General features: G+C 39.5%; 1 protein-coding gene across 1 annotated transcript; it reads right to left on the bottom strand.

Moving 5' to 3' along the window:
* Positions 1-25,322: 25,322 nt before the first annotated feature.
* hcn1 (hyperpolarization activated cyclic nucleotide-gated potassium channel 1) lies at positions 25,323-126,045 on the bottom strand. Its single transcript, XM_084745879.1, has 8 exons — positions 125,376-126,045; positions 116,613-117,036; positions 82,683-82,844; positions 67,266-67,484; positions 57,138-57,284; positions 51,601-51,841; positions 38,828-38,992; positions 25,323-28,427 (listed from the first exon to the last, which is right to left on the bottom strand). The coding sequence occupies exons 1-8, from the start codon at positions 125,729-125,731 to the stop codon at positions 27,319-27,321; spliced, it is 2,823 nt and encodes a 940-aa protein (XP_084602005.1). The 5' UTR covers positions 125,732-126,045; the 3' UTR covers positions 25,323-27,318.
* Positions 126,046-144,179: the final 18,134 nt, after the last annotated feature.

Genomic DNA, 144,179 nt, shown 5'->3' with positions numbered 1-144,179 from the left:
GCCCTTGTTTGTGTGGGGACAGGTATGAGTGACACACAGGGAGTGCCTTGTGCTTAACAGTGAAGAGAAGTTGCTGTATCCCTGAGTTGTTTGTGCAAACATTCAAAAAATAGAGGCAGGACAGTGAAATGTGCACAGAAAGACTACAGTACAATCTGCGACTGAATCCTGTGAGTTGAGTCCTGTGTGCCGAAATAAACAGAGTCATTTGTTGCAGTCTTTGGTTTTTAATCTCTGTGTTTCATCTTGGTATAAAATCTAAATCCCTACGGACACTTTTCATCTGTCAGATCTTGATTTTGTAACTGAGGCAAACTGTGTTCGTTGTGCGTGTCACGCACGCTCTCCAGCCTTTGCCACATCCAGGGAAAACCCTGATGATGGTGGAATATTATATTCGTATTGAAGAGTTGGGTAGTTTAATTTGTAACAAAACATCACATTTTATTTACTCTTCCCACATTTTATGCTAAAAAAATCCAATCAATCCAACAGTTTTTGAGATATTGGATGGACTGAACCCTCTTTAGGTTTTTGAGTACAGAGTTGCTTTATAAATTAGTTAATGTACCTTTGGGTTCAAAATTGTGCAGCTTGGCTCATGTAGCTTGACTGACTGCATAACAGCCACATGGCCACTCAGTGTGCCTGTTATTACCTCGGGCTGACCATCAGCGTCTGGTTGGTTACTTTTACACCACATCTGTACATGTCCATTCACTCTGTGATGTAATACTTCCTCCTGATGACACGGGAAACCATTTGATTATCACGGAGCTTCTGTCAGAGCAGCGAGGGCAGCTCCTGCAACACGAGGGGCGATGTCAGGTCACACAGATGGCTTTTTGTCTTGTTTTTAGACATATTAATGTTTTGACATGCTTATGATTTACCCTTAAAAGGCTTTGCTCTCCCTCGTGGGGCTCCAATCTTATTTTATGTAGTATTCATGATTTTCACAGTAATAAAATGATACGTTTGACATGACGATTTATTTAATATTTCTGTCTTTTGTTAAGATTATATTTATTTTGTATAAGGATACAGTCTGAAATCGCATGAATTCATAAAATGCTGCCAGGATACATGTGAAAGGGAATACAGTCTTATTCATATTGTGTTTTTATAAATTACAAATATGTGACCCAGTATAGCCAATGAAATGAGGATAAATAACTGTACAGGATCACTGCACATGTTATACAGATATAAAGGATTTACTGAATGTATACGTAAAACATATAAAACATATATAAAAAAGGATATCAGACATTATGACATAATATAAAAAATATATATCTTATATCATATATAAAGGGTAATTGCACAGTGTACATAATTACTGAATGTGATGATCATAAGAAATGTATAGTATAAAATGTATATAATATATATTATTGCATAAAATTATATATTATATATTTAGTTCATGATAAAAGTGTCTATATATAGAAAGGTTGCTAATTTTATGCATTTGCCTTAATGGATAATTGAAAATTGATAGTTACATTGATCGATTAATCATTAATGTTGTTGTTTTTAGACATTTTTCCTCATGTTCATTTTTTTGCTCATTTTTTATAATTTCCCCCCATATTAAGTTTCATTTCCTTATTCAACAAATGGCTCCACCAGGCAAAACAATGTCAAATGAGGTGCAATTATTGCCATTTCTGGACTTAACTATTGATTATTTTTTAATTTTTAATTGTTTAATTCTTAATGCTAATTCAGAGAATAATAGTTAATCATTAACATTGCTAATATATAATAATTTAACATGTTTAAATAAGATATACAACATACAACCTGAGATAATAAATGATAAATAATGTAAATGTGTACAATAATTTCACAGGACTGTTGACCTTTAAATAGAAACAGCATTAAAAAACCCTGTTGTTGTCTTTAATAACAGTCAGTGCACTTCCTGGGCCATCTGAGGAATTCAAGGCACAAATCTGCACCAAAACAACTCTTCTCAGAATCTACGGCTCGCATGTAAAAGAGACCACAAATATCTCCGACTTAAGACAACTGCGGCAGAGAGGAAGAATTCACAAAGTCTCTGTTGGTCCAACCTTAATGCCAGGATTATATCAGGATTGCACGAGACATCTGTCATGCCAGGAGCTGAGTAAACGGCGCAATATGACTTGCGAGTGTCACAGATGACAAAATAAATCTGTTGACCTGAGAAACACAGGGGGAACTTAAGATGTGTTTATTTGTTTGACATGCTACAACAGATTTAAAAAGGACTGGGAGGTCCTGTAGGAGGACAGAGGATTAGTAGATTTAACTGAAACATAAACAATTATTTAGGTATTTCTGATTGAAACTACGTTACAAATAAAGATTTTTAAATGCAGGTTGATTGTAAAACCTGAAAACAAAACTACCTACAGTGAAGAATAGCTCACAGTTCCTCCCATGCATGACTTTGACCCCTGCAGACCGTTTATCAAGGACACAGTAAATGTACGAACCAGGAGGACCTGCACTCCCAGTGTAGCAGCAGCGCTGTCCTGTGGCTCGGCCTGGAGTCTGACCTCCCCCGAGGACAAAAGAAAGGATTATTTTCCAGTGGGGTTCAGTAAAGTATTAGATTAAATTATCACACGTTTCATTCTTGGTATATCCCGTTTATCTGCATCTTTTGAGTATCATCGTATTTACATGCACACTAGTATGTGTCTGTTTTTGATCATATTTGGGCAGCTCTGCGTTCTAGAAATCATCTTTGTAATTTACTGAATTGTTTTCATAAAGATGTGGTGCTGACAGCACAATACCTGCCTGGATTATGTTCACAGTCAATGTTTCTTTAACCTTATGTCAACAGTGCGTTTATATAAAACACAGGAGTTTCACAGAGGTGGCTGAGGTGGACGGTGTACAAAGTGCACGACTGTGACCCTGCACTTTAGTTAAGGTTAAGGACGGGGAATTTCAGTTAAATGTTGATAAAACTTCTCATATTTCCAGTCACTGCTGACTTTTGAATTGCGCTGTAGTCAGTATGACTGGTAGTGTGTTGCAAGGTTGTCTATTTTGTCAGAAAAGAAACAAAATATGTTGTCAGTGAATATTTTACTGACATGCTCAGTCTCAACGTTTTTGGGACATGCCAGGTATGTTAATTAATAACATTTCCTCATGTTAACAGAAGAAGTATTTTGGTCTGTGTTACATTTCCCTCAAAATGTATTTAATGTTGCAGATTAGTTGTATAGAAACTTAGTTTTCTTGGAGACGGGGCTGATTCTGGACACGGTGTTTACATGGAGCAAGAAAAATCTGATCGTATGGCTGCACTGGTGTCATGATTTCTTATCATTTTAACCACTGTGTTCTGTACCAGGATGAGGTGTTTACACAGATACTAGTTCATTATATAATGCACTTGTGTCACATATTATAACTGTTTCAAAAACTGCCAAAGTGGCTTTAGAATTGATTTTAAGATTCTTATCAACGATTTACAAATCACTAAATGCTTTTGACTTCCTGTCTGGTTCACGGTTCTTTCCTGCTTTGGCCCTTCTCTGGAAATCGTCCTTCTCGGGTAGAGCTCGCCACAGTTTGACACGTTTTAAATGGTGATGGAAATGCACATCAGTGCAGCACAGTTTGACTTGGCGCAGCCAAAAGTGCCAATGGAAAAGGCACGAAAGACCCACAGCGAGGCTGCCTGTGAACGATCCTGCTGGAGGACTTGAGGGGAGCAGAACACTTTTCAGTCTAGCTTTTATCTAGTGTTCCCTATTTCAGCTTGGACTTATTATCTCACTTGTCTTTATTTTATTAATTTAAATGTCTTTATTCAATGTTTATTATGCTCTTTTTTAAAACTCTTTTTTCGTGTGAAGCACTTGCAGTTGCACATACATGACTTGTGCTTTATAAATAAAATTTGACTGATCGATTGAGTTACTCCTGCACAGAAACAATATATTTGGAAGACTAAAATGGGCATTTTGAGGCAGCTCAGCAGCTCAGTTGGTAGAGTATGAGCCCCATGTGCTGATGGTATCATTCCCTTGCAGTGGCCTTGGTTCAGTTGCAGCCTGCAGCCCTTCGTATGTGTCATCCGCCCTCTCTCTCTCTCTCTCTCCCCACCTTTTCCTGTGTGCTCTTAAGCTACACTGTAAAAAAAGAGCAGAAAAAATGTGTTTTTAAAAAGTGACTGTAGACGACAGTCATATTAGAAGCAGTAACGGCTCTAAGCAGAGGACCTAGCAGCAGCAGCAGCAGCAGCATCAGTGGCATAATAGAATTACATCAGATCCCTTGCATATTTTATTTTGGAAAAAAATAAAATAAAAGCTTATGTAGTCTAACAGACGGTTCAGGATTCCACAGCTTAGACTTAACAGGCTGCGGAGGTCATTCACTTGTCAGTGCATTAAATTACAAATATGTTTAAAAATCACAAAAATATTTGCACATCTGAACTGTTCGTGCTCAGTCTAAGTTTGATCCACTGCGCTCCTCCTATGGCGCGTATGTCGGCCTCTGCTCCGTATGTGCCGTACCACAGCGGTCGGGCAATCTGTTCACATGCATGTCCTGATGATACACAGAAGAGACGAGGGGAGAATCATAATATTATCATTAATATGGTTATGGAAACTACAACAAAAAGTCAATTCATAAGGGATTTGCTTTAATCTGGCTGGGTTTAACGAAGGCAGGATTATTTACTGTTACGCAGGAGGCTTTAGGTGTCACATGTCCATGGAGTCTAGGATAGAGATAGGGCTCCACATCACAGGGAAACCTCTTACATCCTTTTGCCCTCCAACTGACCAGATTATAGTTTACTTTAGTGATGACTAACTGATACTGAATGACCAGGATTTCAGTGCGTCGAAGGCACACGGTGCAAAAAAAAGCATAAACGCAATGTTTGTTTTCACGCCGAGCTCATGTTTCCTAATGTAACAGTCACAGTATGACACTGCTGTCTGCAAGGAAATAAGAGTTCAGCGTACACCTGTGGAACAAAATGTCCAAAACGTGTCATTAATATGTGGAACAGACTCTGCTGGTGAACACATTTGCTCTTGCCACATATTTCACTGACAAGAGGGTGAAAATGTGTTTGTTTGACAAGAGAAGTCGCGAGTGAGACTCAATACAGAACATGCACACGGCCTGAAAAACACATTACTTTATAGATTATGAAAATTAGTGTGACCTTTCATTGATATATGGTGTTAAAACTGGACGCCCTCACATGTGTGAGATTAACAGACCAGATTCAGTTAATTCAACCCTGGAAACAATCCAGACGTCGTTCTCTCAGATCAAATATAATCCAGCAACATTTCACTATACTTATTAAATAATTCTTTGGAAGAAAACACACAAACAACTGCTTTTTATCTTTGTACACTGACCACATAACACTAACTCATGATCTTTGCAGGATTCAATCATTTCATCATATACTGGTCAAATGAAAATATCAGGTTAGGGCTGCACAATTAATCAAAATTGCAACATCCAAATTAAAGAAGCTGCAATGTTCTGATATAAGAAAAAAATGTGTCAAAACATTGTTATATACAGTAGTGCTGCAGAGATGTCCTGGCCTATAATAATCTTGTTTTTATGAAAATGTGTTTGTTTGGTGCAGATCCCAACAAAATAAATCAGCATCGTGATTATTAATGTTTCTTTTTCATGAAAATGGAAACTGTGATGCAAAAATTACCTTTTCCACTAATCATGAATCATATCACAATCACACCTGTCAAAAATAACTGCAATATGTTTCATTTTACATATCGTGCAGCCTAATTTGCACTTTACTTGAGTATTTTCATCACCTTCTTTAGTCGCTGAGGAAGGCAAAACACCATGACTTTTCATTGTCAGGTCTGTTGGGAAAAGCAGCAGGAAGGATGTGTTGTGACATCATTTTTTTTTTTTTCAAATAAAATGATTTAGTTCAGTGTTTCCCAATTGATATGATCAAGTTGTTATCAGGCTTCTGCAGAGGCTTGATGACGAGCTGATCATTTGAATCAGGTGTGTTGGAGCAGAGAAACATCTAAAACATGTTATCAGGCTTCTGCAGAGGCTTGATGACGAGCTGATCATTTGAATCAGGTGTGTTGGAGCAGAGAAACATCTAAAACATGCAGGACAGTGGGCCCTGAGGACCAGGACTGGGAAACACTGATTTAGTTAAAAGAATCTTGTTCCACTCCAGTCCAGTTGGTGGCAGTAATGCATCTCTAAGCTGGTTTGCCAACTGCAAATCAACAAACACTTAAGAAGAAGAAGAAAAAGGAGGAAGCAAGGATTTTTAGGACCAAACTCACCTGCCAGCAGTTTCACTACGTGACTTTGAGGGAATAAATGTTTTGCTCCAGCAGCAGTTCTTCAGAACAAAGTCTTTGGACATGAGATTGTCCTCCTTGGATCTCAGCCAAGTGAGTGAGGTGGGACACTGTGGGACACAAACTTGAACTTAAAGTTGGACACAGAGTTTTTCTGTCCTGCTGTCGTCTGCTTGATCTTCCTGAAACTTCTGAGATAAAGGTTTTGACTTCACCAAGGTAAGACTTTGTTTACTGTTTATTTGTTCTCTAGTCTGTGGACTACCTCAGACATGCTGGCTGTATTCTTGCTCTCTTCTGCTGCTGCTGATCTTCTGGATGCAAATTTCAGCTGTTGTGTCGCTGTGTGGAGTTTCATCTTTAATTGTGAGCCGTTGTGGCAGAGGTCAATTCTCCTTTGGTGGTTTGTTTGACTGGTGCATTATGATGATTTCATGCTGGTGGTGCAGATAGTGTTGGTGAAAGTCCTGCTGGTGTGAGTGACACGAAGTGAAACGGCTGAATTGGTTTAGTTGCGTATTTTCTCATGTTTCAATGCAAACTGGGGGTGTTGAGCAGAGGTTAACTGCACATGAATGTGTTTTTGTGACATACTGTGGTCACATTTTCTCCATGCATGTTAGCTGAGCATGCTGAACTTACAGGAACACACTGTTTTCTGCAGAAGTTAGCAGTTGTGGTTATCTCGTTTGAGATTTCTGTATTTCTTTTTCTTTCTCTGAGCTCTTCTCACTGGTTTGAAGTTGACAGGGACGGTTAGAATATATATCTCTGTGCACAAATCAGGACATTTGAATGATTACTGATGGATTAATCCTGAATATTGGTGGATTGTTTCAATCAAATCTGATCAAACCACATCCTCAGAGTTCAAATTAAGTACACAAACCTTTTTAACTTTTAAAGTCTTAATAAATAACCCTTAATATATATATTTGTTCACTTTAACTGTTGCTTTTTTTGTCATAAATATCCACTATTTGAGAAAAACACTGTAAAGATTTTCACAACCTTCAGCTTGTTTTGTAATGCCTGTACCTCTTTGTAAAATCCTGTTTTGTTTGAAATAAAACCCTGTAGATCAGCCCAGCGTACGACTGACTCAGGCTGAGGCCACATTTGTAAACAGTGTCTTTCGTGTTCGAGGCCTCGACCTTTGGTGGATCAGCAGGAGGATGTCAGGTTTCTCTTTGCCCCTCCACTTGTTCATATTGTAGGCTGGCATTTCTGGGAAAGTATTAATCCCCGCTTGTTCAGACAGATTAACATTGCGGAGCGGAAGAGCGGGTCTGGTAAAGGGATATAGGATGTCGTCGTCCTTGATGCAGTTATCAGATAATCTGCTGATCGAGACCCCTTTACGAGGAACCCCTGCTGCATGCATGCAGGATCAAAGCCATGAGTCAGTCAGAGGGACTCAGATGAGACACAGAAGATATGGAGCTTCTGGTGGGGAAGTCGAGTGTGTCATGTGTTTGATATTGAATCAAATGGAGCACAAGATATGAATATTTAGATAAAAAACATAAATTTATAGTGTTTACCTGCAGAGACAAATGAATCCTTGTCAAAAACCTGAGAGAGAAGGGTGTCTAAATCACATTTGTGCTGCAAATGAAGATAAATGATTATCGACGAGGCCACAAAATAAACTTTTTCACTAAATTTAATAATGTCGCCCACTTTCTCTATCTGATCAACGCTCTTAGAAATAAAGGTGCTAACTAGAACAATAGGGTTCTTTGTCTTGTCCCAATAGGAGAACTGCTTTTAAGGCTGGGTATTGAACTTAAGTGTTATTTTGGCACCTCTTCAGTACCATCAAGTTCTGAAAAATGGCTATTCATTTGATCCCTGAGGAGTAAATGTCATCGACGTCAGTGTTTTTATTTTTTGTTAAAATGGATTTGGTATTGAAAGAGGTATCATTCAGGAACCAGTGTCAAACCAAAGTACCAGCACCAGTACTGGTGTCAAAAAAACTGGAACGATACCCAGTTCAGTTAGAATCCTTTATAAAGCATATAAAGTCATCAGTGTTCCACCCAGAACCCCCTATGAGAGGTTCTACACAGCACCCTTCTGTAGTGTAATGGTTCTACCCAAAACCCTGCACAATGTACTACCTGTAGAACATGACACAGTCACTTTGGTTCCCAAGGAAAACCTGTAATTTTTTGTTTCCAGCTGGGAACCAATTTTTGGAGGAAAGGTTCTCGAATCAGAATAGGACCAGTTCCATGCTGGTGGAAAAAGGCCATATGACAGGCTCTAAAGAGAACCCTTCTATGGTGTAATGGTTCCACTCAGAACCTTCTCAGGAGTTCTATCACACACACACACTTTTTAATAAGGGTTCTAACTATAACCCTCTTGTCTTCAGAGGGTTCTACAAAGAACCAAATTATATATTATAGATGAGACAACCCATAGTCTTACACAGAGTCCTTGACAAACCCTTTCCTCAAAAATATGGTTCTTCAAAGGTAAGAGTTCTGGGTTGAACTCCAGCCCTTCACGAGGAACTATTTTGGAACCCTTATTTCTAAGAGTGTAACATCCTTCTCTCTGCAGTTAGTCAGCAGTTTATACAGCCATTATCTCTAGATTGTGAAGCTCAATTGGATTGAGGCAAACCTGCGGTGATCTGTGCCTTTCTAATCATTTTATGCCCCTCATGGGGAATAATCGTGCAGATGTTGGGGGGAATTTTAATCTTCTATATGTTGCAGGAATGCAAAGGAATAGATCCAACTGATAAATGAATCATGGCTGTAAAATCGTTGAAAAAATAATTATCATCCTTCAAGTAGGCAGTCCCATTGAGATTTACATTAAGTTTTTTTTTTTCTATAATTACAAAACAACTCTATGGATTTTCACATTATTTACACTCTCTGAAGAGACTTAATGGTTCCTGGATAAGCAAAGTTAATGTAGTTTGTTATGGACTGTCAGACACAGACATCAATAGACTCAATCCTTCTTAACTTCACACAACTTCACACAAGGCCCAGACAAAAGGATCACTAAATGCAACGTCCGCAGGGATAAAGGCTGCCAGATCGACCGCATCAATTTTTATCAGGCACCTGACAACGCACCCAGACAGGTGAGCCGCTTTGTAAAGTTAATGTTAGTGCCTATGGGCACTTAGATAAGGTATTTAGCTCATCATCAATTAGCTACTGTTTGCTTGCTTGATTAGATTGGCGTTGGCTGAATATTTTAGAAAGCTGATTATTTTCACATCAGTGCTGCTTGGCCATGACTGTAAAATAATTTTGTCTTCCCTGGCTTTGCACAGAGTGATGATGGCAGCTTCTTGGTCAGCTTTTGTGAGTTTCTATTATATTATAAAGCCGGCTGGTTGCTTATAATGGCCTGAATAAATAAATGTTTGAGTTGAGAAGTTAAGATTTTATGCCTATTTATTGTGGAATTATTAAGTTAATAGTTACGTCAACCCAGGAAGTTCAGAACAATACTGTCACACTATTCTATGTGCAAAAAAAATGAGACTACTACACAAAAACTTTGCACCCATCTAGATAAGAAAACCACTGTGTACTATGCTATGCTATGCTACAATAAATTATGTTATACTATGCTAAACTACACTACCCCATGCTGTGCTGAGCTACACTACACTAAGCCATGCTATACCATACTATGCTATAATATGCTATACTGAACCATTCTATGTTACACTATACTATGCTATACTACACTACGCTACGCTATGCTGGATTTTGCTATACTACACTATGCTATGCTATGCTGGACTATGCTATGTTATGCTATACTACACTATGCTATGTTACACTATGCCATGCTATACTACGCTACGCTATGCTATACTGAACTATGCTATACTACACTACACTATGCTATGCTATACTACACTATGCTATGCTATGCTGGACTATGCTATGCTATGCTTTGTAATGTAATGCTATATTACACTTGGCTATGCTATGCTATAATACGCTATGCTATGTTATGCTATATTACACTTTGCTATGTTATGCTGTTCTGCACTACGCTACACTATACTCTCCTATGCTATGCTGTGCTATATTATGCTATGTTATGATATACTACGCTGTGCTATGCTATGCTGGACTATGCTACGCTATGTTATGTTATACTACACTATGCTATGCTGGACTATGCTATACTACATTATGCTATGCTATGTTATGCTATACCTCACAATGCTATGCTATGCTATACTACACTATGCTACATTGTACTATGTTATGCTATGTTATGTTATACTACACTATGCTATGCTGGGCTGTGCTATACTATGCTATGCTATGCTATGCTATGGTATGCTTTGCTATACTATGCTATACTACACTATGCTATGCTATACTACACTATACTATGGTATGCTATGCTATGCTATGCTAAAATCACTAGCAATACAGAAAACTTTATTCCAAACTACAAATCTCCACTGGTTGCATCTGGTGGTTGTGGCAACATTGCAGTAGGTGCTTCACCATCTGTGGCCTGACAGAAACCTGCACTCTATTGAGTCTAGTCTTCTACTTTCCTCTGTACCAGCAGCAGCATGTTTAGGTTGTAGGAGGAACAGGAGAGGAGAATAAAGATGCTTGGATGGGAAGAATTCTCTCAGCATAATTATGGAAATGAAAAGAAGTGTGAACCGTCTGCTGACAGTTCATCAATAGGTGTTTGAGTGGTGGAGGCGAGGCAGCATCAGCGACACGAAGGGCCGCTAGATAAAGAGCCGAGGTGGATAATATAATAATATTAACATTTAATTTTACCTCATGTCACTCTCAGTCTGCCCTGTTTACCTTTCATTTCTCTGCATTTGTCCTTCTCTCTTTTCTGGCCGCGCTCTCAGAATGCTTCTGCTGATTATCAGGATTCAGCTTTTGCTAACACAGGAGATACGAAGGCTTTTGCTCCAGGAGAAACAGAATTTATATGTGTGTGTGTGTGTGTGTGTGTGTGTGTGTGTATGAGAGAGGGAGGAAGGGAGAGAGAGTAAGAGTGTGTGTGAGTAACAAGATAACAAGAAGCCTCTGACCTCCTCCATGAGGTCAGAGCAGACGTCCAGCAGTCATATCTGAGGTTAAACGCTATGTGAAGGCGAGGTGCTTGTGAAAGGTTAAAGTGACTCAGAGCACATCTGGGTACCACACGCAAGAAACAAAACAAAAGAAGAAGAAAAAAAAAAACATCCTGTTAGACAGAGGAAATGCTTGTGTCCTCAGTGTGATGCCTGTGGGAGGAGAGGAGAGCTGCAGTCTGAGTTCATGTGAGAACAACTGAAAACAGGTTTAATAATCAACTAATTATCAGTCATTGGTTATTGCATATTGCATTTATTAAATCAGAGGAAAATTTGCATCTTTTCCCTGTTTCATATCATCAATCTACATTTGTGTTTCCATCCAACTCTAATGCAGATTTTGGCCAAATAGTCAAAAAATACAAATTAGAAGAAGAGGGTGCAGAGAGACGAAGCATTAAATAATAAAACAATGTTGGTCTCATGTGTTAATTTGAGGAACAATTCAGCCTTATTGCCTCACACAGATCTGATGTTTTCAGTTCTGTAAATGTTTAAAGGGACAGTTCACCCAAAAATTTAAATTCAGTCATTATCTACTCACCTTGATGTTGAATGGGGGTTTGGGTTTATTTTGTTTGTCCGCAAAACACTGCTGCAGAATCTCCCAAACAATGGAAGTGACCAGTTTTCAAACGTAAAAAAAACCACAGTAGAATAAAAACATGAAATGCTTCCATGCTGCTCGTCTGGTGTAATCCGGGCTTTGAATCGGTCAGCTGGGGTCTGGAGTTTTGGTGACAGCATTAGCACAGGGTCGGCGTGGCTTGTGGTGGTGGGGCCCGATGTGATATCTTTTCATGGGGCTCAAAGTCCCTGGCGGTGCCCTTGATGTGGAGCGATGTTATATGTGTGTGAGAACCAGCCTCTCAAAGTATTTCATTACAGCGGGGCTGAGGGCCACAGGTCTGCAGTCATTAAGGCTGCTGATAGATGTTTTCTTTGTGACAGGCACAGTGGTGGCAGACTTGAAGCATTTGGGGACGGCGCATTTTGACAGGGAGAGGTTAAAGATGTTGCAAAATATCTCTTGCCTTTCAGTGACAGGCTATTTACTCCAAACTAATTGACACCACGTCGAAGTACCAGCACAAATCACTGCATCGACCCCCGGTCTCGGAGGACAGAGGAGCTGAATGGATGAAAAGTTTATTTTTGACAACGATGTGCGTATGTGGATTTTGTCCCGTTAGACTGCTTCATCACCGAGGGCCGGTAACGCCTCAAGCTCAATGATGGATAAATTCCAGCTGTTCGTGACCCGACTTCAAACTCAAAAGCTGTAAGTTCTGAAACTGATTTGTGTTGTTTTAGTCCTAATTTTTGTGGTTATGCTCTTAAACTCTGCGTGAGCACTGCTAATGTGTCTACTACCACAGGCTGAGGCGATGGTGGACTAACGTTGTAATATTAAGGGACAGCTGAGAAACTTTGTGAATGTTAAGTTTGCTCTGTGGGAGTTTATACTTGTTTGGCTTGTTGGAAGCTGGTGTGACCTCTGTTGCCAGCGTGTGTTTGTGTTTGTGTTGCTGCTGTATTTAAATTTACTCCACAGAAATGTCCTGAAGGTAAAGCTACAGCTACGTGCCAAAAAGAAATGGTCAAACTGCAGGGATTTGAACCCAGATAGACTGGCCTGTTTAGTTAATCTAGAGATAACAACAAGATTTTCAGTTTACCGAGATTCTCTTCGGTTGACTGCAGCCCCAGAGAAATGTTTTTTAATGACATGCAAATGAATCGCCCTCAAATCAGTCTATGTAAAGTGGCCTTTAGGCAGCACTGTGAGGACTTTATGTTGCTTTCACAGAAATTAGGTGAAAAGATTCCGAAAGCACGCCGAGATCGAGAGCAACACTTTGAAAAGGGCCTCCCGTGAAGGGCAGACCGAGACCTCACAGCGCTAATCTTGATTGACTTTTCTTTTGCCACAGACTTCAATATTGAGCTCAGAGCACAGAGGCGGCCCTCCCGCTGTGAGCTCTTTGGAGAAGGTGTGTAATAAGATGACTCCGTTTTCACCGCTATGCATAATAACCTCTGACCTTTCCCCGTCCATATTAGTGTATGTAAAAGAGCCCGAGCCGGTGCTCTTTTAGACAAGACAGTGGGAAGCTTTTTCTGCTGTGAGATTCATGTTAATGAGAACTATACCTGTGGTGGTGTGTGTGTGTGTGTGTGTGTGTGTGTGTGTGTGTGTGTGTGTGAGATGTGTAGACAAATAGGGTGGGCAGACACAGACAGAGACAAAGCAGCAGAGGAAGAGGCCAAACAGCAGCAGCAGGACAGCTTTTGCATTCTAATCAGAGTCCCTGTTTTGGCTCCCAGGAAGCTCTAACCCAGCAGGCCAGGACTCTGTGCATCTCATCAGTGCTTGCACAGATACTGAGTAAACACACACACACACACACACACACACACACACACACACACACACACACACACACACACACACACACACACACACACACACACACACACACTGGCTGAGCAAAATGAGCCTGACTCGGGAACATTGGATGTGAAGGTGTCAGAAAATGAGGTGGACTCTCTGAAACTAGTCCACCGTCAATCTCCGGACTGCTGTCGAGATGAGAAGCTCTATAAATATGACTAATTCCAGATCAAAGCCCTCCAGAAATCACCTTGAGGATTACTCTGGTTGTCTCTCCTGGTGGGTGCGACCTTACCTGAGGACGGTCGCTCCGCTCTTAATGTTACAAATGTCGTGAGGTGATTGTTGGAAATGAGACGCGAGCGAGGGAAGACATTGATTTGACTGGTCTGATGAAATTCGATCACAGGGACGAACGGGACACAAACTGGAGGAGCTGCCCTTTTGTAAACTGACGTGTGTTGTTGTGAGTGCAGTAATTAATTGCATGTTTCACGTTGTTTCAGACAAGGGTACAAGAAGAGCGTCGTACAGTTTCTAAGATTATATCAACCTCTTAAAAGACTGGTCAATACCCAGTTTCTTTGCATTGTCAGTTTTATTTGTAAAATAATTACTGTCATTGGATGTAAAACTTTTACTTTGCTCGTTAAAATTTGAAGTTTCTCTGACTGCTGACACCCCTCCCCTGTTCACAAATACACCCAGAACGTGAACATAGCTTTCTGGGAGGAGATTTCAGCCAAGTCTTCCTACCTAAACCACAAATAGTTCATGTGCAAAACAGTGTCCAAGAAAAAAACACCCTGCAGTGTGTAAATTCTGCAGTGCAGTGCTTACTGAGACAGCTGAGCAGGAGGGAAAGCAAATAGAAAGCTAAGGTGGGGCCTTGTTCAGACCTGGTATTAACATGCATCTGATGATGTGATCACAACCGCACAGCTCTGAGTACACATGTTCTGGCGTTACAATGCGTCTCCAGATGTTTTCTAAGTTACCAAGATGTGTTTTTACAAGGAAATAAACAACTTAATGGTTTGCATTTAATGCGAAACTTATTTAAGAGAGACCAAACATAATTTATAATGAGCCGAATGATGTATTTACAGAATGTAACTTGAGGAGGTTGTCTTTCAGTGTTGCCCAGGAAACATTTGAGTTCACGCTGCTGAAAAAATGTGGGCCAGACCGCCTCTGAATGTGGCCTGAGCGATCGGATCTCAACTGCGTCCTGAGTGCATTCAGACCTGTATTTACCGTGCGTCACCTGTGATCAGATGACTCAGGACGCATGTCAATACCAGGTCTGACCAGGGTCTAACAAAACTAGCTATCTAACTTAAACAATCTAAAAAGATTTAAAGAAAACATCTATACATATTAGCTACTTATGTTGGCTATAAACTGAATGATCTTGTTCTTGTCTTTGGATTTGATACTTTCTGGTCTTGGTCACGATTTGGTCTCGGCTTAGGTGATCTACAACTACATGTACAGCTACAACTGTGCTGTACATGTTAGCTATACTTGTGTATCTATGATATTATAAGGCTTTTTGCTGCATGATTTGTTTTTCAGAGTAGAGCAGAAATCTGGTATCCTGGAGCCCAGAACCAAACCCATTACAGTGCTCGGTGTGGGGTAAGCAGAGCAGCTCATTAAGCCTTGATAAATGGTAGACTGTTGCCAGATAAGTCATAAATTATGACCACTTGTGGTACAGATTCATTAGAATATATCTGAATGAGAAAGTAATTTAATTTCAGATCCATTATTTCTCTCCATGGTGTATTTATGTGGCTGTTGGTCACCACTGAAATGCTTTACTACACACTTCTGTACCTCGCGCTGCACCACGCCGTTCTGTCCTTGGTATAAATTAACTCACATGATTGTTGACCTCAGTGCTGCAGGTTAAATAAAAATGCTTTGATATGCAGTCCTAAATAATTGAGTCCATATGGATAACATCATTCTAAAGGACAAACATATTTGAGTTGTAGGTCACAAGTCATTTTAATGGTCATATCAAGGTTAAGGCGCATGTTCATTTACATCCTACTGAAAATACAACAACTCTGAATTACTACACAGATGGACATTATGCAAGGACATCAAACTATACATGAGCAAATAAATTTCAAATGTGGGACAGAGAGTATAATACCTCGGGACATGAATTGATAAAATATCTATTCTGCCTCTTTAGCTCATAACATCTCTATGCTTTCAAGTCAAACACAAACTCTTATATTTTGAAATAAACTAAAACAAATTTTGCCAACATAATTTACTTTTCTTCTTTGAGTTTTAGAAACCCCCAAAACGTTGTATTTCAAAAATAGTTCATAATGAGCTGTGAACCTGATTTGTCATTTTTGGGTTCTTGCAAATTAAATTGTCGCCACTGAAAATATTACATTATATACCATCATTCACTTTCATGTTAATGAACTCAATATTTTTTGCAATTTTTTCAAAGAAGTAGATAAGTAAATTATCTCAACAAAAGATTATAGTTTGGGAATTTCTTTTTATAGTTTATTTCAAATCTTAAGAGCTTGAGTTTAATTCAAAATTTAAGAAAATAGAATCTGTTGCCTTGAAATTGTGAGTTTTCTCTTTTTTTTTTCTCAGTGCAATAGATCCAAAATTCTCACGGTTCACTATTGTTCACCTCATTTTCAACACGGCTGCTCAGAATGTTTTGTCTGTAATAGTTCATGTTTGGATCGACGTTTGCCGTGTTTTTGCACCGTCCGTTTTCAGTCTCTACATTTCGCTTCGTAGCTACCGATCATCAGGCTGATATTAAAACAAAAATACAGACAGACAAAACTTATTTTAAATTGCAGTTCAATGATCTCACATTTTGTGTGTTTTTATTTGCAGGTCATTGGCAGGTTGCGTACCATCAATTGCACATGTACCACAGTTTGAGAACCCAGGTTCTAGTTATTTCAGCTGCTCTTACTGTATTTATGTGACAGTCATCTTTGGGTTTCAGTAGGAAAGTTAACGTTGCATTTCCTCTCATATGAAAGCGAACAATAACTGGGAAATTTAACAAAAGAATCACCTTCCACTACAGTCCTAAGTAGTTCCCCTGTCCTTGCTGTAGCTGCATTTTCTTTGTGATTGGTTTCCACCATATTCCCCGTAAATCTGCATGGCTTGTGACTTTGTGGTGACTCGCAGTTTTCCCCGTTGGGCGCAGGCGTCAGAGACGGTGACAGGTTAACCTGCACTTGACCCGTGTGTGTGTGTGTGTGTGTGTGTGTGTGTGTGTGTGTGTGTGTGTGTGCCGTTTGATTGACATGAAACGCAGCCCAGCGATGACAGCTGCCTCTGCTTCCTTAAAGAAGAAATATATTTACTGTACTTTATCATAAAATGATCACGACATGTCATCAGAGATTAAACCTGCATGTTCTCCTTTGAAATTGCTGTTTTTATTTGCCCGTTTCACATTTAGAAGAGTTCAAATTAAAGGCGAATGTTTGCCGAATGAGTAAGTGGCTGTTTATGAGTCATAAGAAATCATGAATAATTTTTTTAGAAGGAGTAGCTGTTTAAAATGTTTAAATTGAGCAATATGTTAATGGGGTTTGGCAGGCAGTGAGGCAGGCAGTCACTGGACTCGTAAGTAATAGTTACTTTTTAATAATCTACAAATGCAACACCTTTGCTTTCTCTCAAATACATTTATCAGACTTGAGTTACATCTGGATCAGAGAGGGTCAAGCCTAAGCCTGTAACCTTATATTAGTCTTTTTTCAAAGGAGATAACCCTTCACTAATCCTCACTGTTACACATGCAGGCCTGTAAGAGAGGACAAAGCCTCGATAACACAACGTATGAGAGGCAGCGCCAGATGAAGGAATGCTGGGACTTTTTGTTTTAACGATGCAACCTGGGAGTTAGACCTAATTAGACCCGCTAATGTATTCATAACAACCTGGTTTGACACCACAGTTCCCCTGGAAGAACCCGAAGAGGCCGTGAACTGACTCATGGTATCCTGACGGTGCAATAAAACAACAAGACTGTGCTGTAGTTACAAAATTATTCAAATGAAAATAGATGCTGACAAATGGCAACTTTTTTCTTACATAAATGAATATTAAACAAACATTTCATATATTAAGAGTAAATATTTTAAAATAAAACTGTGTAGCTGAAACATGACAAGAACTGGCGTAGCACAGAAATAACTGGGAATACTTTGACACAACCAGCAGCCTGATAATATCTTTTTCTTCTTTTTTACTCAGAAAATGAAACAAAGAGGAAAAGTTTTGAACGTCACTCACCCTGGTTGGCTCTTGTCTCTTCTCTTAGGGTGGACATGAGCAGTTTGCACTTTTCTGAGCAAACTGTCGTTCAGTTCATCCTCCAATCCCCCCTTTCCCCTTAATTTCAGAATAAGAAGTTTACTCATCATTATTCTCGTGTGATTCATTTGCGTTTTTTTCATGTACGAGCAAATTATGTTCTCTAAAGTGACAACACTTGATTTAAGATCTAAGGGTCGGTTTAGAGACAGAAAACACCTGGTTATGGTTGTGGAAAGATTATAGTTTTGGTTAAGATTTGAGCTCTTGTGAGATTTTTTTCGTGAGTTTGGGGTTTCCTTCGACACACGAGAGCCAGAATGGCGGCCGCTTGGTTACGATCTTTCTCGTTTCGTGTTTGTATTTTAAGTGAGAAATGGGAAATGTAGTAACACAGTCTCGACCCATATTTCATCAGCACTTTCTCGTTTGACAGTTTGCTCAGTGGTCTGAGCAGTGTTTGTTCGGACAACGCTTTTTCCCCTCAAACTTTATTAAAAAACGAAGTATGAATTTGTTTTGGTCTCAGATTCTGGTGCTCTACAGCGACCTCTCAGGTAACAGTAAACTTGTTTTGTTACTTCCACACTGGTAATCATAACATACTGATAATGTATGTTATTATTATCTTTTCCTGTAAGATGAACCTATTTTGAGACTTTTGCATGGGGGTTCCCATCATGCTTTGGGTGATGCAGTTGCCCCTTTAAAGAAAAACCTTTTTGCATTAAATTCTTGCCTGTAAAGACAACAATTACTGGACCAGGGGCCTGAATTAAATAGCATTTTGATACTCTACATGTCCTGAACATATGGCAGAATTGACGATAAAGTTGACTTTGATTAATGACGATACTTTTGATAAAAGACCTGAAGTCATAACGAGGGTCGTAATGGATTCATTAATGTTTATCCACAATGAGGACGGAGATGTTGCCATAAATCGAGGAGATTCTTCTTGCAATATGCATAAAATGTTTGAATGACTGATTTTGGAAAATACAGATTTTATCGATCGGGTTCAGATTGTTCTTTAGCGATGTGCCCCCCCCCACGCATCGATGCCCCTGTTCTGTATGTAGTTCTAGGTAACTTCAGCTTACATCTCAGAGGCTGCAGATGCTGCGCTATTTACATATTTACAGAATCCATGGGTTGTTTATGCATGTATGAAGAGAAGTCGTGCTGCACAGGGATCAGTGCAGTCATATATTCAAACTGCACCAGCGTGAATGCACATAAAACACCCTGTTTTATTACAGCGCTGTCCTCAGTGCTCACAAATGAGAACTGCAGATGCAGAAATAACCGAGCGGAAACCGTGAGGAGCAACAGCAGCTTTAAGAGGAGCAGATATGCAGAAGGTTTTGTTTTAAAGATACCCTGTAAAAAGCACGTCCATTTTTTATAGGGGCTAATAATGTTGGATGTGGTTCCATTAGCAGTGTTTAAGCATGCTAATCAGGCCATTCATTCATCCCATTAAGCATGGCTATCTCTATAATTTAACAGAATTTGAACAGTTTTACCAGCTTAGCGGAAGATGAATGGATGTGCTTTGTTCCTGCAGCGCGCTGTAACTCACAGGACGGTGACACAGAGAGACCTGGCGTGCTTTAACCCCGCAGTTTAACGGACTGGTCGAAGTAGATTCAGCGCTGTTTCAGGTGGAGCCTGAGACCATGAAGCCTCATGTATAAACCTGGGCTTCCTGCTGCATAAAGCGCCGCAGGTTGAGATGGCTGAGGAAAACATATGAAGCGATGTTTTTGTACCAGATTACATAATTCAGTTTTATCAGCGCTGCTTCATCAAGACTTAAACCCTGTTCATCACAGTCTGCTACAGTTCACCACAAAGGCCAAATTTCATACTCATCATCGTTCTCTTCATCACATGGTTGGATTTTTAAGTAATTCTTGTTTTTGTTTTTCGTGTAGTTGTGTTGCTCTGCGTGTTTCTTGTGAGCGTTTTTGTTTTCAGGCCGCTCTTGCAAAAGAGATCTTAATCTCAATGAGGCTGCCAGATAAATTAAAGATTAAAAGAAAAAAGAAAAATCATGGATGACGATAGCAGAGATCACAGTGATTAATGAAAAAAAGTTCATTGTTGCCCTGGAAAAAAAAAAATTGACAAAACAATTTTCCAGAGCTTTGTCCACAGAAAGTTTTCAAACCTGGTGAGGAGAGAAAATGACATGTATTGTTTTTGTGCCATATTTCTGAGAATTGAATGTGTTTAAGCACAGGATGGATAAACACATTATTTAAGAAGGTCATTCTGGTTATGATTTTTAGTTTATTATGAAGGACTGTGCATGTATGTACATATGAAAGGATCAAGTTACAGTAATTTCTGGAGAAACTACGATTGATTTATAATTCTGTGTTTGATTTAATGTATGTTGTAAAGGATGATGATTTGTTTAATAGTTAATTTAATTAGATAAATCGTTGTGTTTGTTGTGTTTAAAGACATTAAAATCCCTAGATCATCTATTAAGAAATGTCAATATATAACCACGTGATTCAACTCCAGTTGCTGAAGAAGACCATGAAATATTGTTGAAAGTTTTCGAGAAAGAGCTCGTAAGAGGATGAGATTATTTTTAGGGCTGCAATCGCTGAATTTGTTGATCATTTTATTGATTAATCAGGTAGCGGTTTGGTCCATAAAATGTTGGAAAATGGTGAAAATGGTGAGTCCAGGATGACGTCCTCAAATGTCTTACTTTGTCCACAACCTAAAGACTTTCATTTTTCTGTCGTAATGGAGTAAAGAAACCAGGAAATATTTACTTTTAAGAAGCCAGAGTCGTACCACTGTACCACGATTATCAAAACTGTAATTTACTAATCAATTAACAAATTAGACTATTGATAGATTGCAAATTCACTTCTACTGAATCTAGAGACATTTCAAGGGATGACTTGTATGAATGTATCTGTATCCTCAACGTTATATCACATTACCGTGAATATAAATGGCTCTGGAAGGTAATGATGCTGCTGTGATGACGACTCCATAAGACAGACTTTGGTTGTCATATCTGAAGTCGCATCACACAAACACATGCTAAAAAATTGATTCCCCCCTGAATACAACTACTCACACTTAATGGAGCATTAATGACTAATTGCGGGCGGTGTTTATCCCTGAGAATGGAGCCACGGATCAACTGAAGCATGCGTCACCCCGCCGTAACCCCTGTGAGCCCGGCTTTCAAAAGGTAACCGCATACCCGCCTCTGCAATTTGAGCTGTGCTCAATTTCTGGGTTAAATTGGGAGCGAGGAAACAGACAACACTGCAGTGCAGAGCAGTCAGGGTTCATTCTTCAAGACGTCATTAAAAGTGAAAAAAGAATCCTGACAAATGTTTTTTTAATTTATTACCACAGAACATGGTAATAAACAGAATGATGTACATGCTTCTTTTAGATACAGTAAAAACGTGTGATGTACAAGTGATGGTTACTTTTCAGGGGACTAATATATGCAAATATAAGACCAAGATATCATTAAAAGTCTTCAGATTGACAGACAAGTGTTGAACATGAATTACTCTCAAACCTATTTTCTTGATTAATCAACTATTTGTCATTTACTGTCAGGAAACAGTGAAAAATCCCTCTTATGTTTTCCCAGAATTCACGTTGACAGATGTCTCCTTTTGTCCAACCAACAGCAGAAAACCCAAAGATGTTCAGTTTACTGACATGTGACGGCTCACCCCTCCACGGCTGTATGAGACACCTCAGGCTGTTGACGTAGTATAAACTGGGAGAACGTCCCTGACTACATAAGGGACATATAGGGACATATGTAATATCAATACAAAAAAAAGGCAACTGTACTCCATTACAGTTACAGATAAAAATCGATTAACTGAGAAAATAATCGACAGATTAATTGATGATGAAAATAATTGTTAGCTGCAGCCCTAAAAATACTTTATTAGGCTCAACATTTAAACCATATTTTATATTGAAGTAATCCAAAAGTGATGGAAAGTAATCAAGTTACATTACTTTAATATTATGATGCTGGCATTATTTTTCTGACTATATTTTTAACAGGTAAAATAAACCTCCTGACTTTTGTAGTCATGGTAACCCCAAACATGGTTTTATCTTAAATCTTAAGTACTTCTTTTTAGCCTAAATCTAACCAAACTGCGACCCTTTCATGGCATTAATCACAAGTTAAAAATGGCTTTCGGGCTGCGTCAGATACAGCAGCTAAAGGGAACCTTCTGCCTCAGAAAAAGACGCCAAAGGGGTGGAGATATTTCATCAGTAGAACACACTTTAAGAGCTCGTGGTCCTAAAGAGAACTCTGTCTTTTGTCTGAAGGCTTCCTGCCTGATAACTGGATTTGTAGGTAATGAATGAAAATCCCTGATGGCCTCATGGACCGATTTGTCACCTCACCTGTAACTGCTGACAGACACTGTTCCTGAATGCACCACGAGCCTCTCCATCACCGCCTCATCACACCGATCGTCCTCTCCCTCCATCAAACCGTAATTCTCATTCACGCGTTGCCCGTCTCCATCAAAACACACACTTGTTCGACAAGAGAACGACACACACACCCGTCTTTAGATGACAATATGTCGTTTATTTTCTATATTTTAAAGGTTTATTATTTACAAACAAAATAAACAAAAAAAAAAATCAAAAAGATTTTTTGACAAACACTGTTTGTCTGCATATTGTTGTAAGAAAGTTTACATTTATCTTTCTTTCGTCTGTATCAAGTAACCAACTGATAGTTCATTTTGTCTAAGCCTTGGATTACAGAAATGAGCTGAACAATGACCATGTGAGTGGGGTTAAAGAGGACCGAGCAGCGCCTCTCCTCCACTACGCACATCATCAGTAAACATATGAAACCTGTGGTCATCGAAACAACCAAATCAAACATTTGGTTCGTCCTCTCTGGGCATTATATTCTCAGTTCTTTTTGCATCTCTTGTATTTATTTTTTTTCCTCAAACCAACATAAACAACAAACAAAAAAAAAAAAAGAAAAAAAAAAAGAAATATACAAATATATGTGCTGGTTTGTTGAGTCTCTATACTGCTAATATGTAAGCTCATTAGTTTGTGTTGTACATCACCATTAATGCCCATTCCAGTATGTTTTTGTTGTGATTGGTATAGTGAAAAAAGCACATAGTTGGGAAGCTCTCCCTCCAAAGGCAAGTATCAAAAACAGCACAAACTAACAGTGCTGCTATCCATCTTGACTGTGTACTAGTTCCTATACACTATGGCATATTCACGATTAAGCGCTCTCCGTTGTAAATAGAACATCTCCCCCCCTCTCATTTAGAACCTCGTACAGGATCAGGGCAGCACAAGTTCTCGGGGATATTGCTCCCTTTCTATCTCATTCGACATCTAACCTAGCTGATAGAATCTGTACCTTTTTTTTTTTTTAATTATTAGTAATTCAGAAAGTGCAATTTAAAACAAAGACAATGATAAAATGTTTTGCTTTGGCCAGTTTCCTTCCACACATCAATATATTCAACCCCAAACATCAGTGGCTAGCTACAAAGAAAGGTATAAAGGTGCTCCAAATTTGTACAATGTCTCGTTGATGAGCGTGAAATTACTGCTAAAGATTGCACTTTTTTATTTTTTTAAACTGTACACGACCTCATTACATATTCTCTATTATAGCTCGACTGACGATGTTAGAAAAAAACCTGCCTCTAGAAGTTCACATTGTAAGTACCAATTGGAGACATTTGGCCATCATCATTGCTTCATTACTCCTTTCCTGTCTAAAAACACTGAGACATAGAACACATAGAGTATAGTAAGAATGAATGCGCAGTTGTGTGCAGAAGAAGTGCCCCCTCCCGCCCCGCCCCGTCCCTCCCCGCCCTCCCCCGTACACACCGAGCTCACACTCATAACAAAGGATGGAACATGGCTATAGTTTAGGCACAAATACTTAAGAAATGTCCATGTGAAAAGTCAATGCTTCTGTTTCACACACAGATAAAACGTCTAGGCAGAAGACAGACAATGAACAAAACATAATCTAACATTACATTTAAACGTCAACATTTTTGAGATAGTATCTTTTTAAGTATTTGTGACAGTGCATGCTTTCATGACATTGGTGGGTTGACTGTATTGGTACACTATCGACACAATCTGTAGCGAAGACTTGTAATCTTTTTAAAAACGGGTATCTCAAAAGGGGCTTAGACACTTTGAACTGATGGGACGTTTGGTCGCCGTGAAAACTGTGACTCTAGATAGAAACATGTTGTCCGTTTGACTCCAGGAGGAAGGCCTTGTGCGCAAACGTCAGTGGCCTGTTGGCTTATTTGAGCTGAGTCATCAAATACTTTGGTTACGGTAAGATTAAAATATTCAAAATAGCTCTTCATCCTTTTTGATAGAGTCACAATATTCTGGCTCGACCTTGCGTCCCTGCCTCAACGTCAGTCCAGGTCAGTTTAGAGAACCTAAGCCCACGTAATGGATTTACACGAGACAGAAACCTTAATGCAAACCAGCGTTTCTTTTTCTGAGCTGCAGTGGCACAAAAGCACCTCACGGGGGCAGTGTCCCCCTGCACACTTGAGTGACTGGATACCTGACGTCTTTAACCTATAACGTGTGTAGAAAATGTCGTGCCACGCTCTTCAACTACAGTCGTTGTGATATGACAGCATACAGTACAGTTACACTCAGGAAGCAGATGAGCAAGCATAGAATTTTGAATTTTAAGTTTAAAAAAATGCAGTGAATAAAAAAAAGACTCATTTCGGTCCTTGAACTGTTCACCCTTCTAAAGGCCTGCCCCTTTTTGCCATGTGCTCCAATAACAGTTGAGCAAGCTTGGTATGTGGCAGAACCTCTTTTCCTGTTTCCTGTACTTAGCTATGCTATGTGCTAGACTATGGCTAGGCTATGTTGAAAAGAAAACCAAATTTTGAAGATGGTTAAAATATGTTGCTGGTGGACCTGTAAAAGCTACATTGGCTATATAAAGTTACATCTTAATTGCTAGCAAACACTAGCTAACTATTGATGTTGATTATCTAACACATTAGCAAGTGTTTTGCTAACATTAGCCAGTTGTAAATTAACATTTTAAAATGTGAGGATCTACCAGCCACTAACGGACAAAATGATCAGTTTCACCAACCACTCTATAGTAAATTGCTAGTTTGTGTAAGTAATCAATCAGCTACTTTTATATTTTACCAGCATTTGGCTGGTGAGTGGCGCTAATTCCCCACCCTGGATGCAATTAGCTAACAAGTGATGTATACTAGCCAGCTAATTAGTTAGTGTTTTGCTGCTATCAGCTATCAGATGTAACCAGCTAGTGATTGGTTTAGATTAATTAGGTAGTTAGCTAGTGTTTTGCCAACATTAGCTAACTTAGATTGTTACTTTTGCTCCAGCTACATCTTTTAACCATCTTCGAAAAATTAGTTTTTCTTTTCAACATGAACCCACCTATCTAAGTACAAGAAACAGGACTGGGGTGAGTTGACTGAAGTTCTGCTGGGTACCAGGCGTGCTCAACTGTTATTGGAGCATAGTGCAAAAAGGGGGCGGGGCTAAGAAAAAGGTCAAATCATATAACAATTACTTTGACTGTAAAATAAACCAAAGAATCACTCTTAAAATGCTCCTCGGCTGTCTTCTGGGAAATGAAGTGATAGAAAAGACATTTACTCTCATTATGACTGTGAAATCAAGTTGTGTATTGCAGGTAAATATTGTATATGTTCACTTGATGTGAAATCAAAAACTATTACTAGTAGGAGTAGTATACAGAGAGAGAGAGAGGGATTCTTAAATGTCCTCCGATCAGGCATTTCTCAGCATCAAGTACTGCTAGCTATTGCATTAAGGTTTGATTATCTCTTATGAAACATATGTATTTTGTCACTTAACCTTTTTCGCATATAGATGATATCCAGGTTCCTGATAGAAGTAAGACATTGTTATGATAGAGAATGCACCACACAGTATCTGTAAATACTAGCTCTACAAAACTATTTACAGCACACATATAGGTAATCTTTATGTCACAGTCTATTGCATAATGGTGATAATCTTTAGTTTATAAATATTATAAATATACACAGAATTTTTAAGCAACATTACATAACATCTCAGCCATCTGAAATTAGAAATAGAAAACAATAGCATCCATCCATATCTTTCTCCACACGCCATTCTCCTCGAAAACAAACAAAGAAAGCAGCATTTCTATTATCTATTCCCTTTGGACCCATAACACTGTCATGGTTTGTGTGCGAGCCGCTGTGGGGATATAGTGGCTAAGCAGACTGTATTTGTGTTGCTGAGAGCAACATAACACTTAGTTACAGTATCTGTGTTGATTTCTGGAATGAGGATTCAGGAAAAATCGGTGTGAGAGATTCATTTGTATGAGTGTGTGCTTTTTGAGATTATTTGTCAGAGTTGCTTGCATTCATTATTCCACAGTGGTGCCTAAAGCTGCTTAATAGGAGAAGATAATTTGTCTCTTCCTCAATGGTAAAAAAACAAAAAAAAAACAAAGAAAGAGAAATCAGAATCCACAATGCATTCCAGTTAAAAAAAAAAAACAGAAAGCAAAAAGAAAAACAAAATAAAAAAAAAAACTTCATACATTTTATATAATTCTTTATATTTCTCAGAAAGGAAGACTCATGTTTATACTACAGCTTTTAAATTGCCATTGCCAAATATTCTAGTTGGATTTTACACACGCGGTCACATGCACACACACTCACACACTCTCACACACACCCATACATACAGCAGTATATACACACACATATATAAGTATATCTATACGTAGATATAAATATAGATATATTTATATATAACGTAAAAGAAAAGAGAGATGTATCTGTATAATATACATTCTTAAGTTTAGGGAGACAATGTGTCTAAAATATAATACAAGGGCTTGTATGTACAGGATTTCTATGAGGTTATTTTAGAAGAAAATCGGAGAGAAACAAAAATGTTGAAGTTCCTCACTTTTATCTCTTTTGTTGTATCTCCATTTTTAAAAATGAGTTGAAACATATTTAAGTTTAAAAAATGAAAAGGGAAAAATGGGATCATAAATTTGATGCAAATCGCATTTTGTCTTGCTCAGTCTCTGTACTGCTCAGGACAGAATCTCTCCTAGATCCAGGGGATTCCCTGTGCTGGGTCGAGGACGATGACGACGCTGCCGCCACTGCCGCCGCCGCCGCCGCTGCAGCCGCGGCCGAGCGCACTGGGGGCAACGCTCCCGATGACATCTGGCGGAATAGATTGACCCGCTGGGGCACTGTGGTGCGGATGCCGCTCTGCAGGCTCATCCCCTGGATCGCCGCCGCCGTCGGTGGCACGATGGAGGCCAGAGAGTCTCCTGAGGCCGGGTGTGCTCGGGGCCCCAGAGATGTGTCATGTGGCAGTGATGGTTGGGAGGCTGATAAGTGTCTAACATCTCGACTCAAGCTGCCCGACTGCAGAGCCTGTGTGCTCTTGTTGATGTCTCCCCGCTGAGGTGAGGGGACCTGCTGCTGCTGCTGCTGAGGTGACGGCTGCTGCTGCGGCTGCGTCGCAGAAGCTGCAGCTGCGGTCGACACGGCAGGCTGCTGGGCGAGCTGCTGCTGCGGGGGTAGAGACGGTTGGGCGATGGGCTGCTGGATGAGCGACAGCTGGGAGGCCGTGCGCGAGCCGTATTGGAAGCTCCGGCTGGCCAGGGGGGTCTGCACGGGCGGACTGCACATGGCAGCCGTGAAGGAGCATGGCGACATGATCGATCCCTGCTGCTGGAGCGGGGTCTGTGGGTTGGTTAGGGAAGAATTCAGGTTGCCGTGGGACAGACTGGGAGCGGGGTAGATCCCCTGTGCCGCAGCGGCGGCGGCGGCCGGCAGCATGCGGGCAGCAGAAGCATTGGCAATAGCTGAAGCACTGTAGGTCATGGGGACAGAGGACTGCTGGAGCTGATTGGTGCCGAAGGCGGTGGGGAATGGCGGCTGGGCTGGTGAGTTAATGATGGAGTTTCCTGACATTGGAGTTGAGTTCATCCCGGTGACTGACTGCTTGCGGTCCACCATCATCACCATCTCCCTGTCCTGACGGATAATCTGCTTCAATATCTCGTTCTCCTGCGTGTTGAAAACGCCGGCGTTCAGATCCTTCTGGAACTTCTGCAGCAGCAAGGAGTTCTTCTTCCCTGTTGGGGTGCAGTCAGGAGAGGTGAGCACATAAAGCCATGGCAAAGTTTGGTAGCCCTAAACCACAGGAACAGGGCAGGATTCAGGACAGTTATGAGAAAGATGCAGCTTGTATGTTTTAGTCGGAAGACTTAAAGGGATAGTTTGGATTATTTGAAGTGGTGTTGCAGGAGGTACTTATCGATACTCAGTGTATTACCTACAGTAGATGGAGGTCGATGCACATCCAGTTTGGAAAAGCAGAGAAGAATACCAAGACTGAAGCTAAGCATCAGCAACATAAGATATTTTAGCTGCTTTAAAAAGGTCCACCTAAGAAAAATTAACCAAACTCCATTGGCAAAAACAGTAATTTTACCTTGCAATACACAGAACTTGCTGGTCTACTGCTGCCTCAATCTGTTAGTTTGTTTCTCTTATTAGGTGACTTCAGTTAATCAGAACTGTCCTTTTAAAACACCAAAGTCACACAATTACACAAACAAACCAACAAATCAGTGCAGCGGTAGACAAGCGACTCCTGTCTTCTGTGAGGTAAAATTACTGTTTTTGCTTATGGAGTTTGGTTTGTTTGAAGAGTGACATTTGGCTGGTTTTGCATTAAAAAAAAAGCTGTCAGACAGCATAGTTAAGTGGTGAAATTTTCTAAAGTAGACCTTTTTTAAGTGTCAGTACATTGCTTAGCTTCTTGCACTACTGCTTCTCCAAACTCCTTCAACCACCATCTACTGTAAATTAAACACTGACTATCAATAAGTACCTCATGCAACCCCACTTCAAACAATCCAAACTATCCCTTTAAGCACATTTGGATTATTTCGTACCAATTAAGAAGCCTGTTCGTCTTCTTTATTCCACTAAATTCCTAAATTTTAACTCTTCCAGTCTTACGAGCTGCATCCTTTCACGTCCACTAAAGGTCTGTCATACTGAATATAAAGTTTGAAGGACATTGAATGGTAATGACTATGGGAAATACACGGTTTTGAGAGGAGTGAAGGACACATAAGGAGACAAAGATTACTGAAAGTGTGACGTGAGAGCGTAGACTGTGAAGGTGCTGATGTTGGACAATGAAACACAGAAGAATACTGATGAGTTGTACCCACACGTCACGCTACTGGACAGTTTTTTTGGCTTTTTTTTTTTTTTTTGAGGAAAAGACAAGAAGTCTATGTAAGCTCTAAGAATACATTTAAAGCCACATTCTATTTAAATCACAATGACAACTCTGCTAAAACACATCACAAGGACACTTAGAATAACCCTTTTTTTTATTTAATGGACATAAAAACAAGCAAATAAAGCCACCAAGATCTATTCCTAACACACTACCTCACAGGATACAGATTGTAATACAGAATTATACATAAAACACCTTTTTGGAGAACTAATCTTTACTCATTTTACCACAGAATGCTCTGTTTTATTTTTTTTTAACTGTTAAATTAGCATTTTCTTAAATAAAATGTTTAAAGTACAAAATTCGTCTGCAAACTTGAATAATATTAAGCATTTTACCTTAACACAGCAAACAATTTGTCTTTAAAGTGTTATCTTTACGCACTATAAAGGGCACTTTGAGCCCACAGGCCTGAAAATTGTTCCCAGCCTGTCACAAGTCATGGACCGTGATAATAAAAAGCTTGACAGATGGCTTCTTTTAAACACCAGCCACTTTGGGAGTTTTGGGAGCAAAAACTGTGGTAAAATGCTAAGTGGTACTAAAGCATGAAAGACGTCTCGAAACCGGCCTTTTTGTAGAAAGAACTGCCACATTTGACAGTAATAATGGCACGGAGCTATTTAACATCTTTACTTAGAGTGCCTGCGTTCAGATTTATTTAGAGGATGCGTTTCCTGTTATTACTCTCGACCTTGTGTGTGGACACGCTGTGAAGCATTATAAAGAAGACAGAGTCGACTTTTAGAGCGCCGAAGGCTTTAGCCACAGTCAATCAATCATTAAGCCCCGTCCTTGAGGGCAGAAGATTTCTGCTTCCGAGTTTACACCCGAGCAGCGCTGGCTGGACGGCTTCCTCTCATCTCAAGGCTGCCAACAAGCCGTGCATTCAGCTATAAGACAGGACTCGGGGAACAAGAAAATGGATTGACGTTGCGCTTTGCAGCCGTTTCTCAGAATCAGGTCTCCCCCCCCGTTTGACGTTGTTCATTTACTCTGACACAGGCACTACAGGGGTCAGGTAGTTAAAAGAGCTAAAACTAGCACCACAGACAGTGTGAGACTACTGTTGACTTACAAGTACGATGTTATTGCATTTTTAAAGGTGACAGGGTTAAACTCTGTAGGTTGGAAGAACAACAACAACATTAATTATTTCTCCAATAGAACCTGTGAGGATCTGAGTGTTTGCTGGCAGGATGTCGGGGCAACAGGCATCAATCAGTGAGCGACATTTCATCAGTTTTAAAGGGAGATTTATGATGTATTACAGTTCAGTGTGCCCTCCGTCTTATCTGCTGCTGCTCCTGCTGCCCGTTTACATTCTTCTGTCCTCTTCTTACGTCTCTCCTCCTCTAATCTCTCCTTTTTGACATTTAAGAAAGCATGTACCAGACTTTTAAGTCTATATCTACATTTTTTTTTTTTAAAGCAAATGATTTCACTTCACATCTTCTCCTAAAAAAGCTGGTATTTTTCTATGCTACACCGAAACCATCAGAGAAAATGATGTGAATGGCTGTCAGAGTTTGTTGTGCATTAGTCGAAAAGGTATATGCACACTGTAAAAAAAGTTTAGATTTTTCCCCTTGTTTTAAAGAAACACTGGTCTGTTCTGTTTAATTTTTTACAGTGCAAATCTCTACAAAGAGACCTCATAATGGAGAAAGAGGAAACACACTTTAAAGTTACATAAGTAAGTTCTATACATAAGTGTATATTGTATATTAGAATTAAAATGTTATAAACCGTTTTTTTAAAAAGTGAAAGCCAGTGGTCATTTTTCAACACGTCTGGAAAATGCGGTTTATCTGATTTATAAATTGACTTTGAAACATTTTCAGAAGAGCATAAAAATATTACCTCTTCAAAACAAAATGAAAACAAATAAAAACATAAACAAAATGTAAACACCACTCATGGGTAAAGAAAGATTTCCTTTTTTTAACATACAAAACTTGTAAAATTTAAATAAAAATTAATCAGATATGGGTTGAATCACCATCTGAAAATAATACGATTGCAATAATGTGTTAATAATTTGTCTTTCCTGAACAACAGAACCAGTTAGATTAGTTATACGTATGAAATACAAACTTAAGATATAAAAAGGATTTAAAATAACAATAATAATAAGAATAAGAATACAGTAATTAACCCATATCTGAAATCTTAAACATAATTGTTGTGAAACAGTCTGAAAGCCGACTAACACACCAAACATATAAAGAAACATATAAAAAACAAGCAAAACACAAACATCATAATGTTAACAAACATCATAGAAATAATGAAGGCTGTATTTGTTAAAAATAAATAAATAAATAAAATACACAAACTCTGAGATGCATTCAAGGCTTAACAGAGAAATTACACAATGCATTTTGATAAATTATTTCACCAATAATCTGCAATAAAGTGTCACTGCAGGAATGTTTTTCTTCACTTTCATCTTGTTGAACGGTATTCATTACATCATTATTAAAAAACTTATGATAACACTTTGTATGAAGGTCATGTTTATAATGCATTATGAGCACATTCATAAGGCATGATTTATGAGGATTTATTAAGTATTACAAGTGGAGGACATAATGTATTCTAAGTTCAGCATTCATAATGCTTTATAATTCCATGCCAAAATGACAACAGTGCTCATAAGCAGAGCACATTATAACTACCATGACTTTAGCCAGTTATAAAGAGTCATAGAGAACTGCTCTGACATATACACATTATAAATTCTGCCTGTATTGGAATAATGTCTTATAAACATCATGTAACTGCTAATAACTTTTATTCAGTACTGTCACTTTACTTAAATCTCACAAAGTCATGCTATAGTGCATTATTAATATTTATTTGAAATCATTTAATTTCAGAATTTTTCCTCTTCTTTCACTGGCACTGTTGTAAGTTTGGCATGGAGTTATAACGCATTACGAATGCCTAATACACTATGTCCACCATTTGTAATACTTTATAAACCTTGTTATAAGTTGTAAGACCTAAAACATTTATAAGGCTTCATAAAACTATTATACTTTAATTTTGTATAACATCTATTCATCAATGATGACTTATAATAAGGTTTATAAAGTGTTACAAATGGTGGACATAATGTATTTATAAGTTCAACATTCATAATGGTTTATAGCTCTATTCCAAGTGTTTGAAAGAAGCAGAATTTTGAAATGCAATAATGTCCCATAAACATTAATAATACATTATAGCATGACCTTATGAGCTTTAAGTAAAGTGACAGCACAGTATTAAGTTATTAGCAATATATGGTGTTCATAAGACATTATTCCATTTTAGAAACTTAAAATTTAGGATTTGTTATGGTATGTTAGAGCAGTTCTTTATGTGTTTTTATAACTGGCTAAAGTTATGATAGTTATAATGTGCTATGTCACCCAGGACTCTAATTCTTCTTTTGAACACTGTTGTCACTTTGACATAGAGTTATAAAGCATTATGAATGAAGAACAAATTATGTCCACCACTTATAATATATTAGAAACCTTGTTGCAAGTTGTCACACATCATTATAAACAATTATAAATAGCTTTATAAAACCTTATGAATGTGCTTACAATGCATCATAGACATGATCTTCATAGAAAATGTTACAAAACTTATTTTAGAGAGGAAAACTGGTGTAAATGTGTGTGAGAAAATGATTCTTAATGGATTAAATAAACTTTCGCCCTCCACATGTGGTCAATATGACATAACATTGGCTCTGTGTCTAAAAATTATTAACTTTCCTTTGATTAGTGTCATTAGTCTTTCTGTATTTTCTCAAATTATTATTATTTACACAAAAGACAGAATTCATTTACTTAATTTAAGTCAGACAATCAGAAACAAACTTTTTTTCTTCTATTGGTGAAAACATGAATAAATAATGAAATGGGATTTCTGCATGTAACAAAAAGTGTTTGTGGCATTGCATTAGTAAAATTTTTACTAATCTGCAGACATGGTTTCATTTGTGAATGCGCTTTGAACAAAGGATTCAAAGATTAAATAAAAATGTCACACCAATAGAGCTGAGCATGTGTTCATAATCCAGTTGATTATTCTGTTACAAAATAAACATGGCATGTGACATTGAATGAAATATCCTCGTTGTTTCTTTGATTGTCTTTGTCTTTTTGACATTTTGAATGTGTCCATCAAAACATCTGCAGGACTGGTGTGGGTGACTTGACTTACAGTATGTGTCACTGATGCAGGAATTAAACAGTTAATGTAACCTTGCAGCAAGAGGTCAAACTCTTGGAGGATGAATTTGAGACCGGATCCATTTAGCAAGCCTCTATAGGTCAATTTGTCCCTGTTCGAATATTGGAATTGGAATAAAGTGTTTACCTGATGCCTACTCGTCGGCCAGGACACTCTTGAAAACGAGATGTGCTCGTCTCAAGACGGACTCCTGGTCAAATAATTTTTAGATAGATAAAAGATAATATGTCAAATGTGCAACACGTTATTGGTTTCAAAGCATGGTTACTCTTTTCTTTCCTTTTTTTTTTAGAGCAAGACAAGCATGTAACCAAATGCAGTTCATATATAGAAACGATACAACCAGCACGGATCATGACAAAGTTTCTTCCCTCGTATGAGACAAAACCCCCTTCATGGTTAGTCTGAAAGGATGGATCGAATCACTCTGAGGAAGAGTCAGTCAGAGTGGGCACCTTTCTTTTTCTAACATTTAGTGAAAAGCTGGTAGCTCTCATAAAAAGGGCAAATGTAGATTTGGACTGTTGAGGCCAAAGGGCATACAGACAGTATGTTGTGAAGGGCACAAATCCATACACTTCACTACAGGGCAAATAAAATATAGGTTTTTATCTTCTTTTTTTTTTCTTTTTTTTTTTTTTTATTGTATACTAGTCCAAAAAAATGCAACCTTGTCTCCTGTTAATTACGCTCACATGCAACTACTTCACAGTTTGTTATCAGTGTTCACCTCCAGTGCAAGAAGTAGAGTCACAGCTGTACAGCACAGGCACAAGTGTTGGTGTTGACTGTCCGGATGGATGAAAGTTTGCGTCCCATATTTAACTATAAATCAGTGTCAGTTGTACTTGTTATACCAATTAGCCTTACTTGAACCATAATCTAACGATGCTTCAGCAGATATTGTAGAAGTAAACCCTGATGGTGAACATCTGAGAAATGCAAGGGATTTCGAAGGAAATTCTTGCAGATTTGTTTAATACTAACACAGACGTGGTCTGCAGAGTCCTGTTCTGGGTCGGGTACCATCGGGCACCTGCCAGGTAAGCTGCAAAAAAACTGTATAACTATATGTTTATGTAAATTGACAGGTATGGGCATATATATGGGTACGAATACGGATATGGCTAAATCGGCTTTCAGGATCTTTTCACATCATCGCTGAGGAAACACTGACAGCTGCAGGAGAACAGGTTTTGCGAATATTTTCCCAAGAACACGAGTGAGTGACTTTGCATGTGTGTCATCATGGGTTGGGTCATGATGCTGTTTTTACACCAACATTATCACATTTATGCAGGTTTTTTAAAGACTGGAAAATCCACTAAATATAAGCAATTTAAGTTTAGTTTAGTTTAGTTTAGTTTAGGAGAACAGAGAGAAAAGTTCTCAGTACTTTTGTCACTTCTAACTGAATCTCCATGGTTTGAGATTTTTTCTCTCCTGCGTCGCCGTTTGTACTTTCAGGTATTATCCTTATTTTACTCTTTCATGTTTGCTTTCAGCTGTATAGAAGTCGTGCTCGGTTGCTGCTGAACCCAACATTTCCTGATTTGTACTGCTTCATATTCATGCACCGCCATTTTCTTCCACTAAAGATGAGCATGTCAGTTAAACAGTGGGTGCAAACTGAGGAGCTGAGTCAAACCAAGCGAGCACATGTGTATGGATGGAAAAAAAAGCTGCGGTAGTTACAGATGGAGGCGGCAAACCTTCATCGCCTCTGCCAGAAAAGGTTAAAGCGAAAAAGGTGAAAATTAGCGAATCCACCAGGGCGTCATGTGTCCATTACTGCTGTTTGGATCTGGAGCCAATAAATAACGTGTCTACTGCAGAATCATTTGACCCGGGAATGAAAGCTGATTTTGTAAGACGAAAGACAGATGTTACTGGGTTTTTTTTGTCCAGTCTAAAAGGAGCTTTATATTAGCAGGTGTGGGTTTGGTGTGAACATTTTGCAGATATATTTTGTTACCTATTTTGATATAATCCAAGCGCCATTATACCACCCCCAGCCCCTCTAAAGAAGTTGTATCTGAACGTAATTCTGAGGAGAAAAGGTTGCCTCAACAGTGACACACTTCTGTTGTTGGAGTCTGATTGACTCTGAGTGGTCTTGTTCCAAATCTGTTGTTCATTGCTTGTTATTGACTTGCCTGACACTTGAGTATTTCAGTGATCAATTCAATATTGAAGTGCCTGTGCCAGGCAAAATAATACACAAATACAAAGCCATGACAAAGAAAAAAAAAAAACAACAATAACAGAAAGAAGTAGATAGAGACTGCAAGCTTAACCACTGATATGAGACGACATTAGCACACTGTCATTATATAAATTCAACTTAAGTTTTGTATTTAGGTGATATTGTTTTCTGCTTAATGTAATAGGTAAACAAATCACCAAACATTATGATTTCTGGTGTTATTGGTTGGTAGGTTTGTTGACAAGAAGGCAGCTTTATTAGTAAAGCCAGCAGCAATGCACTGAGAGGGTTTGGCAAAAAGTGCTTTCTTTAACAAATTCCATTTCTTCCTGCATAAGAAATAATAATTAGCTGTGAAATTCATTTTTTGATGTTTCTATTTCTGTGTTACAAAGGAGGAACAACAGTCCAGCTGCTGAAAGTATCCAACCGCAATATAAACACTTTATTAAAGTTTTTGCAAACATTGAAATAGGAAAGGCTACATTCCACTGTTTGCTGATTCAATTAAAAGCATGTGAGAAATGCTGTTGACTTGTACGCATATTGTACAATTATGCAGAGCTTTAAGTTCATTTAACGTCATAACAAATTCCTACAGAATTATATCGTAACTAGCAGAGTTTTGAGACTTTGCAGTGACTTTATTCGGTTTTATATTCTGTTGTTTAATTGGAGGTTAGTTTACAAAATGCAATTTCAAAAAAGTTGTGATGCTTTGTCAAATGTAAATAAAAACAGAAAGTAATGATTTGCAAATGTTTTTCAACTTGTATTCAATTGAATACAGTACAAAGACAAGATATTTAATGTTCAAACTGATAAACTTAATTGTTTTTTGTAATAGACACTCATTCTAAATTTGATGCCTGCAACACATTTTGAAAAAGTTGTGGAAAGCTCAAAAAGTATGAATGGGTAAATGTTTTATCTGTTACATACAGGTTTTGGAGCAACATATGCTGCCATCTGGACCACGTCTTCTTCAGCGACATTGCTACTCATTTCAATAAGACAAAGCCAAGACAAATTCTTCTTGTGTTTCAACAGTGTGGCCTGGTAGTTCAGGTACTAGACTGACCTGCCTGCAGTCCAGACCTGCCTCCCACTGAAAATGTGTGGTGCATTATGAAGCACAAAATAACAACAGACAACAGAGATCCCAGACTGTTGAGCACCTGAAGTTGTATATTGAGCAAGAATGAGAAAGAGTTTCACTTCCAAAACTTCCAAAACAAGTGCCCTGTACCATCTTTTCTGGAACATTTTGCAGGCATCAAATTCAGAATGAGTGTATATTTACATAAAAAAGTAAAGTTTATCAGTTTGAACCTGTATTAATTGAATATAGGTCAAAAAGTTTTGGCAAATCAGTGCATTCTGTTTTTATTTATGTTTTGCACAGCCTGAAGCTGGGAGGCTACAAACTGCTGCCTGCTTTCTAAAAGATTAGTTAGCTAGATGACAGGTGGAAATACACATCTATACAGCATGGCTAAGACTCATTGACAGTGTAGAGAAGCTAAGCTACAAAGGAAAGAATAATGCATGTGTGCTACTCACACGTGAGATTTAAATTTTCATCTTATATTCTTATAAACAAGGTTTGGGTAAATCCAGTTCTTAACATATGTACGATAGTGTCTGTGACACATGATGAAAATAATCCTCATTATATACGTCAAGTATGCCAGTATACACATCAAAAACTCCTTCATAAAATTCTTCATAAAATGTTTTCAATTATTTATGTATACAAGGTAATAAAAGGAGAATATTATCATTACAAAAAGATACAGATAACTAATGCAGCAAAACATAAGCAAAGACAAACACATATGTTCAACTTCTGTCAGTTAAAAATGATATATAATATATATGTTATCTTCTACATGTTTACTTTATCAATGTGCCAGTTCCAATCACAGTATTAGAGCAGACTGTTAAAATTGGAGAATGTGCAACATGAGGGTCAAAGCAACCAATTACTGCCCTGTTTGCATTACATACATGTGCCCCTTTTGTTAAACAAATCCATCTGTGTCTGAATCACTTATTGTATTTCAACTAAAATCTGTCAAGGCCAAGTTCTTCTATAAATGTTGCTCGATCAGACAGTGAGAATAAGGAAGCATTGGTGATGAAGGTATAGCTGAAACTATACAGGGTCCTGAGGCGGACCTGATGGATGTGGGGACGTTAGTGCCTGAAACCCTGATGTCACCTGGCCCTGCTGTTTTGTTTTTTTTTTGTTCTTTTTTTCATACAGGGTCTGGTTGTTTTTGAGATATTGGGTGGGGTGCTGCTCATACCCAGGAGTGCAGATGAGTGGAAAGAGGGCCAGACACACATGCATGTGAGGTTAGCTTCCATCCACTCGCTGGCATCCAGTGGGGGGGTCAACACCAAACCAACGAGGGGGCGAACTGACTCCCTCCCGGACAGCGGCATGCACTGCCTTCCAGTTAATCCAACCACAAAACGCTACTTCGGTTCTTTAGAAGGATTAATGCTGGTTACGACAAATTTTTCTTTAATGTTATTTAAGACAAAGAAGACGGGAAGTTAAAAAAAAAAAAAAAAATCAAATAAAAAAAGATAGCATACAGGTCATGCAGCACAAGATGGCAGACACAATGCTTTAATGAAGAAAGAAGGCAAACGAATACTGATAAAGACAAGACGACAAGGCACGATGACAGGCAAGAGGTTCGACCAATCAGACAGGACAAGAGTTAGGTGTAGGCAGGTCTTACCGATGCGGTCCAGTCGGTCAATGGCGACGGTTTCGAAAGCGCGTCGCATCATGGGGTACTCTTCTAGCACCTCATTGAAATGGTCGACAGAGAGGGAGAAGAGTCGACAGTAGGTGTCTGCGCGCACGCTCGCCGTTCGTCTGCCCTTGGTGAGCAGACAGATCTCTGTAGAGCAGGAGACACGGACAAAGAAAAACAAAGTCTTAGACATGTGAAGAAACAGCACCAGACGTGGAGGGTGCATAGAGGGACATAAATGAGCTCTGCCCGGTAATTACACTCCAGATTACCATATAGATGAACCTGGAGTACAAAAGGTACGGCAGCAGAAGCTAATGTGAGTGTAAATATAATGAGAAGGCCATCAGTGGTGCTGTCACTTGCATTATACTAAGATAATTCATCATCCATCAGAGAGCTAATGGTCCCATAACACGATACAGTCGTAGTCAGCGTCACTGCAGGCTTCACTGCATCACTGCATCAATGCATCACTTCTCAGATGTAATGTATAACTAAGCAGGAGTATCACGGTTACACAGCATTCCTGGAATCTGCTCAGTCACCGTGGTTCCTTACGTGAAGGGACGTGAAGAGAACACAGCGACCCTGCAGCTCCGCTCACATCGGATAATAACGCAGCATGCATTGTCTTCCCAGTTTGTTTGTATATTTAAGGTTTACCTCTTAATGTTACACACTAAATTAACACATGAGTAAAAAGGTATGTTGTTGAGTTGATAATCTACTTTTTACTTTGCTGTGCCTCCCAAAAAACTCAGAGGTCTCATCTTTTAAATACACTGATGTAAGTTGGATGTATAAAAAGGCAGCTGTGTTCATTTTTTCATGCGTAACATTAATCTTTGATGTTACTGACATGAACTTATCATGTAGCTGTTCCTAAGCTTTTAAATGTGTGTGCTTTTGATGCAGTTAACTTCAATGTCACTGTTACTCTCATAATTGCAGTAAAGTTGCACCCTAAAATATTACGATGCAAAATAACTTGTACTTTGTATAATTTATTGAACAGCAGGTTTCTCAGCTGGTAATATTCACTTTTAATTGACTCATTCTTTTGTGGGAGTAATTGTACCTTTACTTGAGTATAGATTTTCAGCGCTCTACCCACCACTGCCTGCCTATAATCCCTGTAAAATGCACATTTAATGGGACAAAATATGATAAGAAGCCTCAGTAAACACATTGATTATAAAATTTGATAAGTATAATTTTCACTGTTGTCGTCAAGGGTGGGAAATGTGCTCCTTGCCGAAGTAAATATAGCCATACGACAGTGTAAAAGTGCCATTTCAAAAAAAAGTATTTCATTTCATTTTATTTTTCACTTAATGTATTATTATACAGGAAAAGGGTAAAAGAAGTCTTGACTCAGTTAAAAGTGGTTTACAGCAGATTCCTGTTCTGCAGCACTTGAAAGATAAAATCATAAAACAGCAACAGTATTAACTGCAAAATGAAATTAAAGTATCACAAGTAAAAGTAGTTGTTCTGTAGATAAATGGCCTCCTGTGTGACATTTTACTGTTGGAGGTGAAGCTACTTCTGAGGCATCTCGAGATGATAATTTGGGCAGGAAAAGAGGAAAAAAACCAAAGTCCTGCTGCAAAATTTTGTATTCATTTAAAAAAAAATCTCTAATCTTTGCTTTTTTTTGTTAGATATTAGATAACATGACATGACAAGGAGCCCCAGTTAAACACAGCTTTTTTGTGTGTTATTGCAATAAAAGTTTCAGAACCAGCGGTCTAATTTTCAGTGATTTCTTGTATATTATCAGTGTATCAATTTTAATCTGCAAAGTAGATTAGTGACTATAACTATCAAATAAATGTGGTGGAGTAAAACATGCAATTTTCACAGTTTTTTCCCCACAAAAAAAGTTCAATTGTCTTGATGAAATCTTTGAAATAACATCTACTCCTTCTCCTTCATTAAAAACCGAGCCCACAAGCTTATAACCATGCTTGTATTTTCACTAAGCACATAGAAACTTTCCACTTTCAGCAGACGGATGTGAAAACAGCCTTCTCATCTCAAATTCTGCACATACATCTTTCTGCACAGCGAAGCTCAAACATTCAACTGTAGGAGCAGCAAGACAAACATGTTCTCGAGTGGAGGGGAATTTTAATTATAGTGCTTGAGTAAATGTACTTAGTTACTTTCCAGCACTGATTTTCATTATGAAAGACTTCACACGGGGCTGGGCTCAGTGCTCTGTTCAGGTTGGTCCTTCTAATTAGTCTGCAACACTAGATAAAAAAAAAAAAAACTGCAGTCACACCTCTGAGAGGAAATGTTATAGGGTGAAATTTTGGCTCTCAGATCGAAATGCTGAAATTAGCCAGCGGGGTTTGTTATCTGAAAAAGGAGGCTTGTGGACCCCACTCTGACCCCACATGCAAAGCCTAATTCAGCCCACTTAATTACGAGGATGTGAAATATGTCAGAACATTTTATTGTAGTGGGGTGCTTATTATTGCCAATACTAATTAGTACAAAAATCTTTAAAACAGCAGTTAGATGATTGCAAACAGAAGTCATGTTGAGGGAAAAAAGGTCACGCTTTTGATTTAGCTGAAAGTAATGGGACCTAAAATGTTAATGACCAGAAAACACTTCGGTTCTGATGTCAGTAGCGACGGACAAAAACCAAGTTGCTATGATACAAGAAAAAATAAGAGGATTTTTACAACAGTATACAATATAATAGTGAACGTCTGAGGAAGAAAAAAAATCTTTGAATCCCTTTGAATATTAAAGGGATCACTGTGGAACCTCGTGGGTGGTTTCTGGATTAAACCCCTGGAATGCAGAGGGGTTCTTGGTAGAACCCCCAGGTGTGCTCTAGATAAAGCACTTAGAATATAAAAAGGTTCTTGATAGAAACTCCTGGGTGGGTTCCAGGTAAAACCCTTGTAATATAGAAGGATCCTCAATAGAACCCCTTGGGTGGGTTCAAGATAATTGGATGGGTTCTACATCCAAGCCTTGGAATATAAAAATGTTCCTGGTTGAACCCTGAATAGGTTATACATAAAACACTTGGAATACGGAAGGGTTCTCAGTAGAACACATGGGTGGGTCCTAGATAAAATCCTTGGGAAATAAAAAAGTTCTCGGTTGAACCCCCAAGTTGGTTTCTAGGTAGAAGCCTTGTAATATAGATTGGTTCTTGGTAGAACCCCTTAGGTAGGTTCTACATAAAACACTTGGGATATGGAAGGGTTCTGAAATATTTGCTGCCTGTATAAGAAGAAAATCTGAATTTCCTCACCTGAGCATCTTATGTGTCGAGCACTAGATAAATGAATCTGTGTTCTACTGTAGCCGATCTGTGATGGTAACACCTGACATTCAGAGAACCCGATCTCCTCGGTGTTTTCGTGAATCTGTGATACGTGGCAGAAAGCGCACAATCTACCGATCCGCCCTCTCTTTATCTTTCACCCGTCTCCTAACTTCCCCTCGGTTTCCGTTCAACGTCCGACGCGTACTCCACCTCCACCCACATTTGCCCTTCTGTCCAACCTACAGCACGACTTCCATCTTCATTAAATCGTTAAATGTTAACTTGTCGTGGTGTGATCTTTCCTGGCCATGCCCTGAGCTGTCATGAAAATAGAGCACAGTGTGCAAGGTGTGAGAGCAACACTCTCAAGCTGTGGGTGTGAATAAGGTGTTAGTGCTGTTATAAAGCTCCCTTTACGTGGTACCTCTGTCAACGCAAGAGGATATGCAGAGAAAAATAGAGACAGAGAGAGAGAAAGAAAAATCTGTGTATTGTGATTTCACAGAGGAGGAGAAACAGAAGCTGACCTATAGACAGATACCGAGTGCTTTACGTGATTCGCTGTGTGGCTACATCCAGAGGTAAACGTGTTACCCGTCTAGAAAGGTGGTGTTTGTGAGCTGAAAACAACTGATGTCTCCCAAATTACTGCCTGCCAGGGCACTAAAATTGAACTAATTTCATATACAGCTTTGAAACTACTTAAAATGAAGTTTTTCTCCCTCAAGCACCGGAGGCCTCTAATTACTGTTTGGGTCGCTTCAGTCCATATTGAAAACAGTTTCCTAATACAGATGGAACATGTACAATAACAGTATTAGTTAGAACGTGGTGCCACGGAAAGCTGCTGTTGTTGCCTCTGCTGTTGTTGCCAAATATAACACAAAGTATAGTCAGAATAGTCGGAGCCTTCCTGCCTCTTTTGGAAAATTGGTCAACTTTCTCCTTGTGCTAATCACCAATCATTAGCTACTATCATGATTTTCAAAGTGGACACTTGCCAGGGTGCCTCAGCAAATTGGAGGGAGGAGGAGGGATAAATAATAACTTTATAAAATAAAGTTTAATACAATAAATATAATATAATAATAAAATGTAATTATACTACATTAATAAAAGTAATTAAATCTATTCATGTGTTGTTGTTTTTTTAACATTTGCCAGGGGATTGTCAGTGGGTTTGCCATGGAAGAGTTTGGGAACACTTGAGTTAGCTTAGAGGCAGTGAGCTGGCAGATTGCTAATGCTTTGTCTCACCCTCCCCTTCCATGCATGCAGGAAAAACTACGGTGGCCACGAAACTCGTACAAAACACACAGTGCTGTATCTACAGCCAAGTGTTTGGTTTGTCCATTCTAGGCTACTGTAGAAACATGGCACTGCAACATGGTGGATATAAATGGCTCATTCTAAGGTAAAGTAAACACCCTGATTCTTATTTTCAGGTTATTATACATTTGTGAAAATATACTTATGAATATTATATTCCATTTTTGCCATATTCACCCAATAAATCCCCATAAATCTTAAACAGTGGGCTTTCAAAACTCCTGGTAGGCCAGTATCTATTACCTTGGGCTTAGCCAAGCCAGTTTTAGCAAGTTTTATCCCCTGCTTCCAAAATGCTAAGCTAGGCTAATTGTTTTCTAGTTCTAGCTTCATATTTGGGGCACAGACATAGGAGTGATATCAAACTCCTCATTGAACTCTCAACAACAAAGCGTATGACTGTAGTTAACAAAATGTTAGATCTTTGCAAAGTAGAATAGAGTTTGGAAAACTTTTAGCAAGACATGTAGGAGGTTTTATTTTATTCTAGCAGTACGTGTCACTTAAAAAGCAACAAGGATGAGAACTCCTGCCAGCTTCCGACCAATGAATGCAACCCAGACATTACAGCTCTGGGAACTGAACCACGGTCCTCTGTTGTGGTCACTGAGAATTCAGCCATGCAGTTTTCTGAGTTTTGAATGTTTCATTTATTGTCAGAAACATCAGACAATTTGCACTTCTTTGTTTCTGTTGTAAGGTAGCCACACCACCACATAACTGAATGTCACCTGCAGGAGAATAATGGCGAATGCAACAGTGGGAGGCTTTTTTTTCCTCTATTTTTTGCTTTCCTCTCTTGGAATAGCGCTTTCAAACTGTGCTAATTCATTCTGTCAGACTGTACTGAACTCCAGTGGTGAGTGATTGTTTGAGAACATGAAAGCATCACGCTGGCAATGAGCTGACAGAGAGCTGGGAAGTCTGTATTTTTAGGCTGACGTCCACTGTTTTACCTCTATACATCAAAACGTGCAGCTATATTCCTGCTGCGTTGCTTCAAAATGCAAATATCCAAGTGTCACCGTGAATAGTGTGGCAGTATACATCACTGAATGAAGATGAGATAGAAGTTTATGGTATAGTTTTACTAAATTTTAGTTATTATTCACTTCCTATGACTGTTTTTACTTTTACTTAAAGGGACAGTTAAGATTATTTGAAGTGGGGCTGTTTGAAGAACTTATCCACAGTCAATATATTACCTACAGTAGTTTAGACGTCCGTCAACGACCAGCACAGAAGCTAAGCAATGTACAGTTGTCGACAGGGTCAGCAGCAAAAGGTATTTTAGCCACTTAAAAAGGTCCACCCCCACAAAAAATCAATATCAGTGTAAGTGTTTGCTATATTTAGAATATTTTCAACATTTTACTTTGCTGTCAGTTTTTTCTAAGGGGAAACTGCTGTTATATATTGCTCTTTCCAAACCAATCAAACTCCATAGGCAAAATTAGTCATTTTACCTCACAGAACACAGGAGCTGCTCGTCTACCGCCGCCTCGATCGGTGAGTTTGTTTGTATTTTTGTGTGACTGTTATGTTTTAAAAAGATCAAAGTCACATGATAAGACAAATAAACTAACAGATCGAGGAAGCGGTAGACCAGTAAAGTCCTGTCTTCCACGAGGGGAAAATTACTAATTTTGCCCATGGAGTTTGGTTGGTTTGGAGAGAGCAATATTTAGCTTAAATAAAGGTGGTTTCCTATCAGAAAAGGGGTAAAGTGGTGAAAATGTTCTAAATATAGTGTACACTTAAACCACAAATGTTTTTTTTTTCTTTTAGTTGGATGTTTTTCAGGTAGGTAAAAGACGTTTTGCTGCTGACCCTGTCCACAACAGTTCATTGCTTAGCTTCTGTGCTGGTGCCCCTCTCTGCTTCTCCTAACTGCTGACCGCCATCTACTGTAGTTAAACCCCACTTTAAATAATCTGAACTATCCCGTTAAGCACAATTTTTGGCTACATTACCCTCCTCTGTCCCTGGCAGGTGGCAACGGACTAATCTTTTAAAACTCTTTCTAAGGGAAACATTAACACTATCACCTCTATGACCTGTGTGTGTATTCTAAGGTGTATTTGTGTGTGTGTGTCTGATTCAAGCCCCTTTTAACACTTCACATGATGCGGTTTGACACGTGTCTGTTGTCTCGCTACAAAACGTCACCGCTGACCCCTGGAGCATTGTGGATAATTTGCCATCACTTCATGTGTCACCCACTCTCATGGCAACCAGCTCCCCTTCCCCTTCTCCTCCCATGGCTGGGACTAAGGAGACAGGAAGTCCCACATGACTAAGACATTCGAGCCCAGTAGGGATTTTCATCCTCTGTCTGTCATTGTCCTAGCATTATACTCTATTAGTCCCTTAGCCTCAGAGTGACTCCACTACAGAGCTGTGTGCTACCAATATGTAATCCCATTCACGGAGGCCCAGGAGTGATTACTATGATACCTTTTTAGCATGCAGGCGTGGCATTGACCATGGTTGGAGGTGCTTTGTGACCTACTGTCCTCATAGATGTCCTGCTCATTACTATGCTAATAGTTTCCTGTGGCTGGGCTCGGTTTTTGTTACTCGCTCTGTTTCTGTCTCAGTCGCCCTCGCTGATTTCTCATTCCGGCCACGCTTTGGCCTGGTTGTAAGGGGAGTGTGAATCATCGCAGAAAAGGGAGAGAGAAGAGTGAGGTGCCTGGTACAAGCCAGCTGCTCCCGACTCAGGGCTCATCCACTAATGCCATACAAACGGGTAAAAATACCAGCTGGGCAGAAGGCAACAGCAGGTGGCTGGGCACCGGCAGAACACAGCGAAATGAGCAGCGCACCCTTTTATTTGTTCAGATAGAACACATATCTTTTAATTAACAGCTTAAATGACTCATTAAATGGGAACATGTATTGTATGTTCTCCATGTTCTCTGTATGTTTTCCCTAGAAATGCATGATCCACTTTTTCAGTGCTGATCCAATTCAGATATCTGAATTTGGATATCTGCTGAAACCGATACTATACCGATACCAGTGCTCCTTTTTTCTTGATGTTTATGATTATTACTACTATTATTATTTTTAGTAGTAGTATTTTAGTAGTAGCAGTAGTAGTAGTAGTAGTAGTAAGATTACATGAGGCTGAACTTCAACTTCTGTCTGGAAAGCTTGTGTAGTTTGTGTAATATAACTTGTATAATGGCATCCTTCAACCATTGTGGGGTGCTGTAGGATTCTGGCTAGTGATATTCACTTGTGCAGCTGATAGGCTGAGAGGGGGCCCTCATTTGCATGATTTACCATGATGCATTGCTGAGTTTAAGTTGCTGCTTTATGTTCCAAAATGCAAATATATTTGTTCTGAACATAGTGGTTTGTGTTGGTAATATCGTCACACTTTAGTGTTGGTTTATTGTTACACCATGAGTGAGCTGGCAAGTACATTTCTTCACTCCAGTTGTATCACTACTCAACTCTCATTTCACACTGCTTCGTTAAGTGTGTAAATAGAAAAGCACACCACAAACACCTTCCGTCAATATCGGGCTCCAATACTGGATCGTTTCAGTCCATGTATAGTTTTTTCCCTTTTTCACTGAACTGATTTTAGGTGCAGATGTGATTTTTCATTCTTAACTCTCCTTCAGCTTCTTGAACCAATAATGTCACTCATGAACTCCTTTGTTTTCTGCTGAATCAATATAGACAGAGCTGTTATTTAGGAGCACAAAACAAATGTGAGATAATATGTTGTGGTAGAGAATAACCTTCAAAATGTTTTAGACAAAGCTTGAAAAAGATAATCCAAAAATCCCTGAAAAGCACTCTCTGTGTAGCTGCCTCAACACATTTCCTGGATTTATAAATTTGGTCTCCAGAGGTCAGTTTTCAAGGGAGCAGTTTGTTGAGTCTCGTGGTACTTAACAGTCTAGCACTTCATCTCCTGCAGGAAGCCCTGCAATTAGCCTCTTATTTACTTGTTTCCATAATACTCCAGTATAGAACTGAAATGATTACTCAATTAATCAAATCTACAGTTCGATTAATTGATAAATTAATTTTCAAACTACATTGCCAAACATTTGTTGTCCCCAGCTTCTAAAATGTGAGGATTTACTTTGGTTTATATGATAGTAAACTCAAATATGTTCTTGTGAGGTTTGTACCGTTGCTCAGACAAAAATAAATTGAGGAATTATGTGATTTTTAACTATGCACTGACATTTAATGGACAAAACAAAGGAAATAATCCGCAGATTCATTGATAACGGATATAATCGTTACTTGCAGCTCCACTCCAGTCCTTAAACCTAAAATAGTATATTAGTTTAGCGTACTTTTAATTTTTTAATCATTTTGATCATCAATTAGTCTGTTGATTATTTTCTTGATTATGAATCAATTAGTAGTTTGGTCTGTAAAAAGTCAAAAATTGCAAAAATCACTGATAACTGTTTTCAAATCCCAAATTTTTATCTATCATTGTATCCATTATCATTGATTGATGTTATAAATACTCCCGACCACCAGAGGGCAGCAGTGACTAGTGTTCCTTCGTGTAAAAGTTTCACTTTTATTGCCTGTAGTTTTGGCAGATTTTGGTAGAAGACCACAGACGGTTCTGGATATAGATGTTAACCAAGCATTTCTACTGTGGGTAATAAATAACTATATTATGAACTATTTATAATAGCCTATGATAAAAAGCAAGCTCACATCGCCTGAACTGTCTTGTGCCACTGTGAGGTCAGGTGACCAGGCTGCATTTGTCTGCAACGTCTGCTGTCCCTTCAGTTGTCCACTATTTTCAGGTAAGACAAAAGTAACAAAGGAGTTTCAAGGCCATTTAAATTTCAATAATTGTAAATTGTAAATTATATATCTAGTTACTGCTAAAAGTATAGATCCCAACACTGCTGATATAGTGAACTTGTTAGCAAACAGTTAACATTAATATTGTCATTCATTGGAGTCGTGTTTTTGGCCACCTGATGAATTTAAGTGCAGTATTCACTTTTAGCTCTGGTTTTGGTCTCTACCAACTCCTAATACAGGAAAAATCTAGTATCCTTTTAGCTGCTAAATGCTCCACTGTGTTCACCAGCTTGTTGCTAACTGTGTCTGTCTGCAGTTTGCTGCTGACTTAGGACTCAATTACATGTTAGAGTTACCAGAAAAAGAAAGTGGGAATATACAAAACTAAAATTTTCTGCTACCTAAAAGGTTTAAAGGAACCTTTTGTCACTTCCTATGTGGCTGTCCAGTGAATGCTGATGGTAAATATAGTCCGTTGAAACAATAATTTACTCACGTTGTGCTATACTGACTGAGAGATCTCCTGGTCATGGAGCTATTTTGGCAATTAGTAAATATATCAGCACTGAGGAATTTGCTGCATCAGACTGATTGGACATCCACATTAAAGATGTCAAATCTTCCCTTTAATCTTTTTCTATGTCCTCTGTCAAAAGCCTAATATAGCCTTGGCAGTATAGCTGTTATACCACTGTTGAATCTACTTAGTTAGAACTACCATTTCTTTTCATCCTCAATAGCCAATTAAACTCCTGCAGCTTCTTTTCTTTTTGTCTGAAACGGTTTGATAAATGAACTCACGCTCACTGCCATTAGGATCCATTTGTCAGCGCCTTATTGGCCGAAGGTTTTATCCTGACATTTCAGCTTTAGTTTCTTGAACAAGATCTCCTTGTTCCATGCTACAGTGATTCTTTAGCAGAATATCTCTTGAGCTGCAGCCCCAGAGGATTAATTGTTTGAATGCTGCACTGCAACTGCCAAACATCTTACTATACAAAGTGTCCATTCAAAGCACAATTTAAAATGCAAGTTTGCACACTGAGTGGCATGACAGCCACTCTGTGGTTTGAACAAGCAGGAAAAAAGACGACCAGTTTCTTTCTTTTTTTTTTCTTTTTTTTTTGATTCTCTGCCTTCCTTGGCTCGCCTATGAGACATGAGCCACACGCAGCAGCAGACACACCAAAGCGAAGGTATTCTTAGACTCCTCAGCCTCCTTCCATAGTGGGGATGAACTCATGAGATAAAATATGCAAGAACCCCTAAAATAGGAAACTTTGCTTTGCTTTCACATTGACAAAATCCGCAGGCAAGCGTTGTCGTGTCTGGGTAAACAACGTGCAACGAAATTACATTTGACTTTTAAAAAATTAATGATATCTGTAATGTTTTGGAGAGGGAATGGGACTCGTGCCGAGAGAGAGAGAGAGAGCTGGAAGACAGAGAAATGAAAGCGCAGCAGAGAACAGAGCGAGGGAATAGCTCCTGATTTTACACAGAAGGAAAAGACTAGCTGCTCTTGTCAGTGCCAAGTATATCCAGCAGGAACGTATGGAGGGGGGAAGAGTTCATGCGTGTGAGGGTGAGGAGGGTGGGGGAGGAACCTCTGTGTGTCCTAAGGGATGCCTGATCCACGCCTTGGCCTACTCCAACAACCAGATGAGAGGTTACGTAACTGCAGGAACTGACTAACGTCCAACACTGGTTAATGAGAATCTACATCTACAATAACTTCACTTCAAACGGCATCAAACGCAAGACCTCAGGCTAGACTCATGTCTCAGTATATAACGTACTGCAGGAATGCATGTGTGACTGTGTGTAGGGTGCGCTTGCATAATTCATGTTTGCATTTTCATGTGAACGTTTATGAAAAGCAAATAAAACAAAAAAAAAAATAATGAAAATTTGTCATGCATATAATGCTCACCCTCAAGTGTAATATTGCAATTATAAAAGGGTTACAATCAAATTAAAGGTCTAATCAAAATGTGTGCATGTTATGGACTGATTCGCTCTCAAAATAAATTTCAAAAATGAGTGTTATCTCTGTTGGCCTGGAAACACATGGGGTCTGACTAACATCTGGAAAACGATCAGTCACATCAGTAGATTACTATGTAATGAAACCTAGTTTACTACTTCAGTGAGTAGGCTGACCCTTAGTAACAACCTAGCAACAGAGACAATTTCTAGTTCCTGTTGAGTAAACTAGCCAACTTGAACTAACATCAAAGGAGCGCTATGTAACAATTGTGCGTACAAAAAATAGTGCAGACCCGAGGAAGCTCAGGCAGGCTGCACGAGCCCTGCAAGAGTGCAAGTCAAGTGCAACATTGCAATTTGACATTAAGAGGGACGACGAGTCCTACACTGCTGTTCATAACTGTATGTTTGCTGTCAATGTAAAGCTAAGCCTGTTATCTTGAAAACAAAAGCACACTGCTTCAAAAATACACACTTTGTAGTTGGACTTCAGTGACTGTTAATACTTCTATATGAATATTAATGAACTGTTCTGACTCATAAGCAGACACTTACTCATTCTGTGCACATTCTGCATTAATTTGGACTCAAATTAACATGAAACGGACAAACAAAAACAAGTTATGGAATCTGGCAGCAATCTAACAGCACCATAAATTATATTCACTGAAGAAAGTTGATTTAAAGTTGATTTAATTATTCTATAAATCAGCATTTGTTCAGAAAATATCTAAAATACAGCAGCGTAAGCCTTTCTTAAATTCAGCTACAGTTTATGTGAGGTTTACTCCTAATAAGATTATTTACTCTTGACTGTTGTCAGCCACAGACACACTGCCTTCACAGTGACACAGTGACTTTCTGCCATCACAGTTTGCTCATAAATCATAAACGACACATGCACACGCTACGTGCATGAACGTGACGACGTAGCGGGCTGATATTGAAACTCACTCTCATAGTTTAAGTATTTTCATTCGAAATTTTGTAGTATTTTGATTAAATGTTTTTAAATTAATTTCTGTCTTTGTTTTAAATTTTAGGAGATGCCTCAGTGTACCACTAGAGGGAGCTCGAGTACCACAGTTTGAGAATCGGGGCTATAGATGTTATTTTAGAGAAGTAAAAAATAGCCTATTAGGATGTCATAGCCTTTGTAGGTTCATGGAGATTTGTGATTTATTTTCATAAATAAAAACATTTTCATCAATATTAGAGTAATACTTTTAGTGGTGAGCACGGTGTGCATGTTCTAAATGTCTAGTTGACCAATCAGATTGCTTGGATGGAACCACCTGTTGTATAATCTTAGTTATGTTGTGTTTCTTACCTCCAAAGTAGGATCCATCAGTCAGCTTCATCTCCTTGTTGAACTTGGTGATGACACTTGCAACACCGTGCTGGATGAAGTACATCTTCTTCCCGACCGTGCCCTCTCGGATGATGTAGTCGTTGGGCTGAAAGACCTCGAACTTCAACTTGCTCAGCATCCCAGTCACAAAGTTGGGATCGGCGTTGGCAAACAAAGGCATGGTGGCCACAAGTTTACGGCAATTGAAGTTGACAATTTCCTGTTGGAGGAAAAAAAAGAAACAGAAAGTGTTGGTCAAACAGATGAGATCATGCCATAAATAATTCAGTAATTTGCACCTACAACTTGAAAAACGAGCGTCGGTTAGGTAGTCTGACACGAAACACCACCACAAATCCTTCATTTCTGCCGGGGCATAAATGAATTGGGTATTGCGTTGGGTTGGGTTTTGCTGCTTTATCCCTAATACTTCTAAAGCACTTCCCCATCACTCCTGAGAAGAAACTTTTTGGCACGCGTGTCAGATCCTGATGAGTTTGCCCTCCGGTGCCGGCTGCAGGCCATCTCTCCGGTCTCATCCTGTCCCCTCAGACCCAGCAGGAGATTAGGAGCTTGTTGTCTGTTTACCCATACATCTCTGTTGCTGTGCAGATGGAAAGCCGGCGCACTTGGCATCTGCGGCGGTGTGTTGTTGACCCCCCGTGAGGGATAACTCTCCTCCAGTGACAACAGGACATTAACAGAGAGATAACCAATCTCTGGTCGCGAGCTCGACGAGGGCGACGCAAAGAGATGTTAGTTCAGCCTCCGGTTCCCGGTGTCAGCTAATGCCACGGGGCTCTGACCTCAATCATGCACCAGAACTAATGAATTAGAGAGTAAGCAATTTTCATGCCCAGCCAGGAGTCCTCTTGGGGAAACAATCTTTGGCTATGCCTATTTAAAGATTTGTCATATGGCGGAGAATCAGACGCAGCGAGACGGAGGAAAGGAAAGAGGAGGCTGAGGGGGCAGAGAACAGCATGTCTGGTTGTTAAGTTATATTTTAGTCTATTAGTCAATCAATTAATCAAACAAACTATTTATATAGAAAATAAATTATGAATAACTTAATAAATATATTGGAGCAAATCAAAGTGCCTCATAGATGACTGATGAACCAATAATAACACATAGACTGTAATAAAGTGAAATAAAAACTATGGATAAAATTCAGGGCGGGTCATAACTTTACCTTCCTGGGAAAAAGAAACTGGCATCTGAGTGACCTTTAATTGTGACCAGTCCAAGTCTCACCTGTGCAAATAATCATGCTGTTTAATCAGCATCTGGATGGATTAATGCGCACTAACATAGATTTTAACAAATTTGTGAACAAAATTTGAGATAAATAAATCTTTTGTGTGCACAGAAGTCATCTTAGAGTTTTTACTTCAACTCATGAAAAATTAGGAGCAAATAAAGTGTTGTGTTTATGTGTTTGTTGAGTATATAATTAAAATTTTGTCATTCTGGCATGAAAATGAGAATTTTCTCACTTTATTCATTATTCTCTTTGTCATTTTCTGCTGGTTTGTGAGCAGCAGCTGTTTGGAAAATTTCCCCCGTTGGTGCATTAATGGACACTCAACATCTGAAATCTAACACATCTGAGGCTGTTAAAAACCTTTTAATGCAGTGCTATTTTCCTTTTTCGCCGTTTTCGTGTTTGCTTGTGCGTCTTGTCGACCAGATTTTTCCGACACCAGAGCTTATCAATTAAAAGCTTTTTGGCAGCTAACAATCAATTATGGGATGCCGGAGCGTCCTTGAAAGCAACACCAAGGAGAGCTTTTGAAGTGTTTTCTGCCCACAGCTGCAGAACAACAAACAGCTCAGTGTGATGGATTACCCACCTCAAACACGCTGAAAATGACGGCAAGCTGATTTTTATGGTGTAGCAAACAAAAACAATATTTTTAGAAAGAATTTTGTGGATATATGAGTGTACTAAAATATAAAAAAAACTCCCACAACACAGCGGATCTGTTTTAAATGACTACTACCAGGATGACTAACTGAAGACTTTGCTGTAAGCTTCATTACCTTTGACCTTCCCAAACTCACACCAAACCCCAAAGCTTGTTTTATCCACTGAAGCGGAGTTGTCATGTGAATCTCAGGTAGTCATAACGCAGCCTGAGCCAACAGCAGCCTGAATCTGGCACACCTGACAGGCAGACTCATGCAAGACTTGTGATAAATGACTTGCCAGAATCAGCTGAAGCACACTTGGACTGATTTCATGGCCCTGCTTCGGCCCAAAGTGAGTCTGAGTGCTGCTAAGTGGAGCTGATTCTGATCCCAAATTGACCCGTAAGTCAGCACCACCTCATCCCCCTCCCCACCTCAAAAAAAAAAAAATTGTGCTGGAACACAACGTGCCGACGCTCAGCGGCAATCAGCCCGACTCGGCTGGCTCAGCCTCAGTCCTGTCTACCTGGAATGGGTCCGGCTTGAAGCTGCATTAATTGATTTGTGGCTGCTAAATGGTTAGGGACCGGGGTACAGAGCAGGGGTGCAGAGATCGAGAAACAAAACCCCACTGCTCCTTTGCTTTATGGCCACTTTACCACAGAGGCCAAGCAGGCCGAGCCGATACCACACCGACAAATCAAGATGTATCTACTTGGGAAAGCTATAATTTATGCCTGTTTGTAAAGTAGACAGTCGCTTTTAGTCTAATTTGATTCAAATGGAAGTTGGCGAAGGCATGGTTGCTTAGAAAGGCGTCGCTGGCACTTGCATCAGGACTCTGCATTAGTCATAAACTGTAGCTTTTTAAAAGGATGGTCTACAAACAGAAGAACCTGGCTAAATCCTGGCAATTAAGGGGACTTACATTACAGCTGTTTTTTGGATTGGATTAAGTGAAAGTCAAGTGTAGCTTCTTACTTTGTTTCACTCACTGTACGGTTGTCACATGTTGTAAAACACACTTCTTGTGCCGCTTTAGATACTCCTTATGGTTTTTACCGTGTTTGTGAGGCCGGCGGTTAAATCTTTAGTGATATGCTAATCTGCAAGGGCTGCCACTATCTGTCTGACTATTAAGGATTCTGTAACATATTTTAAGACAAAACACCACTGACTCAATCTGAATCTTACCTATCTTGCAACATTAAGTAATATTTCCAAGTTTTTCTCACTGTCTTATTTAGTTTAATTCGCTGTAAGCTGCTTTAGCTCATGCTTTTATTTTTATTGTGTTTCTTGGAAAATAAACACATCCTCCCACTATAATAATTATGACCATATTACTCAATCAACTCTCAAGTCACTTAATTATAATGATCAGACAAAAACCTTCATTTTTAGAGACTGGGGAATAAACAGGCTGCATACCTGACATGAGGGGAAACAACCCACTGCACTCCATAGAGTTACTGATAGAAGTAGCAGCAGGCTAATCTTTTTTAAAACAGTAAGTTAAAAACACATACAACTTACTTAAATTTCTCATTCATTCAAGCCAATTGCAAGTGCAACGTGCACAGTAGTCACTTGCACATGTCTCGCTGATGATTGATGAGTTGATTGTCAGTGAAAATGTCAGACTCTTCATGACATTTTGAGTTGGACAGCTCACATAATGACAAAAACAACTTTTCATTTCGGCGGCAGTGGCCAATTTTTACTGACACATGAAACATGAATGAAATGTTTTGGGGGAGTTATTACCTTTTGCAAACATGCAATAGAGTTCTGATGTCCCATGAAAGAGAAAATTTCACTTAGAGGTTCAAAGAATAAGCCAAAGTGATGGAAAAGAACTGTGAAAAGATTCTGAAAATGAGCAAAAGTTGCTTTGCTCTTATTTTTTATATCCTCCTGTGCCAAAACATCGTGCCAACAATCATGGATGGAAGCAAAGCTACCGGGAACAGAAACACCACAGAATAATCTTTACTTTCACCTGCATTACTTTGCAACAATAATGCAACTTTAGCACGATCTCAAGCTAATTTTAAGCCTCTGGAAATTCATTTCATATAGAAAAAGAAGGACAGCCTTATTGGAAAACAGTGCGCAACTCAAATAAACTTACATGGTTCTCTGTCTGAAAATAGCTTCTGGATTAACCTGCTTCTTCTACCTTCTCTGTGAGGACAAGGCTGTTGAAACAATCCATATCTGACAAATCTTTAGAGCAGTTATTCAGCGAAATGGCAGCGTAAGCTAGTTTATGTGTCCTGTTTTGCTCCGGCGCGACTCAGTTTGTTTTTACCCGCCGGTCCCATGGGCATAGCTGTCTCTATGCAGATTCTAACTTTGCTTGCGCTGCACGGTGTACTAAGCCTGCAGGATTTTTGTGTGTAGTAAGTCATACCTTTAAAATCCCCCGCACCTCCCTGTGTGTGAGTGTCTGGGATCGTGCAGCGGCTCCCCCTCGCCTCGCCTCAGCATTCGACTTTGCAAGGTGACTTAATGGGGCTACATGAGAGATGGTCACGATTCCTACGCTTGCTTTGCTTTTTATTCCTCTGCTCTCCACATCCACCTTTGCATAATTACCCATGTAATCTGCTGACACGAGGAGGTCAGCCAAGAACTTAAGGCTGGTCACTGACTCCACAATAACTTCATTATTCCCTCTCATTACCTCTCTTTGAATAATATATAATAATATATACAGAGGTGGCAAAAGTACACGCATTCGTTACTCAAGTAGAAGTACAGATAATGATCTAAAAAAGACTCTGGTAAAAGTGGAAGCACGGATTCAACTTAGTTTCTGCCAGCTGTTTCTGTGCAAAGCTAACTGACCCTTAACTTTTCTCCATGCTCGAGTCTCCCTCTCTGTCTGTTTCGTGTTGTTATGTCTTCGTTGTTTTTGTCTTTTGTCTTTTTCTTCTTGCTACATCTTTTACTTTGTTTTTCATCTTATGTCTTTTTTGTTTTGTCATGTCTTTTCTTGTTGCTTCTTTTACATTGTTTACATCTTGTCACATCTGTTGTGCATGAATTGTACTGATAAATACACCAAGGAATCATCTTTACTGTGTATTTATACTTAGTTACTTCCCGACTCTGAATATATAATGCTCCGTTACTGCGCTGTACTTCAGATTTCAGACTTGTAAATATTATAAATGAAAGAGCTCAGCTTTATTTGTTTATCACAGGTAAAAGTCAGACTCAGGTAATGTTTCTGTGCAGAATATTTTGATATCTTGACGGATGCTCAGTCTGGGTTCACCCAGGATGTTGAGGAAAATCCGTTTTGCTGTTTTTCTCCCTGACCTTGTAAGATGAGATGACAGGTGTTGGCTCTTAAAGGTGCCAAATGAAGATTCGCTCCTCATCTTAAGGGAATAAACTCATTCATGTACCCAAACTAAAACCACTGTGTGACAGCGTACCTGTCAAGAACTTCTTTTTTTTCTTTCTTTTTGAGATTTAAGGTGTATTTTTTTTTAAACTGTTCTAAAAATAAACCTTCTCAAAAAGATTTATAAACGTTACCTCTGAAGGAACCGATGCTTGGATTCAGTTAAAGAGAGACGTCGTCTCACCTCTTTGAGCGGGTCGTTGAGTTCACTCAGGATGTTGTCCTCATCGAAGATTTTGCCTTGGTAGCGATGCTCGTAGTAGTCGTGGATTTTCTGCCGCATGTCTGCTGGAAGCTTGTGGAAGGACATGTATTGCTCCACTTGTTTGTACTGTAAAGATAAAGAAAGCAGATAGATACCAATTCAAATCACGGCTCATGAGTGTCAATGTTCTGTTGGCAAAGTTAAAGGCATAGTTTGGAATATTTTATGTAGGGTTATATGAGGTACTTATTATTGGAGAAGCAGAGAGGCGTTTCAGCATGGAACTAAGTAATGTACTGTTCTGGAAAGGGTCAGCAACATAAGGAGTTACCACTTAAAGCCACTCCACCTAAAAAAAAAATCTACATCAGTTAAACTATATGCTATATTTAGATTATTTTCAGCACTTTATCTTGCCATCAGACAGCCTTTTCTGGCCAAAATCTGCCTATATATAATTCAAATATCGCTTTTTTCAAACTAACCAAACTCCATAGAGAAAATCAGTAATTTTACCAAGCAGAGCACAGCAGTTGCTGCTCTATTACTGCCTCGATCTGTTAGTTTGTTTGCTTTATTGCGTTATTGTGTGAATCTGACCTGTCTTTTTAAAACACAAAAGTGACTCTATAACACAAACTAACTAACTGATTTAGGTAGATCAGCAACTCCTGGTGTTCAGCAAGGTAAAATTACAGATTTTTCCTATGGAGTTTGGTTGGTTTGAAGAGATGCTTCCCATCAGAAAATGCTGCCAGAGGGCAAAGTAAAATGGTGAAAATATAGCGTACACTTTAACTCATACTGATATTTTTTAGATGATTCCCTTTTTAAGTGGCTAAAATACATTGTGCTGCTGACCCTGTCCACAGCAGTACATTGCTGAGCTTCCATCCTCTCTGCTTCTCTAAACTGGAGGCACACCGACGGCCATCTGCAGCCAATACACCATATCTGTACCTCATACAACCCCGCTTCAAATAATCCGAACTAGCCCTTTAATTATTAATGGAAACAAGCAGAGGTTTTTCCGAGTACACCTTGAATAAACAAGCAAAGCTCCACAGAAATGTGCTCCCCACAGACTGTATTTGTGTTTCTGTATTGAGGACAATCCGTGCTCTCACACAGTCTCAGTGCCATGTCCTGGTTCTGTGTGTGGGGAGGGAGAGACAGAACGAGGGAGGCAGGTGGTGAACGAAAGTAGGAACAAGTACAGGCCCGGGGCTATGTCAGACCAAGGTAGCAGTTCCGATTATCTCACCCATGCAGGAAGCCCAGCCCTAATAGGCAACTACGCTATGATCTGATGTGAACTAGCAAGGTATACCCGATATCCTGGAGAGATTCAGGAGCTGCATAGACGCTGAACCAGATGGCATAGACTGATCACGTGATAATTATCTGCATGATTTCTCTTGAATATGTTCTTTTGATTTCCTTAATTCTGGGAACATGAGCAGTGCTGAGTGTAGTTTTTAGTGTCTACTAGGGTTGCAAATTGTAAGCTCCTTCCTTTAATCAATCATTGGTAAAAAATTAATGATCAATTAATCAATTAATTGTACTTACAAAATCTTTAAAAAATTGCATATACCAAATGTTACCAAAAGGACTTTTTCATCTTAAATCAAAGCTTCATTTCCAACATCAGACATACTCTTAGAAATAAAGGTGCTAATTAGAAACATATAGGGTTTTTCAGCTTATCCCCGTAGGAGAACAGTTTTTGGTTCTTGTTAGAACTTGGAAGCCTTTCAAAGAGTTCGACCTAGAACTCAACATAAAGGGTTATACCTAGGACCATCTGTGAAAGGCTGCACCTAGAACCCCCTCTAAGAAGTTCTACAGAGGACCCTTTTATGGTACAATGGTTCCACCCAGAGCCCTAAGGTTCTATCAAGGCCCTTTCTATCTTTCTAAGGGTAGAAGAATCCACCCAAAAACCTTTTTATGTTCCAAGGGTTTTATCTAGAATCAACTCAGGGGGTTCTACTGAGAACTTGTTTATAAGAAGAGTTCTGCAAGGATTTTAACAATTCTTGAAGATCTCTTTCTTCTAAAAAAAAAGGTTCTTTTGATGAAAAGGGTTCTTAATGGAACCCTTAGTCTCACAAAGAACCCTTGACAAACCTTTTCCACCAAAAAAGGTTTCTTCAGAAGCTGAGTAGAACCACGGGCCTTCAGGGAAACCCTACATGTTTAATTAAGTGGTTGATTAGTTACTAGTTGTGTCCTGTAAAAGTGCAATATATTTTAGTTTTCTGGATTTATTTGTTGAATTTGAAACAAATACATAATGACATTAAAACCATGTTCGTATTGTGGAAGAGAACGGTGGAAGAAAACATTGAGAGAAAATAGATGGAAGGATGAAATATTTTTTGGCCTCACAATCACAAAGCCAGATGGCCTGTGACTCAGGACTTTTCCATTTATGCAACACTGCCAGTAACAAAGATGGGAGAACCGTCCTGTTTCTGGTAATTAATTGAACCTGAGTGGGAGTTTAAAATTCCCCCCACATTAACCTGAAGGCAGATATTGATCCGAAGGAGAGCAGAAAGAGAGAGAAAATACTTCAGCTTATCTATTTTTATCAATCTCTGCTCTCTCGTTCAGGTTCTCCTCAGACGGGGCCGGGAAAACAATCTTCCCAGCCGGTCTGAGGCCCTGACACCTGAAAATAAACACTGTCTCACACACTGCCTCCAGTAATAATCACAGTGGAGCAGTAGGTGAGAGCCAACAGCAGCTGTGAGGCCAGTAGTCCAGTCCAGTGTCCGGTGTGATGCAAGCATGGCCCAAAAAAATGAAATTTGTCAGTGAGATTGAAGACGCAGTGCCACCCTCAGTGATTCCTCTCCTGGCTGCAAAGAGGTGACACTGCGATCGAGTGTCTGCAGCGGCTCGGACAGGCAATTTTGACTGGGGGTGGTCAGGGGGCACGGGGTGAGTGAAAGGGTGGCACTGAGTGTGACACGGCAGGTTTAATGTATGTGGGCTGCAGCTTTAGGTCTTGAGTCTTCGTTCCCTCGTTCACACAAATCCAAATGTTTCATTTTATTGCTTAATTATCCAGTTTTACTTTCTAATGGAGCAACTTTGCGTAGTGCTCAGGCTTGGAGCGCAACAGATTACATTCAACACGTCAGGAGTCTCCAACCGCTAATGTTAGCTAGACAGACAACCGCTAACATAAACTACAGAAACCAATTGCTAATGTTAGCCACACAGACCAACCACTAATGTTAGCTACAGAAACCAGCTGCGGAAAACAGCCGGTAACATTAGTTACACAGACCAACTAATAACGTTAGCTACACAGACCAACCGCTAACGTTAGCTACACATACAAATGGCTAACATTAGCTACACAGACCAACTAATAACATAAGGTACAGAGACCGGCTGCTAATGTTATCTACACAGACCAACCGCTAACATTAGCTACACAGACAACTGCTAATATTAGCTACACAGACCAGCCGCTAATGTTAGCTACACAGACCAACTAATTATTAATTATTATCATTAATCTAAACATGCATTTGTGCTTAACAAAGGAATGAATATCTGAACAATTAATGAGTCTACAACAAACGTAAAACACTATATTAGTCTCAACAATTTTACCATATGTAGTATTGAGGTAATCCAAAAGTAACAGAAAGTAAGATTACTTTAATATTGTGATACTGGGATTAGGTTACAGCCCACATTTTTAACAGGTAATTAGGAACTGTACTGGAATACATTTTTAAAGTCACCTCATTCATCTCTCTGTTGGTGCCTCTCAGTGTTTCTCTCTCCAGACTCAGTCCTACAGCCACACTGGGATGAACCATGTGGTACAAAATGAGCCCACGTCTGTTCTTGCCAGTGGCGCTGTCGGCCAGGCATTCCTGCTGATATAATACAGCCTGAGGGACACTTTGTTATCTGTAAATAAATAACATCCCATGGAAATACTGTGGGACGTGGTAAATCCTAATTAAATATTAATCGTTTTAATGCTGTTTGCAAAAAATTGGTATGTGCTGTTGGTGAATGTGCTCTAAGATGAGAAGGACAACTTAAAGAGGGAAGATTCTGAAAAAAGGTTTCTGCTCTTTGCATGTGTTCAAATGGATCGTTCAGAAATGGACCGAAATTACACCTATTTGTGTCATTTAGAGGAGGAAACAATCAAATGTTTTTGTCTCTCTGGCTCAGACAATACCCATTTTGTATTTTTACAAAGCTGTTGAAAAAACTAAAATAAAATGTTTTCAAAAATGAGAAGTTAATGGCGATCAATAGTGGTGCAATTTTATGAATCACTTGGAAAAACAAAATGCAATAAACTGCTTCTTTTTCTGGTAACACTTTAGTTGAAGGAGTGTTCTTAAGACTGACAGGACACCGTCATAATCATGACTTAACAGCTGCAATAAACATGAAGGAGTCTTATATCATTTTTGACACAAAGTTGACATTGTTTGAGATGTCTTGACATGAACCAAGACAGCATAACTGTTTATTAACATGACATAGCTGACCTAATGAAAGAATTAAAGCTAAAACTAAGCTGTATCTCCTGTCGTCAAACTGGCCTTATAACATTTATTGACATCTTTATGAAAAATTCAAATTGTACTATTGTTGTTGTGGTCAAAGACATGACACAATTATAACCATCCACATATGACAGTTTAATGTTACATGTTAATTAGGCCTGCTGTGGCAGTTTTTATAACAGGTTAATGTCAAGTGTCATAACAAAGCATCTAAAACAATGGCATTAAAAAAGATGTAAGTGAGTGCAAAATCCAATATGGCTGGCTTCATATAGTAACTCATGTTTTTGGCAGGAAATCTTTCCTAATTTTGAAAACGTTATGATAAGAATAACAATTACATTGTAGCTAATATTTCAATATGAACATTTTAAATTACTTTATATTTTATTCGTTATTCTACAATAAAATCATGTTGAAAATGTGTGTTTTAAAATTGATACAGCCGGTATATAAGGTCATTTATCTATTGATCATTCTTCTACATTTTACCCACCACAATCACAAATTAAGTGTTAAAAAATCTAATTAAAGATTGAAATATCATCTTAAGATGAATTTAGAGTGGGAATTGAAACGCCAAATTTCCAAAAAGCAGTGAACAAAACAACATTTTTGTTGTGATGAACAAATTTTCAGAAATGTTCCATGTGTCAAATATGATACAAACAAAATATCATAGATAAATATCATAAATGATATAGAATTTTTGGGTTTTTTTGGTACTTATTTGATGTGTCAGGCTTTAGAGGGTTGGGTTACATTACAGTCTAAGCCCTGTATATGAAATAAGACACAGCTTTAATGTGACGTACAGCTCTTCAGCTGCCGGATGACACACAGCTGTATGCAGGCTTACAGTGATTCAGCACCAGGGCATCACAGCAGGCATGTCTTGAGACCATGCATGCTTTACACCGTCATTTCCTTCCACCCCCCTCCTCTCCTCCTTTATATCTCTCTCTGAGTCTGTTTCCTTCAATCTTTTTGCATGATCTCTTTAATCATGTTGCACTTTTTTTCTTTTTCTCCAATTCAAAACACACGAGATCATGAAAAAGATGTTAAGAAAAGTTACTTAAGGATATGATTTTTGCTTCTTTTTTTTTTAAGTAGAACCTATTGACGAGAATGATTACTTGCATCACCACCCTCTGCCCTTAGCTAACCTCCAACCTCACACCCACATCCATCCATGTTTGCAACCCCCCAGCTGCGACAGCGATAGATGTAATGACTAGAGGCTGAGCACCCTGAACCCGTCCCTGCTGCTCCTCGGCCCGCTCCGCTGATATGCACAGCCATGCAGCAAATCAGCCCGAGCTGAATCTGGCTGCACACTGGGGCTCTGTTACCATGAGCATGGCATTCACAGCCTCAAAGCTGTCAGTTCGATGCCTGGAGGGATGTTGAAAGGCTAAAGTGGGATGTAGATTAAGCAGATTTGCTGTGAAGCAGATGTACATCACATACTGAGCAGGACACATGTCACTAATTCAAACTTCCAACGGCTGGCCTGTTTGCTGCGGGCGACCTGCTGTCATTAATTTTAGGTGGAACATGCTGTGACATCTTTGTGTCGGGCTGTTTATGATCAATCATAACATTATGCTTTAAAATGTGATAAATTCAAGCTCATGAGGAAGTCCAAGCCGCTGATGGCATTGATTTTTTTGGACTACGTCTTCCACTCTCTGTCCCACCACATCTGCAACCTCTTGTAATGATACTTGAGGGCATTTATGTTTTCTGATCTTTTATGAGTTCTGTATCAGTCCACACCTGAATTAAAGTGACATATTTTATATATATTTAATACAGACCAACTGATAAACTGTACAACTAACCCAAACAGTGAACGCAATAACTGCAGGAAGTTTGTGGAAAATTTGTGGTTTTCCTGACTTTTTAGGAACTTTCTGTACAATTTTCTGGCCGTATTATGTGTTTTTTTTGTTTGTTTGTTTTCTTCTCCTTGATGCTCGGTCATTGCTGTATTAGAGTTCTTTGGTTGCATTTTGAGCGTGACGTTTCTCTTTGGGTTGTGAAATAAACAAGACATTTGTGGACGTCACCTTGGGCTTTCAGAAATAGTGAACAACATTTTTCGCCATTTTGTGACGTTTTATGAACCAAGCAACTGATCAATTAATCGCTAAAATAATCAACAGGTTAATCGATAATGAAAAAAACAGTGCCCTGATATCATTTTGGACAATAATCTTTATTCTTAAACTATAAAATATTCTTTCTCTATTACACGTCTTTGTCACAAGTGTGAAAAACTTTTAAGGGATCTTTGCAAGCGTGTATCTAGATTCTGCATAATTATTTTTTACTGTCTAGTTGCAGCTATATTTTAGTGTGAGAATGATTTCTTTCTCTTTGTCTTGAGCTGTAGGTGGCTCTGTCCCATAATGATACTGTATCTGTATTCTGCAAAGGCCTTAAAGTGAAGCAAAAACACACTGTGTTCCTAATTTTAAGTGCCATGTGTAACAACACTGCAACACTGCGCCAAAAACATGGAGGACCTGTTTCTCTGGATTGCATTGACCATGGAAGCGGCTGGCAAGGTCAGCCCATCGTTTCACAATGAGTTGATAACAGCTAAATGCTTTTATATGCAAGGTGTAAATTAATGATCTGGTATTTTAGCATGTCCTCCTGTTAAAGTGGCAGTCAAGGTGACTCTGCCGATGCTCTGATAAGAATTATGGCAACAGCCTCCAGTGGGATAATTTATGTGGACTTTGTGGATCAGTCCAGTTCTGCTTTAGTGCCTGTGGGCGTCTACAGAAGGGCCGCAGCCAACAATCACTTTTTATCATTATTTAATTTGCTTTAGAGGTCTTTAGTCGAGTCTTTTAGAAGATTTGATGCTTTTCTTCTTTTCATCTAGTTAACTTATTATTTTAATGAAGGGTATTTTTCAGTGTTTTCTGACATTTTCAAACAAAATTAGTAACTGAAAAAATAATCAGCAGGTTAACCATCAAAGAAAATAATTGCACGCTTAATTTGCTGATCCTCTTGATTTATCGTTTGGTATTTTAAATGTCACAGAAAAAAAACCCTAAAAAGCTGTAAAATATTCAGTTTATAATCACATAAGACAGAAAAACAGCAAAGTCCATTGATAGACTGAATCTTGTGCATGTATAATGACAATAAAAGTCATTCAAATTTGAGATTCTGTATGATTTACAAACTAATTATTAACCATTAACAAAGTGTTATCTCTATTTGATGATGTTTTAAGGATTACATTTCATTTGGTAATCACTAATCAATATCTAACACACACTTGTGGTATGAAAAATGTTATAATGTGTGCAACAGTTTACTAATTTAAACAGAATGTCATTCTGATCTTATCAGCTATACATTATTTTTTATTACCCTGACTAATGATAAATAACATAAATAATAGCATTACTAATAATTAGTCAGCATGATTAATGATCATTTAATTGTTTGTTAACAGTGAAAAAACTTAATTAGAGATTAGATAACCATTTTTTGCTATGATTGCTATCAGCATTTGAGTATCCTAGCTATGGTTGTGTGAGCCCGACCACAAATAACCAACATTTAACCAGACGACAATCGATGCAACACAACAGATAAACATCAGCTGTTGCCATCGGTGAAAGTCTTATTTGCTGATGAGCTGATAGTTGCCAACAAGGCAAATACAGGATACCGATGTTCAGCTGATAAACCAGTGTATCCCTACAAGTTTTATTTGAAAAATCTATATACATGGTAGGCGAATCTGATCTTACATCATCTGTTACCTCACAAGTTAAAGGTCAGGTCTTCATTTCAATCATAAATGGATCAAACATACCATAGAGGAATTATAATCCCAGGCTCTACAATGGTGTATCTACATGGAATTCTGCAGCATAAGCGCCGAAAAAGTTTCTGGAGTCAAACTCGGGTTCTTGCGTGCGAGCACAGAGCGCATCAGTCATGGCCGTGTGTTCTGGGAATTGCCCAGGCCCCTCAGCGGAATCACAGATGGTGGCTCGGCTGAAACGCTGGATAATCACCCCTCCACGCAAAAAAAAAAAAAAGGAAAAAAATGATGTAACAGGCACTGAAATGAAAGGGAAGAATAAAATGTGTTCACTGGCAGCGTACAGACAATGCGGTGGCTGGTCATGTCATAGACCTCCTCACCCCATTGGCCTTGTACGATCTGCTTGGGAGGAGAAAATCCTCTTTCCTAGTCATCGCCCCGGATATTGTGATCCGTGAGAGCTCAACCCATTGGTCCACAGGGCCACTGAGAGAAGACCTAATTTATTTAAGTCTATCTGCAATGAGAAGGATTTTATGCAGTCGGAAAGAGCAAAACCCTCAGATTAATACTTTAAGACCATCCCTGCGGTAATTAGCGTTACTTACCTTTAAACAACAAAACATTAAAGGTTTACACTTCATACCATGCAGCCCCCTTCTTTAAAAAGTTAAGATGGTTCAGGTTTTAGAAGTAGGGTTGTATGAGGTATTTATTGATAATCGGTGAATTAACTACAGTTGATGCCGGTCAACGCATCCCCAGTTTGAAGAAGCAGAGAGAAGCATCCATATTTGCAAACCCCCTGCAGCTCGAAACTCCGATGCCAGTCTACCCCTGCCTTGATTTGTTAGTTTGTTTGTGCAGATTCACTAAAGTCACACAATAATACAAACAAAAAAACAGATCGAGGCAGTGGTAGACCAGCATCCTCTGTGTTTTCCTCGGTAAAATGACCGATTTCGCCTATGGAGTTTGGTGGATTTGGCGAGAGCAATATTTGGTTTGTGTCATGACAGTTTCCCGACGGAAAAGGCTGTCTGACAGCAAAGTAAAGAAGTGAAAATATTCTAAATCTAGTGTACACTTAAGCTGATATTGATTTGTTTGAGGCAGACCTTTTTTAAGTGGCTAAAATACGTTTTTGCTGCTGACCCTGTCCATAGCGGTCCACCTAAAAAAAATAATATCAGTTTAAGTATAAACTATATTCAGAATATCTTCACAGCTTTACTTTGTCTTCATAAAACCCTTTTTTGATGGTAAATCCCATTTATATAAGACAAATATTGCTATTTCCAAACCAACCAAACTCCATAGGCAAAATTAATTATTTTATCTCACAGAACATAGGAGTTGCTGGTCTATCACTGCTTCAGTTTACTATTTTTCTGTGTTATTGTGTGACTTCTGTGTTAGTTTGGATTCACCAAAGCTGCACAATAACACAAACAAACTGCTTGATCAAGCAGCAGTAGACCAGCAACTGCTGTGTTCTGCAAGATAAAATTGCTTATTTCATCTGTGGAGTTTGGTTTGTTTGGCGAGAATGATACTTGGAAAGAAGAGGCTGTCAGCAAGGTAAACCTGGAGGACCACCATCTACTGTAGGTAATACACTGACTATATATCTCATACAATCCCACATTCAATCATCCAAACTATCCCTTTAACTGAAATAACAATTTTCTTTATAATCCACAGGTATTTAATATTACAATGTGTGTCATTGGTTCTTACCTTCTCTTGGTATTGCCTGCGCGAGGAGTCCAGTGATTGGATTAGAGCTGTAGCGTGGCCCACAAACATGGCGTAGCACGTGGCGCCTACAATCATACTGAGCATGGTGATCCACAGGTCAGACATGCTGACAGGCGCCCGGGCACCATACCCGATGCACAGCATGTGGCTCATGGCTTTGAAGAGGGCATAGGAGTACTGCTTACCCCAGGAAACGTTCTGTGAGGAGGGGGAGACAGAGAGGGAGACAGAGAAGGGGTGGGGGGGAGTTACTGCGAGGCGAGGCAGGCAGGCAGGGAGGGAGGGCTCTCCTCCAGCAGGCAGAATGGAAAGACAGGCTTTCCTTTGATGGATCACTGAACCTCCACCAAACATCGTGCCAACACATTCTTCATGCCTCACAGCGTAATGCCCTCACTGAGCGGCTGAACTTTCTACCTGTCTCTTTCTCTCCCTCCTCGTTCACTCAGTCTTCACCGTCTCTGCCTGGACCTCCCTGGCCTCATCCATTTTCCCATTTGCCAAGGGGTGGAAAACAGTTCATGTTTGCAAGCGCTCAAAAAACAAAAAACCCCAAAAAAACAGACTTGCATTGTTTACAGACATCTGAGGTTTCCCTTCAAGCTCAGGGCATCCTTCACAGCGAGGGGTGGCCTGGCCTGTCTCTCAGGTTTGATTTTTGTTGTAATGGGATTCAGTACTTTGGAGGCACGGGGACAGAAACACAGAGCTGACGGTCATGTAACATATCAGCTTCCATAGTCATGAGCGACTCCTTTGAACAGCTCTTTGAGAGTCGCCCCTTTTATCGCTCACAGCGTGTGTTCGCCTCACAAAGTGACGTCGTTTCGTGTGCTTTTACCTACACAATAAGATCTCGAGCTGGGTTCATGAGGCCCCTATTATCCAATAATGTGTCCAGCTGGGTTCATGAGAAGCCATTTCACTCACTGTCATCTCGTCATTACTAAGTTTTTTTTTGTAAAGAACTTGATCGGCCTCTGCTAACTGAGACGCAGCCAAGCAGAAGTGTCATTCTGCCACTAAAGATCAGCTTCTATAACCCCCCTGGTCTGTCATTAGTTCTTGAGACTGAGGTTTTAAAAGGCATGGATGGATTATGACAAGATGGACCTCTGGCATAGCGTGTCACAGGCCTCCCCCACCAACTTTGGTGGTGAAGTGACCACAAAGTTTAAGAGTTTTATGATTTCTTTAAGCAGATTTAGAGGACCAACACTGCATTGGTGATAATCTTTAACTGCATAAGTGATGAGGGAATAAACAGTCCCTGTGATGCCATGAATTTCTTTCTTTTAACAAACTCAAACTGAATGTTTTAGGGCTCAGTATGCTTAAGGCAAATTGCCTGTTGGTTCATTGAACAATGCATGAAAGCCATCTATTTCTCTAACTTTCAAATACGATAATCAAACTACTTCTGTCATTTTTTGATTGTATAAACCAGTCAAACACTACAAATGCCTTCCAGTAGAAACTGCTGGTTGCATCGTTATTGCCAAAGAGGTTATATTTGTGGTTCTGTTTGTTTGTTTGCTTGTCTGCAGGATTATGAAAAGAAGCTAACCTGAATTTCATGAGGCAATAGGCATTATCTGGACAACACAACGCAGAAACTAGATCAAGCATACCTCGGCTTTAGGGCAACTCTTTCAGATTTTTAAAGAACTTGCTTTTAGCTACACAATAAATCTTATTAACAGTGACTTCCCCCACTCTTACTCTTATTTACGACCCTTAACCCCTTTGGTACCAGGACCGACACCCGTTAGAGACAATTCATAATCCATTCACGGTATTCACAGTCCACCCAAACCCTGGAACCCAAGACCTGACCCAGTGGCCCATACGAGTTTGGATCCACGTTTTATGAAGCCAGTCAAGCCCGCATCAGTTCCTTTTCTGTTACCACGAGGCCAGTGTGTGTTTAACATGAGGTTTAATACCTGAGCAGACCCTGCTGTGATCAGACAGCGCTGATCATGATGTGAGGGGTTCAGAGAGCAGAGGTCAGACTCGTCTTGAAGAGCACAAATTATAGCAAATTAGCAATGCTAATGTTAGTAGCCGTGGCAACGATTAAGCAATCATTTTGATAGCTCAAAAGGCAAAAACTTGAAATTATCTTTATTATACTAGAGGCAACAAATCTGCAAAGCAGACCGATTCTAAATGAGTGGACTTTTACACGTTTCAATCAGCAAGAGAGAGAAATCAGAAAACTGTCCACAACCCAAATATATTTAGTAGAGGAGTAAAAATACAGAAAAAGATGCATTTGAGAAGCTGAAATCAGAGAATTTGGACATTTTTGTCTGAAAATTACTCAAAACAAGTAAATGATTATCAAAATAATTTGCACTTAATTTAATAGTTGACAACTAATCAATTTATCAAGCAATCATTGTTGCTCTACTAATATTACATTAGGTAAGACACACTCAAGTTTTGTTTTGACAATTTGTAACTTACCTGTGAAACTGGTGCAGATTGGGTGAGTGTCTAACTGGCCTTGGTTCTGCTTGGGTCCTGCTCCCAGCTTCCAGTACATTTAGTAATTTCTGGGAGTGTTTTTTGGTAAGGACTCAAATGTTTTGACCCAGGATCAAGGCCCTGTACTATAGCAGGCTGAAAAATTTCCACCTTTTTAGTTGCATTCCAGATTTATTTTTTTCCCCACATTTTGTTGGTCTCAGCCTCAGGAGAAGTCTTGGATGGATTCAGAGCAGGATTTAGACTCCTCATTAATACAGTACACGTCAAATGTGTGCCTTTTGCCCGGAGACATGCAAAATCTCTAGTGAGCAGGCGAACAGGCCCATCGAGGCTACATCTGTGAAACCCAGTATGTTCCTATCTGGAGGCAAATGTGACAGCTCTCTGGTACAGGCCTTGAAGCCACGGCCAAGTTGCTGACTCCTCCAATAGCTTCACGTCCTGTGAACAAGAAGTGCTGAACAGGCACTCCATACAGACACCTATCTCACCCCAAACAGAACAGCTAATGAAAGAAATCTGAAAGCTCCAGAAAACATAGTTAATCTCTGTCTTTAGTTCCAGATGCCACACTGTAAAGCCCCTTTTACACTGCAAAAAGCCTGTGCCCACAGACATCTGGCTTTTCCTTTGCTTTTTTTCTTTCTTTGTAAATTTTAAACACTCATCTTATGAAACAGCAAAATCAGGAAAAGTTGTGTTTTCTTCACCACTAACCTAGTACAGTAAAATAAAGCAGATATCTGAAAGTACAAACAGCGACACAGGAGAGAAACTAAACTTTACACCACAGAGATTCAGTTTGATGCTACAAAAGTACTGAGAACTGAACCCAGTGAGAATTTTAAAAACCTTTTTTTTCCTCTGCTTTCCAACACAGACATAAGTTGAGACTCAGCTTGCCAGAGCATGTCAGAAAAAAAAAACATGGCTAGTGTTAAAAAAAAGCAAACAACATTAATCATAATATCACATCACATTACTTGTAGAATCGCAGTCCTTAAGAATAGCGAAACATATCAAATCAGGAGTGAGTGTATTGTCCCAGCCCTACTAATTTTGGTGTAAAAATGGTATAATATAGCATCCCATCATGTCCACACACTGGTGTCTCCTTTTGTCAAACCAGTCTCCAATCCCCACTCCCGATCATCAGCTGGGATTTAGTAATTGAGTAAATTTACAGCTAATCATTTGCCCTGGTTGACTTGCCAGTTCTCATCTCCATGCTGATTAGCTGTTTCTTCCAGAGAATGATTAGAAAATTTGTGGTAATTACACATGCCAGCTTTAATAACAAATAGAGTCCAGTTTGTTTGTCTTGGCAGTTTAGATTTTTGTTTTTTTCCTCCAAAGAGTTTAGCCAAGAAAATTCTGCCTTCAAGTGCCAGACATTTTTTTTTACACATTATACACTGCAAAATGAAATGTTTGTAGCTACTGTATGGGCAGAAATATGTGGTATTTTACTGTGGCATACACTGAATAATCTATTTACCCACACAAGAACAAAGCCACCCAACCATGTAACAGCAACAAATGCCACTGCGAGGTCATGGGCCTGTGGTGTCCTTTCACATGTGTACATGCATGTGTGGTCGAGACGGTCAGCGGCTGCAACACGGCGAGATGTTTGTGTTTACATGTTCGTATGAGTGGAGAAGGAACGAGAAGATTTTTTTTTTCCAGATGAAAATGGATACACTGAGCTGACTCACTGCACCTTTCTGTATTTGTCCTTGCTTGGTGCACAGATGAAGAGATCCTACAGGGAATGTCTGCACGGCATGAGCGTGTCACATAATCCTATTGTAGTATGGGTTATATAGGGCTTCGGATCTGACGTCGCATCTCATTGTATTCTATGTCTTATTTCTGATGTTTGTGCACAGAAGTTGACGCAGGCGCTATTTTGGGGCACATTTGTCGAGGATGTTATCATCCTCTGCTGTAACTTGGCCGCCTAGAAGTTCTCTAACAGCAGTTTGAAGAATGAATGTTTGAGAAAAACATCTAATTAACCATTTTTTTGAGTAATATTGGGATTATGATTTAAACTGAGTGTTGTTTTTCATGACTTAATCTTGTTTGTATATAACTAGAAACAGATAAAATAAGGCAGTTGCTTATAGATGAGGTCCTCCCAGGGTTCCTCTTTGAAGCAAGTCATTCAGAGAAAAAAATGGAAATGAGGGGGAAAAATGTGTTTTGTATTTTATAAATTATCAGTGATTAATTGATTGTTAGCATTTTCAACTACTGGTTAAGGAAACTGTACAAAATTTGCAACCCTACTTTGGAGAGGTGATGGTCACATCAACAGTTAAAAGTAACAGTAAGTAATACTCTGAGTAGTTTTTGTGACAAATACTTTGTACTTTTACTTAAGTATATTTCGAGCACCAGTACTTTTCCTTGTAACTGAGTAATATTTTAGCAGTATTTGTAATTGAGTACAGATTTTCAATACTATTTCCACCACTGCCATCTTTACTGTTACCTTTGATTGTCTAGTTGTATTTAATATATTGTGCAGAACTGCAGGGAATGCAGTGAAAAACTTCCTGTGGTTTTCTGGGCCTCCTGCCAAACTTATGTTCCCACCACTTTCCAAAGCAAACCTGCAACCTTTGATTTGTGGTACACTAACACGAGTCAGTTATATTAAATTTGTTTTGTAATCATGACATTCAAAAGTAGGTTTATAGTTATTGATTGCAGCTGCATAGACAGACATTTATGATAATACTGAAAAACGTGCTGATATCTGACTGGTGAAACCTTACAGAGAGATACTGTCGACAGGTCTGCTGCTTATATAAGACATTTAGTTAGCAGCACTTATGTAGGTTATTATTAAATCATGGCTTTGATCCTGTCATAGGTGTGGTTCCTAATTCAACAGGTGAGACATCAGTGATGTTTTGTCCAGATATAAACTGATATAAACTGTTTAATTAGTTGAAACATAAGTATTGTCTACACACTGTAGCTTTTCCTTAAGCAGGCTGGTTTTATGTGATTTGCAGCAGATATTTTTTAGAGGATAATGAGTCAGATTTACTTGTTCAACATGCAGCTGCATTAGTCAAAATAACAGCATCGCTGAAGGTTTCGTGTTTGGAGTAATGCAACAGGTTATGTTTCAACCTAAGACCCATAAAACATGGGGGAAAAGGGAATGGAAAGAAATGTTTTTTAATCAGTTTTAACCGACAGTGAGAGTGAGAAACCCTTGTTAGCAAAGAACACAGCAGCACTAACATCTGTTATATTACAGGTTTCATTTGTTTAGTTTGTAGTTTTCCTGCTATAACAGTAATTGACTCAGAGGGGGTTTGATTATGGTTGTAGCAGCCAATCTTACGCTTACTAAATACTGTTTTCTGTCCATTTACAGTAGTAATCAGGACAGACGTAAACATGTATTTTCCTCCAGTCTGTTGAAAGCGTTAAAGAACAGCAGAAACCTCCCAGACTGACAGAATTATTTAACTGTTGTTTCGTGCCATATAGCCTCTGTGTCCTTTGGGAAGAGTGAGTCATCGCAGTATTAACACATTTTCTTCAGAAAAAAAATGCAGTTTCTACTGTTTTCCCATTCTCTCCAATCCCCTTGATTTTAATAAATGTGGCTAACACAGCAGATGTATTCAGTTCCTCCAGAGTTCTAAATATAATTAAGCTCTGGATGCTGCAAAACAAGCGACATCAGATCCTGCATATTCATCTTTCTGCAGCTCTGCCTTTTGTTTATTAGTCGAACAGTCACAGACTTCATTATCACATGCATTAATACTAATCTCACCCCACGCCATTGTCTCAAAGTATTCAAATCAACAACTAAGAAGTTTCTATAATAAGGCTGAGCCAAGTGTTTGTACGTTCAACAACTTGCATTTCAATTAATTAGTCATAACATCGTGCCTCCAACACAAGATGTTACTGGTTATGTGACCGGGAAGGCAATCGATGATTCACCGTCGTCCCGGCGTCAAGTGTGACCCAGAGGCGTTGGTTGCTGTTGATACTGACGAACAAGTATGAGACTAACAGGATGAAATGCAAGGCTGCAAAGGACACGATTTGACCCCTGTGCTCATAGGGCAAATAACAAAAATCAGTGATTTATCATCCGCACTCCCACGGATACACACTGATTCACTACAGCATTATGTATTAGTAAAACTTGAAGAAATGTTTGTCTTTTGAACGCACTTTGGTGCCAAACTGCATCATATTTTTTGTCTCACAAGCATTTTGTACCTTCATTTCCATGTTTCATTCCAGGAGCCATTTTCAAAAAGAAAGAGCAAAACATCCGCATTAACTGATGCTTTTAATTACTCAATCATATAACTCTCTAAAACCCGGCAATCTGTCCCATGCATGGGGGGGAAAAAAATGTGCTGCTGCACAATATTCATTTTTCAATTACATAATCAAACTACAAGCTGTTCTCGCTGGGAGTGCACAGAAGGCACAACAGTCTTTGGACACATGAGCGAGGAAGTGAAGGGGTCTGCAGGGCCGCACCAGCACCAAACTGTAAGCTGGCAGGAGAAGCACTCGCGGTGTCTCACTGTGAAGGTTGTGGTTCTGTTTGTCTCGTAAGTTTCTGATGAAGGAGGCTTCCTGCACAAGATTTCTACAATTCTCTCCTGGTTATTTTTTGTAGTTTCTTTGGTTGTTTTGTTTTTTTGCATTGGCAGTGGAAATAAGTCTTTGACTTCATCGTGTCCCTGACAATGTCTTGCTTTCAGGATTGTCAGTTGGGTTGCAACTAAATATTAGGAAGTATTATTAAGGAAGTAACAATATATCGAATATTGCGATATGGCAATAAAAATAAATGTCTTAATCCCGTACTGGACTGTCATGATATCTACTGTGATGTTACACAGTTAATTATTTTATTTCCTTATTTTTATTTGATTATATAAAAGGACTGCTGCATTTTTGTTTGCACATGCTAATGGTCGTGGCTGGTTTCTTTCATATTCTTTTTGGTTTAGAAGCACTTTAAGCTAAAAGGAAAAATAAATATTACATGAACAAAAAAAATCTGAACACATCAGATTTATTATTCATTATTTAAGGACATTTAATTGAGTTATTATTATGATGTTTTTAATTATGATTTTTTACTCATTATGGTACCTTGAGGTTTTGGTATTGATACATCCCTGTGATTAAAACCTAATATCATTGTTTATTCTGTCAGCTATATTCTCAGTTAATTTCTTGGTCTATAAAATGTTCTAAGTGTTGTTTTTACTGACCAACAGTCCAAAATCCAAAGATTTTCAGTTTACAGTCACATGAAACAAAGAAAAACAACACGATGACACATCTAGCTTGAATTATATGTTTGACATTGTTGCTCAAAACTTCAATTAATTATGAAAATAGTTAAATTTCTCTCTCCTGTAATCAATTTATCAGCTGATCATTCCAGCTCTAGTTGTTGGTGTGGGTTAGGTGATGTAGTATTAGTTATTCTATGATTTGTGATCTTACTTCCTTATATTTTCTTTATTGTTACTTAATTTTGTCACTAGTCACGGCCCTTTCTTTCTGCTTTCTCTGAGGGGTGATACGTCTCCAACAAGCATGACATTCTGCAGAGCGAGGTGACTTTTCTTTTTCTTTTTGGTGTCCAATCATGTGCAATCACGTATGCAGCAGCCACTTTCACTGATGAGCACTACCTCAATCAGAAAAGGTTCAACTAAGCCAGGAAGCAACGTGTTTCCCGTTGGTAACCGAGAAGCTGCCTGCACACCTCAAAAATTCAAATCAAAACTGTTTTAGCAGAATACAGTGCTTTCGAATGTCTTAACCAGCCGTGTTTGACATTTGGAGAATTCTGATGGAAGTACGCCAGCATTTCTGAATAAACAAGACCCCCCTAGACGAGTGTCTCTCCTAATGCTGTCCCCTAAAAACTGTCATCAGTTAACAGGATCCTGAGTAAATGCTATTTTAGCTGCAAACTTAACAAACGAGTCTCAAAATGACGACAAACCACAAAACTAACTGTGATTGAAGCAGAGAGAGGTGATAGAACACATGTTACGATTTACAATTTCCGATGTCTGATTCCAATTTTCATTCTTTCTTAGAGCTATAATTGACAGATTGGATGTTCATAATAGAACATTTACTGTCAAACAATATACACATTTTCTCCAAAAGCGCTTCAGATTACAGCTGGGATAATGTACAAGAGGGAAGAACACGATTTTGTGAGATTTCTTTGAGTCTTATGGGACATGATTTCACGTGATCTCATGTGGAAGAGACTGACACGTTGCAACAGTTTGCTGTAGTAAACCTTTGCAGTGACAACAGAAGCAGAAGTGAAATGAGCCTGAATGAGAAAATGTTTGAGCAGATGCATCAACACAGGTTGTTTATTCTTCATCCAGAACAGGAGGTGAGATTTTAACTGTCAGTCTGTGAACAGCAGTCTGCTGCTGGCTAACATTAGCACAAAGGGCTGGAAAGTTTATGGCTGTTCGGCGACACCGTCAGCTGCTCCGTCTCTTTGTAGACTGTCTTGTCTAAATCCTGCTTGTGGAATCTATCACTAACTGCGACTTCATGCTAGCACGTGTCTGAGTGTGTGCAGCTGTGATCAGCGCTGTTGTGGCTGTACCGTTATGGTCAGTGTGTCTGCTGCATGCATGGCGTGACCATGGTGCAGAGCACGTGTGTGAATATGACCAACGCAGAATCAGATATGCGACGCTGACCGGCCGGTCACCAGTCACGAAGAAAACCGTCTGGTTCTGGACTCTGGTTGGCCGATCAGTGCATCCCTAATGATGATAGTCAGTAAAGTTGACAAAACCAATTTTGAATTTTTAAAAATGTTTTCAATTAACAACCTGCAGATACAGAAAAAGACTTTGAACGCTGCTGCGCTTAGCCAAATTTCAGGCCAGACAATAGAGACCGATTGAGTTTTTTATAGCTTTGGTACTTTTGATAATATGAAATGAATTACTTTTAAACAAGTGGTATTGAAAAAGCATTGATACTTTTGACAGCCTTACTCTGAGGCAGACAGTGGTACAACCTTCTCTATAACTGCTGTCCGCTGTAATTAACTCTTCGGCTGACAGCGCTGCAGGAGCCTGACATGAAAAATGCTCTGTGGTTGCTGGGATTTTTTTTTAACCAAACAATGATCGAGACGCAAATCTGAGGTTTTCACATCACAGATGATGAAGAAAGGCATTAAAATGTGTGGTGGGCTGATATAGGAGTTAAGTGTGGTGGTGAACTGAGGAAAAAAAAAACCTGGACTCGGGTAAATAACACACATTTCAACCATTCTCTGCACCAAATAATTCACCAGGAGAGCCACAAAAACAAGCTGTTCGCATCAGGGTAAAAGCAATCTTGCATTTTCATCTTGTTGAGAGAGAGAGAGGAAAGAAAGTTTGATTAATTCATAAACTCTGGACTGAGCGCGGCTGTGAAATGACTCATTCAGGGGTTGGAGTAGAAAGAGATGGGAGAATTGTGGGTGGTCCAGGGATAAAAGAGGCCAGAGAGGGTGGTTATGCATGGGTTGCCTGGGCCTTTCTTCTTTTTGTTGTCCACCTACAGTATCTGTCTGTCCGCCTGCCCCCATGACCTCTCTGAGACATGAATCCTCAGCTGCCTGCCTCTTAAAACCAGCTGGGACAAGAGCAGCAGGCGCACAGAACGCATATGTTCCTGCATGCTCCCGAACACATATCTTCACACCGAGCACGCAGACAAAAGCGACACCCCGTCACCCCTCTCGGCCGATCCAACGCAGCGACAGCGGCGCTATCTCATCTGGTGATTAAGTAAATGCAGCCTCTAAAGAGTAAGAAGCTACTCTCAGGCCATTAGTCAAGAAGATAACAGTCCTACACCCTGTACTGCACCACTCAGCAGTATCTGCAGTCCTCGTTGGCCCCACTCTTCTTCTCACAGCTGGAGACACAAAGTACCGAACCGACCACAGGAAAAAAAAAAAAAAAAACATGACGCAATCTGAATTTGAAGCAGTCACTCCTGAGCAAACGCGGCAGAGAGACACGACCTCTGAAGACAACGTTCACCTGACAGTCCCTCTCCTGACGGGCCTCGAAGATCACATTATGTATTTATACCTGCAGTAAATAGACGGGGCGATATCTTATCTGGATTTTTTTAGCTGATGAACGCTAATGCATTGTGATGGTGTGAGAGGAGGAATCCCACGTGTGGGGCAGGGCTTTTCACTTTGGATTTGCCGGTCCGCAGTCAGCGCGTAGGCCTCCCGCTCCTGCGAGGATCCACAGGGAAGAGATTCCACAAATTGCTCATTCTACCACATCACAGTCGGTAACACTATGTTCGCTGCTCACGAGCTGACATCCTACAGCACCAATCACATATATTAAGATTTCACCTCCAATATGTCTTAATTACAGGGCTGCAACCAAGCATTACTTACTTGTTACGTTATTGATTAATTGTGCATCTTGAGAAAAGATGGTTCTGCATACTTGCGTCTGATGCGAGTGTTCAGTCATCACAAAAACTGAGCGGAAATCAATACAGAAAGCAATCTGAAAAATTAAAGTGTGTCAGGATTAAATTAAAATGTTACCATTATTTTAGATCACTGTCTGCTTTCTGTGCAACAAAATGTGAACTACATTTCCCATGTGCACTTGCATTAAAAGCACGGATGTTTTATATCTTATTTTATTATTCTCAGCATTGAGATTCCATGTGGTCAAGTATTTGCCTTCCTTTCCAAAGTTTTGATGTCTGAGAAACTGCTGAGATCCGAAAGCATCGTTGTGCCTTTTAGAGTCGTGCACAGACAAACTCTGTGAGGTTCTATATATAGGTGGGCGTACTCGTGTGCAGACAAGCGGCTGCAGTCAGAACATGTCACTGGAAACCTTATATCTATCTGTGAAGAGCCGGGAGACGTCTCTGTAATGTTGTTTTTACAGAGTGAATGCAAATTACTCCACAGTTTCATCTTCCCGAGGAGAGAGAATTTAGATTAATCGTCCGTTATAACTCACCTATAATCTTTCAGGAGGTATCCTGCAGTGTATTAGCTTTTTGTTTCAGAGGCCCAGTTATGGCCGTAGATTTCCTGCTGCACAAAGGGGCTGCCAAATTATCCTCTTAATAAGTCCCACTTCGTATTGATTTGCATGTAAGAAGGGGAATATATCTGATTCATTCTGAGCAAGAGGAGCAGCACATGTCTATAATTAAGCTTAGTGTGAAATATGACTCCAAAGTTAATAAAAACTGCAGTGTTGCAGTAAATGAAGGAGCTGTTTGCCCAGTTTTGTGTACATAACCATTAGCAAGGATGAATTTTGACAGTTTTGTGGAAAATTATATCACTGCAAATTAATTTTGGTGCAAACAGACATGGATAATGTCTGTTTGGGTGAATAACACATGCTAGTTGATATTGGGCTCACTTGGGCATCTCGTTGCCTCAATGTACAAAATAAGAGCCGGGGCGCAGGGCTGTGATGTTGACGAAAGCCGACATTTGCACCCCAAGTCCGATGCCTCTGAGGAGTCAGCATGCATGTGGAGTACAGAAATGTTTGTCGGGGGAGAGGGAGATGAGAAGGCAGGAGAGTTCCTCAGGCGATCATTTACAATCAGCGCTGCCCAGGAGGCCCGCGCACACTTCTGCACGATCGAGTCGCTCGGAGAGGAGCAGCCGTGGTCCGTTTGACCCCCACTCAGAGAGGGAGAGGGCGGGGGAAAGACAGAAAAAGACAGCAGTGGAAGAAAGTGCACACAAGTGCTGATTCAATATATTGCGATTTTTTAGTATTGCGATTCGATGTTATGATTTCTTAGCATTTTTATTTGCTTTTTAAGCACGTCAGTCGGTCTTTGAGTTCAGTTTCAGCAGCATCATCACTATACTGCATATAAAAGTAGCAAATAAAATACGTTTTTAAATAAACTGCTACACTGAGCTGCCTGTATTGGCTGTACTTTTAAACCTAATGGGAATTTATAGTTTGACTTTTGACCCTCCGAGGTTGCTGTAGCTCGTCAGTGAGGAGTGTTGAAGCCACAGTGGCAGACTGAGTTTGTAATGTGGCGTCTATTAGTTTGTTTCCACACAGCAGAAAAGAATATACAGTGTGCCTGAAAGTCTGAGCGCACATGTTGTTTTATGTTAAGTAAAATGGACCTGTTAAGAAAATATTACCACGATCACAATGCTTATTTGTTGTTAGCGTGGTTATGGTATTTCCTCTTATGTGTTAGCACTGAGCTAACACACTAAGTGCTAGTTATTTATATATTTATGAAACTGATCCATCAAAAATTGATTCAGGAGCTTTAAGAAAAAAAATAATCACAATACTGACAAGAATCTTTTTTTTTTTTTCCTCTCACCACTACAAACCAAATTTAGTATGGAAATCTGTTTAGTTTATCATGAGTTAAAAACAAAACAAAACAAACAAAACAAAGCAAGTAAACAACACAAAAAGTCCAAAAAAAAGTTTAGAGAAAGTGTGATATATATTAATACCACACAAGATGTGTTAGCATCAAGCTAATGGACTAAGAACTCTTTATTTATTTATTCATAATATCAATTCAGGAATCGAAAAAAAAAAAAAAAAAAGAATGACAATACTTCTTCCCATCCCTTCAAACTAACCAGTTCTCAGCATGGAAACCAGTTTAGTTTGTGAAGAAACCAAGTATGAGCAAAAAATGTTGAATAAATAATAAACCAAAAAAAAAAGTTTAGAAAAAGGGTGATTTGTAATGCTATAAATACTACAAAACTAGACATCCAAGGATAACAGTTTTTAACTTTCCTACTTTCCCATAATACAAAAAACATAAACTGCAGCACATTACTGATACAGAACCAGCAGTATCGTCTCATCTTTGGTTATAAAAACTGCCTCTTTAAACTTTCCTTCTTTGTAGGTTGGCAGACTGCAGAGCAATAATCTACCTGCAACAATGTCCCCGATGAAATGATGAAATGTGGCTGCAATTCTTATTTATAGACAGACTCCTGCTCCAAATGAATCTGTTACTATATCAAAACAAAACACCAAGAGAGAACAAGACCAAGCCTGTCTCCACAATTCAACTGTCCAGCTGTTCAGCTTCTTTATTTTAGGCTGTTTATTTATCTGTTAGTGGTTCCTGCTTTTTATCTCCGCTCTCTGCTACAATGCTCCTGTAATAATGAGAAATACGAAATTATTCAATCGTCTGTCCGATTATGCTGCAGTCCTGTGCAGAGCAGCCGCCCCATCGTTTGTACCTGCAAGACGCATTTTAGTGCTTTCACTGGCATCAAACACAATCAGCCCCCGATGTGCAAACATCCCATTATCACACTGTGGAAGAAATAAAAAGTGTGTGTTTTAATTAAAGTCCGCTGCAGAGTGTGTTTCCTGCATCGTTGGTGACAGCGCTGTCAGCCGAAGCGGCGTTCACACTGGACGGCGGGAGAGAGGAAGCGCTAGCAGAGTCTGTTCGCCACCGTGGCTGCAAGCAGCAGAGTGACGAGAAAAAAAAGGGTGGACCGTTTTTTTTTTTTTTTTTTTGTAAAACTAAAAGTCATTTTGTTTTCCTGTGTGTGTGTGTTCTGTGTACAACGGTGCAGCAGAAAGAACGGTGCTACAACATGAGGCTTGAAGCAGGGAGCTGTGAGCTTTGAATGATCAACGTTTAGTCAGGAGCAGCGATGAAAACGGCGTTGATGAGAAAGGTTTATAAACTACAGGCGTCTTTTTCTGGTCACATGATGCAGGAATACACCTGCACACAGAGAGGTAATCTGCTTCATCTGCATAGATTTCTTTCATTTTTCCTGGTTTAATTATCTGCTTTAATATGTGCAGATCTAAAACAACTGACAGACAGTTTTTCATCATTTTCTCCAAATATTTCACCATAATTCAAACTCAGGCCAAACTGTGATTGTTGTTAAAAATGATCAAACTTCGCCGCTCCTCTTCTTCTCTTCTCTTAACCCCTCCACCGCAATGAACTTTTCTACAACTGTAGCTACATAAAGTACTCCTATAAAGCATAAATATAAATTGACCGTTCGTTAAACCCTTCCTCTGAGCTGTTCGCAAGGCTCAGCAAACTCAGGCATGGCAAGCGTGTCAAGATTTGGATTTCTTTGTATGCTGAAGTTTTAAGAATTTTGAGTTTGGAGTTTGCCTTTCCAAAACCATAAACACAACAGTAAAAGTATGAGGAAAGCTTAAATGATTGCCTATAGCTTAGGTCTGTTCACAACCACTGTGTACTATTTCTCAGCTTCATGGAAGCTGGTCCTGGTTGCTACCATTTTTTAGGGTAACGTTAGCATCTCTGTCCGGCTCTTTATTGGATTTGGGCGACTACTGCACACGGTTGCTACCCCAGCCAATGTTACCTGGGAAAACATTATGTTTGCTAAACACAGTGGTTTGTCTTTATCATAAAATCTTCTTTCTCTTGCAATATTATATTTTAATACAGACGCTACAGCTTACTGTAACTCAACATAAAGCATAAAGCATTTTACTGAGGTTTATGTTCCATATTCTAAGACAAATAATCCTCCGTTACAGCAGCTGTTACGAGTTAAGATTTGAAATAGTCATTATTTTCCATCATTTCCATTATTTTCCATTATTTTCCATTATTTTACTGTTAACTTAAAAACCAAGTGGGCAGATAGAAATCTTGACAGACGGAGCAATAGAGGCTAATGAGAGGTTTAGTGAACGGTCAATTGGAAAAGCTGTGTTCAGTGGCACTGACACTTACTGTATATACAGTTTATATTTGCACAATTCATGCCAAAATAACAAACAAAAGAGAAAAGTGTGTAATACTTACAACCATACCGTTTAGGGACACCCAGCAGTCAGGGGGAAAGTCTTGTAGGAGAGGCACCAGATACTGGAGACAGCCATCCCAGTGACACAGAAGCAGCATCATCCCTATCAAATTAAATATTCTTACCACTGCACTGGCCAGGTCATAGGTCATATGGAAAATCTGCCAACGAGAAGGAGAGACACAGAGAGACCTCACTTAGACCTTTTCAGTATCACATTTGTTGTGTGGAAATATATCGTGATACAACTTAGACAGTCAGACACAGACGGGGGTTTGGATTTAGATGATGGACTGGGTGGCACCAACAAAGAATAATTTAATCTAAGATTAGTTCTAACCATAGTTTAGCAAATCTAGGTTCAGACTGAAAATTAAGCAGAGCTCTGTTGCACAATTAAAATAATCTTGGTTTAGTGAATCCAAGGTTAGTGATCAAGTGGCTAACTTCCTGCTCCATATTACTTAGCAAAATGTTGCATTGTTCGCTTACTACTTAAAAAATAAACAAAATGTTGCTTTGTTTGCTAAGCACACTAAAAAGTAAATAAAACATTACATTGTTTGCTAGCTAGCTAAACAGAAAATGAACTATTGCATCGTTTGCTAGCTCACTAAAAATTAACCATAACATTACATTTGCTAGCTTGCTAAAAAGTAAACAAAATGTTATATTGTTTGCTAAATAGCTAAATAGAAAATGAAATATTGTTTGCTAGCACACTAAAAAGTAACCAAAACATGATATTGTGTCCTAGCTTACTAAAGAGTAAACAACAGGTTACGTTGTTTGCTTGATAGCTAAATAGAAAGTGTAACACTGTATTGTTTGATCGATAGCTAATTTTTTTTTTAAACTGCATTATATTATTTGCTAGCTAGCTAAAAATTTTGTTTGCCTTGTTAGCCTATAGGAATATAGGTGGCTTAAAACTTAGTCCTTGCTGGTGCAACCCGGCCTTAGTGTCTCTGAAACATCACATGCATTGGTATTTCAGAGATACAAAACAGTTTTTCAAAAAAGAAAGATTAAAAAGGTACTTAAAACGTTCACAAAAGTACAAAGTCACCTTTGAAGTGGAGGGCATGGTGTGCCTGTTTGGCCACCAGAGAATTCAGTTGCCGCCGGTGTGTGTGTGTGTGTGAGCCTGTGTATGTGTGTATCTCACAGATGTTGAGCTGCATAATTCAACATGGCTGCTTTCCAAAACAAACTGACCACCAGTGGAGGAAATCCACATACAGCAGAGAGCAGGTAATGCAGAGCAGGTGAGGTGAATGAAATACTGAATGATGAAGAGCTCTGGAATAATCAGCCCGTACGTGTGCCTGAACACCCTGAGCTGGGGCAAGTGTTACTGCCGGTGTGGCTATTTAATCAGAGCAGGATGTTTCAGAACAGAGAGCCATCAGCAGGGTGAGTAAGCATGTCTGCAGTGTGAGGCGGTTTCATTTACACGGGATCTGGGCGAGGAGAATTGACTCACGCCCGGTTGGCTGTGGCACTAATTCAGACTTTCTCATTAGTGTGAGAAACCCATTACTCCTTTCCAGGTTAGTTATTCCATAATCGCCTGCACACTGAGGCTCAATTTCTCCTTCTAAAAAAAGTTAAATATGGGAATAAAAATGGGTGGTTTCTGATTGGTGGGATTTGCATAATAAACCTGCCCCCATTTGCCAATTTGTTGAATGAAATATTTCAGGTAATTAGTGTCTATTTTTAAGTTGATGGGTTTCCATTTTCTACCAACTGCCCATTCTACTTATCGTAAGTGTAATGATGATTTAATTGGGCCTCACAAGGTTAAAAAAAAAAGTGAGAAATTGTTAACTTTTTGTTTCAGCAAAGTTTTTCTACACTATCGATAAAAGCCTAAATAAAGTTCAAAATTGTAAATGATGCAAATAAAAAAAGCGTAGAAGTTGAAGTCACACAATAATATGGATGTACATTCAATCATGATCTCTTGAAATATTGTATTTGAATAACTTACTACTCAAAATGTTACGCTGTAAAAATAAACTACTTGTTTTAATTTTAAAAAGTTAGTGTACAAGCTGTCTTAAAATAATGATTCAAAACAAATCAACTTTTTTAGTCAAATGAACTTCATATGAAATTAAATGCACTTGAGAAAACATGTTTTCATTATTGTGAAAACAAGCAAAAAATTAGGTATCTTAAAGTTATTAATGAAAAACAGCAAGTTATCTCATATATTGTCTTCAAGCTAAGAAAAAGGAAGTCCTCGGGAGAGTTTGAACTCTCAAACAATGCATGCTGGGAATTCTTCTAATATGCTGATCATGTTTCTTTAGAAATTTAATTTAGTGACTTGATTGAAGTCTGTACTTTACTTTCATTCAACTCATCATTTCAAGTCCAAAAAAGAACTTGTGTTTATAAGTTCTAAAAGTAAATACTAGAAATTTTAAGTTTAATTAACTTGAATAAACAAAAATGGTGTATATTTTTATCATTCATTCATTCATTCTGTTGCTTTGCATCTTTTCCCTGTGTGGGATTGTCTTCTTTTGGCGTATTTCCAGTACAACAAGGGTCAGCAAGGCTGTTGGGAAGAAGTTGAGTGCAACACCATCAAAGAGGTTAGGATGGTTTATAAGGTGCTGCCTCCACGTAGAGACGGTGATGTTTTTGATTGGCTCTCTCGTTTGAACTTGCTCCGCCTTTCTTCTGCCAATTAAATCAGTGCACATCACTCTAGACGACTCTGTCATGGTCGGACAAGAACGACCTGTCAGTGCTGGAAATTATGAAATCAGAGAAAGGCTCTAATTATTGAATTACTTTAGAACATCAGAGAGAAAAGTTATCAAAAGTAATCAAATGCAATACATTAGAAGTAATGAAAAATACTTACATTACTGATTAACAGTAATACTAATAGTCTGTAACCTTCACATTTCAAAACCTTCCCAACTCTGTTTGTTACATTGAATGTTTCTATTTTCTAATAGCATCTTTTACTCTGTTTAACTCCAGGTCCACTCTTTATTTTGATGTTGTTTGCCTTTTATTCTTCCCTCCTGTTCTATTTTTGCTTTTTTCTGGCATGTATACTTTAGAATTTGGAAAAGCTCTCACCACTTTTGACAAAATTGCAAACACTACTTACTTCCTCTTCTCACAGATTGCAATCACCCCAGAAAAAGAGCCTGAGCACAGACTTCTGGCATAATTCTGCACCAGTTTTGTCTTGTGTTGGCAAAAAAACAAATCTGCTGTTAAACACCCCCTCCCCGTAAAAAACCCCAGGTGTTTAAAAAAGCTCTTTGAATCCACGTCTCTCCACCCCGGCCTATTGTGACTGTCCTGTAACCTTTCTGCACAAAGGACAGTGTCCACACACAGAACAGAACAGATGAGAGAACAAGAGGCTGAGCTGATGCTCAGATCCCTCTATGGTTCAACTCATCCACAGGGAGATACAGTGCACTGCCCTGACAGGCTAAAATTAGCCACTAGCTTACAGGACGGCTGTCTCAATGCACCCAGTATCTCTTCTTCTGCTGCCTACATCTTTATTCTTAATTTAGCAGAAGTCTCTCTCCTGCTCTCTGTGTGTCTAGTTTGATGACATAATGGGAGAGAACAACAGAGCGAGGCAAAAACACAGACAAACAGAGATAAAGGTACTAATAAAGGTACACATTAGTGGTATTGCAACCAGACAGGAAAGCAGAAAGTCGCACTTTGGCCCCTCTTTGAATTTTAAATGACTCACACCAGGCAGAAATAGAAGAGGTTCAACTGCTTGTCTGCACTTCCCTCTTTCAACTAATGCATAACTGAAAAAAAAAAAAACCACAACAGAAGAGAGAGTCTGGGCGCTTTTGGCTTTTGAAAGTGATGAGGTGACGCATGTGAAGGTTGCAGAGAGGTTTTACAAATTCCCAGGGAGCGTTTCACTTTGCTGGGAAGCCTCTGCGACCTCTGGGTCACGCTGAGTCACCGAGGGCCAGAGAGGAAAGATGTAGAAACTCATTAACACAATGTGGGATTTGTTTGGGTTTGTATTTCAGGGGCACCGGCGTTGAAAAGTCTGCTTACGGCAGCTGGCAGCCACGAGGTAGTGGTCTATTAATAGAGTTCTTAATAATAGAAGCTCCAGGTGTAGATCACTGGGCAGGTCACAGGATTATACAGTATAACCTTCACTGTGATGTAGTTCGGATATATGAGGGTGGATTTTAACTATTTGAAACAGTGCTGCTGAAATATACTGAAGCCCTGAGAGGCAACTGGGAGAAAGAAATGTGGAGAGCCGTATTTTAAATCTGATCTAAAATCTTCTCTATCCTGTGTTTATGACTTAAGACCAGGTTAATAAAAGGTTTAGCCAGGATAATATTTCTAAGTTACTTCTATTAAATCTGTGAATTCATGTTTTTTTTTATGCTAACAGCAATTTAGCACCAATTAAAGTGCATTTCTAGCCAAAAGTAAGACATGACAGTAATGCTACATACTTGCTAACATATCTGTTTGGAGTGCGGGGTAAAAATTTAAACTCACCTGGGAGAAAAGATTATTTGTTTTTGTTTTTAGTTCTGTTAAGAACATGGGATAGTGATGCACTTCAACTCGTAGTGGCCGAAATGTGTATTACAACAACAAACACTTTAAAAAAAATTAGCCACAAAAAACTTTTTTAACCTTTACATAGATGAAAAAAACAACTTTATAACTAAAAAGCAACTTTAAAATAACCTGGCAAAATGTTTTTTGTTTTTTTTTTCACCTGGCAAAACTTTTTTCCCCCAATAATGCTTAGCCCCCATGGGAGCCAAAAAAAAGAGGCAAAAATTATTCTACTAAAATACTTTCTTCAAGAGAAACTTTTGCTTTCCTTTGCAACCTTTTGTGTTCTCTTGCAAAACTTTTATGCTCCCTTGCAAAACTTTGGTGTTCCCTCAAAACAATTTGCATTCCCACATAAAACTTCTGCATTTTCTCCCAAAATATATTTCAAGTGGAAAGAAATCACTTCAACTTCCAGGTCAAAACCAAAGGGAGAAGAAACAGCTAAGAGAATGTTACAGAAGTAATTAATGGAAAGGTCTTCTATACATTAATATTATAACTTTAGTAACTTTACATTTACTGGTTGCACTTCCCGTTGTTTATTTTATTAGCAATTTTATGAGCTTAACTTTCCTGGGAATGAGTAACTACCTTACATCACACAACATGTTTTCCCCAAACCACAATATTTTTTTCAACCATTTATTTATCTTTCTTTCCGAGCCCATTTATTTTTTTCACCCATCTATTTTTTTTTTCCACCCGCTAGAATAAAATGAAGGAATTTAGAACTATTATCCCAGCAAAATCCTTTTTCCCCACCTGCTTTTCAATTCCTAACACAGGGCAGAAAACAATTTAGATCAAACTCAGAAAAATGGATCGCTTTTTTCACTCAGTCCAAAGAATATGTGCAACTGCTCCGTGCAATTTAAAAACCATTACATGCATCCAACCTCTTTGAACCTTCTTATGCTAATAAATACATTAGTCACACACAGTAAAGGGCCTCAGAAACAGTGATGTTAGACTGGGGGTTCAGGATAGAGAGAGTTTATAAGTTCAGGTCTGCTGTCTGACTCACTGAAGGAAATGAAGGTTATTCATACTCAGGGCCGGAGCTCCTGTGGTGGAGAGCGGCTCCTATTGTGTGTCAGGCTCAGGATTTGTGTCGTCAGAGCTAAAGATCCTATACATTTTTTTTCATGAGTTGCATGGAGGGCACAGCGAGGGCAACGGCCGTGTGCTGCACTTGATTGGAGAGGATTAAAATATAGGCCGGCCATTGTTTTGTTCAACATGTAAAATAAAGGAAATCAAGCCAGATCTAAAAATAAAAGCAGCCAACAGCATGTTTGGACCTTTTTACCAAAATCTTTCAAGTAAAAGAAACGTCCTCCTCATGCTTCATGCTTGAAAATGTAACCCCGGCACGAGAAATACACTGAAAAGTAACAGGACTTTTTCACAGCAGCCATTTTGACATGAAATGGTGGGTTAAATACAGGTGTTGCCAATGATAGTAATTATGGTTCCATTCCATTCAGGTCAAGCAGGGTCAGGGTGCTGCTATTGTGTTGGCTCACTGGAAATGCTCTGCTACACTAAATGGAGCAGGACCTTTATTAGTATCATTGATAACACCCGGGTTCACCCTGCTATTTCACCAATACGGCTGTCGTGAAAAAGGTCATTTTTCCTGTTACCTCTACCTGCAGCAAAGAACCACACGAAACTATTCGGCAACTTACACCTGTAAAATTGCCGACCAACAGTCCACAATCCAAAGACATTAAATCTACACTTATATAAAACGGAGGACAGGCAGTTAAACCTCACAACTGGAAAGTAGAACATGCCAGTGTGTTTTGTGGTAACACTTTTACATGTACCTAATGTCATAGTAAGTAGGTGGTATAAAAAAAAGCAAGTGACATATTTGAAATATCTTTGAAATGATCTCAAAATTTCCCCATTTACTTCAAATTTACAAATTTATGGGTGAATGTTAGATTAATTTAGGTGCAATTTAATATTAATATCAAACACATTTCTCACTAATTACCACCTACTTACCATGAAATTGGGGACCTGCAGAATGACGTGTTGCCAACTTTTCTGTTGATCGATTAATCAACTACTTGTTTTAGCTTTGTAAAAAACTTGTGAAGCAGCAAGAGCATATGAATGCAGAGCATCCACACCCTGGACTTGGAGACGAACAAAATCTTTATGGATGGGATGACACAAAGCTTGTCAGCTGCCAGTTAAAATAGGTGAGCGAACGCTTTTCCAAGAGGATTCCTGGCTTCTCATTGGTTGCGGTACCAGCCTGCACTCTCTGTGTATTTTCAAGAGGATGTGAGCAAAGCTGGTACAAGCTTACACCGTTCTCTCATGCAAGAAGATTCTTTTTACATGCTGTGTGCTGTTCCTTCATCAGCTTTGAGGCTGTGATACTGTTGTTTGTGTTGATGTAGTCCAATCCAACTCATCTACGTCCTTGGTGCAGCGTTTGTGACTTTGCATGATTGTGCACATGTGTCATTGTTTGATAAGGGTCCTATGAAAATCTGAAACCACCTGCTCACGTCATGAGAGGAAGGCAGGTGACCAAGTTATGTCCACAGGAAAGACATATACGCTCTCATCATCTGCATGACTACAGTAAATAGGTGGCACTGACTGAGAGCCAGAAACACCGCCAATAAACCCGGCTGGCATTGGCAAAATATAGGCTTAGAATTAAGTGCATCAAGCTTAAATTTGACCGGGGACCGGGGCATAGGTCAGCATAATCCTCTAATACGGAGGAGACAAAGCCAAGATGTGATGTGATAGCAACACAAGGTCACACGCCGGTCGTGTCGAGCCAGCACGACGCTCAGTCACATTTGGCAGGTCCTCATCCATTCAACAGTACGGTGCAATAGAGAGGAGTAGATGAGGACTTGTATGTCAACCTGGGAGGTATTTAGTGTTTGCATGCACAAATAAACTTCTGTTAGTGGGGTTTATAACACTGCAGGCACCACAGTGTCCATCAATGCCACCTCATGGAGGACGGTTACATCACGACTGAAAAAAATCGCTCAGAAAATCGACGTGGAAGGTGCTGATTTTTAATGTCAGGCTGCGTGTGCTACAGTATGAAAACTGTCAGGTTGATGTATGTTCTGTACAGTGACTTTTTGAATCTGATGTGCAGAGAAAAGAGCATGCAGGAGAATTACTCATCATCAAGCTGTGGGCCCCAAACACGCAATTACAAAGTGTTCTTTATGCATCTTCAAATTGGACATGAGTGACCTCTGTTTGAGGTTAGTGAGGATTAGCGAGGGACTAATTTGAGGGGATTAAATCCACCACTGGCTATTACATTGAAGGATGACAAAACTGCTTCCAGGAAAATCTGGAATTCTCCCGCTTAACATCGTCTTGTAAATCTCCTTTTGGATCTCTCTTGGTTTTGCTTAATCACAAAATTACAGTCGAACTTGGATTTGAAAAATCATATTATCATGTAATGGGAATTCACTGGGATTTAGCGGCTCGCATGTTGTCTTCCTCTGTCTCTCGTCTTTTATAGACAAAAAAAAAAGTTGCTGGCTATTAAAATAAAGTAACAAAAAACAGACACAGACAATGTATGTCTTAGCATATAAAGCAAAGTATGGACTATTTTATCTACGCTGGAAATAGACTTCCACTGCCATTTTCTCCCCCAAAGAAAAGCAGCTTGCTGGAAGTAATTACAATTCACATGTCTGCGATGCTCTATGCGTAATCATGTTGATATATGTATACGTCAGCAATAAATAAACATAAATAGAGTTGGCATTATTTCAGGGCTTCAGGCAGCGTACTGCGTGCTCTGAGAAGCTAATCAGTCTGCAAATCTGTCTACAATACCGACCAGAAGGAGAAAGAATAAAGAAAACAGGACATATTTTCAGACATGTAACTCGGTTCTCTCCGTGCCTCACTAAAGCTGTTTAACAAACTTCCTTCTCTGCATAAAAAGCTCTGGGTCTTCAGCTCCGAGCTGCAGTACATTTAGGTAATGAGGCCCAACAGTAATTTGTAGGCAGAGACTTAATTAAAAGGCAGGTGGTGATCAATGGGGTCTTTACACAGGCAGAAAACAAGTAGCGATCTAGTGGTTCAATGTCACAAAGTATGTTTATATTAGTACTTTTGAAGGACTTGTACTTAACTAAGGATATCAAATTTATGCTACTTATACTCTACAACATTTCAGAAGGTAATACTCTACTTTTTTACTTCACTACATTTATTTAACTGAATGTAATTAAGTACATTTATTCGAGTAAATGTGGCAATTACAGAGTCATTAACAGTAGCATTTATGGGTAAATGTGGAGGAAAAAAGTTTCCATTTTTGCTTTTAACTGATCACTGAGCTATCAGTGAGAAAACAAAAGATAATCAAAAATATTCCGCCTGTTTGTGAATTAGTTTCCTTAAATATAAAACATAAATTAATGAATTAAATGCCTCCCAACCCATGAAAGTATCTGCCATCTTCTGTGCTGCTCATTAATTTTATTACATTTACATTTTAAGTTATTACAATCAAAGAAGCACTCAGTTTTTCCTCCAAAGACAAGAAAGTATTTGCAGTTACTGCAAGTAATAAGCCACAAAGAACTGAACTGTACTGTAACTAATTGGGAATCACACATTGAAGTGTTATGCATTTGCATTTCTTTTAATGTCTGTCTTTTGCAATCCAGCTTAGAAAATGAATGATGTATGGGGGACTTGTTTCATTTTTTTGGTAAGCTAAAGTCGCTTTTTATCTCTTGTTTTTTATTTGGGGCAGTTACTTTTAAATAAACTACAAGCAAATATAGATATAAGGTAAATAAAAGGTAAAGAGCACATGATAAAATAGTAAAACAGAGAGGAGAGGAGATGCATTAAAGTGAAAAACAAGAAATAAAAAGTAGGGTATTAAAAGGAAATGATAAGAGAAGATACATATCAGACTAAAACGTATAAATAAATAAACAAAAATAAGAAAGTTGTTAAATAACATTCAATTAAAAGATTAAATGTAGCCCAGATGCTTCCTCATTAAATACTGCTCACAGTTAGGACTCAAATATCACAGATTCAGGTGAATGTGTTTTTAATTTTGGGATATAAATAGACTGTAGGTGTGGTGATACTGTTCTTAACTGGATTAGCAGCCACCAACCGATCAATCAGTGCATTCATTTCACCGTCAATCACCGGTTAAAATAAAGACTTTTTTTTTTTCCTGCCCCAGCAGCTCTTTCCCGCAGGATCTCATCCGCTCTGTTTTCCATCATTTCCGTGTCCGTCAGCAGTATTCTCCCGTTCTCCCACCAAAGCACATCACACTGCACCGCGAGCGTAGCTGCCTTGCCCGCTGTCTCACCCGCTCTGCGTCTATTTTGGTCGTGTGAGCGTGATAACCTCAACACTACTGTTCTGCCTTAATCTGCGCTCCACCATTCAGAGCTGCATTGGCAGAGGCAACATCCTCCGGGGGCAGAAGCTCGCGCAGCCACCGGGGTCACATTTATGATGTTTTTCTTGCACGGGGGCTTCATGGGTGGATTGTGTGAGGATACTGTGTTTTCAGTGACTTTGGGAGGGTAAACAAAAACATTAACTTCGAATGTTACATAAGAATCCTGCACCTTATATATTCTGGACCACACAGTGTGCTATAAGCCTCGCTTTTGACTCTATCAACCTCCCTATGTGGACATTTTTTCTTAGAGTCTGTGGGGATTAATGTATGCAGCTAATTTATGCACATTATTTCAGTAATTTCTTTCTAAAAGTCTACTCCTCGTGGGGATTAGTGCATCAGGGGAACAAGTAAATGTATTTATAAATGAAGAGGAGGATGAATGTTCTATTGATTTGTACCTGTAACCTGAGCAGCGGCAACAAAATAACACCACCACCTCTTCTATAAGAAAACATGTACACATGACTGACATCTGCAAAAACAAGCGGCACCTGTGCATTGAGACAACTGCAGAGAAAACAACTGAATACGACGTGTGTGTGCGTGTTTGTGTGTGTGTGTGTGTGGACATATTGTTCAGAAACCATGCCAGTAGGCTCAAAAACAACTGTTTTCCCACATGACCCATTTTCCCTCCAATTGTCTGGTTATGCAAGTCTGTTTCAGGACGACAGTTTGACAACATCATTCCAGGAATTAAATCAGTGTCCTCAGTCAGTCAGTCTGTGATGGAGGGCTGGGTGGAGGGAAGAGCGGAGAGATGACGGGGAGGAGGCAACAGAGACGCATCGATTCAAGACACAAAACAGAAACTGATTAATTCTGTTTCATTTCAGTTAACGTTATTTTGTCTGCAGTTGGCGTACATACACTATCATATGATTCCTTATAAAGCTTCTTGCCTCTGGGTGTGACACAGTACAAAGTCTCAAAATATATTCTTTATTTGTACTGTGAGCTAAACGTGGAGTAGGCAGTTTATTTTAGCATCACCGGGCAAAAATTCCACAATCTTTCAGCGGGTTGTTATTCACGTTTTGCAGGAGAAAACTAGACTTCTGCACATCCTCTTTGGCTCTGTTTTTGACAAGAGACTTTGGCCAATCGGAGGCCATTTCAGGCAGAGGGGGCTCCCATTGGCTATTTCCACAGGGCTTCCATTTATTTACTCATCGGCAAGAAACGGAGCCACATCATGTTTATTTGGAGTCGTGTCTCTGGCCAACTGGCAAGTCTGAGCGCAACGTTCACTCTCCTTTTATCTCTGTCTTTGGTCTCCACCAACTCCTCAGATAAATTTCCGACTCTCACCAGCTACTTTCTAATTGTATACCTGTCTGTTGTTTGGTGCTAGTGTTCTTCAGGGCTTTAGAACTTTTTCACTGAAAACAGCTGTGTGCTGTGGGCAAAAACAATGTTAGCAACACAATGAGCTGAAGCTCACTATGAAGTTCTGTAAAGCACATTGTATTCTTGCTTAGAAAAGTGCTATACAAATTATAAGGTTATCATAAGGTTATTATAAAGCCAAGGGCAGCTGCAGATACTGGTGATAATTCTCTGTTTCACTTTGTCATTTGATAGATGCTTTAATAAAGCTCATCACTTGAGACTATTATACTATTACAGCACTTACTTTTGAACAAATAGTTAGACACTTTGAGAATAACACTTGTCAAGAATTAGTGTGACAATAGATACTGCTCTCATGTCTGTTTGGAGGTAGAGCCATAAAGACTGAAAGCAGGGAGAAAAAGCAAACCTGACTCTTTCCACAGTTCAACAAAAAATCATGCAAGAACCTCTAAAGCTCAAAACATAACTCTCTGTGAAATCACAAATTGTTGTTTTTACATTTTCTGGAAAGCTAAGCAAACTTACTTAGTGTCAACAGGATTTAGTGTTTCCTTAAATAAAATTAATTGCATGACAGCTTTGCATTTAATTAGCACCAACATTTAAACGTACATCTCGCAGGCACCTATTATATGAATTTTAACCACACTTAATTTGCAAACATGCACTGCAGGAAGGCGAGCAAGATTTTTGCAAGTGTCACGGAGGAGTGAAAGAGAGGAAGGGTGACTAGTGGTTGCGCTAAGAAGGCAGTCAGGGAAGATTAGCGCCCATGTGAGAGCAGGAGGGATTTGACTGGATTGCACAGGGTGACCTGCTGTGCTCATGTAAACATCAGCAAGATGGACCCTTCCTACCACAGTTGACAGCAAGGACACACCCTTGAAGACTGGCTCACAAATAGTAACTTATGATGGCTCTTAACTGTAGCCATGTTTCTCTTTTTTGTTTAAAAAAATAGAGATATACTGTAAAAAGCAAAACATGGAGTCGTATGAGGTACTTATTTATAGTCAGTATTAGGGTTGCAAATTTTGTGCAGCTTCCTTAACCACCAACCAACAAAACAATGTCAAATGGGGCAAAATTACTGCCATTTCTAGATTAACAAGTCCAACAACTGTAAGCTTTGGAGAAGTGTTACACAAAACATACATTATTAACCACCATTATATAAGCCAACTTTCACTCTCTCCAAACAAACCAGACTTCATTGACAAAAACAGTGATTTTACCTCGCAGAACGTGGGAGTTGTTTGTCTGCCGCTGCCTCAATCTGTTTGTTTGTTTGTGTTATTGTGTCACTTTGATGAATCCTAACTAATGTTTTTAAACACAGAAGTCACACAATAAAGCAAAAAAACTAACTGTCTGAGGCAGCAGTAGACCAGCCACTTAGGTTCTGTTTCCTGTGTTCTGCAAGGTAAAATTTCTGATTTTTCCAATGGAGTTTGGTTGGTAAGAAAAGCATGATTTCTGGCCTATGTAATTAAAGTTTCTCATTGGAAAAAGCCATCTGACAGCAAGGTAAAGTGGTGAAAATATTCTCAATATAGTGTACAATTAAACTCGCTACACTGACTATCAATACAGACCCACTTCAGATAATCTGAACTATTCCTTTAAGCACTAACAATACAATAGTGCTGTAAATACACAGCCCTATGGTGCGGTATGACATTATAATCAGTCATATAACCCAGAATGGAGCAACATTATCTCGTCCTACATACCTCTGACTATGTTAGCTATAGCAACATGAGTAACTACACTTGATATGCTACATAATCTAATCTGTGCTGCAGTCACAAATGGACGTCCATAAGAATACTGCTCTGTGGTGTAATAATAGTGCATTGCCCCTATGCCGTTTGAGACTACAGAGAATATATTGTGTGTCGATTCATATTAACAGCAAGCTTCAATAGATGAGCGCGACTGTCGTTGTGATAGCTTGATGAAGGATGCTTTAGTAAATCCATCCACTACGACATTAACTCTTGGGAAGTGAGAGTAGAAGAACCCTAAATGCTCCACTAGTTACTAATTAATTATTTTGCACAAGACATCATTACAGGATGTGTGCCATGAGTGGTGTTACCCCCCCCCCCCCCACTAAATAACAAGGGATCATTATGCAGCTCATGGAGAATCAGTCAGTCAAGTACGGAGAATCTGCAGATCATAAGAGCTTTTCTCAGGGATCACCACCAATGCATCTGTTTTCTTCAGCGTGACCCCCCTCTCTACTATACCTCCTACACACACAGCAACCACCAACAACAGCCCAGCGAACAAAAATAACCGAGATTAGCCTAATCTCCACACTTATCACCTTAGCCCCCCTCCCAAGACTATATCTGTCATCTGTCTGCTTACTGTACCGTGCACTCCACCAGGCAGAAGGAGACTTGTGTTCACGGGGGGGGGGGGTATCCCGTAGGGACGGACGCGAGATCGGACTGTTTTCTAACTCCGGAGGGGGTGTTAATAATAGGATGATCAAATTAATATTGTTGCTGAATATCAAAATATAACGTGTTAAAAAACTAAATCTTGCTAAAAATAAAAAGCAGATGTTGGGAGGAAACGGCAGATGTTGATTTTGTTTGACTGCTGTGAGGATATTGGAGCAGTTATACCTCAGGCTCAATAACAGAGGATGGCAGCTGTTTTAGGGTTCAGCTTGTAGCGCTTACAGCACTAATTCAGTCATTAGTGTAACATGAAACCAGGTTCCATTTATCTTGTACATGTCTATCATCAGACTTGGACGGGCTACTTTAAAACTGTATTCTCATACAATTATTAAGTGCCTGTTAAAAATGTAGCAATATCACAATATTATCCTTTCCAGTTTTCTGTACTTAGATATGCTATGTGCTAGGCTATTTTCAAAAGAAAACCAAATTTTGGAGATGTTTAAAAGACTTTGCATGTTAAAGTGACATGTTCACATATTAATTAAGCTACACAAGCTACATAGCTAATCGTTAACTAACTAGTTCACCAGCATTTTGCAAATGAGCAAATTAGCAGTTACCTAGTGTTTTACTAACATTAGATAGTGTTTGGGGTTGGGGTGAGGGTAATTTTTTTTTTATCTTAATATGGTGGTGTATTAATTGCTTGTCCTGTTGTGTTTATTCACACTTAAATGTACTTTTTTAAGCTATTCACACTTGACACTACAGTGTCATAAACTTGTTTTTACCCACTAACTGTCCTGGTTGCTAGCATCACCACCTACAGTCCCAAAATATTTTTCAGTAGTAGCATTGGCAGGTTAGCTAGCTCACTGGATTTCTGTGTAGCTGATGCTAACAGTTGGTTAGTTAGTTGTTAGTGGTTGGTTGTGTAGCAAACGTCAGTGGCTCATATGTGCAGCAAACATTAGCAGCTGGCCTGTGTAGCTAACGTTAGCAGTTCTCTCTTGTAAATGTTTACCGAAATTTGGTGTCGAGTCATTGATGATAGCAGCATTTATTCAGCTGGAAGACATTTAGGCCTACCATGTACTGTTATTTGTAATATTGCACATGGTAGAACATCGTTTCTTATTTTAAAATGTATTTTAAAATCTTAATCCTGCTAATAATCCTTATATTTTTTTGTAACCATAATAGAATAAAGTTACTTTTTTATTTGTATTCTAATACATCAAGCCTGTCTATGATTAAAATACTTTTTTCCCCCTATATTGTATATGATTTTGCCTCCTGCCTAGACAATCTATCGCTTTTCTTTTCCTCCATCTCTGCCTCTCGGTGTCACTGCCTTTCTGTCTCTGTCTTTACTGTGCGGACATGTCTGTTTATATCTTACATCAAATAAAGGGTCGGACTGAGAGACAGACTGGCACTGACAGGAGGAGATGAAAAGACCGAGACAGCGAGAAAGAGAGAAATGGAGGTACTCCCAGCGGAGGAGTATACAACATTTTAAATGTCATACATCAGCTTACAGTGACAGTGTGATACAGGGTGACCTGTAAAGCCGGCAGCTGCAAGAAAAAAAGGCTGACTTACTGTGAATCTGAGCATTTATTTTTTAAAATGCACATATATATTCGCTCAATTAACACAGCAGACACAAAGATTTGTTTATAAGAGACATGCAGCAAAAAGCACAAGAGCAAGACGACATATTTTCATAAACATCTGCCATTTTTGGCAAAATTCCTACTTATTTATCCTCTCTTTAAATTCTAAATATGGAAATCACAATATTTCCTTAAATTGTTGTTCCCAAAGTCAGAAATGAATTGGGAAAGAAAGATTTTTAGGTTTTCTGCACCTTCCTGACCAGCTCTTCCTTGTTAAATGAATCCTTAATAAAATAAAATAAAAATGTGTGTCTCATTACAGTTAAGTGAAAAAAACAACAACTCTGTTTTAAACACCTTAAAATGTCAAATTCAAATTTGTTTTCCTAGGTTTGGTGAACCTTAACTAGTCGCTGACCAATCCTTTCTTTCCAAAATGTTGACTTTTAAAAAGAAAAGGAACCCAGCCTTGTTTTAAGCTTTGAATTCAGTTTCTTGTAGAGGGTTTTTTAATCCTAAGAAAGAGAATTTTCCTCAACCATAAAGGGCTTTAATTGATCCTAAACCAAATCCCCCAATATGGAAATCATATTTTATTCTTTAAGCTTGAAACATATGGCTTCTGACAATGTATTCTATTTTTAACCTATGTTTCTGCACACTTGAATGCTTTCTATCCACCATCTTCATCTTCCTGTTTGATCTATTTATGAGGGTATCAGGAGGACACACTGTTGGTTTATTATTGGTCCACTGTGTGAGATTTACTTGTATGGCAGCAATGGAATATAATAATCATTAATATGTTTCTCATAGTCTATAATCGGACCTGAAAATCAGAATTGTTGGGTTTTCGTTACCTTGGAATGAACAATTTCTATCTAAAGAGGTCCCCAAACTCCGGTTCTAGAGGGGGCATTTGGCCACAGTTTAGGTTCTCATGCATGGAAGGGGAGGGTGAGGCGAGGTGTTTGCAGACTGCAAGCTAAAACTGTATTTTAAACACCACATTCATAGTTTTCTTCCCAGATTTGGCTAATCTAAACCTTTGCTTTTTTTTAGCCTAAAACACAAGACAGTTTTGTCAACAGAGAGCTTTAAACAAATACAAGCAAATTCTCCAACACGGAAATACATCGTTTATGCTTATTTTTTCTTTGCTTGGATTTTGTTTGTTTGTTTATCCTTGAGCATATGGATGCTGATAATCTAGCTTATTTTGTTGCAATTTCTTTCCAGTTTTCTTCCAGTTTTCATGCATGCCGCTTACAGAAGCTGCTTGCAAATTTAAACATTTTCAACAAAAGAGAAAAGGTATTGTTTGTATAGTTTTGCATTACATGTCGAAGCACTATACAGATGACATCAGGCATCCACTTGTTATAACCAGCCCAGGGACTACGGATGAAAATCCTTTCCTTTCCTAGCAAACTCTGGACATTTGCATCGGTGTGTTAACTTCAGTGATTTAATAATGTGCTTGGTAATAAATAAATAAATAAATAAATAAATACATTCACATATATATGTATATGTATGTGCACCCCCAAGCTTACATGCTAATTACAGGGATTGGTCTAGTCTATTTTTAACCTATACTTCCTCTCACTTGAATGCTTTCTAGTCCCTGTTTCCCTCTTCCTGTTTGATCTATTTATTAGGGTAACTAGAAGACACACTGTTGGTTGTTTAAGTGACTGTGTGCTACAGTCAATATTTGACATACCAAGATCAGCGCCTGCATGCCACCTCCAACCCGCACTTTTATGAATTTAACCAATAACCTTTAATAATATTGTGCGCTGGAGTTGCTGTGCAGGCGTTACTGTTGACATACTCATTTTAATAACCTCAGATTTACAGTGTAAAACCATGTTCTCTAACTCAATGAAACGAGATAAAGCGTCGCTTGCTGTGTTGCTGTAATCAGTGTGTTTGGAGCTATTTTTTCTCTCTACTTTAACACCACGGATCTGACAATTAACTCTGTCCTCTAAACCATATGGTCAAGCAATTAACACTCTCTACCGCAGTTAACAAGACCAACTAGCAACAGAAGGAGCACTGAGTGACTTGGCAAGGGAAAATGGGTTAAATCTACAGGGGCTGAGGAGCAGAAAAACTCTTTCTTCCAGGCTGTGGAGTCTGGGATTTTCCACCCCGTGGGCCAAGAGTGAGCTTCCCTCAGTGAGCAGAGCAAGAACACGATTCAAGGCACATTATGTTCATCGTCAGAGAGCCGTGTCTTAAAACAGAGAGGAAAAGAACACAGACAGCATGAGAGGGAAAAAGCATTGTCCTTCATTTTTTGTCTGCTTGACAAAATTGGACTGGAGGAGTCCATTAGGCAGTTGTGTTGTGTGTGACTTTAGTGGCTTGTTTGTGTGTGTAGGTGTGTGTGTAAGGGTGTGTGTGTGAGAGAGAAAGAGAGGGAAAAGAAAAGAGAGAAATGGACAGAGACGGGGAGAGATCATGTTTGTTTTGGAGAACATTAATTGGTAGAAAGACAATTTTACATTTCATATGCCTTAAATGGTTTAAAAAGCACATTTCCTATTTTTTTTAGGAGAGAAGTGGGGTATCTTGTACCTTGGGTACGTTGTCACCCTGTGAATACCTCCAACAATAGAGGGAGCTATATAAAAATAACAGTTGCATGTAGGGCTGCAACAATTAATTGATTATTATTCGACTAATTGGTATAAATAGTTTGATCAATGATAAATCACTGACTAATTTTCTTACCGAACCAAGTGACTATTTTCTTGGTTCTTCACTCCTCTGTGAAGGTAAACTGAATATCTTTGGGCTGTAGACAAAACAAAATATTTGAGGACGTCATCATCGGCTTTGAAAAGTGATCAACATTTTTCACAATTGTCTGATGGGATTTTATGGACCTAACTAATCGATTAATTGAGAAAAAGGTCAACAGGTTAATCAATAATAAGACATAATTGTTAGCTGCAGGCCTGGTTTCACGTGCAGTGGACTGCTCTGCAGGAATTTTGCTCTTGACATGCAGTTTATGTCGCTGTAATCTGAGGTGAGAACAATTTTCATATTTTTCAACCATAAAAATAATAAAACTAAACTGCATTATTCATGTCATAAAACTTTGATAATTATGTAGTTCAATTAAAGTATTTTTGCACAGAATATAAGAGAAAAAAAGGTGTATTTTGTTATCTAAAATAAAGTACTGTACTAAAGCTAGCTTGTGGTATAACGAGCAGCAGCACATGTCGCTCTGAGGCAAAATGTCTCAGTGCTTTCAGGGCAAATCGTCACAATTTGCCCCAGCATGCATCATCCATCTGCAGCCCTGCAGACGCTGATGTTGCTAGCTGCTAAAGTTGGCGCAAAATTTAAACAACAATGTGTGTTAATGTAGTTAACTGCTTAGTTGTAGTTAAATTGTTATTAATGATGTGGCCACAAAATGGTTGAAATACATCGATGGGTGCATAATAAGCCTTACTTGTGGCCCTGCACAGTGTGACAACTTACCCGTCGATGGGGCAACTTGTCATAAATGCACTTGACGAAGTAAAAATGTAAAGACTATATGTTTTTGCACAAGAATTTATTACTTAATTCAGTTTGTAAAATGAGTGACTGTAATGTAAAAAAGTGTGACAATATGACCTGGTCTCCCCTACACATAATTGCTAAGTAACATATTCTTGTACAAGAGTATTTAACACTGATGCTGGTGATTACTGCTATGACAGTGTGGGTGCCTCTTGATCAGGGAAAGGTTCCCCCGCCTTCTCACAACATGTCAAATGTGTGACGGGCAGATTGTCACACATAAAGACACGTGACAGAGCTCTTTAGCCCCCCGCAGGCTGCAGCTCCCACACACAAGACAACAAAGGTCTGCTTCGCCTCCAACACCCTGCCCAGTCATGCTCTGCAGTGCTAAATACAGGGTGGGGTTCCCATTGACCACCAGAACGCTGCAGCACCCTGCAGATTACAGTAAAACACATACATGGCTATCAGACATTAACATACTATTCCAGCATGGTGGAATACGGTCTGAGTTCGATATAAAATAGATGCAATTCACAAGCCATCCCATCGAATGTGAATAAAAAGATGCAAAACATGGTCATTTGTTAGCTTCTCTCCATAAAGAGTGCTGCTGCTGTTTTAGTACTTGCTCAACCAAATGGGATAAAACATGCACAAACATCACCGTGCAGCCTGAACACTGATGAAAAATGCAAGAGCGAGGAAGAGGGAACAGTGAATTCGCTGTTCCGTAGCCAAGTGCTTGGTGCTTGCTTGCTTGCTGGACAGCAAATTTGTGTCTTCTCATGCTTTAGTGACAAATGCAACATGTCCGATCATGGATATTGGTGTGCAGTAAACACACAGCCCATGTATTTATTGATATTAAATCGATTTGTAGCTTAATTTTCTTGTATTATGTTCCTTTTCTTTAGTTTTTTTTACTGCGGTAGGTGTTTAATTCCTGGTCCAAGATTTAGAGCCATACTTATGTGCATGAAAACAAAAGTCTAATATGCGCTTAATCTTTTATTTAAAAAGCATTTCATTTACAAAAAGTCATATTCTGGATGCACTGAGCTTATGAAGTTACAGTTTACTGGTGGAATTTGTCCATCCAAATCGGGCTGCACAATCAAAATATTAGAAAATTCACAATATGGCCACGTGTAACATCCAAATCAGAGTAGCTGCATTTTTTTTTAATCAAGCAAAACTGATCAACAAATCTTGTTCTCCAGATTTGAGAAAACAGACTCCAATAAAGTCACATCATTGTGAGTTAATACGAAAACTATCACGTAAAAATAATCATTATTTACCATATAATCCAGCCCTGCATCAGGGTTCAGAAAAGAAATGATAATTATTAATGTAGTGATGAGCCCTAAAACAGTCCTCAATCTACCTGCACATGCAAAGAGATATTTGGCATCTATCACTCGTAAAATCATAATAATCTTTGTTCATAGATTTGTAAAATGTAATAGGACTCTTTACACTTTTAAAGGCATTCCAATAAGATGGATTGGAATAGTGGGTTTGAAAAAGGAGCATAAAGTCACTTCAAACAGCGGCTCTTGCAGAGGCTCAGCTCGGCGCAAGGCGTAGGCGGCACTGATGTGATTGATTTCTCCAAAGACTCCCACGTAAACGTATCCAAACACACACTTAATGGCCCATCAAATGTTCTTAGCTGTTGCATCTATTCTGTTCTTGTACATCAGCATCTTCTCTAAGTGCACAGCATCATAGAAGAGGAAGGTCCAGTCCAAGTAAATAAAGGTTGAATGAAACTGAGAGCAATGACAAACTGTCAGATTTCTTGCTTATGTGCACATTTTTGGCCATCAAAGCCGACTTAAATTCTGATTCAAAATGCCGCGCTGCGATCACCACAAGTTTATCACAGCTGCAGCATTTGCATCTTCTCTTCAGATGTGGAGAAATTCCGCTCACACCTGCACATTAGTCCGTACTCATTAACCTTCATGCGATATCAAGCACATCTCCCCCCTTTAATGCAGGGAAACATCATTAATGACACACAAGCTGCACCTCAGATCGCTGCCTCTGTTCGATAAATGACAAGCGCGTCTCCGGGCGCAGAAGAGTGGTCCCTCGGTGTCCTCAACGTACCTTCAAGTGAAACTAGACCTTTTGTGTGCTTTGCAACACAATGTCCAATGTCCCAGCGTGTCTCCTCATTGGGACATTAAATATAAACAACCAGCTGTGCGGCGTTTGACTGTGTGTGCTTTGTGCAGCAGCAGATACAGAATCTGGGCTAACCAACACCTGCTCCAAAGATGAATCATGTCCTGGCCTGCGCAGCTTTCCCAGAAGCCCCGTCTCACAGAGTTACAGTAAATCTCTACCAGATTACAGATACACTTGGTAAAAATTGGGATTAATAGCAGGATTAAAATTTTAAAATAAACAACAATATACCACCGTGCACAGTCCACACACAGCTGGCAATTAATAGTCATGGCCTCTAGTGAAAAATCGCTTCTCTTCTTTTGCCTCATTCAATTAATAAATGGTGCACAACAAAGGAAGGGACACTTGGACGAGCTCATAAACTAACAACAAACATAAAACACTCAGAGCTGCAACAATTAATCTATTATTAGTTGACTATTAAATTAACCTGCAGCTACTTCAATAATCAATGAATCATTTTGAGTCGTAAACTGAATATCTTTGAGTTGTGGACAAAACGAGATATTTGAGGACATCATCCTGGACTTTGGGAGACACTGATCAACATTTTTCACCATTTTCTGACATTTTATGGAGCAAACAACTAATCAATAATGATCAATTGATAATAAAAAATTAATCATTACAGGAAAGGCTTGAAAAATTGGTCCAAAGGTCCAAGGATTAAGTAATCGATCAGTCATTTTGAGTCATTTTTTGATTAAAAAGAGTCCAAATTCCGTGATTTTTAGCTTCTTAAATGTGAATACTTTCTGGTTTCTTTACTCCTCTTTGATAGTAAACTTAATATCTTTGAGTTGTGGACAAAATAAGACATTTTAGGACATCATCTTCAGCTTTGATCAACATTTTTCATGCACCAAACAGCTAATCGATTACTTACTTTCTTAAATAATTGACTGATTAATAAAAGAAAGTTAGCTGCAGCCCTAAAAACGCTATATTTGGCTAAACCATTTATATTATATTTTATATTGAGGTAATATATTGGGTAATATTTGGACATTTGGTCAGTAGAAACTGTATCAGAATACATTTTTAAAGTAACCCTCCCAACCCTGTTTTCAAGGAATGTTAAACTGAAGTTGTCTGATTGCTTAAAGTTATTATCAGTTTGGATCTGATGTCTTCAAACACTCATCTTGGGTCATTATTTCCATTACTCATCTTTGCCACAGTGAACCCGAACACGCTGTTGGCTGATCGTGAAAGCACAGCGTTTTTTAGGAAAAATCTCGGTGGCGCTACCAATCTGCCATATGCCACCTCGAGGCGAGGGGGTATAGAAATACCCTGCTGCACGCACACACACGCGCTCACAAACACACAGCCATGACACATTCCCACAACAATCCTCAGCCTCACACATCACATCAGATCAAATCACGTCAAATAACAGGAAACAGTTGTATACAGTCATCAGCCGACGGCTCTGCTCCTCCAACACGGCTCTTTCACAGACGCGAGTCCTGCAGCCCGGTCGCGTTCCCGCTCCTCCGCTGCCGAACGTCTGTCCTACAACTAAATGCCATTTGAGAGAACATGGTAATGAGGCCAGGCTCCTTTTAATTATCCTCCCATAAATGTCATTTGCTGTTCTCTGTGATGAATGCATTGAATACTTTCTTTATAGATTCATGTCGTTTGTTTAAGCTCTGCAGCCGCCGTGACAGATTGCATGTAGGTGCAGATTTAAAAGCGCAGATTGCATGTGCTAGAATGCAAACAGACAAGGAAAGAAACACATGAGGTCACATTTAAAAAGCTTTGTCCTTACTTCATGTACAAGCTGTAATTACAGAGAGGAATACAGTCAACACAATAGAAAATCAATCAGGGGAGCATAGTACAGGAGTTGTTGCTGATACACACACAAAGATAAACTGTAACACACACTGCCTTCCTCCCTTTCTGTCCCCTGCTCTCTTTCAACCTCAAACATGATTCAGCACTTCATGATTCAGCACACCTTCTGTGTCTGTGTGTGTGTCCTGTGTGTGTGTGTGTGTCTGCTTGTGCACCTGTGTCCCTGCATGGGGCGGAGGCCTCAAGGCGCCGAGGACTTGGAACAGCCTATTCAGAGACATGTGAATCAAGTCCACAGGACTCTATAAAGCAAAGCCGACTAATCTCCTCTGACACCACACTATCTGTTGCTGAGGTGGCAAATTAGCGTACACACACAGTGGCTTCATCATGATCTCCTTCATTCACCTACGATGCCTGCGCCTTTCGTCAGCTTATTTTATTAATCAGTGGGAAGATAATAATATTAATTTTCAACTGGTGCTGGTGCAGTTAATCAACAGGGAACTAATCATCATCTATTTATAATCAGGTAATTGTTTATAGGGATGGTCTGTTATTTTTTGTTTTCCTTTTTGAAGGAGTTTATATCATTCTGTTGATTTCCTATTATGTATTCAAATCTGAACAATTAAATTTTGGTTCAAGCAAATATGTTTTAGCAACAAGCCCAAGCCCTTCCAAAAAAACCCTTTCCCGGTTTTTCTGCACGATAACGTTGCTAATACTGATGTCACAACTTCAAAATTAAATCAAAGTAACAACAAAATTAACAGCGCAACTTACCGGCCGTTATATCGCATTTGATACCGTACAGTCTCTCTCTTTAAAGATGCATTTAAAAGCATCTGCAAAGGCTGTGCTGCGACCAGATCATGGTGGTAGAAGCAATTATTCAACCAAGAACTTTGAGGCTGAAGTGAAGAGGGGATCTTTGTGAACAGCAGGTAAATATGGGTCTGTTGTTCCTAAGAATGTCTGGTTTGGTTGAAGGCCTGTGTTGCCCCCAGCTGATCGACAGTTCGTCACGTTTAGATCTGCACATCTGGAGTGGCAGAGCAGTAAAGCAAACGATCCTGGATGAGCCCCCACTTTGCCACAGCCCAGTTCAAGGGAAGGACAGAGAGAATAGGATAAGGCATGACTTTTAACTAGAATTTTATTTATTAAAATATAGGTTAAATGAAGAAGAAAAGAAAAACAGCCATGTTTTCAGCTTTTGGGCAATGCATTTCTCAGATGATCCAGTGGCTTTGTAAATGGTTTGTCTGGCTTAAGAGATAGTTCATAAAGGAGCACTCCTTCTTTCAGTTTTATCAAAAAATTTGAAACCACCAAGTGGTTTTCACTGGACAGCGAGATGCGCTTTCTGCACCTCTCCTAAAAGGGAACGACAGCCCAAAAATCAAGAGCACTGTCACAATACCATGACTTATAATTCCTGTTTTCTTTACATGAATGCATCTAATTTTGCACCTGCACTGTGCAGTACAAGTCTTTGAAGTCCTGTCCTGGCTTAAACTCAGCTAAGAACCACAGGACACATGTGAAAAGGTGCAGACAAACATTCACACCTCCACCGTCGCTCTGTTGACACTCTGTGTCTAAAGATGGGAGAGTTAAAAAAAGGTCCGCTGTCGGACTGTCACACAATAGTACAGGTTATTTCAGCAGGGACCAAATTTAGCCCACGTAATGTAGTTACAGTCTCCTCCACTGCTTCCACACAGTGAACTAGATACCCAGGTCAGTTGGCTCACATTTTCCCCCCTTTCAGATCAATTTACCAACCGACCGAGCTGCGAATCAACTGTGCACCTTTGCTTAGGATGAGGAGGCACCCCTACAGACAGATGCTATAATTACACAGATCACTTGCATCGTGCTCTGCTGCGGTCGGCTGTAGCAGATACCAGCCAACTCTTGTAAAACGGGCAGCTAAAATGAGACATCATCAACCAGTTTCTTTTCCAGGCAACTGTTATCAGCAGTGAATTAACAGAACGATGTGATCTTGAGAAGTGAGTCAGGCTGTTTTGTTGACGTTCACAGAAACAGGTTGTACTTTTGCATGAAAGATCTATGACGACAACATGAAGCTGCGCACATATTCAGGTCGGTTTCCTGTGAATAAAGTTCTAATTGCATGTGAGAGATCACAAAATGAATCATCAACATCGCTGATTCAGGGAAGACCCCACCCCCATATGAAGAATGTACAGTATACTGTGCATCTGATTGGCAGAGGCCCGTGAAGAATGAAGCTTCGGGGCAAATTTATGCAACAAACCAACTCTGATAATGACACGATGGCATGAGATGATGACACAGTTTCATCACCAGGAGCACTCTTTAACAAGCTTAAGAAAGAAAGTGGAAGGGGGGGATGCAAAGAAAAAGAAGTGCACCAATGTAGCCTTTCTGGGTAGGTTTGTGTTTTTTCCAATACTGACGCTTAAAATGATACTTTTAAAACTGTACTGATGCCTCGGCATGTGTGGTGATGTGTTAGTAACGTTCGCACCAGAGAGAAACTATTTAAATCTACAACTCAGGGATGTGGCACCGAAATCAGGCACCATGATCTGTGTTGTGATTCGGTCCAATAGGCACGTTGGTTATGAGCATTTCGGCAACCAACCCTGCCCCTGGGTAGAAACAAGAATAAAGGAAGGTTGTAGCTTCAGTCCTACACTGGGCCGGGTACCCGTGGAAAAGTTGCATCATGGGTAGAGAAATCACAGGTGAAAATTAACTAAATGTGGGCAGGCAGCTGATGACAGCGACTTTCTTATAAAGCCTAATCATGGGATGTCAAAGTTGCTGCTAAAGCTGCTAGCTAGTACATCAAAAGATACATAACATAAGGGCAAGAATAGTCAGTGCTGAGTGCCAGATTGTGTACAATACATCTTTGATGGCCAAGTTGGATGTCTGGGGGAAATCTGGCACGATCCGAGACGGGGAGAATAATGTTGTCAGCTGCTTTGCCGATCGTAAAAAGGAGGAAACGGATCCAGGTGCTGCACTGATGGACATAATTTTCCAAGAACAGAAGTGTAATCACAGGTCAGGCTGTAAGACTTACATCAACTTGGAGATTATTGCAGGTGATGACTTGATCTGTGCAGGCGAATTACCAGCAGGGGAAACTGGTAACATTAGCCCACCTCATGTCATGTCCTGCCTCCTGCTACTGTAGTATGTTTATACGGACCATAGAGGGTGGATATCATTGTGTTACTCAGCACGTGTGACGGTGTGTTACCACGGTATCAAAATACAGTCGACTCTGCAACATGACCAGACAACATGTATTATGATACACTACAATATGTGTTTAACTATGGAGGGGAATAAAAGCTTAAACTGGAGGGACGGTGTGCCAGAAACCATGTAAACAACATATTCACTGTATTATAGTTTGTGTATTTTAATAATTACGGTTGAGTCAGGAGAGTCTGTGCACTTTCAACACACATATGCACACATCTTTGTATAAAATATAAATGGTAGACTTACAAACCAGAGCAGTTTCACAGCTAATTGTTAAAATCTCCTTCAGGATCATCAGAAAATACATTATTTTACAGCTCGTTTGTCGATTGTCACATAGAGCTGCATCGATTAGTCAATTTTGGCAACTATTTTGATAATCAATTAAACATTTTCAGCCATTTTTCAGTAAAAGTAGGACAAACAAGGCATTTTGAGGAGGTCTCTTCAACCTTTTTCACCATTTCCTATCATTTAATGGACCAAATAACTCACTGATTAATTGAACAGATTAATCAATAATGAAAATAATCATTAGTTGCAAGCCTTTTGTCATTTATCAGTTATTTCTCCCATGAGACTAGTGGGGATTACACACAAGCTGAGACTGATGTTAGCTCTCTGGTTCTGCAGTTTCCCAAATTAGCTCGTAAAATGTCAAACTAATGTATTCATTTAAATTTTCAATTCAGCATCACAGTGGGGAACAATAATTAGGTTCCAACAGATGTCTAACAAAGCAATCATTGATGCCTCTACTGCAGAGAAAAGACATGTGGCAGTTTTTTAATGTCTGAAATATTACACACGTCTCATAATAAATAATCAGAAGACTTTCCTCTTATTAGAGAATACAGGTTTAATGATGATTCCTAATTATTGTTAATATATCTTTCACTGATAATAGGCATTGCACTAGATTAAACAATGAGTCATTATTAACAGTGAGGCATAAATTATAAAATCAATATGTGGTGCTCTAAAGATAAGGTTTAGCGATTTGTTGGTGACAGACATTCTGCCTCGGGCCTCAGAAAGGGTACAGTCACCCCTGGGGGTTGGTTTGCTGCCACAAGCCCAACCTGAGCCCTTGTGCTTGAGCTGGGATCTGGCAGGAGGCCTGGTGGCTGTGATGAGCCAGATGTGGCACTGGGAGCTGTGGGGATTCTCTACAGCAGTTTAAAAATGTTATCCCCCTGATTTAGCTTTTTTTTTTAATTAAATAAATACAATCAACCAAAATCAACACTGGACGGGGGCGGTGTCTAAATCTGTTCCTGGTGACATAAATCATAACGATATTTCTTCAACATCAGCACAAAGGTAAAAAATTGTAGGGGGGAAAAAAGTGTCTGACTGTCGCGGCTGTAAGGTCATTGGGATAATTAGCTCTGTATCTGAGAGGATGTGAAATAATAAGGAAAACATAAGGGAAGCGGGGTTAGAAATGAATCCGAGCAGGGGGCAAAAACGCCCTTGAAAGATCTAAAAAAAACGCCTGTGAAATTAAAGATGAAAGGGCAAAAAATGCCCCCCGATAATGTTCTCATTATTTCATTGAATTATTAAATACTCAGCCATTAAATCTGACTCCCCTGTGGGCCACTATAGGTGAGTGTTAGGGACCTGTGACTAGGGGATTTTTATCAGTGCTCTCTGGGTGGAAAATATGACTTGTGTTGTTGAGTGGGCACCAAAGGGACAACGGAAACGGCCGAAAACACGACAATAACATCTTATCAGCTTATAAAGATGACACGGCCTAACCCTGTGTGATTGGCGAAACATCAGTATTTATTTCTAGTCATGTTTCTGATGAGTCCAAGTCCAACATTCATTCATTCATTATCTGGTGCTTTGGCTGCTGCTGTAAAAGATCTACTACAGTGTGTTCACATGCTAGTCGCAAACTTTGTCTGCTGCATCTGGAAAAGGTGTTAATAATAGCGATTGAAACGGTAACGGTTATATCAGATCTGTGTGGAGTGAGTGTGGGAGCGAGACTGCCAGAGCGGAAACAGCTGATCAGCCGCACAAGTTTCCATCTCTGATTAAACACATTAATCACCTCAAGCAAGTGTAAACACTTTTTTCTTGCAACATTTTGGAAGATTTTTCAAAATCAACCATTTCCATCAACCTTTTCTGATGAAAGTGCACACAAAAATATGTTGATGGAAGCATGGCTTACAGTATAAATCCAATATCCACCCAATCTTTTAGCTCTGTTTTGGTCTCCACCAACTCTTAAGGAAAATACCTGGTATCTAGTATTCACGTACTTGTTGCCAGTTGGTATTTCTTAATTTTTAACAGGGGGAAAGGCCAAATGAGAGCGTTAGGGCACTGTTAAGCTACTGATGTTTCAGAGCCATGGTCAGGGCCATAGATTCTAACTTGTATAAACCACAGTCAGACAAAGGATCAATGAGTCCGGCAGATTAGATGCCATATTCAATTGAACTGAGAGGATGGAGAGGGAGGGAGGCAGGTTAACAAAGGGGACGACATCCCCCCTCATGCCAGTTGCAGACTTTGTCTGCTGTCTGGCGCTGGGTGGTTGGCACACAGTGGATTTATCAGATTCCTTTTTTCACTAACAGCTGCCTGCTGCAGCTAGAAAATGAGTCCATGATAGCTGCGATAATCAAAACAATAAAGCTGCAATGAAATATTAAGCTGAAACGTTCTGCAGAGCTGAAGTGAACTGCAGAGTCAGGTGATAATTGTCTGTGGGTTCACTACACACTGTTTGCGTTATATCTGACCCATTGTTAATAGGAAAATACAGATTGGTTGAAAGAAAATGCTGATTTCCCATAAAACCACAATTGAAAAAGAAATCAGTTAGTATTACTTCAGTAAAAAAAAATTTTTCTGAAAACACATAAGATCATATCAAAAAGGCAAAACAACATGCCCTTGAAAGAACATCACCCGAGGGAGAAGATGTCTTCATTTCTTGTTGCCCTTTCTGGCGCATAACAAAGTGCCTAAAACACTTTGTGTAGCTCGGGGCAGCTGCAGCTTACGCATGTCTTTGACCCAGCACACTATACAGCGAAAACATGTTCATGCCACTTAAAATCCCTTAAAATATTTAACTCAAGTGTTTACATGGCCACAAAAGCACGAGAAAAAAACACGGAGTTGCTTCCAGATGTGTAAACAGCGCACCAGCCTCCATTTGGTCAGTGCGTGTTTAAATTGCGGTGTGTTCGAGTACACAGTGTATTTGCGGCTCTGCATGACCTTCACACTGTACGCTGCAATTTCCCTAAGCGCTCTGCATTGCAATAATTATGTGTTCGTAAACAAATGAATGAATGACTGAACAAACTCAAAGAATCATGCATGCTGATACGAACGGTAGCGCCCAGTATGCAGGAGTCAGAGCCTGTATAACCAAAAATAATCAATTCCATCTTACTGGTAAGATTGCATCAAATATATATTTTCTTTTTCCGCCGTCATTATTTTTCCTGACTTAATTGGCACAGCCAGATGGAGTCGTCCACACTACTCGTCTCTAATGAGTGACAATCGAGCGAGTTGCTTAAATAAGATGCATCAGTTCCTTTGTGAGTACTAATACTGTAGCCACTCAGCTGTTTTACTTAGACCACAATACCCAGCGTCCATTTCCCAGCAGTATACTGTCCGTAAGAGGCTCTTGTTTTGGCACAAGCACCTTTAACAAAGGAGAATATTCACTGAGAAACCTGAGACATGAAATAAGTGGTATCTACCATACTTAGCAGGAAAAATAAAGCTTGTAGGAGGCCTGTGAGAATAAGAGGAGCACGCTTCCTCCACCAACATATGAAAAATATAGAGGAATAGCTCTGACAGAGAGCGTTTTGTCGAAACAACAAGTCTGCCTTAGCCCAGTTCTGACTGTCCAGCCTGCGCTGATGAAATAACGGCCTTCGTTGCTTCGCAGATGGAGGGATGAGATGGTGACAAAGTGAAGAGGGGGGCAGGGAGCACACGACAGATGAAGGAATGACGGACATGGAGGCAGGGAGATGATTTATTGTCGCAACTCACTGTCTGAATAACTAACTGAGTCCATCCCGGGGCTGATGTAATGATGGTTCACTGCTTGAAACCCATTATGATGGCAGGAGACTGCATTTGTCCCCCCATTAAAGCGCTAATCCTGCATCCAACACCTAACATGTTACGACAGCTTGGAATTCTTCCACCCAGCGCCTTTTCTTCCCTCTCACGTCTCCCGTGGATGTGTCTGATTCGCTGTTGTTTCATTATACGGTGCGTCCGTTTAATGTGGCTACACCAAAATAACTGTATTCAGTTTCTGCACTATATTTTAAAGCAAACTGGGGTAGTAAACACAGCATCTAGAGAAAGACAGAGTGCGAAAGGAGGATGACAAACCGTGAGAGAAGAGCGTGCATGGGGGGGAAGAAGAGTTTGAGAAGCAGAAAGACGAATGGAGACAAAGAGGAATGACTGAGCGTGAGAGAAAAGAGAGGGACTGGGAGTGCAGGGCTGTTGTATCCGAGCATTATGACACATCCCCATATACTGCACTGCCTTCCCTCCCTGCATGCCCACTGCAGATTTTCATTAACCTTGCCGCACTGTCTATTTGTGTTTCTAACCTGGGCCATACCACCTCATCCTCCCACTGCACGCAGCAAACTAAACAGAAATCAATCTCAAATGTATAGGCCTAATCAACTTCCTACACAGTGTGCATGCCAAGATAATCGCACCAGGGAGCTACAATCCATATGGTGCTCACCGTTCAGAATATGGCTTATGATGGTAGTGTGTGTGTGTGTGTTTCCGACAGTAAACTCCCATATTTAGGAAAGCCTGAATAATGCTTTGCTGAAGCGTGAATAATGCTTTTGTTTTCCAAATGCCACATTATGCAGTAAGGGTAATATAACACAGTTAAAAAACACACAGTGACAGAAAAATAAAAACGATCATAAACACTATAAAAGTCTGCTGCCTCACTGGTACTCGAGCACAAAGATGATATTTTCCTGCTTCATAAATGTTCACTGATCCATGGCCTGGCTGGGAATTGGATACGCTGTACAATTTCCTTACCATTTCCACTTCAGTTCTGGGTGGATGTTCATGACTATAGCTATTATTTTTGGCTTACGTTTGCAGGCTCATAACATTTACTTTGCTAAATGCATCTCTAAACGGTAAATTATCTATTTTTTGCTCTTCCAGTGGAACTGATATCTCTAAGGTTAACACCCTCTGGTTGATTGGTGGATTGGCTGCTTATTATGCTCATGTCCAATCAAATTCTTGTTGAAGGTGCGGTTCAAGCTCAATAACGGATCAATACCAGCTCTCAGTGACCCAAGGTCAAACTTGAAAGCTGTAAGTTTTGCCCTGTTTTATGCTGTTTTACTGTTTATTTTGGAGGGTATCCTGTCAAATTAGGTGTTAGCATGTTGTGTGGCTAATGTGGCTATTACCTCAGATGGGGGCAATGTTGGGATAATGTTGTGATATTGAGGGACACTCAAGAGAACCTGTTTAGACGTTAAGCCTCATTTGAAGCCAACCAAATAAATTGCTTACTAGCCTGCTGAACTTGGTGTTGGCATGTTGCGCAGCTAATGTGGCTACTGCCACAGACTGGAGCCATATTGGATTAATGCTGCAATACAGTCAAGAGAAACTATGTGAACGTTAAGCCTCATTTGTGGCCAACTCGATAACGATAGCATGGGTTGGACTGTCTTTTCATGTTGCTTTTTGTGGAACTTTAGACTGCAATGTTACGTTAGCTCTTTTAGCGCTAGCTTTGTTCTTATATGCAAGCCCACACTTCTCGCCGGTATGTGTGTACATTGCTTCTGTATGTAAATTTATTTGATAGACATTCCCTGAAAGTAACAATATAGCAATGTGTGAGAAATAAATGGTCAAACTGCAGGAATTTATTTGCTTGGCGATGTTGTTTAACTTAGATTAGCGTCCATTTAGGTTACCTGATCAAATGCATTCAGTGCACAGTGACTGATAGAGTTAATCTAGAGATGCAGATTTTTTTTCCCCCACTGACTATCGATGGATTGGTTGATGAGTAGGTAAAATATCAGCCCTGTTTTACTATTTATTTTGTAGGCTAGCCTGTTGAACTTGGTCTTGACATGTTGTAGAGCTAATGTGGCTGCTACCACAGGCTCGGGCAATGCTGGACTAATGATGTAATATTGATGGACAGTTAAGAGAAGCTGCGCCTCATTTGAAGCAACTATATAACAAAACAGTTGTAGATTGAATGCTGGTAACTGTCTTCAGTGTTCCTTTTTGTGGAACTTTATGTGATACTCTGGCTTGAGCTCAGCTAGCGTTACTTTTGTTGTTTTACCCTCCATGAATCTGCTCAGTATGTGTATGCATGTTTGTGTTACTGCTGTATGCAAATTTACTTCATTGACATGCCCCAAAGGTAATGATAGAGCTACATATGAAAAATATTTGGGTAAACTGCAGGAGTTCATTTACTTGGCGATGCTGTGTAGCTTTGATCAGCACTCCTTTAGGGTACTAAGTAGAGTGGAGGAGGAGCACACTGTGGTTATTTTAGTTAATCTAGAGATAGCATGCAGACTTTTCCCCCCCATTCTTTGCTTGACCACAGCCCTAGATATCTCTTTGAGCCATACCGTATGTGCACTCAGCTCAGGTTGAGCCCTGACAGCAACACAATTTGCTTCAACCACCGTAACAAACAGCGTGGATAACAGCGGCCATAACAACGGGGGAGTGAGACAATGAAGGGACGGACAGGGAGCTGTGGGGCAAGGACGTGTGGGACGAGGTGAGGCAGAGAGGTGGTGTTACGGTCAACCATTTACATTTTATCTACGCCACATTTCAGATGAAATGTAACCTCACTGCTTTGGCCATGGTGTCTAAAATGTGTCCGCCTGCTGGAGCGGCACAGTCGCAGCGTGGAGCAGCGCAATCTCTTCTATCAGTCAGTGTGTAATGAAATCGTTACCGCGGAGAAGGAGAAGACTAGAGCTTGGTTAAATAGTCTGAGTCAGGGAGTGCAAGGACTCAATGGAGGGTAATAATGTATCACTCTCGGTTATGTCCAGTGGGGTTTAACCTTGTGGATGGTCACACAAAATCCACCAGAGGTGTCTGGAACAAGCACACCAACAGAACATTAAGGACGGTGTCATTTAGCCTCTAATATATCTCACCTTTATATAGATACAGTATTATAATATAGTTCATTACATTATATTATGCCCTGAATCCACATATACCCATTATTTGGTTAAAAATAAAGCTTTTTTTTCTGGTTTTCAATTAATTTCACCCATCAGTGAGCTGAAACTGGCATTACCACTTGTTATCCACTGATAAGCTTTCTGACCAATAGTGATTGACAGCACCTATTAGTCGTACACGTGCACAATAATATCTGTGCATTAACCTTTCAAGGTTGTTGCCATGCTGCTGGAAAAAGCACCCTGAGAACCACCATGCAGTGGTAGAAATGCAAGCAACCATAAATCTCCATGTTACTCTGCATCTCTGCTTTTGTAACAACCCCCTTTTTTCTTATTGTTCACTGACGTACACAAACAAGCACATACGCACCTCCTCCCACTGATGTATGTATCTGATGAGTCGGGACAGTCTCAACAGACGCAGAAGACTGAGGATCTTGGTGAAGCGGACGATTCGCAGGGCGCGGGCCGTTTTATATACCTCCGAGTCAAAGCCTTTCTCCACTATTAAAAAGATATAATCCACTGGAATGGAGGAGAGGAAGTCCACAACGAACCAGCTCTTCAGGTAATTCATCTTGATGACCTTGGGGTCAAGGATGATCTCGGAGCTCTCCTCGTTGACGATCCCCGTCCTGAAGTTCATGACCAGGTCCACCAGGAAGATGGTGTCCGAGGCCACGTTGAAGACCAGCCAGGTGGTGGTAGTCTGCTCTGAGAAGAAGGTTATTCCCACAGGAATGATGATTAGATTCCCCATCATCATGATGAGCATTATCAAGTCCCAGTAGAACCTGCAGAGCGACATACATATGAGTCAGTAATGCAAGGAGGAAAACATGCTGTAGGTGTATAGAGACAGTGTATTCACTTGCGTAGGTGCAAGTGTATTGACATTTCCATATAATGTGAATATATTCAATACTTTGTCTGAGAGTATAAAGCTTTCATCAATAGCCCCCATTAAGGCTGTGAGGCTAGAAACCATTAAGGACGAGGATCAGCATCTCCTCCAGGAATAGATGCACGCTTCCTTTTTATATTTTGATGGGTCAGCAGGTGTAGTTCAGTAGAAATAAAACACAGAAGTGCAGCAGGGTCAGAACACAACACAACGGGGTCCGTGGATTATCTTGAGTAACTGGGCTGAGTTTTTTTTGTAGAGAAGGCTCTCTGTCTCTATGGCCGATATCTCTAGAACTCGGCAACTCACGCCAAAACAAACTAGATGACTTTGAGGTGAACAGTCCCTTAAATGCACTCGCATGTTAACACTGGCTAATCAGCACTAAACACTAAACACTAAAAGTACAGCCGAGAATTTCATGACAGTCTATCACAGCCACAAATGTAAGTGTCACGGTGGCACTGCAGGAAAAGAAAGAGATATTTGATCAACTGCCACTTCCGTGAGCCGTGCATCACTCATGGCAAAACAACACATATCATAGCCTTTTATTGTACAACGTATTTCCAGCTGCGAAAGTTCAACCACCAGCGTTTATCATACAACATGTTGGCAATGTGTCTATACAGCTGACAATAATCAGTAGGAAATTCTTCAGCTTTGAGGTCTATTGATTAGCGCCTCGATACCAGACAAACGAAGATCGTATCGAATCTCTTAATGAACTGTGGTCCAAAAATGACCTGTGAAGATGTGCAAAGATTCACAGTTTTTTAATTATTACTCCTTTTCAGACTTCAGCCCACACTTGTATGTTCTGCCCTGTCCGCTGTTTATGTAATGTTGCATGAGGTAGACCTCTGACAGTTTCATTTGCGTGTGCTGTTACTGAATCTCTGCTTAGTCTTCGGCAAATCAGGGCCCAAAGTTAACTCTGATTCAAGGACACCGTCACAAAATGTGCTGCTAGCACTTCTTACTGTACGTATTCAGGGCTCTGTTAGAGTGAGACCCTCTCATCCTTCTCGGCTGTGTTAATGTCCCTGCCCTCTGTCTTGTGATGAGCAGAGCCAGAAGTGATTCATCAGCACCCTGCTCTTTTCACGAAGTGTCCTGGGCCTCGATAAAGGCCGAGCAACCATGAATGAAAATAGATGCTTTCAGGAATCCTATCTCTCGTGCTAAAAACTCTCCACTGACGCCATCCCCGCTGCCTCGCCGACTGACTGCCTGCCTCTGCTCCACCTTCCTGCCTCGTCCGTTGCTGTTGTTGAGGATGGAAAAGGACTGGCTGGCTGGATGGCTGGCTGGCACGCTGCCTGTCTGGCTGGCTGTCCATCCAGTAATGGATCTGTTTGAATGAATTAAGGCAGGGCCTTGGCTTTATAAATATCCACAGATCATGTGTCCAATAATTGTCTTCACTTCAACTAAACAGCGGCCATCTAGGTGGTTCATAATATCCACTGAGGGTATTTTTACACCAGCAGGCATTGAACTAGGAGCCGATGGGGTGGACTCTTCATATGAGGAGTCCTGACACTTGGAGTGGGACATCAAAGCTCAGTCGTAATGCTATCCGTTCCTCTCAGCTTTTAATGGCTGCAACATACTCCTACAACAATAAAGAAGAAAACTGAGGGATCTGACTTCACCTTAGTTGACGCCAAACCAACCTTTCAGTCTATCGATGCCCCTCCGGCCGACTTAAGTGTAGTCTGACTTCTTCCTGTTGTGTTTGTTTAATACGATGCAGCGGTGAAGACGTCTGCTATGATTCATCTTTTCAATTGCCTCAAAACAAGATACACTGAGCAGCCGTTCACATCAGAGGGGTGCAAGAACAAAGATAAAGAAACAATCATTATGATTCTTAATTTGTAGAAAACATAAATTACTTGAGCTAGTGTAATTATTGTGTGGTTTAAAAAGAGGGCCGTTTTAGTACAAAGAGAAAGACCTCAAAAAGTCAAAGTTAATGACCTGAAATCAGTAGTTTATAAAATACACCATAAAAAAGTCGAGAAAACAAAATTTCACTAGATTTTGAGTTTTGCACCAAACTGTCAAACAAAAATCTTCTGGCCTATAATCTTTTGTTGAGATACTTTTCTTCTTTAGATAAACAAAAATATTAAATTATTAACTATTAGTCACTGCCACTTCAACTAGTTTACTCAAGAATTCTTTAAATACAAATTTGTTGTGTTTCTAAAACTCAAAGATTCAGGTTGATCTAATAAAAAAAAGTAAATTAAGTCAACAAAACAGTATTAGTTGGTAAAATATGCTCAAAATTCAAAAATCTATTGAAGTAAGTTACCTTCAAGTTTAGAGTTTTCTCAACTTTTTTGTTTTACAGTGTAACATGTTCTTGTGGTTTTGAAAACAATGTGATAATATACATTGACAATATATTTTTAAATAAATGTTACATCGATTTGAAGCCAGATTGGAAAACTGAGAGCAAAAGTGAAACATAAACAGCAACAAGGCTTTAGAAAGCAAAAAATCCCTGTAAACTCAGGCCTACTTAGGGCTTATATCACCCGGGAAATCAATACCAGCATTTGTTAAATTGTTAAAGTTTCATGTAATGGAAATGTTGGATGTTTTCCACTCATTATTCTAATCAAAAGCCCACGGAGAGCCCACATATTTCTATTTCTCTCATGACTCGGGTAGGTGGTATTTATACTGTGCACGACCTCTGAGACGCCCACTTCACTAATGAATAAAACATTGTGTTTCACTTTTAGAATTAGAAACTATAAATGAGGAAATGCTGCATTAGAAAGAAGTTGTTTACTTGAGTTTAAGAACAGACAAACCGAGAGCATCTGACATTTCTCATTTTAGGGCAGTTGCCCACTTCACTTTTTAAAAAGGCAGTCACGAACTGTGCCAGCGCACCCAGTTCTTGCTACATCATTGCATTAAGCTCTTGCTTCGATGCTTCCACTCTGAGAATCCACGCAGCCCCAGTTAAACCAGTGGTTAACAGCAGTGCACCCGGCTGTGACTGCAGCTCCTCCACTCCAGCGATGCGTCCGGCCTCTTGGACCCTCCTAACACAGGAGCTGCCCATGAAGCACCGATGATCAGCGCTGTAGCTACCACCCTCGCTGTAGATCAAAGAGGCAGCTCCGGCCGAGGCAGAGGAATCATTATCGTAGCAATCCCAGTCCAAATCAAGCCGGCTCATTTCTTCTGGTAGGTTTCCTCCCTACAACAAGTGCTCCATCATAATCAATGCCAGACTTCTCCTGCCAAGCAACCGAGGGAACCCCACACAATCTTACTCAGCACAGCCCGACCCCGTCCACTCTGCAGCGTAACGAGTGTACTGAGCGAGAGGTCACATACCATACTGATGCATGCAGTGAGGAAAATATGGATTGCAGATCAAATAAAGAGGTGACAGGTTTTACTTCATCCTTAACTCTTGTTTTTTTGAGGGAAAGTAAAGCAGCATTATTAAATTTGTCCTTCTAAATATTAGATTCCTTAAACCTTCATTTTTATATGAACAAAACCAAACAATTTCCAATTACCTGGAGAGGGAGCCAGGAAAGAAACTGCCCTTAATCTTTTGCATGTTACATTCTCAGTAGCACGGCACATTTAAATGCCAAATAAATATGGTGAGCAAGAGCAGCAATGTGGCATTTCAGCAATGATTATAAGTTGTTTTGTAAAGGCTAAAAAAAAACACCCATCTGTCTTGACCAAACTGACACCCTCCTCATAACAGATTCTGAAAGACACTGAGAGTCTTTTTGACTACGACAAAGGCCTCTTCTTAGCATAACCAGAGGTGTATGAGGCCGTGCATGAGGCCTCTCTAAAAATCTAATGAATAATGGATATTACTAACCTGCCATTAATCTTTAAGCAGCCACTGTGTACAAAGAATATATTGGATATTGAGTTTCAAACACTCCCACAAAGCGATATAAAGCCCGTGTGAATAGTGGTGTCATTCATGGACTGTACTTACGTAAGACTTTTCATTAAGAGACCGTACAGTGTTTTTTGTTTTCTCTTTGTGGTTCTGCCACAGTATACAAAAGAACAAAGGAACAGTAAACATTATAATACAATTATATTAGTGATATACAGTCTTGTAGCAAAAAATCCAAACAAACAAATATAATAAAGTTGTTAAGTTAAGCCCCACAGAAGAGAAACAGATTACCTCTTGTACCCTTGCACCTCCATCATTTATGCACCAGCATGACAGGTAGCTTGAAGCAGCGTAACCTCACAGCACTGTACCACTTTTCAAGCCAGAAGGGAAGGCAGGATGACGATTTCACATGAAAAAAACGCCCTTTGGAAAATGTCAGGATGAAGGAACCTCAGGGGGCCCCGACTTGAGTGAGGGAAATATTTTACAATACAATTTAAATAAAAGAGCCAGTCTCCTTGAGCAGAGATTAAGTAGCAAAACCCACATTAATAACCCAATTTATCTCTTATTGTACATATTTAGAATATACTCTAAGACATGCATCCTGTGTGATCCATCAATTCTCAGTATGGAGCATTATTGTCCTGCACCTTTCCCCAAGATTCCCCCTCCATCTTATTTAAAAGTTACAGCATACAGTAGATTACAAATAGATCATTTACTTGAGTAAAAGTTCAAAAACTGCGCTCTAAAAGTACTCAGTTACAAGTGAATTCCTGCATGAGAAATCTTACTTAAGTGAAAGTACATAAGTATTAGCAGCAAAATGTACTTGTTACATCCATATATCTGATATATCCTTTAATATGATATTATCTGACTGTTACACTGATGCCTCAGTGTGTACTGTAAGTAGTAAAGTTGCTTTTGTAGCTGTTTGAGGTGTAGCTAGTTGTCTTATCACACAGCTATATGGTGAATCACAAGTCAAAAAGGTTGGAACTATGGCTGCGCAATTAATCAAAATATTATCAAAATCACAATAAAGCCAAGTGCAATATCCAAGTCAGAGAAGCTGCAATGTTTAAATTAAGGAAAAATGTGTGGAAACTGATGCCGTGGCTCAAGATGTACGATTTTTTTGTTTGGTGCAAACAAAATCAACTTGATTTTAAAATGTTTTTTCAGTGAAAATAAAAACAAGCATCCCCATTTTTTTTTACCATATCATACAGGTCTAGTGGAAACTGTTTTCTTTATGTAAAATCTCAATCTGAAGAGTAACTGTTGCTGTATAATATAGTATGGTATAAAGTTGCACAGTGCCTGAGTAAATGTACTTAGTCACTTTCCAACAGTGCAAATACAGCCCACGTTTTTAGACAACTAATTAATTGCTAGAATAATTAATAACAGTGAAAAAGGTCTGCATATCACTGGACTGTTCGGGCCCTGCCCTTTGGCCATTTGGTAGGGGGGTGGGGTCAATCTTCTTACGTAATTGTTTTCAGAGACTGTTAAGCTCATTGACTGCTGTGTTGTGCTACTAATCCTTGCCCACCATCATTGTACATCTGTGTGTGCACATGGGCATGTGCATATGCCTGCATCTCTGCATGAATGAGTCGGTAGCATTACTGTTGTAACTACATGGCATGTGCAGTTTAGAGCTTTTATCACGTGTTGTATCTCATTGCTGCATTGAGATCATAGTGTATAAAAAAGGAAGGAAAAGGTCTTAAAAGTGAGTGTAACTTTGAGTGCAGCAGTCTGAAGTGAGTTTGCAGACTGGAGCAGCTCTGAATCAGCAGCAGCACAGAGACAAGAGCGCTGCAGACTCAGGCCTGCTCTGACTTCAGGACCATGGACAGCGCTCTGACGTGCCCTGGCACGTTAACATGGAGCTTCAGTGGAAATCGGGCATGATTGTCACCGTCAAGCTGTGCCAGGGGACACTGGTGCAGAGACCGGGGCCAGATGAGATGCTTAATTGGTTGAAGTGGTGAACTGTAAACATGCAGCTTGTGGAGAACCAGTCGTGTGCTGTTAACCTGATCTCGTTTGTTTACCATTTGAACGCGTCCTGCTAGAGATGTGAAACGAATTAGAAGCAGTTTGCCACAACTCAAACTGACTGGGGCTCATTTGCTACAGTGCTTAGTATAAATGTGCGATAATATGGCGAGTCGTCTTTCATCACAGCAGGTTTTCAAATGTAGTTTTCACAGCTTCACACACAAAACTGTGGACCTCTCCTCCGACGAAGCAGCTCGGAAAAAAGGCTCCCTCTCCTAGATTACTAGCCTCATCTCTGGATGTCTATGGAATCATGATCATGTAGTTTGATCCAGAGCTGCAATGATTAATCAAGTCATTGATTAGTTGCCAACTATTCCAGCATCTTAACTGTGAACATTTTCTGGTTGACTTTTCTATGACAGTAAACTGAATATCTTTGGTTTGTGGATAAAACAAGCCATTTGTGGAAACTATATTGGGTTTTGGGAAACAGTGATTGAAAATTTTCACCATATTCTGGAATTTTATGGACCAAACAGCTAATGGAAAAATCAAGACAATAATCGACAATGAAAACAATCCCATAGATACTCAACAATCGAGCCAAGATAGCATAACTTTGCTGCTTTGCATAACTTCAGACTACAACAAATATGTAAAGAAAGGTCTGTTATGAGGCATTTATTAGTTTCAGGCTTCACTTCTGTTCACCGCACCGCCGCTAAAACTGACCCCCCAGACACTCAACAACTGACCCAAGATAGCCAGACTTTACTTCAACACACTGAGCCCCCCAGGAGCTGTTTGGTGTCTCCCACTTTGAAAACCTCTGATCTAGACACTCAGCAATTGCACCAAGACAGCCTGCCATTGCTGTTTTACATAATTTCAGACTACACAAAACACATAAAAAGGTCTATCCTGAAGCATTTATTAGTTTCAGGCTTTACTTCAACACACTGAGCCTCCCCTGAAATTGTTTGGAGGCCCCCTCTGCGAAGATACACCCGTCTGGAAAACCTCTGTCATAGACACTCAACGACTGACATAACTTCAGATTACACCATGTGTATAAAAATGGTCTGTAAGGCATTTATTACTTTCAAACTTGACCTGTGTTCACTGAGCCTCCCCTGAAACCGTGTGGCACCCGCCTGGAGAGCTAGACCTGCCTCCCCACTTTGAAAACCTCGGCCACAGACACCGAACAACTGACATAACTTCAAACTGCACCAAATAAATATGCAAGAAAGGTCTGTCCTGAGGCATTTATTAGTTTCAGACTTCACTTCGAGCCACTGAGCCTCCCTTTGAAACTGTACGGAGCCCCCCTGGGAAGCCAGACCCACCTCCCACTTTGAAAACCTATGAACTATGACAACAGGACAGTGTCTATGTGAGGGACCGACAAGTCAAAGGACTTAAGTAAAAAAAATAAAAAACAATCCTGTCTCTGTTGCATTTATTCATTACCAAGTGAGGGAATGATGCTTCTGCAGCAGCTCTGAAACAAACACATTCCATCACATCTCAGCTTCAAAAACACATCACTCTTCATCCATTACAGTGCTGTCAAATGTATGATAAGATCCTAGGATCAATTTCAGTTGATTGATTCAAAACGCGCATACTCTCTCTTTAATCGTGCACGATTTTTTTTTTTTTTACCGCATTCTGTGCGTTTCTTTCTTTTTTCTTTTCTTTTCTTTTCTTTTTTTTTTTTTTACACACACAGGCCCCGTCGTCTCATACCGCCGCCTACAATGAAATGTTTACAACAGTGATGGTGCAATGGCATTGTCACGTTGTGTCCAGGTACTGTCGGGAATGTGTCGCAATGAGGAGCTGGAGACACGGTGCGTGTTATTGTGGACAGAAAAGGTGCGTTTGGTGCGTGTGCGTAAATCATGACATTCACCATGCTTTTTCCAAGGACATTTCACTGATACACCTTAATGCGTCCCTCTCTTATTATAATAAAAATGCCGCAATGAGACACACAGTCACTCTCTCTCTCTCTCTCACACACACACACACACACACAGACACAGGCACATTTTGTCAGTGAAGCTCTGAGCCGGTGGCACGATTGCCTGAATACAGAGGTAGATAATGCGCTTCGGGGCAGCAGCAGCAGAAGCAGCAGCAGAAGAAGAAGAAGCCTGTGCGTGTGCCGATGACAGAGCGTTATGTGTGAGAGTGTATAGCTTGCAGACCCCAGGGGTGGATAAAAAAAAAAGGGGAGGGGAGGGAAGGGGAGGGTGGTGAGAGCAGGTGTCTTTTCCAGCCCTTACCTAAAATCGCTATATGGATGAATGATCCAGTATCCGGCCGTTTGCACCCTCTCCTGTTCTTTCTCCACCGCTTTCTGACTGCCGAACATACGCAAGGAGAACTTATTGACTCCGGGCTGCATCATGGCCCCAAATTGCCTCTGCATAAACCCGTGTTGCCTGGACGCCCCCTCCAGATCGTCAAAGCCGACCATGGCCTCCTCCCGCTCCCCCTTGAAGCCCACTGAGTTGCCGTGGTCCTTCATGTTCTGGCTGCCCGTGTTATTTTTCTGTATCGAGTCTTGCCTCTGAAAAACATTATTCCCATCCGCCTTCTCCTCCTTGCCGCTGGAGAACGAATTAGATTTGTCTTCCATGCTGTTTTTTTGAGTTTTCCCGTATTTTTTTCTCTTGGTGGCCGAAAGCGTTCCGTCTCCTGCTCGGGAGGGCTGCGCGCAAAAACTCGAGAGCTCTCCTCCTTCTCCTCTCTGCCTCTGTGTGTGTTTTTTTTTTTTTCTTATGTCCTTCAAACTGTTCAAGCTCCTCTGCCTTCAGTGCGAGTGCTGCAAACTGAGACAGAGTGCCCGACAAACCCGCTGGATCAGGTTTCTTGGGTTACCGCCATCTACCGACGGCCCCGGCTCCTGCTCCTGCCGTCCAAAGCTTCTCCTCTGCTGCTGCTGCTGCCTCGTCTCACTCCGCACGGCACTGCGGTTTAACTGGCACATGCCCCTGCACCTTATTTACATAATGTGGCTCATGATAGCCCCCCCCTTCCTCCTCCTCCTCCTCCTCCTCTGTCATCACTTTCACACATGGCAGGAGGAAGCCAATATCATCTGAGCAGGGAGAATGTGATTCAGTGGTATATGAAGTTAATGGAGACGTGTTTTTTTGCTTTAATCAGTTGATACAGCAGCATGTGTGCTTCCTGGCGGTGGGTTTTGCTTCCCACTGAGGAGTGATAATAGAAGACAACACGGTGAAGCAGATTGCACCGTCGGTGTGATCCGAGTTTCAGCCACCGGTCGTAGGAGAAAACTAGTTGAACATCTTGTGGAAATCACACGTTTTAAAGGCGTCGCAGATAGGATCCAACATTTTAGAGTGTGACTGCACTGTTCTTGTCTATAGTTGCAAGCCACAAGCACTGGTAACACTTTATGGTAAGGGAATATAAATTATTATAACTATGCTGCAAAAATAATTCATTCATTCATGTAGTAGGGGAGATTTGGTCACAAAGTTCTCACTTTCATTTCAGTTTCTGGGTCTCACTACATCACACTCACTTGTTTTTATTTTAAAGTATTTTTAATTTGACTTTTTATTTAATCATATTTGTGCAGTGATATACTCTCACTTAGGTACAGAGCTGTGCACAAATGCATCAAATTACAACTTGCACTTCAAATGTGCTTAAAGCTGCTACAAGGAGTTTTTAAGTGGTAATGAAACGGTCTCAGTTCATTACTGTTGCCTCTACATGAACTACATAAATTAGCAAGACCATCCGCAGAGAAGATTGTGTAATTGAAGGGAGAGTTCACCCAAAAATGACATTTCAGTCATTATTTACTCTCCCTCATGCCAATTGAAGGTCGGGATTATTTTGTTAGTCCGCAAAACACTGCTGGGGTTTCACAGGAAAACAGTGTTGCAGAATCTCCTGAACAATGGAAGTGAATGGTGACCAGTTTTCAAACGCAAAAAAAAACAACCGGAAAAAAGACATAAAATGTCTCCATACTGTTCGTCTGGTGTAATCCAAGTCTCCTGAAGTCCCAACGTGCTGTTCGCACGCCATCACACCACACACACCCAGTTCAGACAGCGTGCATGTGCACATGAATGTGGCTCCAAGCTAAAGATCTACAGTGAAGATTTAGACTAAAAACATGGTGTACTCAACATTTATTTAGCCAGGGTTTTTTTTTTTACATTTGAAAACTGGTCACCATTCACTTCCAATGTTTAGGAGATTCTGCAACACTGTTTTCCTGTAAAACTCCAGCAGTGTTTTGTGGACAAAAAAAAACTAAACCTGACCTTCATTCAGCAAGAGGGTGAGTAGATAATGACTGAACTCTCCTATTTGGGTGAACTATCCCTTTACCTGAATGCCTGCCACCAGGTTTGCGTCTCCTTGAAATCAGATGAAATAAGCCCGTGTTTGCATTTTCCCACGCAGAGTTGCACTGAGTCGTACATTGGCCAGTTAAAAAGAAACAGCAGGAGAGTTTTCTTTAGAAATTTTTATTTTTGATGTTATATTTTGTAACTGCAATATAAAGTGTGAGGAAGCCCATGTAGGGAGGAATGGTTAAATACAGGACTTTCACCCAGGAGGCCAGTGTTTGTGTCCTGTCTGAAACCAAAACTCAATGTTTGCATCTAGTCTTGCGTAGCCAGACCTCTCACTGCAGCACTCGGCGCTGGAGAAAGGTCTGGTTCCACACAAACACATGCTGCCATAGAGGAAAAATGCCCTGCCTTGGTTGCATTTCTCTAAACCAATCACAAACATCTCGGGCAGTGCCAAGCCCAGCAGAGCCGGTCCTGACCTCCATGGGGCCCTAAGAAGAATTCTGCTAAGGGGGCCCTGCTAACTGGCCGGACATTTTTCAATCAAATACATAATGCCTAAATATACAGAATCACTGCTCTTATTTGAATGCCCACAAGCATTCTGTTGTGACTGCTCAACTTTTGTCCTGCCCCTTTAACTGTAGATTTACCAGAAGAAGTCACAAACATCGTTAATAACTCAGAAATCTTGATGATTTAAACACTTAAGTTGTTGCATTAATCAACATATTGTTCTTGCATTGAGTAGTGCATGAGATGCTGTTAATTCTTGTACATCCCTGACAGTTACATGAATGAAGTCGTGCTTTTTCATGTATGAAGTCATGTTGCCTCACCATAAAGTGTTACTGATGCACCTCTTTGCACAGTCTGTATTCTCCCAAGCACCCCGGGCTTCAGTATGCATTGCAGGTAGATAATTTGCTCCAAATGAAATCATCTGCATGGCGCATTTCAAACCAGAGTTAATTAGGTAATGTCTGCATTATGACATACTAATTTGGCGATGACAAACTGCTCCTCTAATCTACAAACTTTGTTAAATCAACATATTAGCTTTTTCAGCCATGCTTGGCCAGATATTTATAATTGAATTACAGGGTTCAGTGGTGTTTTCATAAAACAGCCACCTGTGCATGGGGCACCAGCCAAAATAAATGGAGGCGAATACTGATTTTTTTTTTCTTCCTTAATTGAGTAAAAGTACTTCTACCATGAGACACTTCCTTCAAGTTAAAGTTCTGCATTCAAAATGCCACTTAAAAGTATGTAAGTATAATCAGAATGATGTGTGTATAATAAGAATCAAAAGTAAAAGCACTCAATGCAGAAAATTGACCCCTTATGTAATTATTGCTTGTGCATTAATATAAAAGCTGCATTTTATTGTTGTAATTGTTTGAGGTGCAGCTCAATTTAGACTAGTCTAGATATAACATAAAAATCTAAATGATGCAGCAACAAATGATTATTTTCATTACTGATTAATCTGATAATTATTTTCTCAATTAACTGATCGATTGTTTGGTGTGTAAAACTTCAGAATAATGTGAAATAATGGCACAATTACCCAGAGCCCAAAGAGACAAACGTCTCACATTTGTAAAGCTGGACCCATGAAAAATGACTTGAACAATTATCAGAATATAATTAATTGTCTTTCTAATTGATTAATTGACTAATGGTTACTTGTATATACTATGGGGAAGTTTAATTTATAACACAATCATACATTTTATAAGTTCATATGCAAACATCTTGATATGTAAATGAACTAGACTACTAAAATATGTAATGCAATAAAAAGTAACTTACTTCTTTTTGGACTGTAGTGATGTAAAAGTAGTGAAGTGGCATGAAAAGAAACAGTAAAAGTCAAGTCAAATAAATACGTATATGTACTGATGTACTTTACTTGAGCAAAGGTACAGAATATGCAGGATTGTTTGTAAATGCACCATTTAAATGCTCAACGAATGAGAGAGTTAGAGAGTGAATGACGTGAGGGAGCGACGTTAGCAAGAACAAAGCAGTGGATCAGAGAAAAAACGTTTTTTGGAGGCTACACACAACTGTCAACCAGGCTGAAGCCCACAAACATCCTGTACACGGCAAAATATGAGAAAATAAGGAAATACAGGTGAAGGGCACCAAACTTTTCTGGTAGGTTCATAAGTGATGACTGAGACGGATTATTTTTATGCGCCTATACTGTGCCTTTAATTACATTCCAGCACTGAAGAAAAAGTAGAAAATACACAGGGAAAATAGACCCAGAGAGAACAAGATTAAAGAAAAACTAGATGAAAGTGAATATGGAGATTGGAATTAGAAAACAGTGAAACGGTTCCCTGAGAAAATAGCCGGGGAATGAAGTAAGGTGGAGGAAAAATTCATTAAAGAGAAAAGAGACAGCAGAGGGAGTGAGAACAGCACAGGGTGCACAGTAGGAAACTGTAGAGATGAAACAATTTGTCAAATGATAGAAAAGCTGATAACTGATTAATTTTTTAAGGAAAATGTCAGTCCCAACAGTTTCAGTTTCCAACAGTTTCACGTTCGCTGCCCTTTTCCCAGTTTTATATCATTATAAATTGAATATATTGGTTTTGAACTGGACATAATTAATTTGGTGACATGGTGATTGAGGTGGTGATGATTTCTTATGATTTATAGACAAAATGATTAATTAATTAATCAAAATAATTGGCAGATTTATAAGACAAACACAGAACACAAACCCACATGCAGTCCAGACATCAGTGAACAAAGAGTCGACATATTTTGTGTTCGTATGGAGCTGAAGTCAGCTGTGTGTAAATACTGTGTGTGATTATATTACCAATATCCCTCAGCAGGTCAATGGTGGAATGTAATGATAAATAGCAGGGATGATTACAGTCAATCACTAATCAATTAATCAAGAATTTGATCGATCATGTAAAATTTAATTGATCTACTGTCAAATAAATACTTGAAATGTGTAGCCTTTTAAATGTTTCATAGGCTACACTCTTAGAAATAGGTTCTAAAAGGGTTCTTCCTGAAAGGCTGTGGTTCTACCCCCAAAAAAATTAGCTTTTGAAGAACGCTTTTTGGAAGAAAGGGTTTGTCAAGAGTTCTTTGTAAGACTTAAGTTTCCATTAAGAACAATTTTTTATCCAAAGAACCTTTTTTAGAAGAAAGATCGTTGAAATCCTTGAAGAACTCTTTCAAGCGTTCTTTGCACCATAATATAAAACAGATCTTAGTAGAACACTACCAATTATTTCTATCACACTTCTACTCCACTACACTTCAGAAGGAAATATAGTACGTTTTACTCTTATTTAACAGCTTTAGTTGTACTAGTTGCTACAAAACATAATCAGTTTTTGAACTAAACTACCCAGCAGTATATAAATTAGTAAAATTAGCTCCAGCTTGTCAAAATAAATGAGCAAAATGCTGCGTTCACATTAATGCATCAGTGAAAATAAACCAGTAATAACATGAATGATAATATAAAAGTCACAGGGTGCATTTTTCTGCATAAAGAGTTAATTGTAATATTTTATGTACATTTTATTTTGCTTGATTAAAGCAGAACTTTTACTTGTACTGGAGCATTTTACCTGGATCTGAATACTTCATCCACTGCTGCTGTGGGTACTTTGTTTCGCACCTTTTTAGATTGTGTCTGCGTCTTTTGTTGTGAGCTAAAATGTTCATTAACATTCTTGAACACTGTTCTGTGAAAGCCTGCGACTCCCCTCCACAATGTGGCATTACATACCCACGCTGAACCCACGCGCTCAGTCTTTTCATGGGCACACAAAACCGCAGCTGGCTGTGTACATCACTGGAGAGGACATTAGCTCAGATATTTTGCATGTTTGGTTGTGGATTATTATGTAATGATCCAAATGTTATCGTAATTGAAACAGACATCCCTTGATTTTTTTTTTTTTTTTTTGTCAGTTTTCTCTCTCAGCTGGGTTTGTGTTGGGTTGGATTAGTTGGCATGCCAACTGTTTCCCCTACACAAGGCTTGTGTAACTTCAGTTACACAGTTAATGGGGCAGGGAGGGGTAACTACTGACAGAGGGGGGAAAAAAATGTTGCATAAGATTTATGGCTTAAAGTAATACTGATATTGAACAAAGTGCAAAATCCCAGCTGGCCCATTCACGTGTCACGGAATAAATACAGCAAGAATAAATTTGCAGGGCGGAGAACGTGCGTGACAGAAGAAAGAGATGGATCCGTGGAGGGTAAAGCTTCATTTAGGTTCAGGGCAAATCTCATCACTGATTCCAAGTACCATCATGCATCTGAATCCACAGGATAACTCCTCCAATACAGCGACGGGGAGTCATGAGGAGCGCAGAGTGTGATGCTGCTGGTAAAAACGTTTAGACAGGTGATCTACTGTGTTTCTTCACACATTTTTAAAATAAAATTTAACAGTTGTATGTTGTACCAATGTGATGAAAAACAAACAAATCCTCTAAGTCATTATGATGAGTTAGTATCTGAAAATAATGTTAGTGTGTCATAATAATGACTTATGTGCTCAAAATAATGATGTAGTATCAAAATAATGAGAAACTTTCACAGAATAATGACTTATTATCTCACAATACTGACTCATAAGCTCAAAGTAATGCTTAGTATTTCAAAATAATGAGTGGATATCTTGAAATAATTACTTGGTATCACAAAATAATAAAAAAAAGTTTTACAAAATAATAAGTTAATATTTCAGACTAATGAGTTTGTCTTCATGGATTTGAATAATATCATATAAAGCAAAGAAATGCATTTTGCTCAACTGAACCAGCAAAACATTTATTTTTAAATTTCTTCTTCTTTTTTTTTTATTCTCTCTTTTAATTTAAAACCAGTTATTTTGTGTTGTTTTGTTTGTTTTAGGTTAATCATTATTACTATCACTATCATTACTTGTTTGGGGGTGTTTGTAAAATGTTGAAAATAAATTTTTAAACTTTTCTCTTTTTTCCCCAAAAATGACTTTTTTTTTCACTGATTTTTATGAGTTATTAGTTTGAGACATTAACTCATTATTTAGATTTTTTTGAGATACTAAAACGCCATTATTTTGAAAAGTTTCTCATTATGTTTAATTTATTAGTTTTGATACAGTAAGTCATTATTTTGACAAACAGTTTGTCATTAAAATGACAGTATCTCTTGTTTCACGCTGGCAGCAGTGGGCCTCCATAACGTTGCATGATGTTTAAGATGATCCCAGTGGGATTAAATGCAGCCTTAGTTTATAATACATCCAGAAGACGGTGCACCAAATATCCTGCTTTCTGCAGGATAAAATGTGCTCCTGATTCCTGTGATGGTCTCACTGGCCCTGCTGAAATTGCATTGTGTCTCTAAGATTACATCCAGTCATCTCTGCTTACAGTCAATACCTCATCTGGACATGAAGCATTACATAGCCCCGCACTGCCAGCCATTGCTTATGCCACAAATAGCATCCAGCCAGCTACAGGATGGCAGCATTGTGTTACAATGCCCCCCTTGGCCCCTTTTCATTTTCTGCAAGTCATTCAATGTATGGCCAGTTTATCCTTTAGAGAGGCCTTGTTTCTGCTCACATTTAGAGCGACACCAACAACAAAAATTGGGGGGAAAAATGCTCGTGAATTTGTGAAAATAAATCACCTGTAATTTTGTTCATATCCAAATAAAGTAAATTTTGTGTCACTAAAACATCTGAGAGACCGAGCTCAATAACTGACACAAATTAAAAATACAAATCTCCCACCTCCTGGGCCAGACATGACTACTAATTCACTTGTCCTCGTTGGACTCTTGTCCCATGACTGACTACTTTAATTAAACCATGATTGGGGCTGCGGAGACGGTAGTGTTGTAATAGGATTGCGAGCTTTGGTCCATCTCCAGCTGAGACTATCAGGGTATCATGGACCTCGGGGATGAGGCTGTGGCATTGGACGGGGACCAGCTGAGGCCAAGGTTGACTTAATCAGCAGACTGACTGGTATAAACAAATGCGAGCTCGGTCAAGAAGATGATTGTGATAAAATGATGACGGGGTTTAGATCTGTGAACATCAAAATGAGCAAACCAATTAACTGAAGGTACAAAAAGAGAAAGTCCAGTTGTTTTTGTTCCTCACCAGTGAGCAATTTCACCCTTCTATGAACTATGAACCCCAAAAATCCACTTTTTATATATTAATTAGTATTCCCATTTCAATATAAAAGCACTATGCAATATTTCATTTAAATATGGAGAAGACCTAAATATATTTTACTGTGCTTTATATCTTTTTTCTGAAACTTATAATATATAAAGTCAAACCAGACTGTAAGATCCTTTGTAAGTTTGTTTAATATGAAATATATATATAATTTAGGAACTTGAAAGTACTATATATGATAATCAATCCACATATATTATCCACAGTATATGTGTAATATTAAACATACATATATGAGTTGGACCACCTTTATTGAAACCAAAATCTTGCAAATATTTTCTAAAATTAAATAAAAGACATGTTGGGTGTCACATATATGAGACATGACGCCATGGCAAATTCTAGGTTTTTTCTATTTGTCCAGATGGGTTTGCCGAATGTCCCATGTCTTTATCTCGTAACTTGTCAGTAGCAACAGGATGATGGCGTGGGACTTGATGCATCAATCAAGTAAGTAAACCAGTTACATGTAAGTGGGGTTAATGTGACAGTTGGCATCGCCATATCATAATTAGATCCACACGGCCGAGTCTACAGATTATGCAGCCGAAAGGCCACTGCTGCACTTAACCTTTGAGCTCATATCCATGAATTAATGGTCATCTACTGCTTATCAACATTACATAAGAAGGAGATTTTGTGCGCCTCAAAGCTAATGAGGGCCTGTGACGTGGTCCTGTCAGTGGCTGGAGTTGCGTATTAGAGGGGAATATCGATAAAAGACCCGTTCATTAACCCAACAGCTTCTCACTCAAAATTATACTGTTGTTAGTCAGAACAATCTGCATGGACTGCTACTTGGGTGTGGAAAAAAAATAGTCCCTCAAGTGCTTCTCAGTTTGTGGATTCAAAATATAAACTTGTTGAAGAAATCTGAGGCACTCAGGAAGTAACAATTATGCCTTTTTTACCCTTTATTAAAGGCTATTTAGCAGTTAAATGCCTACACATTTCAGCCATTAAGGCCTTCATCACGGCAAGTAAAAAAAACAGTACAGGTCGGTAAGTAGTCACATGACCAGTACATGATTTGTGTAGACAGGTAAAGTCACATGACTTTTCTCAGCAGAGGAAACCACACATCAACTTGTGCGCTGTCTCGCCTGAGTTCACTGAAAACTTCAATATTGAGTGTTTTTAAGATGTGCTGCATATATATTTTTCTGTGATTATTGCTGATATTGTGCAAGATTTTCGATGATCAGAAAATGACAGAAATGTGACTCACTGACTTGTTTCGAATTTGGTTTAATAGATTGTTGATGCAAAGTTTGCTGAAATATGTTTACACTCTTTAATGCATTTATTCCTATACGCTGCATGAAGGTAACGTCTAGACAAACAAACTTGCTTTCTTGAAAAATTGTTTAAATCATGTTTTCTTGGTCCGTTATGACAAAAAAAAAACAAACAAACAAAAACAGTTTATCACCTGGCATGATAAGTCCTACCATAATGGTTTAGCTGCTAAATAGCCATGTGTTAATATATATATATATTTTTTTCTATTTTCAAATTCTCATCTCCTAAGTGCCTCATATTTCTTCACTGTTGTGTTGATAACTTCAATATGTACGTTTTCATCACTGGATGTCAACACGGTTGTTGAGTAAGGGTTAAAAATACTGTGCGTTGACATATAATAGCAATAAATCCGTTAAATTATGACAGACTTGTGTGTTTATTTGCCTTTTCAGGCACTTACTTTGTATCAAACTCCGAGTCAGACATCTGACAGTTTCAGAAAAAGTTTCCCGGACAGAATTATGACTTTGATATTGATGTGAGTCAGACATCAGCGGCTATAAATTACTCTGATATGACATGAGCGCAGCATAAGCACCGGTGAATTTGCCCTTGTTGTCATATAAACCCCTTTCACAAATGTAGTCTATCCCTTAAATCAATCAAGAAGATTTCCTGCATGGGGTCCATGCAGGAGTGAACAGGAGCAGGGACTGATATTCAGGGAAATGTCCCACCTCAAGACATTTCAGGTAAAAGCTTGTACGGCTGTGCTGCGAATGAAAGCACGAGTGTGGCAGGAACAAGCATGTAAAGGGTTAAATTCATCTGACAGTGCAGACTTGAAAGGAAAGAAAGAAACCAGAGAATCGTCCTGTACACTCTGAGACAACATTTTATCTGTCATTCACTGCTGAAAGTACAGGACGCAAAGAAAAGCTTATATTTCTATATATAATAGTGCAATATAATCTGAGCTTTATAGGTCATTGGTCATGATAGAAGGCTCTGTATTGCAGGAAATGGTAATTTCAGGTATAAAATAAATGAAAATGTTCCTGCCGTACCTCCCCTTGTTTGTCACTAATCTTGCACCCCCACTTTAGCCGTAGTTAGACACCCATGATTGCCACCATCTGCCAGACTGTCCCTTTCCCCATCTATTCCAGCACCGCCGTGACGTGTGAAGACTGAAATGTTCCTGAATGAAGCTGCATGTGTGAATAGTGAAAATCACTAGCGGTGATGGAAAGATTACCCCAGTAATTTACTGGGAACTGTTTGTGAAAAATGCTACGGATTGATTGCAGGTGGTGCACGCAAGGCCGGCTATTTCATGCCGCGGTTGGCGGGGACAATAAACATGTCGCAGTTGGAGCGGTAACAGGGTGGGGGGTGTGTTTCCCCTTAAAGGTCTGAATAACCAGCTAGAATTGTCACTTAATTCACATATTAAACATTTTGGCAGTGAAAAGAAACCAATTGCTATTTGTAGGTAGTGGACCAAACCAATGTGAAGCATAATGAGGAAGAGCACGCCATCTTTGAAAGCGCATTGTTTTGCAATCTACCAAACACTGACTAGACACTGTCAGATTAAATATATTGCTAGGAACAATCCCTTGGAGGTTTGGGGTATGTAACGTATTTACAAAACAAAATATGCTGAAAAAATGAATATGAGGATTATTGCTCCACAGTGGCAACACCTGAAAGGAATGAAGGGAGTTATTCACAACTGCAAAACAATTAAAATGCTTTGCTAATCATGATAAAACAGCTCCAGGTAAGGAAAATAAATAAACTCCATTAATTAAAATAAATTAATTAGATAATTTAGACACCACTTTACTTTTGTGTTTGAAGTTCGAAGGTTAATTGATATCCATTGGCGTGTTGTAGAACATCACTTGTACACAAATTACCTGTATGTTCCACATGGATTTCATGTCCAGAAATAGCATTGTTAGGTAAATACTGTGCACCATTATTATCGTGTACTGTGGAATTGAGACACAGCAAAGGTTAGCTCCTAATTCAAGATTGGGCTGCCTGCGTAACCTGGATGCAGCCCAGCCTTCCCAGACAACGGAGTGACCCAACACCTGATCCTGATTAGCTTGGAGGGCTAATACTTGTTAGCTAATACAAGTTACATCAGTTTAGTAGTCCATTATCTCAGGGTGTAGTAATAGAACTGCACCCTGGAACATCCCCTCTCTACTGTCTCTAAGTCCTTGCACAAAATTCAAACACTGAAACCTATTACTGCCTTTTTAATTTCAAATAACACTGTATGTATGTATGCAGTACCTTTAAAACAGATTTTACAGCTCATGCTTGTCTCTTTAGCTCACTCATAATAACCACATTTCTAGCATATTGGCACAGATGGTTAAAGCCTTTAAGCTCATATTTTCTCCATGAAATTAAACATTTTAAAAGTGGCTTGTCTGCCATTTTAACCTTTTTCAGCAGAGTAAACAAAGTTCAGTGTAACAGATGGTGCGGGTCAGTTCAAGCGGGCGCAGTTAACAGGCACCTTTGCCCCCAGGGAACACACACATGCCTAGACAGTGGATCAGGTGTTGATGCACCATTGACAGCCTTTCACTGCCTAATTCCAGATTTGTGGCATACACAGTGTCCACTTGCTACGCGTAGTAATCCCAAAGGATTGGCAAGTATTTTTAGTAATGGATTTACTGGCGTCCGTTGATCCCTTGATGGGTGGCGTCTTTCAGAACAGTCATGGAGGAGTGGGTCGCCCCAGCCTTGCTGAGCAAAGTGTTTATTAGTATGCACGTGTGGGAGTGTGTAGGCTTCTTAGCCGTCTACTTGCAGGGCCTATACCACAGTGCTTAAATGATAGATTATACCTGAGGGAGGAATGCAGTTAGGAGCTCTTGCATTATAACTTACAGATAACCTCCAGACATAGATGCAACAACCCCACAATCAGGAGGCAAAATAGTTGCAAAATCGCGATAGAATTTCATTGCTGTACTGGCAGAGATGAAAGCATGCGACAGATTTACCTCCAACAGTTGGCCACGGCAAAATGTGCCCCTCACTGCCGATAAAATGGCTAAAATCTCACACCGAGTGAGATTTTTTCTTTAGCTTTTAGAGAGTTTTGCTTTTAATTCAGCTTTTTTATTCAGTTTCTTGCAACCACTTCTGCTCTAAAATGACCAAGTGTTCACATGCAGGAAACCAAACTGATTTTCGAACATGGTTTGACAGTTGCACCTACTGAATTGAAATAAGAGAAGTCGAGGAAATTATCATTTGAAAAGGATGGGAACTCTCATTTGACTTCCACATTAAAGATATTACAAGACAGCAATGTTCCAGCTTTAAAATATTCCAAAACAACTTTTAAATATTACCTACACTGACCCACACGTACCCATTACAGGACAGATCTGTCTTCAAAGTGCCTCTACTAATGCATCAGTAATTGCTTGGGCTCTTACTCTACCATCACACTTTTGTGTTCCCATCCCAAGAATCAAGATGTAATGCGAGTGTTTTTCACCTCTCTGAATCTTTGGAAACAATTTTGTCTCGCAAATGTGGAAGGAAGAAAAAAGCTTTTCTGTTCTCACTATTATACGACCAACTCCTACAGTATCTCTGTGCAGTTTAGGCCTGAAAGGGTCTCTTCTTTTACTTGAAACAATATTAATATAAGAGCAAGCCTCTGGGAAGTCTCATGTTTTAGCACTGCCCTCCTGTCTGTGTGCATTATTACTTTTAATATCTGCTCTATTAGTGTGTCTGTCTGTCTTTTCTCTCTGAGGAAACTGTCGCACGCTGTGATTTTACGTCACAGTGGACAAGCCGGCTGGTCTCCATATTTTGGGGACACAAAGCTGGACAAACTCCAAGTTTCCATTTCATTGTGTTTCTCTTTTATATTCATTTGGTAACACTTTATTTGAAGGGATGTGCCTAACACTGTCATTAGACTGTCATAACTGTGCAATGACTCCTGTTATGAACATTAAGGAATACTGGTTTATAATTATGACTCTTGTCATTAAGTGTCCTTTGACTGTGACTATCACTATGACAATGACAATTATGGCATTTTTAATGCAAAATTGACACTGTTTGAGTTGCCATGGCAACTTGACATAATCAAACTTAAAGAAACTGTTTAGCTTTATAACATTAGACTGTCATATATGGTTGTTATGCACTGACTGGTAGCAGTTAGCTAGTTTACATGTTGCTAAAGTAAGCTAACAGCTGTCTGTTGGTATGTGTAGCTTGCATTAGCTAGTTAGCTTGGTTAGCCATGAGACATGTCATTGAGAAATGTGCTTGCCTCAAAACAATCATCACTTTTTCCCACCATGTTAGCGTTGTCAGCATCTAGCTGGGTCTGTCTGTGGTTGACCTGAAGATCCTTGCTGGACCGGGACTAAACACAGCCTCAGAGACAGGGAATACAGCAGCAAGGTGCTTTTCTTGCTAAGTTTGGTTCCTGGCACCTGAAGGCTGAGTTAGCTAACTGAGCTAACCAGCTAACACCAGCTACAGATAACAGCAGACAACAGTTAGCCTGCTTCAGACACAAGTAAACTAGCTAACTGCTATCTGTCCATCATGCAATTGTGTAAGCTAAATCACCTTGGTACCGTACTCTGTTGTCAAACTGGCTTTATAACTTTTAACTACAATTTTATGACAAGTCTGAAATGTAAAACTTAAGTATTCAAAATATTCATGACATGTTTATAATGGTCTCATGGCAGCCAGTGTCAAAACCAATGACATATGACAGTATAATGTGATGTTAAAACACAAAACTAAACCATTTCTTTAAGTTTGATAATGTCAAGTTGTCATAACAAAGACGTTTTTGTCTTGGTTTATGTTGTATGTTTATGTTTATGTTTATGTTTATGTTTATGTTGTAGGTTGTCATGGCAAAGGCATTATTGGCTTGATTAATGCCAAGTTGTCATAACAGAGACATCTCAAACAATGTAATAAACATTCATAAAGGTCTTGATAATGTACATGACAGGTGTCATGATGTGGTTATGACAGTGTCATGACAGTCTTATGCACACTCTTTCAAATAAATTGTTACCATGTCATTTTCATTGTGTGTCACTGGGAATGGTTTCTTGATATAAATAACAGTACACAGAAGCTGGATTTTGTTTGTTTTTGTGTGTATGGTGGCTGTTCTTTGTCTCATAACTGGTTTGACTTTTCTATTTTTAGGATACATAAATAATTTGCTGTTCAGCTTTACACCTGATCATGTCTGAAATGTTGTGTATACATGACTGCCATGCTATGAGCAAGTTGAAACCCTGGAGTGAAGCGATGGCTACATCATGGCTGGCTGAGAATGAGAGGAATCTAAACGTTAATTATGGCTCCAAAAAGTCAAATCGCCTAAACGTTGAAAGCCACAGATTTTGGGAAAATCCCATAGTAATCCACGGTGATCTGAAGTACTCTAGCTCCCAGACAGCGCAGACAACAGCCAGTCGCAGACAGACAAGTGTGCATCTGTGTGTGTGCATGCTTTATGTGTGTGTCTGTCTGCATTTGGGGCAGGGAACGAGAGGAGGGAATTACAGATGAATTCAGAACGTTTTAGGGTAAGAGGATACGACGTGTTCCTGGTCCAAGGCTGGGGAAATGAACTGAAGGGTACTCTACAGAACTCAGATACGTAACCCGTGACGTCTCCTCCTCCCTCATCCATCTTCTGCCTTATCCCCCTTTTTCCTGTCCAAACACTGAGCCTCCCTGTCGACTCTTCCTCTCAACCCATATTTTTAGTAGTGACGCTCCAGCCCTCCCCTCTTCCTACCCCTTTTTATCCTCCTGTTACCTCTTACCTCTTCATCTGTCCTCCCTAAACCCACTGCCTTCACTCAGCTCTCTGTGTTATTCCCTGTTCTGTCGTGGCGGTAAAGGCTTCCTGGTGTTTTTGCTCTGCTGCCTCAGCAGCACAGCAAGGTTAAATCTCCCAAAAGAAAGAGGCTCCCTGCAGTGCTGCCCATTACCACATACGGTGCTCTCACCTTGGACAAGCGACAGTGCTCAGGCTTGATTATGCATTTCACATACAAAAAGGGGAAACAAAGGGGAAATATGTATGCAGTGTGGCAAGTGTTCATCACAGTACTCTTACTTTAATTTTGTTGAGATTAAAGGTACAGTTTGGATTTAGTGAAGTGGGGTTTTATAAGGATATAATATCCATACTCGGTGTGTTACCTGCAGTAGATGGCAGTTGGCACGCACTCTCGTTGAAGAAGCAGCAGGAGTACTAATGTAGGAAGCTAAGTTATGTATTGCTCTGAACAGGGTCAGCAGCAAATGGCATTTTAGCCACGTAAAAAAAACAAAAACATATCAGTATAGGTGTACGCTATATTTACATTATTTTCACTGCTTTACCTTGCTGTCAGACAGGCTTTTCCAATAGGAAGCTGCGGCCATACTCCTTTGGCAAAAACAGTATTTTTACCCTGCAGAACATGGAAGTTTCTGGCCTACTGCTGCCTCGATCAGTTTTTTTGTGTTACTGTGACTTCAATGAATCCGAACTAACCCTTACAAACACCAAAGTCACACATTAACATGAACAAAGTAGCATATTGAGGCAGCTAGGAGTGTAAGTACCAGAGTGCATCTATGATGCGCACCTGCATGCACGCACACTAGTGATGCCTGGATCACTGTTACAACTAATTAACAGAGCGGGTGGGTTGGATCATAAAAATTTACATCCTGATTTATAGCAGCTAGGTTGCAGGTGTGAAATAGTGTGTCTCTCCCCAGTAAGAGAGACACTGTGCACGTATTTACGCATGAGGCACAGCAGCACAACTGATTATTGAATTCTTCAGAGACGAGGAGAATATCCAAAGTCCGCACAGAAAGGTCCTGCCCCTGCCACAAACTCCCCCTTGGGGAAAAAAGTGGCACCAGAGCGTCCCTCCAGTGTGAGCAGCACTACATCTGTGAAGGCAGCAGTAGACCTGCAACTCTGCACAGTAAAAAATACTGTTGCTATGGTGGTTTTGGAGAGAGTTATAAGCTTTTGCCTTACATAACGATACACTTAAACTGATATAGTGTTTTAGGGGGCTAAAATACGTTTTGCTGCAGACTCTATCCACAGCAGTACACTGCAGAGCTTCCTCCACAGGTACTCCTACTGCTTCTCCAAACTGAGGGTGTGCAGATCGCAGTCTACTGCAGGTAATACACTGATTGTGCATAAATACCTTATACAACCTCACTTCAAATAATCTGACCTTTAAAGCTAAAGGTCTCTAAGGTGCACAAACCCCTGCCATCGAGGAACAGATCAGAGCATTGTGATAAAGGTGAAGGGGTCCAGGCTCAGACGTGGTTCAAGGAGGAGTCAAGGTCCTTATCCTCACAGTGACAAAGTCTCTTAATCTCTGATATTTCTTGCCTTGAATTCAGCTCTTCAGCCAGTGTTTAATCCCAAGCTGCCCCTCAACAGGCTCCACCCGTCAAATGATTACGTTTAGGGGCTGCAAATCCTCATGAAGAAGCCAGGATTTGAAGTGTTGTCTCAGACGCTCAACTCGTGACAAGAAAGTCCCTGATGGAGGTTTGCAGGATTAGTTTATAATGATAACAAAAGATATAACATCCGACTTATCCTTTAGCATAATACATGATACATGTTTCAGAAGCATATATTAAAGGATTACTATCACAGTTTTAGTCATCGTTCCTGTTAGTAATAAAAACATTGCTCACCAAGTTGCTGGTAGATGGAACCACAGCTGTACACAGGTGTAGCTAATAACATTAGTTACAGTGGCTGAGGGGGGTGTAATATTGCCAAGTCCTCACAGAAACAGTGGTGAAGTGCTCACAGATAATTAAGAATCACTTCAGAATTATGAAGTTGTCTCATGTGGCCTATCAGTATCCTCATTGTCTTCAGCTTAATTGCTTTATTATTTGTCTCCTTATCTGCATGTTGGACCAGGCTCGTTGATATCTTGTAACAAAGAGGCAGCTCAGCGTTAGATAAATATGGGCGCGATGGTTGGACGTTTTTACCCCCACCCTTACTGTTCCTTTCAAATATTTATTTATCAGCAGCGGCTGTTTTACTAAACATGGAGTCATTCTATCGCTCAAAGAATGACAAGAGCAGTGTGTTGGTCTGTACCTTCGTGCTGTTGGCTAGGTGCCGCTTGCTGCTTGCATGCATGTAAAATGCAAAACTGACCCATCCTTTTTTACTCTGTGCTCCAATCACATTCGATCTAGCTTGGTTCCCACCAGAACCTTGGTCAACTTTCTGTGTCCTGTACATAGATAAGCTACGTGCTAGACTCATCTATGTTGAAAAGAAAACCAAATTAAAGCAAAACTCTAGCCTATAAGCTAGCTAATGTTTGATATAAATTTGCTAGCATTTTGTTAACATTAGCTTTCAAATGTAAACAGTTGATGGAAATTAACATAATTGTTTGATTGTTCCTTTTCAAATAAATAAACAAAGAAAAAGATATAAGACGTAACTAGCTAGCTAGCTAACTAATGTTTTGCTAACATTAGCTTTTAAGATATAACTTGCTAGCTAATGATTGTTGGAGATTAGCAAACTAGTTAGCTAGCAGTTTGCTAACATTATCCAACAAAAGATACCACTTTTAAAGGTCCACCAGCAACATCCTTTAACCTTCTTCAAAACCTTGTTGTCTTTTCAACATAAACGAGCCGAGCGCATAGCACAGCAAAGAGAAGGGACACAGGATGGGCCAGTCTTTCCAGCAGACTTCATTCAACTTTGCTTTGTTCTGATCTCGTAAGACAGCGATGATCCACCAACTTCCACATCAGCGATGGATGGTTTAATTTCCCTTTGTATTTTTCAATTCAACAATGTTATTGCTATCCATCACCATCGATTCCTGGCACTGGCCTACTGTACAAAAAAACTACAACATGCATAACTCACATTGGCTACGGACTGATGTAGCAAATTGTTGGAACAGTGCCCATCTGTGGATAATGTCTTATTAGGCTATAACTAATCAAAACTCCACTTAGTTAGTTTAACTTTTGGGACAAACAGGACAGGATTCAGAATTAGGGACAACTGCTTGTAATTCGGGACTGTCCTGAATTCTGGGGGACGTCTGGTCACTCTATATATATGATTTTTGCAAAAGCAAGCCATAATCCTCTCTTTACTGACTTGATTGTGTCTGGGT

The sequence above is a fragment of the Lutjanus erythropterus genome, chromosome 20 (assembly GCF_056507025.1).
Source record: "Lutjanus erythropterus isolate fLutEry1 chromosome 20, fLutEry1.hap2, whole genome shotgun sequence".
Classification (NCBI taxonomy): domain Eukaryota; kingdom Metazoa; phylum Chordata; class Actinopteri; order Lutjaniformes; family Lutjanidae; genus Lutjanus; species Lutjanus erythropterus.
The sequence above is the reverse complement of the archived record's forward strand: the minus strand, read 5'-3'. Positions and strand labels throughout refer to the sequence as shown.

Excerpts from the sequence above, each read along its gene's own strand:
- hcn1 (XM_084745879.1), bottom strand. The coding sequence starts at position 125,731 with ATGGAAGACAAATCTAATTCGTTCTCCAGCGGCAAGGAGGAGAAGGCG. Across the intron at positions 117,037-125,375 it reads CATCCATATAGCGATTTTAG|GTTCTACTGGGACTTGATAA; the intron begins GTAAGGGCTGGA and ends GTCGCTCTGCAG. Across the intron at positions 67,485-82,682 it reads TGTCCCTAAACGGTATGGTT|AACGTTTCCTGGGGTAAGCA; the intron begins GTAAGTATTACA and ends CCCTCCTCACAG.